Genomic DNA, 138,964 nt, shown 5'->3' on the forward strand with positions numbered 1-138,964 from the left:
TTGTTTCATGTCAATAAAACATCATTTACTTTTAATGTTAACTCTGTATCTCACTCCACAGATGCTGTCTGACTTGTATTCCAGCATTTTCTGTTTGTCTCTCTGAATTTAAGGCATCTTCAAGGTGGCAATCCCGCCTATGGAAGTTCAACATCAGGTCAAGCCGCTGCAATCCATCATTTGATATAGACATTACTTGAGGGCAGAAATAAAAACAGAAAATTCTGGAAACACCCAGCAGGTCAGATTGCATTTTCTGCTTTTACTTCAGATTCCCAGCATCTGCAGTTTTTGGTTTTCATTTTCTTGAGGACAGTGTTATTTACAGGTCAGCTCGAATATAACACTGGGGCCAGTCCTGGGCCTAACCTGGCTAACCTGTCCGTATCGCAATTTTCCATACGTGAAGCTGTGTCATCTGCGCATGTGTCAAGAAATGCAAGTTGAAAAAAAATGTCATGTTTTTGTTTGAATAAATTCCATGAGAGCGTATTTTATTCCATATCTCATATTTTTGGGTAGTGATTTGTGAACTCCATAAGGGCAGATTTCTGTTACCTGAATGGTTGTAATGTGGGGGTTGTTCCTGGTCATTATTAAATCTCTTCTAGCAAATACCAAGCATTGGACATCATTTTATCCCAAACCAACCATCAACTATGGATCTCTCAGAGAGATCCCGATCCCTCTCTCTCTCTCTTTGCCTGCACTGCATGGCCTAACCCAATCTGAACTCCAGTAGTCCCTGAATGTATACAAATGAGCCAGCATGTACTCTACCATGTCACGGAGTCCAGTTGTGCTTGGGACAGACATCCTGTCTCTAGTGTTACTGCTTAACCAGCATGTTTGCCTCAAGAGTAGAATCTGGAAGTCACAGCTGGGAGCTAGGTCTTTCCAATTCAGACACAGTTAACTCTGATGAGCAACATGGTCCTGCTGTGTAGTCTATAGGATGCTGACCACTCGCCTCTGTTAGTAAACCACATGGCTTTAGGTGGTGTAACTCCAACAGTAACCCACTCACCCCTTGGCTTACGAACCTACAGCCAGGTTCACTGTACCTGTGTAAGTTTTGTTACAAGTGCATTTCATGTGGAGCACCTAAAGATTATGGGGTCGGGTTCAGGAACACCAAGAGTCAGGAACATGGATAAGTTTACATACAAACTGAAACTGAAACTTACAGGCTGAAACTTACATTGAAGTTGTTATGTCCATGGAGGAGCTGACTACTCTGTGTAATAGCTAGCAGCCTTTGTGGTTTTTGTTATCTGCAGGAAGTCCACGCCCCCATACCCCACAAATAACAAGGACAGTGTAATATTGTGATCTGCAGAACCTAAAGTATTTACTCTAGAGTCTTCAGATGGAGACTGCAATAGACCAGCTACAGGTAAATGCTAAAACACATGTATATTTGAGATGCTTGGAACAGTGTCAGGTCTGTCTAAATAACAAAGATCCCTGCTGCTTGGCTTTAGTTACTTTCAGAGCTTCTCATTTTAATTCAACTGTTTTCAACATAATAGGGAACATCTGCAAATAGTCGTGTTTTTTTGAACATGGTCTTCAGGCAAAATATTCCAGGATAAGCAGGCCTTTCTGTTGATAAAGGAAGCTTATTGAGCATGCTGAAGGTTCCAAATAAAGACGTTAAAAGTATTATCGCCTTTGTTTTATGTACAGTGAGATGTCCAATTATAAATCAGGGTGATTTTTCAGTATTAGATATGTACCGATTACCATAAACCAAATTTTCAGGGTATAATCATGGTTCTTGTGGAACCCATTTTATGGACTTCTGGAAAAATTAGCAAGATTGATGTCTCAAAATCAATATTACAATCTCTTTGCTGCTTTTCAATAACTTTGTGGTGAGATGAAGGTCACAGAATAGTGCCTTGATTTCTTGGTTTCTAGATTCAATGGACATAAAAAGGAATGAGAAAATTCAGCAATGTTAATATATTGCTGGGGATACCATACACCTCTAGTAATTGTAACATACTCCCATAGTGCTAAATGGAGGCAAAGGGGTGAATAAAATCAGGTTGAGTCCTCAGAGCTTAACTGTCCTAACTTGTTATGTCAAGGACAGGATTCCTAAAAATTACAGCCACTGAACAAAATGGTGGCTTACTGATGTACAGTATATCACCACAAAGATACTTCTAATATTCAGTCAATTAAGACCAAAGAGTCCTACAGTACCAAAACAGCCCTTTCAACCACTAAGTCTGCACCGACCATCAACCGCCCATTTACACCAATCCTATACTAATCCTATTTTACTCTCCCCAAATTCCCATCAACTCCCTTCAGATTCTACCATTGACCTACACACTGGAGGCAATTTACAGTGGACAATTAACCTCCCAACCTGCACGTCTTTGGGATCTGGTAGGAAACTAGAGCACCCAGAAGAAACCTAGGGCATCACAGGGAGAAAATGCAAACTCTATACAGCCAGGAGGTCAGGACTGAAACCAGGTTGCTTGAGCTGTGAGGCAGCAGCTCTACCAGCAGCACCACTGTGCAGACGCCTGTTTTGTACTTCCTGAGGAAAGATTCAATGCTCCACCAGATACTGGGTGGATTAACTGAGACTTTCCTTCCAAAATAATGACAGATCTTTAATGCATCTCAATGAGTACTCTACAGTGCAGCTCTTTAATATTTTCTGGGTGCTGATGCCTTACTATAGTTTCTCAGCTACTCATTTTTGGAGTCTTCAACAACATTTTGTTAGCCTTGATGTTTTCTGTATTTTATCTGAAAATATACATCATATTTGGATAAAAATATGAGTCTCGGCTTTTCTGCTTGGGAGGGCTGACTGGATTACCTTCGCTGGTCCAATCCTTGCAATTCAAAACAGCCTGCCAAAAGAACAACTATAATTGCCAGGTTGAAAATATTGCTACACATTTGACAGTGCAATGATCCCAAGAATGCATTGTGAAGACAAATTAAATATAACAATTCAATCATATCACACAGTTCAATAAATTTACATAAACCATTCTACTCAATAAGATGACACCACAGCACCACCTAGAGTCAGAGTCATAGAGTTACAGAGTCATACAGCCCAGAAACAGATGTTTCAGGCCACCAAGTCAATGTTGACCATCAAGCACCCACTTACACTAGTCCTGCACACATCCTACTGTATTCACCCCACATTCCCATCAATACCCCAGATCCTACCACTTGCTGGACTCTTGACCTCACAATCTACCTCCTCATGGACATTGCACCTTATTGTCTGCCTGCACTGCATTTTCTCTGTAACTGTAACACTACATTCTGCATTCTGTTACTGCTTTGCCCTTGTATTACCTCAATGTACTGATGTGGTAAAATGATCTGTATGGATGACATGCAATACAAAGTTTTTCACTGTACCTTGTTACATGTGACAGTAATAAACCAATTACCAATTACTGGGGGGGGGGGGGGGGAGGCAATTACAGTCCTAATTTACATTCTTTAATTTTACATAATTTACTTTCTCATCAGCTACCCCTCCTTCCCTGCCACTCCCCCCCCCCCCCCCCCCCCCACGATTCTACCACTCATCTACAACCAGGAGCAATTTACCAACTTGTGCGCCTTTGGGAATGTGGGAGGAAACTGGAGCACCCAGAGGGGAAGCTGTGCTTTAATAGAATGTTGGGGTCAGTCACTGGTCCTGACCTTGGTGACTTGCTGGAAGAGAAGGAATCCTACATTGATACAAAACTTAGTGAATAGAAGTAGGAACAGGCCATTTGGCCTTTTGTGCCACCTCTGCATTCAATAAGATCTTCAACCTCAGCACCATTTTCCCACACTAACAGAGTATCTCTTGACTGCATTACTAGCCAAAAAAAAAAATCGATCTCTGACAAGGTCATTTTAATGACAAGGACTTTGAAAAATGGTTAAAAGGGAAATAATCAAAAATCTTAAAAGTATACACATGCACATGCAATGCATTTCAACCAATTTTAACACAAGCCTTTGCAAGTAATCTGTACTCTAAATGAAGTCAACTTATTATTTTCCCAAAGCAAAATACTGCAAATGTTGGAAATCTGAAATTCCATCTATCCATCATCTCCTCCCCATCTGGTTCCACTTATCACCTACCAGCCCATGTCCCACCCCCACTCCCCACCCTTTCCCACCTGGTTCCTTCTACCCATCATCCCCTCCAGATCCAGTTTCACCTATCTCTTGCCTGCCTCTGTCCAACTCCCTCCCTCACCTGGTTCTGTTTGCCCATCATCCCCCCATTTGGTTCCCCCTATCATCAACCAGCCTCTATCCCACCCCTCTGTATTGGCAATTGCTATGTATTGGCAACGTTTCCTTTTCCCTCTCAGTCCTGTTGCAGGGTCTCGACCCGAAATGTCGGCTTACACCCTTTTGCCTCCACAGATGCTACTTGACCGGCTAAGTTCTTCCAGTGTTGTTTCTTGTGCCAGCGTAGACTCAATGTGCTGAAATGGCCTCCTTCTATGTTATAAGGAAATGCAGACATAGCTGGCCCCTCTCCTCAGTACATCAGTGCTCCCCTGCTAGTGAATTCTAATGGCAGAGCAGTAGGTTCAATGTTATGGCATCCAACCTCCCACTCATCTCGGACTTTGGTCACAGAGGGAAGCTAAAATGAGAATGGCTGAGTTCCTCCAGCACTTTTTGTGTATTGAATGAGAATGGCTGACCTTCTTAGGTAATCCTTGGGGTTTGAGGAGGATTTGCTTCCACTCCAGTTCCGTGGATACCGAGGCAGATGTTAAGGCATATTTAAGACCTGCAGACACTGCTATAAATGAATCTTCTACCTGATGGATTGGACAGAAGTGTAATTTGTGGGGTAGTGTGGTCCTTCTGCTGCTTATGCTGGGCTTCTGTGTGCTCCTAATGAAAGGACTCGTGGTTCTGAATGTCATCCCAAATGGTACTTCTCCACTTTGAGTGGCCATGGACCGGGATTCCCATAAGTTGTTGGGGATGGGAAACCTTAGCGATATCTTTGAATTGGTAATTGGTAACTGGTTTATTATTATCACATGTATTGAGATACAGTAAAAAACTTTGTTTTGCATGCCATGCATACAGATCATTCCAAACATAATTACATCAAGGCAATACAAAGGGAAGAGTGATAACAGAATGCAGAGTATTGTGATACAGTTACAGAGAAAGTGCAGTGCAGTCTGATAACTGTTTTCTCTGTCAAAACGGCAATTTCTTGCAGTGAGGAAGTTCAGGGTAGAATGTTTGTTTTGAGAGTCTGGAGCAGGTTGGTAGAGAACTTTTGCATTTGTTAAGTGTAAAAGGCCAAGTTTTCTATATGCTTCAGTGAATGACAGAGCTGAGCGTCTGTGTCATCTGCAGCTTGGCGAACAAACTTGGAATGATCTTGATTTTAGAGTGGAGGTGATGTTGGTTTCCTATTTGCTCTGCAGGTTAGCTCCACTGATGGGACAACGAAGCAGCCTTGCCTGATAGAGATAGGATCTGCTGTGGACCCATTGGTTGGTCATAGCTTGCATGCTGTCATGTGATAGGCATACAATGGAGGGCAGCCAAATTTGAAAAAGACACTTCATAATCCATCTCAAATGGCAGAGTCAAAATAGTACAGAAAGGTATAAAAAAATGTATAGTGGTTGATGTTGTAATGTGCATTTCTCTTGAAGTTGTTGTGCAATGAAGATCATATCTACTAGGGCTCCAGATGGACAGAATCCACGTTACATCTTCAGCCACAGCAAGGAGGCAGTTGAAAAGAGTCCTTGTGATGACTTTCCCTGTGGCAGGCTGTATTTATTATTGTCAGATCTGTCTCCTCTCTGGAAGATGAACACAATCACTGAATCTTTGAGGTCTCCTGCCGTTTCCTCCTTTTCCCAGATGTGGATGTTGAGGCTTCGAATTTATGACTGAAATTGCTGTATTCCAACTTTTAGAACTTCAGCAGGGATAACTTCTGCTCTCGAGACTTCATGGTTTTTCAGTTGACATGCGGCGTTTCCAAACTTGCTTGTCTTGGATAGTAGCGAGGCTGGATTAGATATTTGCTGTAGAATGGAGTCGAGGATACTCATGTCAAGGACAGACTCACAGTTGAGGAGTTCTTTTTGGTGCTCCTTCACTTGGGCAATGACTACTTCTCTATCTGTAATATTTCCAGGGTTTTCTCGAGGTCAGAGTAAATGTCCTCCCTGACTTCATCTGTAACATCCAGGGTTAGAATTGGAATTGGTTGGAATTCGAATTGGTTGAGCCTTTGGCTAGGATCTTTGAGTCCTCGTTGTCCAGGGGAATGGTACCAGAGGATTGGAGGGTGGCAAATATTGTCCCCTTATTCAAAAAAGGTAGTATGGATAGTCCAGGGAATTATAGACCAGTGAGCCCTACATCTGTGGTGGGCAAGCTTTTGGAAAAGATTCTTAGAGATGAGCATTTAGAGCATCATGGTCTGATCAGGGACAGCCAGCATGGCTTTGTGAAGGGCAGATCATGTCTCACAAGCCTGATAGTGTTTTTTGAGGAGGTGACCAGACAGATTGATGAGGGTAGTGCAGTAGGTGTGGTCTACATGGATTTTAATAAGGCATTTGACAAGGTTCAACATGGTAGGCTTCTTCAGAAGGTCAGAGGACATGGGATCCAGGGAGGTTTGGCCGTGTGGGTTCAGAATTGGCTTGCCTGTAGAAAGCAGAGGGTTGTGGTGGAGGGAGTGCATTCAGATTGGAGGGCTGTGACTAGCGGTGTCCCACAGGGATCGGTTCTGGGACCACTACTTTTCGTGATTTTTATTGATGACTTGGATGAGGGGGTAGAAGGGTGGGTTGGCAAGTTTGCAGACGACACAAAGGTCAGTGGTGTTGCGGATGGTGTAGAGGATTGTTGAAGATTGCAGAGGGACGTTGATAGGATGCAGAGCTGGACTGAAAAATGGCAGATGGAGTTCAATCCGGAGAAGTGTGAGGTGGTACACTTTGGAAGGACAAACGCCAAGGTGGAGTACAAAGTTAATGGCAGGATTCTGGGTAGTGTGGAGGAGCAGAGGGATCTGGGGGTCCATATCCACAGATCCCTGAAAGTTGCCTCACAGGTGGATAGGGTAGTTAAGAAAGCTTATGGGATGTTAGCATTCATAAGTCAAGGGATCGAGTTTAGGAGCCGTGAGGTAATGATGCAGCTCTATAAAACTCTGGTTAGACCACACTTAGAGTACTATGTCCAGTTCTGGTCACCTCATTATAGGAAGGATGTGGAAGTGCTGGAAAGGGTGCAGAGGAGATTTACCAGGGTGCTGCCTGGTTTAGAGAGTATGCATTATGAGGAGAGACTAAGGGAGCTAGGGCTTTACTCTTTGGAGAGAAGGAGGATGAGAGGAGACATGATAGAGGTGTCCAAAATATTAAGAGGAATAGAGTGGACAGCCAGCGCCTCTTTCCCAAGGCGCCAATGCTCAATACAAGAGGGCATGGCTTTAAAGTAATGGGTGGGAAATTCAAGGGAGATGTCAGAGGAAGGTTTTTCACCCAGAGAGTGGTTGGGGCATGGAATGTGCTGCGGGGGTAGTGGTGGAGGCAGGTACACTGGTCAAATTCAAGAGATTACTAGATAAGGGGGGTTTTAAAATAGAGGGATATGTGGGAGGAAGGGGTTAGATAGTCTTAGGCGAGATTTAGTCGGCACAACATGGTGGGCCGAAGGGCCTGTATTGTGCTATGTTCTATGTTTATTATTGTCACTTGTACTGAGGTACAGTGAAAAGCTTGTCTTGCATACTGTTCATACAGATCAATTCATTACACAGTGAATTGAGGTAGTACAAGCTAAAACAATACAGAATGCAGAGTAAAGTGTCCCAGCTACAGAGAAAGTGCAGTGCAGGTAGACAATAAGGTGCAAGGCTGGGATGTATGGACTGACAACTGTAGTGTGTTGGCTCTGTGTTAGAGTGAGCTGCAGGTCATAAGACGTTTATTTACACCACAGGGAGATTTGCAGAGACAACATAGAAACCCCATCCCATGAAGATAATATTCCCCTTCCAGTTTGCTCTTCTGAAGATAGGTGTACCCACTGCTTTGCTCTTTAGCTGGCCATCTCCTGCCTATTATGTCTCACTGGCGCATATAAGATCCCAGGCTATGACAGCAGAGCTGTGACTGTTGGGGTTGTCAATAATGTTCCAAATCCCAAACTTCCTAGAGTGTAAGGAGATTTTGTGATTTCTTTTAATATGCAATGGCTGTTGTGCATAGGCTTGAGAGAGTGAGGTCTTAGTCCAGTGACAAGGGTGCAAGAGAACTGAAGATCAAGTTCTATTACATGGACAATAACACGGATAAGTGGCCGTGCCTATAGACACACGTCAGCGTGCAAACGCTCACACCCACATACGGGTGGGCTTCGGTAATGTCTCCTTTGCCTACAACCTCCAGCTCACGCCTTACCCCGACTTCTCTCAATTTCGATCTCTCCTGTCGTTGGACCTCCTCTCCTCCAGTACCCCACAGCCACCACCTCACCCAGCAATCTAAGATCCTCCCAACAATCCACTTCCTACCAACACTTAACTCCCCAGTCCTTTCTCCGTTTGGCAACCTGTCCCTGCTCCAGGAAACAACCCATCCGCCCCATTCTGATCGCCGCAAACGATCTGAAAAAGGGCTGGCGTGTAATAAAACGCTGCAGTGTGCTGCAAATATCACGGAATACGTGCTTGCAAACGCTCTTAAGTGCGGTATAAAAGACCTGTGCAGAAAGTAAAACCACTAATGCATTTGTAATATATTAAAAGTTTCTAGTCCGTGCAACAAATTCAAGCATCTTCAGTCTCTTGTGTCTGCATTTTTCTAGTGTGTGCTTTCGTTATATAAGAAACGTTTCCAACTAGACATGTACTTTTGGGTTGCAGTGCCTCACTTTGCATGACTTTGGTGTGTACTCTGTGTGTGATGTTGCATGTACCAACCAGCGTCGACCCTGTGCTGCGTGCAGCCCGGGCTGTCCGCACGACGTGCCGCGTCCCACGCTGCGGCGGGAGGAGTGGACCGCCGGTGCTGCAGGGGGCGCTCGCCCTGGCCGGCGCCGAGCGCTGGCTCCAGCTCCAGCCGCAGGCGCTGCGCTGGGGTTGGCGAGGCACGGTGGGCCGCTGCTGTCATCGCCAGCTCGGAGTGCAGGTGAGCCCGGTGTCGGGTGGACGCGTGTCGGTAACTTCACCCCGGGGGAGAGGCCGCTTGGGCTGCAGGGCGAGGGGTCGGGCTGCAGGCCGCGGGGTCCGCTCCCGTCCCAGCTTGGAGGTGGTGACCGCCAGCACGTCCGCGGAGGCCTCCCAATCCTCCGTGCCAGCGGTTTGGTGTTGGCCAGGTCACTGGGTTCACGGTACTGCTGGCAAACCTGCACCCAGCCGGTGGGCTTGGCCGACTTCCTCTCCTGGGAGACGCCTGCATTGAGCCCTTGGCTTCCATCTCCTGGGAACGCTGCTGAGCGTGAAGTGCTCCGTGCAAAGCATGGAGATGTCAAGGGTGCTATTGCACGGTTGAAGACTCGAGAACTACAGGGCACAGGCTTAAGGTGAGAGGGGAGAGATTTAATAGGAACCTGAGGGGCAACTTTTTCACCCAGAGGGTGGTGCACGCATGGAATGAGCTGCCAGGGGAGGTGGTTGAGCCAGGTACAATAACAACACTTAAAAGGCACTTGGACCGGTACATGGATAGGAAAGGTTTAGAGGGAAATGGGCCAAATGTGGGCAAGTGGGACTAGCTGAAACTGGCATCTTGGTGGTATGGGCTGGTTGTGCTGAAAGGCATGCTTTCGTACTATATGACTCTTTGACCATAAGACATAGGAGTAGAATTGGGCCAAATGGCCCAATGAGTCTGCTCTGCCATTCGATCGTGGCTGATTTATTTTTCCCTCTCCACCCTATTCTCCTTCCTTCTCCCTGTAACCTTTGATGCCCTTACTAATCAAGAACCTATCAACCTCCACTTTAAATGTACCTAAAGGCTTGGCCTTCACAGCCGTCTGTGGCAATGAATTCCACAGATTCACCACCCTCTGACTAAAGAAATTACTCTTCATCTCCCTTCTAAAGGGACATCCTTTATTCTGAGGCTCTGCCCTCTGGTCGTAGACTCTCCCACTAACTGGAAACATCTTCTCAACGTCCACTCTATTCCAGGCCTTTCAATATTTGGTAGGGATCCCCCCTCATCCTTCTAAACTCCAGTGAGTACAGGCCCAGAGCCATCAAATGTTCCTTGCACGTTAACCCTTTCATTCTTGGTATCATTCTTAATGACCTGTGTGGATGGAACAATGCTGTGCTGTCAGATTCCCACTATGAGAATTGGCTTTTAGCACCCTCTGCTTTCCACCATCTACAAGCTACAAGTCGAGAGTTTGACTGGAATACCTTTGCCTGAATGGATGCTGGTCCAACCATACACAAGCTTAGTATTGTGTAGGGTTTTGACCCGAAACATTGATAGTTCCTTTCTCCCCCAGCTGCTTGACCTGCTGAGTTCCTTCAGCAGACTGTTGCTCCAGATTCCAGCATCTGCATTCTCTTGTGTCTCATAAGAGTGCTTGATTGGTACTCCATCCACTGCCCAAAACGTTGTCTGCCATCAGCATACTGTGGCTGCAGTGTGTACAATTTACAAAATACACTGCAGTTAATCTATTAGGTTACTCTTATAACACCTCCCAACCCTGCGACCTCTACCACCAAGAAGGACAAGAGCAGCTAGAACATGGGAACACTGCAACCTTCAGGTTCCCTGCTTGATTTAGAAATATTTCAACGTTCCTGCTTAATCATTGGATCTAAGCCTAGAACTCCCTGCACAACAGTATTTCAGGAATACCTTGAATGGAACTTTTGTAGTAGTATAAGGACAATTAGGGATAGCCAGTAGAGCTCAGATCCTTTAGAAAGATGAACAAAGATTTTTTTTTTAAATATTAAATGATTTTGGAGCTCATGGCAAATGTGGATACTTGATGTCCAAATGGAAAATTAAATATACTGCAGTATAGAACTACAGCTTCTCAGGAGGGGCCATGAACCTACGCTCACTTCTACTGGACTTCCAAATACAAAGGTGGCAATGCAGTGCTTCTGCTATTCATGTCTGGGGTTATCTGGTGTAACCACACAAATGTAAAGGTGTTGTACATCAGTCCCAGATATAGAGCTCCTCCTCTTGTGAATTATGACGTAGTAAAATCCACCTCTCATTTTTTTTGAGGACAGAGCGGATGTGAAGCTTCCTGCATATTTTAAAACAAAATATAATTTCTCTTCCAGAATCAGCCAATAATTGCAATGATTCTTCAGTTTACCACCAGGAAGCTTGTTCCACAGGTGGGCAATTGCCTTAAGCAATCTTCCAAGCTTTGGATGACCAAAATTGAAATAATGCGCCCAAGTTCAGGTAGGTACTTCATTGAGGAACAAAGTACAATTAAACTTTGAAGCCTATAAAAATTGCTGCTTAGAAATTTTTACGGGAAAGTTGGGGGGTGGTTGGAGGTGTGATAGGGGTTGGGTATCAAGTGCTGAAGCATTATAAACCTTGTAGATTAGTGCTGCAATTGTAACTTCAAGTTTCAAACACTTAAGTTAGCCAGATGGACTCAGTTATACTTTAGAGAAGTGTACATTTGAGGATAATGTGATTAAGGTTTCTTAAAATGAAGAGATGAAATGGTGTAGTACAGATTGACAAATTCAACTGAATGGATTAAGGAGCCAGGATTCAGATAAGAAAATGTGAACTGATTGAAATCCTTTATCATTGGTACCATTCTGATAAACCTCTGACTTAGAAGAGGCTTTAATGCATTTGAAAATATTCCCTGTCAACTAAATGTAATCTTAGGTGCATGTTGGTACCTAGATGGGTATTTCATTCTATTGTATTTGTTAATCAGTGCTTTTGAAGCTCATTTCAACAACAGTGATGCAAAGGTGAACCCATTTTTCTAACAACTCTATTCAATTGAAATCCTTTATTGACAGTTGCAGTCCTGATGCAGAGTTCTGACCTAAAATGTTACCCATTCCTCTACCTCCACACATGCTACCTGACCTGCGAAGTTCCTCCAGCAGTTTGTTTTTTTTCACTCCAGATTATAGCCTCTGTGGTTTCTTGTCTCTTTTTCCAATGACTGAGGCCTAACAAGACATTTTTTAAAGGTTTAAAATTTCCTTTACAGTACCTTTTAACATAGAAAATAAAAATATTGATTATGAAACTGTAATATTGTTCTCTCCACCTCTACTGTATTATTGAATGAAACTTGAAACAAATGTACAAAAGATCAGCGTTTTTGCCTTGTATGTATTTGGTCAGAATTTGCAGCACATCTAAGTTGAATGCTGGTGCCCCTTGAAATATTATAATTCAAGACGTTTCACATTTAGATTTCTAACTCAGAAATTTGCTTCAGAATCATTCTTTGAAACTCTCTGAAAATTGTTTAGTGTGCCAGTAGAGATTGGAATCATGATTTTGTAATTTAATGCCCAGTTATTTGGTATAAAATGTTTGCATAAATGGATGGCTGAGGATAAATTCATCAGTACCACATCCCAGTAAAGCTTAAATGTGGATCAGATAATAGTTCTACTGCATAGTTGCATGACTCATGGCTTGGAACGAAAGAACCTTGAATTTATTCATGCATATATTCCATTTCCCTATTATTTTTGTATTTATTTGTTTGATAACTGATTTAGACTATAATGTTGTTTATGGTATTAAAACACTACTACACTTAAAACACTTTGGGTGTAAGAACACTTTTGAGGTGTTTGAAGGTCATGAAAGACCATTTTATTCTGCATCAGTGTTGAAGATAAGTTCAGAATCTTCAATATGCCATCATTATTCTCATTTCTATCAGTTGAGGGGGTGGCAGGAAGATGGTCTCATTTCTGTGTAATTTATCTCATAAATATTTATAATTCAAACGTAAGAGTTCCTGGCCAGTAATTATCTTTGAAGTGAGCCACCCTATCTTAAACACAATGTTTTGATCTTTCACACATACAGTACTTATCTAGCTTTCCTTTAAAAACATCTGTGTGATTCACAACACGGCTGCATTCCAAATTCTGTGTAAAGAACTTTTTCCTGAATTCCTTACTGAAATTTTGACACTAAAATTGGTGGTACAGTAGACTATGAAGAAGCTTATCAAAAATTACAGGGGGATCTTGATTAGCTAAGTAAGTGGGCTGGGGAATAGAAAATGGAGTTTAATTTGGTTAAGTGCGAGGTGTTGCGTTTTGGAAAGCCAAATCCAGGTAGGACTTTCACAGTGAACAGCAGGACATTGGGGAATATCATAGAACAGAGGGACCTTGGAGTACAAATACATGGATCACTGAAAGTGGAGTCAGAGGTAGCCAGGGTGGTGAAGAAGGCTATTGGCATGCTGGCCTTCATAAGTCACGGCATTGAATATAAAAGTTGGGAGGTCAAGGTGCGGTTGTACAGTACACCGGTGAGGCTGCACTTGGAGTATTGTGTTCAGTTTTGGTTGCTTCGCTATAGAAAAGATATTATTAAACTGGAAGTAGTGCAGAAAAGATTTACAAGGATGTTGCCAGGATTGAAGGACTTTGTTATAGGGAGAGGTTGGACCAACTAGGACTTTATTCCTTAGAGCATACGAGACTGAGATGTGATTTTATAGAGGTGTATAAAATCATGAGGGGCATAGATAGGGTTAATGGGCGGTCTTTTTCCTATGGTTGGGGAATCAAGAACTAGAGGGTATAAGTTTAGGGTGAGGGGGGACAGGTTTAGTAGGAACTTGAGGGGCAACTTTGTTTTTACACAAAGACTGGTAGCTTTGTGCAATGAGCTGCCAGAGAAAGTACTTGAGGCAGCTACAATAACAACTTTTAAAAGACAGTTGGACAGGTACAGGGATTGGCAGGGTTGAGAAGGTTATGTAACAAACCCTGGCAAATGGGACTAGTTTGGATGGGGCACCTTGGTCGGTATTGGCCAGAAGGGCCTCTTTCCTTGCTGTATGATTCTCTTAGTGTCTATGATATTTATGGCTACTAGTTTGGACACTTCTATTCCCTTTGCAATACAGTTATTGCTCTCTCAACCCATTCAGCTTTTCTAGATAGTTGTATCCTCTTTTTTTTTCCCCAAACCACTTCAATTTAAGGATAGTAGGTCTATTATTTGAAGTTTCAGCATTATTTCCAAACATAACGGTAAAGTTCCTACAAAAATACAAATTTTCTTTTAATTTTGGATTTTTGATCTCTGCAAGAGGGCATCCATATAGCAGAGATTGGTTGAAGTAGTGCTTGAGCAAAGGAGTCTAACCCATTTAAATCGTACTGTAGATGAATATAAAGTAATAATTTTAAGGAAGTCTTTTGGTATTATGAGTTAGATTTAAATCTGCTGCAACCCACAAGCCTCTGTTACTGAAAACGTGTCAGCAGCTTAGGCTAAAAACATTTAGAAAGCAAACCCAAATTTGAATATTTAATCTGCAGCGCTTGATCAGTGCAGATTTGTGAAATTATTCTTAATATTTTTGTTGGACGGTAATTAAAATGTCCTGATTGGGATTTTTTTTTCTGGTTTATTTTAGATTTGGCTGCATTTCGGGAAGTCTTTGCAAAAGCCAAGCATATAACCATTATAACAGGTGCTGGAGCTAGTGCTGAGAGTGGAGTCCCCACCTTCCGTGGAGCAGGTGGTTTCTGGAGAAAATGGCAAGCCCAGGTATGTTCCTGTAAATATAGTGCAAGAGGCTTCTATGCATTTGATTATATTCTCGGTCAACAAACTCTAATCCTTAATACCCGCTGATATCTAGATAGGCAGTTCATTATAATGTATTTGATAATCTGTGCTCCAGAGGCACATTTAACAACACATGATACCAATTCTTACCTTTGTGAGAAGAGATTATCAACCCAGATCTGGAAGCCTGAGGATGACTGTGGTTCATTAGCTAACAGCCCAGCTAAAAAACCTAAATTTTATTTTTTATTAAAAGATAATAAACTGCTTGCATTTTTTTTTAATGCCAGCAACCTTTTGGGAGGCGGGGGGGGAGGTGCTGCTTTAAAACACAAAAAAATGTCTACCAATGTTGCAGGTTCCATTTTATTTCATGGTCTATTGCAATGCTCTATGATTAGCTGAACTAATACATTATTTACTTTGTTACTGAGGAGTGACATTATGCATCTTTCATTGCATTTAAAACTACAAACTGACTGCATGACCAAGAGGTGCTAATTTGCTTTTGGGCATTTGTTTCACTTGGCTCATTCAATTCTCTTACAGTCGGGAATGAGGTGTTGAGTTGAATTTCAATGTAATAAATAGCACTGGCAAAAGACAGCATGTATAAAATGGTAATGTCTTCCAAAAGCTTCCAAATATTAATGATATCTTGCACGCTTTATGCAAATGTTTTATTTATATTGGCATTTGTTCTTATTTCAATTTCATATTGTCAGGTATTTGTGTCAAGTTTACAGTTAGACATTTCATTTTAATAGTTGAAATTATTGATTTCTTTATGACGGTAGCTGATTTCCCCTATACAATTTAAGACGTTGAGGAAGAAATTTGTCTAAACAATCGTATTGTGCTCTTGTATTCTGCTTCTAAAAATCAATTCCTTTAAAGTAAATGGAAATGAATTTTTCAAGTGGATACTCCATTCAGTGTTACGTTGAACCTATATTCTCTACTATATCGGATATTTAGTGCAGGTGATAGAGGACAAGTTGCCAATTCATTGTATTTGTAAGTCTTGGGTTTACTTTAAATCTAGATCTGACTGCTTCTTTAAAATCTATAGTGTTCTCCACTTAGTAATTTTTGATAAACCCTGACCTTTTATCCATTAGATTCAGAATGTACATCTGCCTAAATTTTGCAATAAATTGTGAGTTATCCAAGAAGGGTTTTTATGATTAATTCACGTTGGGACAGAGCTCTAATAGAATTGAAAGACATACCATTACAGAGAGAAGCTTATCGTACTTCTGTTCTTGAAGGAAAAGAACTGTAAGACCTACATTCCCTAGCATCAACACCCACCATTTTGTTGAGCATTAAAAAAAACACAAGTACCAATAAAAATTTAAACTGCCCCTCTTTTGCTGGGATGACCACCATACACTTCAGCTACCCAATCTGCATCAAGCTGAAACATTAACTCTCTTTCTCTCTCCACAGATGCTACCTGACCTGCTGAGTATTTCCAGCATTTTCTGTTTTTATTTATAATTGACGTGTTTTTTCATGGCCATTGCTTGAAAAAACATGCAGGGTAGCTTTCAACTTTGTTGCCTGGGTTGTGATCCATTAAAGCCTACCCATTGTAAAGTCAGTCCAATATTTTGTGTTGCATTGTATCAATCAAGACAGCAAATCTTATTAACCACTTACTTTATGGTGTGTAAGTTCCTTGCACGTTTGGAAATAACTATAACATTTTTGTGTGGAGGTTGAAATTTGCATGCAAATACTTGTTACACATAGTGAGTATGTCCAAATTTTGCCTTCTTGCTCCATGGTGCATACCTTTGGAATGTCAGCCATGGCTCATTTGCTTCTTGAATCAGAATATTGTGGGTTCAAATCCAATCCAGAGATGAGCACCGAAATCTAGACTTTAAACTCTAGTGCAGTGCAGAGGGTGTGCTGCATCTTTAGAGATCCTGTCTTTCAGGATTAGATGTTAGTGGGCCCCATCTGCTCTAAGAAGTGGACTTTTTTTAAAAAAACATTTCCCAGGGGAATTATTCTGGCCAATATTTCATTCAATTATCATTTCTAAAACAGTATATTGTTGGGTATGGTTGCTACAGAGTACAATGACTGCACATAAAGTGGTTCATTGGCTGTAAAGTGTTTAGGGTGTTCTGAAAGAGTTGTGAAATGTTCATAATCTCTCTTTCCACCAGTGTAGTTTAAAATTTGGCATGGATTCATTGGCATATTTCTGTAAAATGTTCCATTAGTCTGCAAGTATGTCAAACTAATCATGATCTTCTGATGTAGAATTTATTCACTGAAAGAGATTCCATTCGCCATTAAGCTGTCCCTTCCAAATTTCCAGGCCCACAAATTCAAACAGTACAAAATTACCTATGTTTCAAGGGCTGAATATGCTAGTTAATACATGTTTTGATGTACTTTCTTAAATGGGGAAAATTCTGCACGTGCACTTCTTTCCATTAACAGGATTTGGCTACCCCAGAAGCATTTTCACGAAATCCTTCTCGAGTATGGGAATTCTATCACTACCGTCGTGAACTGATGCTGAGTAAAAGCCCAAATTCTGCACACATTGCTATTGCTGAATGCGAAGCTAGACTGAGTAAGCAAGGCCGAAAAGTTGTGGTTATCACTCAGAACATTGACGAGCTTCACAAAAGAGCAGGATCAAAAAATATTTATGAAATTCATGGTATGTGACCTCTTTGTACTTTGAAAGCCATGATTGTAGGCATTGCCTTTTGTCTAGGCTCTTAATTCGTTATGTCTGTGTTTGGAGAGGGGTAAGGAGTTTAATTACTTTAATAATGAGGTTGATGACCCTGATGATGTACTAGGGTCTGGAAAATTCATTGGTATTACAGGACAGAGCCTCCTACTATTTATATTATTATAAATTTATAATCTAGATTTAAACAAGTATGTTACATGTATAAAATCTTCACTGTTCTAATAATTACAAATTAAAGGTATGAACTTTGATTTTTTTTTCCCTGTTACCTTTTTACTGTTTTCCTCCCTTTTCTGGTTCCCGCCTCACAGGCAGCAGCACGTGAGTGAGCATAATGTTAATATATAATTAAAAAAAACAGCAATTACTCTAATTGAAAGGGTGTATAACCATTGAACAAAGTTTCTTCAGTTATAGTTATGTTAAATTATATAATGCATCAAGAAATTACTGGAAATATAGAATTCCTGTCCTTTTTATTGGTGTACTCAAAGGAAAATAACAGTTTGTGAGTGCAAGAGCTTTATTGTGAGTTGCAAATCATCACGGATTGCTTGGCGATTTGCACTATTCTGTGCAAAAATACCGTCAACCTTCCCAGCTGGGTCAAAATTGCTTAACTGTCGTCATAAATACAGATGACTCACTGCAGACATGTAAAGTTGATATTTCTTGTTCGAAGGTGAAAATCAAAAGAAAAATTGTAGATGTTGGATATCTGAAATAAAAAAAAGTGTTAGAAATGCTCATCAGAACAAGTAGCAATGTTAACTCTGTTTTGATCTCTATGGAGAGAGGAACAGAGTTAACATTTCAGGTTGAAAGCCTTTCTACAGAACTGTGAAATAGGAATAACTAGTTAGTTTTAAGTTACAGAGAAGGTGAAGGGAGGGGCTGATAGGGCAAAAGGAACATCTGTGACAGGCTGAGGCTAGGGTTGCCGTGAGGATCAGTTGTAGGGGTCTTCTTGTCGGTGGATTAATAGGGGCAGTTGGAGAGTGATAATATGAACAAAGTGTAAAATGTTGAGAAATAAAGGGCTGGGGGACATACCCAGCAAATTAGACTGTACTAAAGGAGAGAGAAAAAGTGAGCCAATATCACAGATGGATGACTTGCAGCAGAAATGGCCAGTTCTGATAGAGAAAAGGTGAGTTTTTTGAAGTTCTAGAATTCGATATCTAGTCCAGAAGGCTGCTGTGTGTCCAGCTGCTGTTCTTTAATCTTGCATTGACCATCATGACAACTGGAGGCACAATACTTATGTGCCATCTCAATGGAGTTGCAAAAAGCTTCACAAACATGCTCCAGCATCACCTGATGACTAAACATTCAACTACATTGTGACGTTATTATAGGAAAATTGATTGTGGAAAATTTAGTAAATATTGACCTAAAAGCACATCTAACAAAACTTGCATCAGGATGTGCTTTTGTGTAATTACTTGAACTTGGTTTGTAGATTCCTTTATCTGCTTCCACCTTGGGCATATACTCCATCTTCTTACAAGTTCCTCTCTGTGTTTGTTGGAGCCACCTCAACTTAACAGGTCCCTTGTAGACATAGTCCAAAGAATATTTTTGTGGATTGTGATTTACCATCTGACAAGTCCGACAAAGAGCATTAACCTTCCCTAGGAAATCAGATTATATATCCCATACCTAAAGGTTGGTTACCATTTAGCTTCCAGTTGATGCAGAATTACATCCAGGTCCTGTAAATAGTTGTCACCTCTGTTAAGTTTAGCACATGTGCTGGCATTTCAGTTGATGAGTATTGGTCCATCTGTCCTCTTGGTCTCGGGGATAGTAATTGCTCTTTTCATTGAAGGAAAGACAAATATTTGTTTTTAAAATCTGTGCATAAATAAAACATTTAATTCAGACCATTATTCCATGTGATCCTCAAATATAATTGCAATGTACTATAGCTTGACTTATGTATTTTTTTAACATTCATTAGTTTATTGAGTTTGTTAGTTGGTATATTCACATTTGCTTTATGGTTTAATCTACTTAATTTTGTTCCTTTAGGCAGCTTATTCAAAACGCGTTGCACAAGCTGTAAAAATGTATCAGAGAATTACAAGAGTCCAATCTGTCCGGCCTTAGCTGGAAAAGGGTAATGACTTAATAGAACTAATATTTGTGAAGCATGTGGTGTATTTATGGTGCAGATAGGAATCAATTTTGCAGCCTGCTCTGATATTTATTTTTGGCGTTCCTTCAGTGTTGCATTGTCTTTTGCATAAAGGAGGAAAAGTACTGCCTTAATCAGTAAGAATTACTCTCTATATATTGCATATTTTGTTCAGTTAAAGATTTTTATATAGGTTGTAATATCTAACCTTGATAAGTTGGATTGATTTTGAAAGAAGTTTGGGTTGGGTGAAACATTTCATGAACAGGCTGTTTGGAAATTAGACCAAGCAATGTTTACCAGAAATAAACAATGCTATAAATTTACAAGATGTAAACTGAAATGTTGAATTTACAACAAGTAATGTTTTTATAGAAGTTGAAAATGATGCTATAAGATTTTTAAATATATTTTTTCTTTTCTTTCAAGTGCACCAGATCCCGATACGGAAGATGCCAGAATCCCAGTTGAGAACCTTCCCAGGTAGATATAGTTGTATTGTGGTGTATAGTGATGATGAAGCACTTGTTTCACTAAACACATTGTACTGCTTACAAAAAGATGGTAAAATTACTACATTTCACAGATAAAAGTCAATGCAATTACTGTAGATCTGTGGAGGAAATGTTTAACTTGCCATTGAAAATTTCATGTTTAAATTCATCAAGCTTTTTTTCCCCACCCATTCTTAAAAATCAAGTGTTTAGAATTAAGATATAAGTACAAAATGTTCTCCAGAATCTTATCACATCCTGCAGAACTTACTATGCTTTGAAATGTAGTAAATGAAAATTTCAAAAAATGCAACAAAATCTGAAATAAAACCAGAAAATGCTGGAAAAACTCAGCAGGTCAGACAGCATCTGTGGTCAATGTTTTGGGTCTAGGTTGAAATGTAGTAACCTGTTTATTATTAGTTTGGATCAATACAGTTTTCAAATGTTCTGCTAGAACAATTTTCTGCTTCAGTTTGTTGTGTTTCAGGTTTGTGACATCTATCAATGTTTTTGCGTACCTCCAAGAATGGATTTGGCAGAGACCTTGTGTATCGTTTCTTTGGTCAAATACTGATTAACAATACATAGCCTGGAGGATAAAGATGAGGGCATCATCTGCAAGAAATCACAATTTGTTTAATATACTATGAATGCTGGAAATCTGGTATGAAAGCAGAAAATGTTAGAAGTACTAGCAGATCAGCTAGCATCTGCAGAGGGAGACAAAGTTAACTTCATCAGAACTGGTAAAAGTTAGGGATGTGACTGATTTTAGACAAGAACAAAAGTGCAGAGAAAGGAACATCTGTAGTAGGGTGGAAGGCAGGAGTGACTTAATTATGAAGGATGATGTTGTAAGAGAGGATAATAATGGGTCAAGTCAAGTAACTCAGTATTAAAGGAGAAAATAAGTAACAGAGTCATCAAAACCCAGCCTATCCAATCTCTTCTCATAACTAAGCTCCTCCAATCCAGGCAACATTTTGGTGAATCTCCTCTGCACTCTCTCCAGCATAATCACATCTTGCTATAGTGTGGTAACCAGAACAGCACAGAATATTCCAAGTGCAATTTTAACCAATGTTTTGTGAAGTTGCAGTATAATGTCCCAACTTTTATTTCTGTGCCCTGGCTTTTGAAGGCAAATTTGCCATATGCCACCTTCACCACCCTGTCTACCTGTGTTGCCACTTTCAGGGAACTATGGACTTGAACCCCAAGGTCGCTCTGTTCATGGACATTCCTTAGTGCCCTTCTGTTTACTGTATATACCCTACTCCCATTTGACTTGCTAAAATATATCACCTCTCACTTATCGGGATTAAATTTAATCTGCAATACTCTGCCCACTTTTCCATCTGATCTACTTCCTGCTATAGCCTTGGACTATATCCCTTGCTATCTACAACACCACCAATTTCCGTGTCATCTGTAAACTCCTACACTCACATCCAAGTCATTAATATGGGAAGTGTCAGAGGACCTGATTGAAAGATGATGTACTGTTCTTTGAGCTTCATTGAAAGAAAATGAGAACAGGAACCAGTATGAACATAGGGTGAAGAATTAAAATTATAGGCAAACTGAAGCTTGGGGTGATGTTAACTGACTGGAGTTGTCATACAAAGTGGTCATCTGTGAGTTTGGTACCCCAGTCTCGAGGAGACTAAGTTGTGATCAACAACCATAGTGTACTAAATTGAGCCAAGTACAAGTCACTCTCTCTAATAGGTATGATTGGGATCCTGGACAATGGGGAGGCATTGAAAGGATATGTGTTACACCTCCTGTGCTGCTTTGAAAATTGAGAGAATGCAAGGGTAATTGAAGAGTGGTTACGGAGTGAATGGCCTCTTTGGAATGCTGGGAGGGGAAGATATTTTGGTATTGTACTGGATGTGTCAGAGTTTAATTGTTAAACATGATTGCTGGTGAGGACAAGGTTCAGTCCATCAAGTGTCTGGAAGAAAGCATAAGCGGTGAGGCAGAACTGTGGGGAAATTGTACAAACTTGAGAGCACAGTCAGCCAAAGTGGAAAGGAATCCTTGGCAGAGGAAAAAGGAACTAGAAATGCCAGTTACAGAAACTGGCATAATCAAATTATAAAGATTGGGAAATTGGTGAAATAGAATCTAGGAAGTAAAGTGGAAGGATGTGTAGTCATGGTAACAATAGGAGTTGATTGCAATGGGCTTATGGTGGATATTGGTCAATATTCTATCCCCATTTCTAGAAATGGGCAGAAGGAAATTGAGGAAGAAAAAAGTCAGATGAGCATAAAGCAGGATGAAAAACATGATGCTGGAGGAACTCAGCATCTGCAGTCCTTTGTTTCTCCAGCATAAAGCAGGAATTTATAAGGCAGCAAAGATTTATTTGTTTTTTTGGTTTGGGGAAGAGCAGGAACCTGGGACAATAGTTACCAGTTACTAGAAAAATAGATGAGATAAGGGACCTAAAGTGGGACTAGACAAAAGGTTGCTGCACATATCCTATGGAAAGACGAGCTTAGCTGGGATTCACAGCGATCATCACAATACCTCATTATCCCAAGGTGTTGAGTGGAATCTAATGAGAAGTTCAATGTGAGGGCATTAAGTCTGATGAAGAAGAGTGTGGTAGATGGGAACAAGTGTAGAAGAGCAGGAGAGGGTGCTCATGGTCATTACAATTGATTATTTTTGTTAATCAATGACGGAGTGTATTGTAAATGCACAACAAAGAAATAATTAAATATCTAAAGTTTTGGGTGCTGGACCGTTCCATCATATAAGATTGGACGTGTGTTCTGTCCTTGTCCTGCTCTTCCCTGCTGTTTCTTGTGTGCTGTGTTATCATCTGCTAATTTGTGGTCATATTCATTGACATAAGATGAAATAAACTTCCTTTTTCCTTTAACCATAGAATTCTTAACATTTTATATATATAAATATATATATATATACACACTATATATTTTTAGGTGTGAAGAGGTGGGTTGCAATGGTCTGCTTCGCCCGCACGTTGTGTGGTTTGGAGAGACTCTAGATTCAGATGTCCTGATGGAAGTGAACAAGGAACTAGAGATTTGTGACCTTTGTCTTTTGGCAAGTAGATATTTTCTTACACTACACCACAGGAAGGATTGTCTTTTGGAATGTGATATGCTCAATGGAAATGATAGCAAGCCTCTGTTTGCCCAATGCACTAGAACTATGAATAGTACAAAAGTAAATGGCTCACTTTTCACTGGTTAACCTGGTAGTTTTGTATCCTGATGCGGCTGATAATGCAGAAGTTTGATTGTTGAGATGCTACACTTCAGTGGCTTAAAGATGTTTTTTGAAAGAAAATCACAAAATTGGTATAAAACTTGTACCAAAATTATATGGTTTCTTATCCAATATACTTAAAACACAAATTAACAAAAAAAACAGTCACTGTTTAAATGAAAAATAATCATATCCAGGAACATTAATCCTTTGGTTGGCCAGCTATTAATTCAAAAAGGGACTTGGGGTAATCTTCATTTGGAAGCGAAACCCCTTGTAGGCTACAGGAAAGATAAACACTTTGATACAGATTAGAAATGGATGTTTTTTCCAGAATTGAACTGGTTATCCAACAATGTTTTTCTCATGTCAGAATGTTCTCTGGGTATGATAGAAAACTGCTACAGGGGAAGGCCTTTTTTCATTCATTCGTTAGCCAAGCTGCCTTCCTTATTTGAGATGTGCTGTGAAATGATGAAACACAAATGTGACCCCTCTCATCACTGACAAAGATTGCTGCTGAAAAGACAGCCATTGATGTAACAGATTTTTAAAATTTGGTGTGTAGAGCCCATCTTTTAAGGCATTCCAGACAAAGTAGAATGTCCTATAAAGAGTTTTTACTTGTCTTTTTTTTTACTTGTTTCAGCCAGAGGTGCTAGTGAATTGGTATCACCAATGTCATCTCATAATTTCATCTACTAGGTGTATATTTTGTGCACTTTTTCAAATTGGGTCATTGGTTTTACTCCAAGAATAATGACCATACAAAGCAGATATACTTTTCTGCCTCTAGCCAACTAAAATGTTGAGGAAAATAATTAGCAAAGATTGATTTTATTTAGTAAATGAAAATTATAAATAACTTTTCAGGAGATTAGGACTGCCATTTGTGAGGAGACCTAAACAATATATAAAGGTTTTATAGCTCTGGAAAAGGTGCAGAGGGGATTCATGAGGATGTTACCTGGGATGGAGCATCTCATTTATGAGGAGAGACTGGAGAAGCTAGGTCTGTTTTCCCCGGAGAGGAGGAAGTTAACAGGTGACGTGATTGAGGTTTATAAAATTATGGATGGGATAGATGGCAGGAAACTTTTCCCCCTATCAGAGGTGAACAAAACTAGAGGACTTAGACTTTGGGTAAGGGGTAAAAGATTTAGAGGGGATTTGAAGGACATCTTTGTCATCAGAGTGGTGGGTACTTGGAACATACTGCCAGGGGGAGTGGTGGAAGCAGAGTCACTGACAGTATTTAAGAAGGGTCTACCTAGCACTTAAATTACCTAGGTATTGAAGGCTGCAGGCCAAGTACTGGAAGATGGGATTAATACAGATTGGTGTCCACTAGTCGATGTGAATGTGGTGGGCCAAATGGCCTGTTTACTTGCTGTACAACTCTTAATTCCTTTCTTGGACTTGAACACGAGACCAGAAATGGGTCACTCTGCCTCTTTTCATGTCTGTTTTGCTATTTAATTAGATCATGGCTGTTTGTATCTCTTAATTCCATTTACTACCTTGCTTGCATAACCCTCAATGACAAAACTCCATCAGTCCTCAACTTTGAACTTCTTAACTGACTGTTGACAGCTTTTAGTGGGGGAGACTACAGAAGAATTGCAGATTTTTCCTACCTATTATACGAACAAATGTTTCCTGACATGACTGATATCCTAGTTCTAAATTCAACAATATGCATCATCTAGACCAGCCCAGGATAGTTTCAGTCTACAAAAATTGTGCTCTCCATATTTAAAAGAATAAAACCCCAGCCTGTACAATCATTCCTCATATTTTAGCTGTGATATTGTTCTGGTGAAGCAGACTTCCATATCGTCCAAAGTCAATACCTCCTCCTAGTATACAAACTGAATGCTAAATGGGAACTAGCTAGAGATTTGTACAATTGTTGCATAATTTGCACTTCTTTATATTCTAGCCCCTGTGAGATTTAAAAAGTCAACATTTCATTAAACTTTTAAAGTTGTTGACTGTTACAAGAAAAACGGTCTTTAGTGATTTCTGCATGTGGATCTCTAAATCTCTGTGTGCAATTTCAGGTTGCTCACTGGATTTGGATACAATGTAGAACTGATTTAATGCTAAGGAAATGACTTCTAAATTCCTGCAAAGTCTGTCTGGGACTAACTCCTTAATGAGGGTTTATATATTTAGGGTTTCCTCTGGCTTGCAAAGAAGAGTCTGTGAATAGATCATTCACAGTTGTACTGTGGCACGGCTTTCTTTTTTAGTCCAATTCAACGTGTAGGAACCAAAATATTGGTCTGAGTGAAGGCACAAAGCTATGAGGCAGAGAGTAGAAACGATGCCAGTTAATGTAGCAACATCTGGAAAGGTAAGGATGTGATGGAGTAGTAAGATGTTTAACTTCTGCTTGAGTCTTTGAAAGATTTTTTTAAAAACTTCAATCCATACTTTGGGGTTCAGTGTCTGATATAGTGCTATAAAAATTGCTTTACCAACTTCCTCATTAAACTGGGCACATGAATCTTTACAGCAAATTAAATCTCAACGTTGAAAGTTTACTGGTTTGCTATATTAAATAAATCTGTGCATTAATTGAACTTGCTATTCAGTAAAATGTAAGTTAGGTTTTATGCTCACATAAATCTTGGAATTGTTTACTCAGGTTGGGACATCATCAATCGTCTATCCAGCAGCATTGTTTGCTCCTCAGGTAGCTGCAAGGGGTGTGCCAGTTGCAGAGTTCAATACTAAAATCTCAAATGCCACTACAGAATTCAGGTGGGTGAATGTTGTGCTCTGGTTAGCACTTTGCCAGGTATGCACAGGCATTTATGAAACATGGGAATAAAGAAGTTTGACGCCTTTCCTAAAAGTAAGCCAACTTTGGTTGAAGTTCTGAGATCTCCTCATGGAGATGCGTTTGCAGTGGATGATCATCATTGGATGATTTTTTAATCTGCTGTCGTCATAATTTTTGATTATTACAGGGGAAAACACTTAACTATTCTAGTGTAAAGGATTAATCATTTTTCTAAGTAAATTATTTTAATCTTAACCGTTGAATAAAATCATTTGCAGTTTTTTTTAATAAATTCATTTCTACTCTTGCATCAATACTGTTGTTTTGTGCCCGACTGAGTTCTGCACAAAGTCTAAGAAACTTATTATTCACCCTAATGAGACAATTACATGACTGATGCTTTCATTTGACCTGGTTTCATGTTTGAGTACTTAGACCAAAGTCACACAAAAAATTGGGTTAATGTCTGACAGCCCAAATCAGCAGAAAGAGTGGATTTTGGTAACAAAGGAAATCAAACTATCAAAATCCATCAACGAGATGTTTCGTTAATTGAAATAGCTTCACTAAATTTCCCCAGATGAATATGACTCGCTTTTGGCCACTAAAATGCAGGTTGAAAATGAAGAATCATCTGGAAAATGTCTGAAATGTTATGGAAACTGCTGCTTTCTGTATTAGTATAGCAGGAATAGCTAGTTTAGAACAGCTAGTTTAGAACAGCTGTAGGATGGAAATGTCTGTGTTTGAATATCTGGGCACGCTAAGTTTGCATGATAGGCCTGATTCAGCAACCTGTTGCTTGGCCTAGGCCACATTACCTCATTTCACTCATCCCTTTACAAGATGTTCTTCTCTCTGGGCCACTCTGACATATGTTGCTCTTGCCAGCGATGCTCTTGTCTCTGCAGGGAAATGCACCCAAACTTCAGGCCTCAGTTGCTCTATCAGTCTTCTTCCCAAGCTCTCCTCTCTAGTCCTATAATTTCTGGTCACCTTTGTGTGCACAACCTCTCTTCAACATTATCAATCAATTCTAATCGAGTATTAGTCAATCCTTAAATGCCACTTGGTTGATTTTATTAAGATGGATGAAAATTAAACGACAGTAACCTTGGGGGGGGGTTACAGAAACAGTGCCAGGAAATTTCATGCCCAATACCACTTGATTTGAAGTAACCGGATAAAATTGTTTACACGGGTCACAGTTATCTCCTGGGCTAAAGTATCTCTCTCTGCTCTGACAGTTCTTCCTTAAATCTTCCTTTTGGGAAGAAGGAATAAATCCGTACCACGTAACATAATTTGATTGAAATGTACTTTACTGCTAGGTGTGTAGTTTTTAACATCATGGGGAAAGTAGTTTACTTGGCACTTTGTTATAAAACTTATTTCAATTCCTGTACACAGGCAGCACATGGCGCAGCTGGTAGAGCTGCTGACTTAAAGCTCCAGTGACCCGAGTTCAATCCTCACTCGGGTGCTGTCACAAGATCACAAGACAAGGGAGCAGAAGCAGGCCATTCAGCCCATCGAGTCTGCTCCAAGGAAAGGGAAAAAAGAAATGAGAAATGGGGAATGGGGGAAAGAAAAAAAAACCTATTCTTATCCCAATTTCCGGCCTTATCCCCATATCCCTTGATACCCTGACTATTTAGATATCTATCTATCTATCTCCTCCTTGAATGCCCCCACTGATCTGGCCTCCACTGCTGTATGTGGCAAGGAGTTCCACAAATTCACCATCCTCTGGCTAAAGAAATTTTTCCTCATCTCTGTTTTGAAACTGTACCCTCTAATTCTAAGATTGTGCCCTCTGGTCCTGGACTCACCCACCAAGGGAAACAGCCTAGCCACATTTACTCTGTCCTTTCCTATCAATATTTTAAATGTCGCTATGAGGTCCCCTCTCATTCTTCCGTACTCCAGTGAGTACAGTCCAAGAGCCGACAAATGCTCCTCATACGTAAGCCCTTTCATTCCTGGAATCATCCTCGTAAATCTCCTCTGAACCCTCTCCAACGTCAGCACATCCTTCCTAAGATGTGGGGCCCAAAACTGCGCACAATATTCCAAATGAGGCCTCACTAGTGCCCCGTAGAGCCTCATCAACACTTCCTTACTTTTATACACTATACCTCTCGAAATGAATACCAACATAGCATTCGCTTTCTTTACCACTGATCCGACCTGGTGGTTAACCTTTAAGGTATCCTGCACGAGTACCCCCAAGTCCCTTTGTACTTCCATACTTTGAATTTTCTCTCCTCCTAGATAATAATTTGCCCACTTATTTCTGCTTCCAAAGTGTACAACTGCACATTTCTCAACATTGAATCTCATCTGCCATTTCCTTGCCCATTCTCCTAAACTGTCTAGGTCCCTCTGCAACCTTCCTATCTCTTCAATACTCCCTACTCCTCCCCCTATCTTGGTGTCATCCGCAAACTTAGCCACGAAACCATTTATTCCATTATCCAAATCATTAATGTACAAGGTAAAAAGGAGCGGTCCCAACACCGACCCCTGCGGCACACCACTAGTAACCGGTAACCAACCAGAACGAGATCCTTTTATTTCCACTCTTTGCTTCCTGCCAACCAGCCAATGCTCCACCCATTCTGTTATCCTACCCATAATTCCATGACCTCTCATCTTATTAATCAGTCTTTTGTGAGGCACCTTATCAAAGGCCTTTTGAAAGTCTAAATACATAACATCTACCGCCTCTCCCTTAGCCACCCTACCTGTGATTTCTTCAAAAAACTCCAATAGGTTGGTCAGGCAGGATCTTCCCTTCACAAAACCATGTTGGCTAGGACCTATCTTGCCTTGCGCCTCTAGGTATTCCATAACCCCATCCTTGAGGATAGATTCCAATAATTTTCCCAGCACTGACGTCAGACTAATAGGTCTGTAATTTCCTTTATGCTGCCTCCCACCTTTCTCATACAACTGAACTACATTTGCGACCCTCCAGTCCTCCGGAACCATGCTGGAATCTATCGATTTCTGGAAAATTATCGCCAATGCCTCCGCTATCTCTAAAGCCACCTCCTTCAGAACCCGGGGATGCACCTCATCTGGTCCGGGAGACTTATCAGTCTTTAGCCCATTTAGTTTTCCTAGCACCTTCTCCCTAGTAATCTTAACTGAACTCAGTTCCATTTCGTGAGACTCCTGACTAACCAGCACATTGCTGATGTCCTCCACGGTGAAGACCGATGCAAAATATTCATTCAATTCCTCTGCCATCTCTCTATCATCCATTATAATAGCTCCTGCACCGTTATCAATTGGTCCTATATCAACCCGTGTCTCTCTTTTACTCCTTATGTATTTAAAAAAAACTCTTAGTATCCTTTCGAATGTTATCCGCCAACTTCCTTTCATAATTCATCTTTTTCCTAATGACCTTCTTAGTTTCTCTCTGCAGGTTTTTAAAAGCTTCCCAGTCTTCTGTTTTCCCACTAATTTTTGCTTCTTTGTACGCCGCCCCTTTTGCTTTTATTTTAGCCTTCACCTCTCTCGTTATCCACATTTGTGCCTTTTTTCCATTCAAAACCTTTTTTCTTGGAATATATCTATCCTGCATTTTCCTTATTTCCTGTAGAAATTCCTTCCATTTCTCCTCTGCCATCCCTCCAGCTAGCTTACTCTTCCAATCAATTTGGGCCAACTCCTCTCTCATACCACTGTAATTTCCTTTGTTCCACTGAAATATGGATACACCAGTTATCAGCTTCTCCTTCTCAAACTTGAAACTGAACTCAATCATATTGTGATCACTGGTTCCCAGTGGTTCCTTTACCTTTAGTTCCCTAATCACCTCCAGTTCATTACACAGCACCCAATCCAAAACAGCCGATCCCCTGGTGGGCTCTTCAACAAGTTGCTCTAGAAAAACGTCCCTTAGACGTTCCACAAACTCACTCTCCTGAGTACTACCGCCATTCTGGATTTCCCAGTCCACCCTCATGTTAAAGTCCCCCATAATTATCTTCACATTGTCACTCTGGCATGCTTTTTCTATCTCAAACTGCAACTTATCGTCCACTTTCTGACTGCTATTAGGGGGCCTATATATGACTGCTACTATTGTCCTTTTACCCTTGCTATTTCTTAGCTCCACCCACAAGGATTCCACCTCCTCTGAACCAATATCCTTCCTTTCTATTGATTTTATATCACTACTAACCATCATGGCCACACCTCCCCCTCTGCCTACCCGCCTATCCTTCCTATACACTGTGTACCCCTGGACATTCAGTTCCCAATCACATCCATCATAAAGCCATGACTCGGTGATTGCCACAATGTCGTATTTATTAACCTGTAGTTGTGCCACTAGGTCATCTACTTTATTCCTAATGCTATGTGCATTTAAATATAGTACGTTTAGTCCGGTATCTGCTATTAATTTTGTTGTACTTCTATTGTTCAGCAGATTATCCTGGCTTTCCACCTGTCTATCCTTCTTACCATCTTCACTACATACTATCTTAGACATGTTCCTATATACCTCATCCCCTATCCTAACATTCTGTATCCTAACATCCTGTCTGTGTGGAGTTTGCACCTTCACCTATAATCGCATGGGTTTCCCCCGGGTGCTCCAGTTTCCTCCCACATCCCAAAGACATTGAGGTTGGTAGGTCAATTGTCGATTGTATATTGCCCTGAGAGAGTAGGTAAAACAAACAATCAGCTGGAAGAACTCAGCGGGTCAAGCAGCAGCAGCTAGGATGCTGTGTGTCTAGATCTACTGTGGAACGAAGAAGCTGGCTGCTGCTTCCAGCTGATTGTTGCTCCAGATTCCCCATCTGCAGCCTCTTGTGTCTCAAGAGTAGGTAAAATCTGGGGAGAGTTAAGGGGATATGGGAAGAACAAAATAGGGTTAGTGTAAATGGATGCTTGATGTTTGCAGAACAGTGGACTGAAAGGCTTGTTTCCATGCTGTATGACTTTTATACTGCGCATAAAAGTTTTAATTTATTGCCATTTTGGAAAATGATGACTCAGAGCTCAAGCAAAAAAATTAGTTTTGACTGCAACTTCCCTGCCAGAAAATAAAGCAACATGAAAAGTTCTATGCTTAAGTTTCCATCTAACACACTAATCAAATTAGTTTCATTAATGAATGGGCAAGGAAATGGCAGATGAGATTCAATGTTGAGAAATGTGCAGTTGTACACTTTGGAAGCAGAATTAAGCGAGCAGATTATTATCTAGGAGGAGAGAAAATTCAAAGCACGGAAGTACAAAGGGACTTGGGGGTACTCATGCAGGATACCTTAAAGGTTAACCACCAGGTCGGATCGGTGGTAAAGAAAGCGAATGCTATGTTGGCATTCATTTCGAGAGGTATAGTGTATAAAAGTAAGGAAGTGTTGATGAGGCTCTACGGGGCACTAGTGAGGCCTCATTTGGAATATTGTGCGTAGTTTTGGGCCCCACATCTTAGGAAGGATGTGCTGACGTTGGAGAGGGTTCAGAGGAGATTTACGAGGATGATTCCAGGAATGAAAGGGCTTACGTATGAGGAGCATTTGTCGGCTCTTGGACTGTACTCACTGGAGTACGGAAGAATGAGAGGGGACCTCATAGCGACATTTAAAATATTGATAGGAAAGGACAGAGTAAATGTGGCTAGGCTGTTTCCCTTGGTGGGTGAGTCCAGGACCAGAGGGCACAATCTTAGAATTAGAGGGTACAGTTTCAAAACAGAGATGAGGAAAAATTTCTTTAGCCAGAGGGTGGTGAATTTGTGGAACTCCTTGCCATGTACAGCAGTGGAGGCCAGATCAGTGGGGGCGTTCAAGGAGGAGATAGATCGATATCACAATAGTCAGGATATCAAGGGATATGGGGATAAGGCCGGAACTTGGGATAAGAATAGTTTTTTTTTCTTCCCCCATTCCCCATTTCTCATTTCTTTTTTCCCTTTCCTTGGAGCAGACACGATGGGCCAAATGGCCTGCTTCTGCTCCCTTGTCTTGTGATCTTGTGATAATGTGCCCCAGAAATATCAGGTTACACATCTTCCATTTATGACTTTCACATTTTAAAGATAATTGCCAGTTATACTCAACGGAATTACGTCTATCAGTGGCTGCAGAGGAACCCCACTCCACCCCCTTCTCTTCCTTTGTTGGTCTAATTAATGTTTTGTATTTTTCTTTGCAGATTTTATTTTGAAGGTCCATGTGGAACAACACTACCACCAGCGCTGGATCGTCACAAAAGTGAAGTAATTTTTTAAGGAAATTACACAAACATTCACAACCAGGCAATGAACAATTAATGAGTCATATTTTAAGATTAAGCACTTTAACAAATTGTGGTGTTTTCAATAATAAGAAATGAGTGCCACTGATTAAATTACAATGCTCAGTGACACTAAAGAGTAAATATTTTTAGTTACAAATGATTAACTACGAAATTCTTGACTGTTTCATTCTTTAGGATTTATAAGGTTGTTTCTGATGACTCCTATCATGATTAGTATTACCAGAATCATTGTATGGATGAGCAAATTTCTCCATAATAAAACAACTGAAATTGTTAATGGTCCTGTTTTTGTCTTTACAAATGCAACACTGCTACATATGAAAGCATTATTTAAGCTTGTCTGCAATTTCTGTTTCAAAGCAGCTAGTCCTCATCTGCCCCAGTTGAGTACTTTGAGATAAAACTTTTAATTGTGTGTGTAAATTTGCAGCAGGTGCAGAGTTCTATTGCAGTAGTTTAAACAAAACTGAATCTAGATAAAAATGTAGTAATGATATTAGTTTTGATTATTGCATTCCTATACAATGAGTGTTATTGCTAGTACTGCCAGAACAAGCTTATGGCAAACTATTTTACAGTAAATCCTATTTGTCTTAGAAACAATGCTGTAAATGCCCAGCAGGTCAGGCATCATCTGTGGAAGGAGAAACAAAATTCATCAAAAATAGGAAAAGTTAAATTGTTTTAAGCTGCAGAGCAAGGAGGGGGTGGGAGGACAATGGGAATGTATGTGATGGGATGGAGACAGAGAGGATGACTGATAAGTGGGGCTGCTGACTGAGAGAACAAGCCTTCATATTAACTTGCAGCTGATCTGTCGAGAGTAGATGTAAATAGAAGACATGAATGAGATCAGGAGGGGGAAAAGAACTGCTGGAACTGTGATTATACATTAAAGAGCATCATCACCCTCATCTGCAAGCAGAAGGGGGGGATCATAAATTGGTAACCTATCTCACGGTTGAATGTTATGATTCAGTCCAAGGTCTTCAGTAGTCCTGTCAAATCTGCTCCATGGCTAGTGAATCACCCATATTATGCATGAAGAAAGTACATTTTTGAAATATAAAAAGCCTCTACCAGTAGGAGCAATTAATGGGCCCCCAACAACATGGGAATACTGTAATCAATTACTCTCCTCCCGCCGGCAGGGGGAGACTGTAATCGACTTCCAACCTGCAGGGGGAGCGCGTACTCAACCTCCCGCCGGCAGGGGAGACTATTTTAGACCTCCCACCGGCAGGGGGAGGCTATATTAGACCTCCCACCGGCAGGGGGAAGACCAGTAGGCCGGTGGGTTGAAGATGGCGTCGAAGCGGCCGGTGCAGGTGACGGAGGAGACGGTGGAAATGTCAGCCGAGTCCAGCCATGGGGAAGAGGACGATGCCCCCGATGAGGTGGCGTTCAGTAGCGCCCGGGAAAAGGCCGAGAGGACGGTGAAGGCGGCGCTGGAGAGTGTGCGGAGGTAAGGTGGGCCCGCGCCTTGGATGCACGGAGCCGCGCCGACTCCGCGGCGGAGGGTCCGGCTGCACCCTCGGGCTTTGGGCTGTGTTCCCGGACAGCATCAACACGGCAGGCTCCGCGCCCGTCCCTGCAGCGGCTTAGACACGTTAACTGTAAAAATTGTTATCGGTTTATTGTTGGATTGGTTTATTATTGTCACGTGTATCGAGATACGTGAAAAACGTGTTTGTTTGCCATCCAGCCCGATCATGCCATACAGAAGTAAGTTTAATCGTAAAAATATGTACCAGAGATGCATAAAACACAATGCATGGTTCTCTTTACCTTCATGGTGTCGTTCAGTCTCTACATTCACAGTGTCATGGCTTCTATCTACTGGTAGTGTTAACCATTTAGAGCTCGGATAGGCCGGGGCTATTTTCTCTTGGCGCAAAGGAGGCTGAGGGGTAACTTTATCAAGGTTTATAAAATCATGAGGGATGTAGATAAGGTTGATGGTCACACTGTTTTCCCCAGGGGACTCTGAAACTAGAGGCCATACACTTAGGTTTAGTTTAAAGGGGATCTGAGGGGCGTTTTTTTTACACACACGGTGGTGGGTATATGGGACAAGCTGTCAGAGGACATGGTAGAGGTGGGTACAATTACAATGTTTAAAAGATATTTGGACAGGTATGTGGATGGGAAAGATTTAGAGTGATATGGGCCAAACATAGACAAATGGGACTAGCTTGGCAAAGCTGATGCAGAGTTTTGACCCAAGACATTAATTCCTTTCACCTCACCCCCACAGATGCTGCTTGACCTGCTGAATTCCTCCAGCAAACTCTTTGTTACTCTAGCTTGGCAAGACACCTTGGTCAGCATGGACGAGGTGTACCCGAAGCCCTGTTCTGTGTTTTATAACTGTATGACATTTTGTGTACAGAGCACCATTGCCACTTGTGGCCTCCTGAGATGACACACATTCAAAAACCTCTGCACCACACTTAGCCCCGCAATGTCCAGTGGCAGAAAGACCTTAGATTGCAGTCCTTCCCCACAAAGTTTTGATGTTGGCTGCCTGAGCTTCATTGCGTCCCTCAGTACGTTGTTTAAGCTGTACTGGGATGGGCACCTCTAGATCAACATTTGGGAGAAGACTGGTCGAAGGTTAACAGGGAATGCGCATAAATTGCATGGTGTGCAGCCTCACAGCCGGGAACAGCAAGTGTAAAACAACCTGGGGCGAAGGTGCAAGGGAAGGGAGAGGTTTATGGAATTAATGCTCCCAGTTGTTCAGAAAAAGTACTATAATCAAAGAAAAAAAACATTAACAATATTGACCAAAGAAGCAATTTATAGCGATGCAGAATGACCTATAAAAACAAAATACTGCAGGCATCTGGAATCAGAAGTAGAAGCAGAAAATGTTGGAAATACTTGGCGAGTCAGGAATAGCTTGTGGAGTGAGGAGCAGAACTAACTCATGGCCCATCACTAGACTTTGTTTTAGATAAAATAAATTTTAATATATTGGAAACAGGGAAAAGAAGAGGGAGAGAAAGACAGGAGAAATTAAATGGTTAAAGCAATGATAGACCATGGCAAACAGAGATAAGGTGTAAAAAAAACAATTGGTCTAGAGCAGTTGTAAATGAAGGTGAATTCTGAAATTGTTGAACTCCCTGTTGAATCTAGAGACTGTAATATGCATAGTCAAAAATTGAATTCCATTGCAGTTATGTAGGAGAACACAATCCACTTCAGGGATTCTAATATCTGCACCCCCTTAAGTTAAATTCTTGATGTTGTTTCTTGTTCCAATATTTTTTAAATGAAGTTTCAGTAAACATTTAGTTGACTAATTTCAAAATGGGATTAAGTGATATTGTCATCTACTAGAGAATTGTTTATTTCAATTTATATATCTGGGGATCAGTATTTTTAATGTTGTTCCAATTATTTAGTTTAATATCCTACTCTGCAGATCTCTCTTTCAACAAGACTTTTGTTTTTTTTTATACTGCTTCACTTTTTGTCTTCCCATTTGCAAAATATACTGCCTTGTGAGTTTAGGACTGGCTATGGAACAGGTGATACTAGCCGGATTCGTAAAGATAAGCGCATCCAAAAGTATAATTAGTTGTGCCTGTTGAATTTAAACACATGAGTGAAATACCATCAATGATATTTAGTTTCTGACTAGGCTATAATGTGATTTTTTTTTTGTTTAAACTAATAACAATAAAACTATCAAGTTAATGTCATTAACTACACTGTTAAGTAGAATGCCAACATCTTTAACAATTCAGTTGGAAAAAATTGCTGTGGCTTTAAACTTGAGTATTCCAATGGAAAATGCTTTGCCTTCATGATCTCTAACAATATAAACTCCTGCAGGTGGCTTACCCCCACCTCTCTAACCTCCATGACCTGTAACCTCTTTAAATCTCTATGTTTCTCTAACTGATGTCTCCAGCACATCCTTGATTTCTTTTCACCCCACCACTGGTAGGTGCGGTAGCGTCGCGGTCAGCATGATGCTATTACAGCACCAGCGATGGGGTTCAATTCCCGTTGCTGTCTGTAAGCAGTTTGTACGTTCTCCACATGTCTGTGTGGGTTTCCTCCAGGTGCTCCAGTTTCTTCCCATATTCCAAAGGCGTACAGGTGGTTAACATGGGTTTAAATGGGTGGCGTGAGCTCGTTGGGCTGGAGGGGCCTGTTACCGTGCTGTAAATAAAGTTCTTTTGAATATGTAGCAGATTATCAAGTATCTTGGTTACTATCACTCCAAGATTTAGTTGCTATGGTTGTGCTGCAAGGAGAGCAGATAAAAGGGTCACGTTCATGGAAATACTCAGCAGGTCAGGGAACATCTTTAGAAATAGGAACACAGTTAATGTTTCAGGTTGAAGACCCTTTGTCAGAACTGGGAAGGAGACAAAGGATGCTTGTTAAGCTGCAAGGTGGGTGGGGGAGAGAGTATGTCTGATAGGGTAAAACCAGGGTGACCATGGGGATATATGGTGAATGGGAGCAGTTAGAGAGTAAGAATGTAGACAAAAGAATGTAGGAGTTGTGAAATTCAGAGCAGGAAGACATGACTGGCAGGTCAGGCTGGGCCTGTCCTCCACTCCCAGAGAAAGGGGGAGAAAAAAGGGAAAAAAACCAACCAACAAGGTGAGCCAATATCACACATGAACGAATTATACAGAGAAATCAGGTTCCCTGAAGTTGCAGCATTCAAAGTTGGGTCCTGAAAGCTGCAATGTGCCCAGACAGAAGATAAGATGCTGTTCATCAAGCTTGCATTAGGTCTCATTGTACAGGAGGCCATAGACTGATAGGTCACAGTGGGATGGAAGATTAAGTGACAGGCAACAGGAAGCTCAGAGTCACCTTGTGAACTGAACACAGGTTCTCCACAAAGTGATCACCCAATCTGCGTTTGGTTTCTCCAATGTAGAAGAAGCAGCATTGTGAATGGGAGGCTTTGTCCAGTTGTGTAGTGTTATGGTAAACTATACATGTAAAAATATGCTTGCATGCCATCCAGGCAGATCATTGCCATGCAGAAGTAACTTTATTTGTAAAAATATATACCAAAAATGCATAAAACATAGTGCATGGTTCTCTTTACCTTCATACCTTGCATCTTAACTTTTAATTGTGCTTTTAAAAACATTTCAGAGACAAAGTCTTGCTGAAGGAAAAAAGAAGAAGAAAAATGGAACTGTTCAGAAAGCAGAAGGTAAAGTATTTGATTCACTGCACCAGAGGGGGACTGGTTTTAGTCGAAAAATAGGACTTGGAAGATGTCTTTGAAATAATGAATGAACTGGAAAGGGTAGATGTGGAAAGAATATTTCCACTTTGAGGGTGCATTCCAAACGAGTGAGTGACCATAAATATTTTTATATATGTTATTAAGTCATACTGCAAGCAGTTAATTATTATATTTATTCAAAACATTGCCACTTTTTTCTGTTCACTGAACTTACCAATATTGAACTCTGTTTCATTGGTATTAATGCATAAAGTTTATTTACAAGAATATTTTTTGCTTTGAAACTTTTAAAAAGTCATGCATTTCATTATCTGCTCCACCCTATATACTTTTGTTTGGAGGAAAAGTTGCAGGATCAAATTCTTTCCATTTCAGTGCTGTACTGAAGTTAATTATTGATGCTTACTTCTTGATGAGGTTGTTACAATAATGACTTGTTTTTCAATTGTGGATTAAATATAGAAAATTTGCCCTGAACTTTACAGTGTTTGAGACTGGAGAATTAATGATATGTGATCAAGAATTTACACAGTAAGTTAGATTGTGATGATTGCTATTTAGGGAGTGGAATACAGAGCTTGTTGATGTGTTTAAGGTCAGGGATATACAAGAGACAACAAATAAGAGGGAAGGGGTAAGGAAACATTATTGGATTGCAGGAGGTTACAGAGATGGGAAGGAGTCAGGTCAAGGAGGCATTGCTGGACCTGAAGCCAAGGTAGGTTGGCACAGACAGTGGGGAGGTGATTGAATGGGAGAGTATAAGTTGGAAAGTGGGTAGCAGGGTTTTGATGAGTTCAGGGTTTACAGAGTAGAGTATCAGAGGCTGGCTAGAAGGGTATTTGAATAGTTGAGATTATCAGTAACAAAGGGGTGATAAGCATTTCAGAAGGACATGAGACTAGGTGAGGGTGGTGATAGTGGTTTATTTGATATATTGATTACTGGCAAGCTTAAAACGTTACATTCATGTGATTGTATCAGAACTAACTAAGTGAGCAGGAAAACTCTTGAACATCCATCCAGATCAGTCATTATGTTGTGTACTAGAATCCATTTTTAATCAGTGTGGCTTCCCTACTGCTTGTGTTTGTGCCCACTCATTGTAGCTAGATTATGGTGGTAGTTTTCAAGTTTCAATTTGGTTACAGTATGAAGAGATCAATTAAAATTGTCTGGAGCATTGAACTTTGCTGATGTGACAAAGTGGTTATTTGTAAATATTTTCTGAAAGCAAAGGAGGAAGATTTAAGTTATTGAAAAAGTCCTCATAAAACCTGTGGCTGGAGTTGTGATGAATGGATGTTGTGAAGAAGTGAAGCTAAAGGTCGCTTTGATGTCAACATGGCTTTGTAGCAACATACCTTATGAAGGAAGCTCAGCTGTACTCAAATCTGCTATTTCAGAGAAGGTAATCTGATGGTAAATCAGGCATTTCCACATTATATTGCACTGATTGGCTAGCCACTCTGACTAACAAACAAAGCCCTGTGAATTGGGGCAGGATTCTACCTAACTACTCAGTAGTCATGTAGAACAGTGGTGTCAAGCTTTAGCATTGTTGGAGCATGAATTGTCCAGACAAGTGCTGGGTTTTCATTCATACAGCTGACTGGGGCTTTTGAGAGCCAAGAGCTAAGTCATTTGCCTCTCAGCTGTTCTTGACACTGCTACTTAGATATGGCTGTTCCAATTAAGTTTCTGGTCATCGTTGACCCAAAAGGTGTTGATAGGAAATTTGGCAATGATGATGCCTTGGAAAGATGGTTGTTACTCGGCACTGGTGTGGCGCAAATGTTATTTGTAATTAATTGTCCAAAGTTGAATCTTCTCTGGGTCCTGCGTCACTAGGGCAGAATTGCTTTATTATATGAGCATCTTAAGTGTAGCCATTGACAAAACAAGTCACTTCTGATGTTATGATTAGGCAGCTGTGGCTGGTTGGGCCCAAGACATTGCCTTGTGCTGGAATGTGCGATATTAATCCAGCTAGTGGAGAGATCCCCTTTTTGTTTCATTGAATTCACTTGCATTAAGGCTCCTTGCTGTCATGTTTGGTGAATTGCTCTGGTAATCACTTCACCTTGCCTCTGGATTTCAGCTCTAGTCTATTTTTGAACCAAAAGTATAAGGTCTAGAATTTAATCTTAGAGTTTGGGAGGGTGGAGGGACTTGATTGAAGCATACAAAATCCTGAAGGGTCTTGATAGGTAGATGTGAAGAAGATGCTTCCTCTTGTGAGTGAATCTATAATTAGCGATTACTGTTTTTAAAAAAACAAAGGGTTGCCCACTTAAGAAATAAGAGATGATTTTTTTTCCTCTTGGAGGATTCAGAGTCTTTGGACCTCTTCCTCAAAGGTTGATGGAATCAGGCTAAATATGTTTAACACAGAAGTACAATGTATAGGTTTTAAATAGGCATTTGGGTGAAAGGTTTTTTGTGGGTAAACAGGAATGTGGAGTTGAGGGTACATTTAATCATCCATGATGTTATTAAATAGCAGAGCGTGCTCAAGGTTCAGAGTGGCTTACTCTGCTCCTAATTCATGTGTTTGTATGAGTCTCAAGTGAGCACTGGTGAGCAGGTTATTGAAGTTGGTGCTGCTTGATTGCACAATTGACAATGTCTTCCATCACTTTGGTGACCAAAGAGCTGAATTCCAGAGTTGAAGGTGATTGCTCTCAATATTAAGGCAGTATTTCGCTGAACGTTTCATCAGCAAGCCCTGGTAAAAAGTCAAGGGGAAAACACTGCACTGGTTGGAATCATAACTTGCAAAGGGGAAGATGGTTGTGGTTGTTTGACGTCAGTCATCTGAGACTTGGGACCTTTGCTGCAGAGGCTCCTCAGGGCAGTGTATTGAGTTCAACCACCTTTGGCAGCTTAACCAATGAACTGCCTTCCAACACCTCAGAAGTGGAGATGTTTACTGATGATTTCACCACCTTTATTTGCAAAATGTCCACTCAGATTATGAAGCAACCTGCTGGAAGACCAAGGAATCAGTGATGCATAGGTAATAAGTGTTGGCAAGTGCAGGCAGTACCATCTTCGATATTTCTCATCATTAATATCCTGAGGCTCTCAGTGACCGGAAACTAATTGTACCAGCCACTTAAGTACTAGCTAAATGAGCAGTAGTTGGTTATTCTGCACCGAGGAATTCATCTCTAGAGTCCTCAAAGCCTTTAAATCATCTACATGGCACTTGAAAAGTACTCTCTTTCCCTGCATAGTTGGAGCTCCAACCATGTTTCAGGAGTTTGCCGCCACCCAGGACAAAGCAGCCCTCTTGATATCCCATCCACCACCTTGTTCATTCCCTCCACCACCAGCACACCTTAGACGCACTGTGGTCTTTTGCCAACACTGCTGACGGCTACCAACAAGAAGAAGGGGAGAAAGCGCATGGGAACATCATCCTCTGCAGTTTCCCTCTATCTTAACTTGGAATTATATCACCAGTCTTTCTTCATCACCGGGTCTGATTGTTTTAAGTCCCTTCCCATTGGCATTCTTGGAGTAACTTCAGAAGTACTTGAGTAGTTCAAGATGACAGCTAACTGCCCTCTTCTCATTCGCAAAACAAATGAGCAATAAATGCTGGCCTTTCTGGCAAGGCCTACAACCTGAAATGCTTACTTTAAATAAATTACCTGTATTACAGCAAATGGTATGGTCAGAAATTGTTTGCTAAGACTTTTCCTTTATTTTTCTGATTATTAAACCAGAAACGCAAGTTGCTCCCTGATGCTGTTCTTCAACAGATTGCTGCAATTCCAGAAAAGTAAGGAATCATTTCTTTAACAATCATCTTTATTTTTATACAAAATATGTTTACTTATCATTGATGCTGGCTATAAAAGTCAAAGTAATTAGTAATTTTGGTTTGTGTCTGATCTGTCATTGGATTCTAGGTTTATGTATTCAAATGCTAAAATTGCCATACACTGTTTTGATCTAAGCTCTGAGAATTGTCAATTAAGCTGGCTGTATTTTTTTTTCTTGACTTGAATTCATATCAACATTTAGGGATTAGGGGAATTATGACCTAGTTAACACTTGCGTGGAAGCTATAACAAACCTATGGTTGATGCAAATTGATGCTGATCTGTGCATGGGTGAACTTTTGGTGTCCCTCTGGAATAAGGATAAAATTAGGTGACTAAATGTACTCTGTGACGACATTTCTGGGAGGTTATCTGTGTGGGTTCTTTTTATCTTATCTTCCATCACCCTTTAGCGTCTGTTGTACAGTACAGGTCCTGCCCAGGTTACAACAGGGTTCATTTGCTGTGAACTGTTCATAATCCAAACAGTTCGCAAGTTGGATATGCAGCCGCGAACAGAGTTCCCGGGCAGCAGAAGATGCTGCAGCCCCGCAGCAGCCGGCAAGTCCTTCCTGATTTCTCCCAAACACTTGTACATATGTACTGGCTGTACATGAGTTGGGTGTTCATAACCTGGAGAGGACCTGCATTTAATTTTTAAAAATAAATCAATGTATAAAGTTTAGAATCTTAGTTTAGAACAAATAATTTGCTTTTGACAATCTGATCAACTAACTAGTCGTAGACATGCGATGTTTCAAGCAGAGTTGAAACTGTTCATTTAACTGAGATGTCATCTGTCACCAACTGTTCTTTGCATTGGCCTTATAACAAAGTGCTTTAAATTGTCTGAAATCCCAAAAGTTTAGTTCACTTAGCTGAATGTAGGAGATTCAAACACCTGCCTGTCCTTTGATGTTCTTACTACCTACTTTACCTCCTGTTCAAGCAGTATCTTAGTTTAAAGTTCTTGATCTTTTTTAGCATCCTTCAGAAACTTTTCCCATCCCATCCTCTGTACCTTTTCCATTGCTTTAATCCTCCTAGTATCAGTGCCCTTGAATTCTCATCTGTGCATTCCTGATTTTGGTTTTCTCCCCATTCCCTAAAAAGACAATAACTTTTGTAGGAAAAGATTTTGCATCTGAAGAGTGTTCATTGTTTAAGTTAATTTCAGTTTTTTACACTCAGTTGTTTCACATGTTCTATGCTGTGGTACTAGGCATATAAGGCACCATTTACTGAATGTTTTGTTCCTTCTAGGAAAAACCAGGCATCTGATACCAGTAACAAAGGTAGGGAATGATATAAGCTCTTACCTGCTATTGAATTTTGCTGTTCAATTGGATTTTTGGCACACATTATGTAACTTTTCTTTCCCCTCACCATTCAGCAATCTGATTTATTTTAATTATTATGCAGGGCTTGAAGTTCTTCTAATTTAAATGGACCTGCAACTGATTCTGTGAAAAACACGATAATGCTGGAGGAACTCAGCAGGCCAGGCAGCATCAGTGGAGAAAAGCAGACAGTCAACATTTCGGGTCAGGACCCTTCTTCAAGAGTTCCTCCAGCATCATGTTTTTCATCTAGATTCCAGCATCTGCAGTCCTCTGTTTCTCTGCAACTGACTCTGTTCTTTAACGCCTTAGTGGTGTTTCTCCAAATGTCATTAGTGTAGCACCACACCTCTAGAGCAGCTTTTTTATGTCCTGGGTTTTCAACAGCCTGTCATGTTATCTGCTTGTCTTTTAAGGTTATTGTGACTAGTGCACCCATTATAAAGAGCTGCAGGATATTATTTAAATGCCATAAATAAAATAAAGGCCAATTTGCCTTTGTGAGTTTCATATCATGAATGGGGTAGAAGTAACTTGCCGTGGTTTTATTACATAGACTGTTCATGATGCATGTTGGGTAATTTTAAAGTGAATTGGGTATGATTTCTAGTGTTTTGCTGAAACTAAATTGATGAACTGAGACTTGAGCTGGTAACTTTCTAAATGTTTTTCTGGATGGAACAACATTTAATTTAGGCATAATTTAAGGTGGATCAAGCAGATTGCATGCTAATTTACTAAGTACTTCTAAAAATTAAATTTTTACAGTGAAGGATCAATTTATTATTTAAACTCTGCATTATCCTCTCCCGTCTTTGCTTACATTGGCTCTTGCATCTCCCAGTGCCTCTGATTTAAAGCTCTTTATAAATTTTTCTCATGTTTAAATTCATTCATTTTCTTGCCTGTCTCCATTTCCATAGATTTCAATTCCCACCTCCCCACCTAAGCTGTCCCTTCCTCTCATCACTCCATTGTTAGATACTGAGGTCCATCCCTCAGGAATTTCTTCTGGCTCACCACCTCTCTTTCCTCCATTACTTAAAATGGAGCTCTGGCTGAGCTTTGACCACCACTGTAAGTCCACCTCCTATGCTCTGATGTCCACATTTGGCTGATTACATGTCTGAAGTGTTTTGCAACCTTTTTACTAAATGTAAATTGTTATTTTATAAGTGAGATAAAAAGAACACATTCTTAGCTTTGAGCAAAATATTTTTACATCTCCAGTTTCTGTAATCAAATGGATTTAATCGTTCAGTAATCAGATGGTACGCCCAGTAGTAGGAGTTAGAGGAATGATTCAGGGAACTAAGCAGCGTTGAATTAGGTTCTATTGTTCAATCCTCAGTATGGACTTGGTTAGCATTTTCCATCAATGGGTGTGCCTTGCTACCGTTGTCTTCTAGACTGTCTTAGATGTCTGTTGGTTAAGTGATCGAAAGGTACTGAAGGCTGTTGAGCTGTAGCCAGATTTTCAAGATGGATGACAAGACGAGGCATTTTAGATGGAAAGATAAAATGATCTTCGTTGATGAATTCTGGCTAGCCCACAGTACTGTTTCACAGTAAAGTACCGGGGGGTGTGAAGGGTGTTGATTTTTAATGCAGTGAAATTACACTAATTTCTGCCCAGATATCTGCAAAGTTGCCTAGCTCTTAGAGTTTTATTTGGTCTTTTAAAATTTTGTTTTTTTTTGAAAGGTCGTGTTAGTGCTCCTGTCCAGAAACCTGATCAAGATAGTGGATTGGAGGAAGACGCTGAAGAATGTATAAATCTCAGGTAACTGATTAAAATTGTTCAGTTCAATTTGGGCAAAGCTAGGCTTATAATTCAATAAAAATAATGTACATTCTTTGGATGTGATCTGCCTAACAATACACCAGCAGATCTGTACTCAATCAGAGGAAGCTGGAGGCACAAGATGCTGCAGATGCTCGAATCTGGAGCTAACAAAACGCCAACTGTCCGTTTCCCTCTACAGATGCTGCCTAACCCTCTTTTTGCTCTGAGAATGCTATTTTTTTTACTCCATGTAATTCACATTTATTTTGCCATGGATATCACTTCACAGTGAGTAACTATGACACTTTCAGGAAATACAAGGAAATGTAAGATTTACAATGTAAATGGGGTTATTACTTGTGAGTATGAATACTTATAACATTGAGTGTTGCACTGAAAATGGATCCATTAAGTTCACAAGAGAAGCAGATTTGGGAAAATAAACCCATTTTGGCAGCATGATCAATGACTGATAGAAAACTTTAAGAATCTATAAACATTGATTTGAAGTTAAAGGGAGGAGCTGTCTGAAAATGTATGAGGGAATTGCTGAATAGCTTTAATTTAACAAAAAATGTTTACTGCAGGGGAAAAAAGAAGTTGAATTTAATGATAGAGGAGTTTTATCAGACACTAAACCGTGATTGACACTGGTACTAAAGCAGAGAGGGAATAGGCCCTGAGGTGTTTTTTGTCCTTAGGAGGAAAGAATACAATATTAATACATCCATATATATGATACATCAGAAAGCATGCATTTTTATTGATGTGGGTGATATCCTTAGAAGGTAATCTTAGAAGTATTTATTTGCATGGTTATTTTTAAATGTTATGTAGTAGAGCAAAAGGTTTAAGTAATCAGAGAAGAAAAGTGACTTCTTGTTGAATCCCAGGAAAAGTTTGTTCTGTAGTATTATCTAAAAACAGGAGATTGCAACTTTTTGTAGACTTAAAGCTGCCTGGCAGGACATTTCATGTTGGATATGTGCATTTTGCTAATCCCATTATAAAGGTCAAATATTAAAACTCGACCCAACTGTGGCCAATCTGAACCTGACCTGAGCCCAAGTACTAGAATTTTTTTTTGATATGCCATCCCATTGTTGCTATAAATATAACAATTTCAAGCAAGCTCTTGATATTTTTGAGAATGGAGCACAAAATACAGATCAAGAACAATGGGCACATGCAGTAATCCTAAGAAAATTATCCCAGATAAAGTACTGAGCCAGACCAGCATGCCACACTCTGTCTCAGGCTTGTGTTTCATTAAGATATACAGTGGCATGCAAAAGTTTGGGCATGCCTGGTCAAAATTTCTGTTACTGTGAATAGCTAAGCAAGTAAAAGATGACCTAATTTCCAAAAGGCATAAAGTTAAAGATGACACATTTCTTTAATATCTTAAGAAAGATTACTTTTTTATTTCCATCTTCTACAGTTTCAAAACAACAAAAAAGGAAAAGTGCCTGAAGCAAAAGTTTGGGCACCCTGCATGGTCAGTACTTAGTAACACCCCCGTTGGCGAGTATCACAGCTTGTAAACACTTTCTGCAGCCAGCTAAGAGTCTTTCAATTCTTGTTTGGGGGATTTTCGCCCATTCTTCCTTGCAAAAGGCTTCCAGTTCTGTGAGATTCTTGGGCTGTCTTGCATGCACTGCTCTTTTGAGGTCTATCCACAGATTTTCGATGATGTTTAGGTCGGGGGACTGTGAGGGCCATGGCAAAACCTTCAGCTTGTGCCTCTTGAGGTAGTCCATTGTGGATTTTGAGGTGTGTTTGGGATCGTTATCCTGTTGTAGAAGCCATCCTCTTTCCAGCCTGTGCTTCTTTACAGACGGTGTGATGTTTGCTTCTAGAATTTGCTGGTATTTAATTGAATTCATTCTTCCCTCTACCAGTGAAATGTTCCCTGCGCCACTGGCTGCAACACAAACCTAAAGCCTGATTGATCCACCCCCGTGCTTAACAGTTGGAGAGGTGTTCTTTTCATGAAATTCTGCACCCTTTTTTCTCCAAACATACCTTTGCTCATTGCAGCCAAAAAGTTCTATTTTAACTTCATCAGTCCACAGGACTTGTTTCCAAAATGCATCAGGCTTGTTTAGATGTTTCTTTGCAAACTTCTGACGCTGAATTTTGTGGTGAGGACACAGGAAAGGTTTTCTTCTGATGACTCTTCCATGAAGGTCATATTTGTGCAGGTGTCGCTGCACAATAGAACAGTGCACCACCACTCCAGAGTCTGCTAAATCTTCCTGAAGGTCTTTTGCAGTCAAACGGGGGTTTTGATTTGCCTTTCTAGCAATCCTACGAGCTGTTCTCTCAGAAAGTTTTCTCAGTCTTCCAGACCTCAACTTGACCTCCACTGTTCCTGTTAACTGCCATTTCTTAATTACATTACAAACTGAGGAAACAGCTACCTGAAAACGCTTTGCTATCTTCTTTTAGCCTTCTCCTGCTTTGTGGGCATCATTTATTTTAATTTTCAGAGTGCTAGGCAGCTGCTTAGAGGAGTCCATGGCTGCTGAGTGTTGGGACAAGGTTTGAGGAGTCAGGGTATTTATAAAGCTTTGAAATTTGCATCACCTGGTCTTTCCTAACGATGACTGTGAACAAGCCATAGCCGTAACAGGCTAATGAAGGTCTGAGACCTTGGTAAAAGTTATCTGAGAGCTCAAATCTCTTGGGGTGCCCAAAATTTGCATGGTGCTCCTTTTCTTTTTTTTAAACTCTAAAATTGTACAAAACAAAAATAATACACTAATCTTGCTTAAAATGTTGAAAAGAATGTTTCATCTTTAACTTTATGACTTTTGGAGATCAGTTCATCTTCTACTCACTTAACTATTCAGAGTAAACACAGATTTTGACCAGGGGTGTCCAAACTTTTGCATGCCACTGTGTGTGTGTGTGTATGTATGTGTGTGTGTGTATATATACAAAAAAATAAAAACTGGGTCCTGTTGGGCAAGGGTTGGATAACTAAGCTCCATGTCATATCAAACCTCTATCACTGTCCCTGTACAGTTGCAAATTAGAAGCAGTTTTATAAAGGTTTTTTGCAGGGAGTGGCGTAAGAATTGGTCTGTTTCAAAGCACTAGATTTTATGAAAGTTTACAGACCTACAGTATCATAAACCAAATCTGGTGAAAGGGCTGTTGCAGTTTTGAAAATGCATCACAGAATTCCAATACAGTTGTACTACATAAACTTTCTCAATGGGCAGTTAGCTAGTGAAAATGTCATAGCTGTAAGTTTGAGTCTGTATTGAAATCTGTGATTCCTAGAAGTTACTGCAAAGGTATTGCCCAGCTGTGGATCAAGTTATTAGCTACAGTAGCAAGCTGAGGCATCTTGGGTTCTAAAGTTAGTGAAATTGAAGTGGTTTTGCTTTGTTTACGTGGAAGACTCTGCTGATGGAAGTTAAGAAATTTATGCAGCTGACAGACAAACTTGACACTATGTAAACATGTAACTTAGCAGCATGCTTTGTTTTTCAATTGAGAACTGCCCAGCATTCTTTTACCTTGTCAGCACACTAAAGTCTTTCTTGCTCTCTCTTAAAGGTGGAGAGCACGCTACAAGGCTGTTCGTTTAAAGGATCATGGTCAAAAAAATTGCCAGGTTAAAAGAGCTAAAAATTTCATTAAGAAGCAACTCTATGGCCCTGCGAGTGGAAGAACCAGTGGTAATTTTGTTTTTCTATTCAATTCTTGTTTTTTCTTCGTTCACTTCTCAACCATTCTTCTGATGTTTTGTATTTTTAATTGACAGTCAATGAATACTTCTCATTTGAAAATAAGAGAATTCAGAAGGCTGCAATGCAATTTGTCGACCCGTCCTGGCGTAAGTAGAAATTGACTTGTATATTCAAATGAGTTTCCAAAATTGGACATATGCTCACTGCCTGTGAATTGCACCTGCAGTTTTAATTCTTGTGATAAAAATGAATCCATCAAAACTGTAATATATCTTATCCAAAGATTATACTGATATTGCCAAATATGTTTATTGATTGCATGGGTATCAGAGTTATACAGCACAGAAACAGGCCCAATTTGTCTGTGCTGACCAAGTTGCTGAACTGAGCTGGTCCCATTTGCCTGCATTTGGCCCATATCCCTCTAAATGCCTTTCAAATGTTGTTACTGTATCCACCTCTACCAGTTCCTCGGGCTGCTCATTCCAAATACTCACCATCCCGTGTGGAAAAAGTTGCCCCTCAGGTCCCCTTTAACCTATGCCCTCTAGTTTTGGACTCCCCACCCTGGGGGAAAAGACTTTGGTCATTGACCATAAAATGCCCCCCATCAGATGTGCACCAAGCTAATAATAGGAAAATATTGCAGACTAGCAGATTGTTACTGTAGAGAAATCACTGGGTTGGGGAGGGCTGTGAAGCTACATGAAGAGAGGGGAAGACAGCAGCTTCCATCACAACCAGTGGGTGGTGAGAGAGACGCTACGATCCAGGCAGTCTGTTACCACATGGAGCAGCCGCTGCCAGGTCCCAGCAATGGCCACATTCACTGTACTGGCCAGGTGCAGCCCTGAGTATCCCAGCGTGCTGCTGAACAGCCACACTTGTTTGCCCCAGCCTGCCCAATCCCAGGCAGCCTCTGCCCATTGCTTTGTCACTGAGTTCACACTTCCATAGCTACAGGAGCACCAGAGAGCAGGGATTTGCATCTGGTTCCTGTCACAGCAAAATACATCCAAAGTACAGGTAGGTTATCTACCTCTGTGTTTGACAAGCATGCTGTAATCAGTGCTCTGCTGGGTATTGATAAGTGCAGTACCAGTATATGTATCTTGTGATCTGATTTTCTCCATTGTAACGAAAACCAATAGTTTACCATTATTCTCACTTTAATTACTGAGCTGTGATTAGTTACGTTTTCATTCTGTTGATTTGTGCTTTTTAGGCTCAAGTGAAAAACAAAAAGCTGAAAAGTTTCGAAAATCATGGATGCAGAAGCATGGTCCACTTGGAAGATGAGAGAATGGGGTTACTGGGGGGGAAGAATGTCCACACTGATTCTTAAACGAAACAAACACTCAACACATCAGTACTGACCTTAGCTCTCCAGGAGAGCAGAGAGTTTTCTATACAAAAGTGAAATATTTCAATATCTTGTACAATTTATAATTTCCATTAAATATTTGATGTTACTTGATCTGGTTCTATTTTAACAAAATAATGATGACACTTTTTGAATGTTTAAAAAATATTTCATTGTATAGGTATTATAAAACAAACCTGTTAATACTTGGTTGTTCATAACATGCAATTTATTTTTGTTGAACAGATTTAATGACAAGCTACTGGATGTGATCAGGGCTGTTGGTTTACCTTAATTTCACTGCTTGATACGAGATTCCAGGACATCATGTGTTTGAGCTTTGCAATGTGTGACACTTCAGTGGCTAATTAGATCAAAGTTTGCAGGGTGATTTCTGTTTTGGCATTCTCATGCTTCCCACTTGTGTAGGTTACAGTAAAGCTGATTCCACTGAACAAACCCAGTGGGTGTGATAACAAAATCTGCCATTCCAATATGTAAGTTGCAATTCATTGCTTTTCTTTGATGTTAGTGAGAATTTAGAAGGAAACTTGCCTTGTTTATGTTATCAGGCCTCTAATTCCAGTCCCAAACCAAAGTAGTTGAGTGTTAGGTTACGTTCTAGGGCTATTTCAGAGGGCAGTTAAGGATAGGTATAAAATGCTTCAATCCCTGAAAATTGCAGGACAGAATGGTGAAAAAGGCACATGTGGTATTTTCCTTCTATTAGCCTACACAGGAAGATCATTAGAATTGTTTGAGAACGCAGTTGTTACTATAGAACAGCACACAGTTCTGGTCACATTACAAAATAGATGTAGTTGCATTAGAGAAGGTCCAAAGGGGATTTATATGGATTTGGGCAGGGCTGAAGAAGTTTACTTAAAGAGGACGGATAGCTGAGCTGATAAGGGTTGTTTGCTTTGGAAGAGAGAGAGTGTTCAGCTGGAGGACATTAAGAGGTGGAAATGGGTGGGAGTGACAAAATAGACTTAAGGTGGTTGATTGGCTTGGTTGAAATTGATTGAGTTGAAAAGATTTACCACCTAGGGTGTTGCAAGATGGAGTGGGGAAGGTCAAGACTTTATTGCCTTGGCATTAGATACGATATTAGCTATGAAGATCACAGGAATGAGTTGTGAAGTAGACAATTTTTTTTCCAAGCCAAGCTACACATGATGGGTTTGAAGGTTCTCTACTCGTATTGTAAATGCCTAGGATTCTGAGGATGGGGTGGACCTCACATAGTTTGAGGTCCACCAACCTGCATCTTTGTCTGAAACCAGAAGCAGTACCCAAAAGGTCTGTTTGCTGAATTAATTATGCATGCCTTCTGCAACTATGAACTGGTTGCATTACATCACCCATAAGGGAAGGTAGGTGCCAAAGTCAGCAGAAAATTTAGCATGCTACTCTGAACTCAGCATAGTACAGTACAGCACCTAGTACAGTAAATATTGTATTTTACATCCTCTTGGCTGGGTTTCAAACATTAACCTATTCATGAACAAATATGTAGTGGTATATTTTTGTCCATTTTCTAGGCCTGTTAGTTCATTCCATCGATTTCATTCAAGTTCTCAAATTGAGTACCCTTCCAGCATATCTGATGAAATGACATCTTCACCAAAACTTGAGCTGAAGCAGTCTTTAATTTCATGCATCTAAAAATCCTCCAAAAATAGTTTGTTAAATTAGAACAGGAGTAAGCCATAGGTGGTTGTGGCCTCAACTAATTTTCCTACCTGGTTTTCATAACCCACCACTTCCACTCCTCTTTTTCCCCCCCCCCCCCCCCCCCCCCCCCATCTAAATTGAACATAGTCAATGAATCTGCCTGACCTTCTGCACATGTTTAATTTAGAGAAAATCCTCCATAGACTACACATTAACTTTAGTTCTGAATCTGCAGAAACATTTGATTAATTGCTAAGATTCAACAACTGACCAAGCTTAGGAATATCAAATCAGAACATAGATCAGTACAGCACAGGAACAGGCCCTTCAGCCCACAATGTTGTTCCAAACCAATTACATCAGTAATAAAATGCCCAACTAAACTAATCCCTTCTGCCTACACAATGTCCATATCCTACCATTTCCTTCACATTCATGTGCCTCTCTGAGAGCTTCTTGAAGGCCCCTATCGTATTTGCCTTGACCACCACCCCAGACAGTACATTCCAAGCACCCATCACTGTGAAAAAAAAACTTCAACAGCAAGTTTTAAGTGCAGTATTTTGCAGTGTGATATGCAAATACTGTTCAGTTCAACTGCAAGATATTGCCCACAATGACATTACTGACAGACTTTCAAACTCTGTTCATCTTAGGTTTGAAAACAGAAGGATGGAAGACCTATATTCAGATCAAATCAGATGAGAACTCTGCCTTTCCACTTTTTGTGGAAGGAAAATCATAGGCATGGCAAGTAAACTTAGGATACAATATTAGATTCCAAATACCTGGAACTGCAGAAGCAATCTACACTTGTGGCATGGTAAAGGTTATCAATAGTAAACACAATCTATTCTTCATGGTTGAGTTTAAGCCATGTAATAACTGACATTAACTTGGTAGTAAAGCATCCTGCCCAATTGTGGCAGCAAAACCATTAAAGAACATATCTGGACAAAAATCAGCATGTGACCAAATATGGTTAATAAATGACAACCAGAAAGGATTTACAAAAGGCAAATCTCAAACATTTGATTGAGGTAGGACAAGTGGTATGTACACCAACTGCCAAAGCAAAGCTTGTCCACAGATGCAAGGAAGGGAAAGTGACAGCTTGAATATGAAATGGGCCAAAAGATAGAAAACAGTGGTGAACAGTTTTCAGACTGGAGGCAACACTAGGATCACTGCTCCTTGAAGGCATAATTTCAGAGTAACTTTTGCAATGGTAAGTCTTTGATCCTTGCAGCTCTTGGCAAGATCCAGCACGCTTCCTTCTCCAGCAGAAATGAAAAATGAGAAAGCTGGCAGCCAAAGGTGCTGATATGTAGATGAAATATTGGGATAAGTGCTAACAAAGTAGTACAGTTTTGAGGGGGATGGTTGGAAAAGACACTAAGGAATTTCCATAGTCATCTTTGCAATGGCACATCCAGTTGATAAATGTACTAGGGATTCTTAACTTCATAAATAATAAGTAATGCTGCCTTAGTGCCCATACCTGGACACTATATTTAACAGACTGTGTAATGCAAAAGTTTGGGCACCCCAGCCAAAATTTCTGTTACTGTGAATAGCTAAGCAAGTAACAGATGACCTGATTTCCAAAAGGCATCAAGTTAACTTGACACATTTCTTTAATATTTTAAGCAAGATTACTATTTTTATTTCCATCTTTTACAGTTTCAAAATAACAAAGGAAAAGGGCCTGAAGCAAAAGTTTGGGCACCCTGCATGGTCAGTACTTAGTAACACCCCCTTTGGCAAGTATCACACCTTGTAAATGCTTTCTGCAACCAGCTAAGAGTCTTTCAATTCTTGTTTGGGGGATTTTTGCCCATTCTTCCTTGCAAAAGGCTTCTAGTTCTGTGAAATTCTTGGGCCATCTGGCATGCACTGCTCTTGAGATCTATCCACAGATTTTCGATAATGTTTAGATCGGGGGACTGTGAGGGCCATGGCAAAACCTTCAGCTTGTGCCTCTTGAGGTAGTCCATTGTGGATTTTGAGGTGTTTAGGATTGTTATCCTGTTGCAGAAGCCATCCTCTTTTCATCTTCAGCTTTTTTTATATATATAGACGGTGTGATGTTTGCTTCCAGAATTTGCTGGTATTTAATTGAATTCATTCTTCCCTCTACCAGTGAAATGTTTCCCGTGCCACTGCTGCAACACAAGCCCAAAGCATGATCGATCCACCTCCGTGCTTAACAGTTGGAGAGGTGTTCTTTTCATGAAATTCTGCACCCTTTTTGCTCCAAACTTTCCTGCATCCTCACCACAAAATTCAGCAGCAGAAGTTTGCAAAGGAACATCTAAACAAGCCTGATGCATTTTGGAAACAACTCTTGGTGGACTGATGAAGTTAAAATAGAACTTTTTGGCTGCAGTGAGCAAAGCTATGTTTGGAGAAAAAAGGGTGCAGAATTTCATGAAAAGAACACCTCTCCAACTGTTAAGCACGGGGGTGGATCGATCATGCTTTGGGCTTGTGTTGCAGCCAGTGGCACGGGGAACATTTCACTGGTAGAGGGAAGAATGAATTCAATTAAATACCAGCAAATTATGGAAGCAAACATCACACAGTCTGTAAAAAAAAAAGCTGAAGATGAAAAAAAGGATGGCTTCTACAACAGGATAATGATCCTAAACACACCTCAAGATCCACAATGGACTACCTCAAGAGGCACAAGCTGAAGGTTTTGCAATGGCCCTCACTGTCCCCCGACCTAAACATTATCAAAAATCTGTGGATAGACCTCAAAAGAGCAGTGCATGCAAGAAGGCCCAAGAATCTCACAGAACTAGAAGCCTTTTGCAAGGAAGAATGGGCGAAAATCCCCCAAAAAAGAATTGAAAGACTCTTAGCTGGCTGCAGAAAGTGTTTACAAGCTGTGATACTTGCCAAGGGGGGGTGATACTAAGTACTGACCATGCAGGGTGCCCAAACTTTTGCTTCAGGCCCTTTTACAGTTTCAAAATAACAAAAAAGGGAAAAGATGGAAATAAAAAAGTAATCTTTCTTAAGATATTAAAGAAATGTGTCTTTAACTTTATGCCTTTTGGAGATCGGGTCATCTTTTTCTCACTTAGCTATTCACAGTAACAGAAATTTTGACCAGGGGTGCCCAAACTTTTGCATGCCACTGTAAGGAGATACAGAATTCCAGTTACAGAGGAGACTGGAGAAGCTAAGATTATTCTCTTGGTGGTTTAACAATGATTCAACATTGCTAGGGGATTAGGTAGAGAGAAATGGGTTATAATGAAAGTCTGTCAACCTACAAGTGCTGTTTCTGCACAGTTGTTGGCTGATCTGTTGCATACTTCCATCTGCAGGGGAATCAGTAACCAGAACAAATTACAGCTAATTCAGTAGCTGGAAGGAAGAGATGCAGATTGTTATTAATTAAGTTGCCAACACTGATACAACCAAACTAATAGCAACTTTTTAAAAAGGAATTGTATATACTAGGAAAGGAAACATGCAAAAGTATAGAGAAGATGTTAGTGAATAATTACAATTCTTTGAAAGATGGACTATGGATTGTATTGTCTCCTTGTGTTATAGGGGTCATTACCCTTTTTTAAAAAAGTTATGACTAAGAATTGCTCACCAAGTAAACTTAATTTTACTTGAAATAGTCTTAGGATTTTTCTAAAATAGAGAAGGATCTAATGAAACTTTCATTTAAATAGTAGTATACTAAGAAATCAGCTGACACTAGGGCTCGAACCTTAAATGCAATTTTGAACCAAACTGATATTGTAAAATATAACTGAATATTCAAGATAAAGCATCCACATGCACTAGAGTTGTTCTACAAAATTGAGGCATCGAAGATCTGCTTAGATAGAGAAAATATCACTACATGGCCAGGAAGAAGTGCCATTGTGCCTCAGTAGGCAACTATGGCACCAAGAATTCTGTCAGAGACCTGCCCACAATAAACCAAAAATAATGTTGGAATACTGATCCTCAAGTATTGAGGTTGTGACATCTCTTGAAATGCTACAGCAGGAAGGACGCATTTCATTTTCCCCAGTTTTTAAAATATCAATTACATAGGAAACTTAAGCAGATGGCAAACACTTCACAGCAAGGGAGCTGCAAAACAAAGTTCTTGACACTTGAACCTTACAAGAGCCCAGTTACGGTCTGGAACATCTTCCCTTGAAATTTAATGCTAATTATTTCCATCTTGCCAAAGCACAATAACAAAAAGCCATTAAAACCAGTTTTCAATATTGCTCTTGTATTGGTACTTCGCACAGTCTCTGGACCTACCAAAGCACTTCATTAAGCAATTAAATATTTTGAAATGTAGACACTATTATAGGAACAGGCAACCATCAATTGCACACACAAGGTCCCACAAGCTGCATGGCTTAAATCCTCAATCAGCAAATATCGGTCAATATTACAATTAGAATTCTCTACTCAAAGAAACAAAATTTAATGCTCGATTAGCAAGGTTAAAAGTAATTTAAATGGATTTTCCTCAAATTAAATATAAAGCTGTACAGGGTCACTACAGACATCACAAGTTATTCACTCGATCTCAATTACCATAGCTTGAAATGATATCCATATAAACAAGTTGGCTTAAAGTGTTCAAGAACAATCATGTCCATTATTTTAAATTTGCTGCAGAGAGTACAGTTTACTAAGCAGTGGTGCAGGGAATATGCTGAATCAGATCAAGCTAGCATCTACCCTTAAATGTAAACCTAACTATATTAAGGGTATGAATCAAGCAATGAATGGAACTTTTAAACATCAGTTAGAAGATGCATATCATGGTAAACAGTTTCAAAAACTTGCCCATTTTTGTTTGCAAATAATGCAAAGGCTAGCAAAGAACCACTACTCAATTCAATAGATTTAAATCTTTAATAGCTGATTAATTATGGTTCATACATTTGTTTATTGCAGTAAAGTACTCACTCAAGCTTAAAATGCAGAGTGTACAAAGTTTAAATTAAGACATTGCAGATTTTGACTAAGTATTTGGTTTAATATAAATAAAGTCATTACCACACAATGTGTTGACAAGTACTTAACACTGTTATTTTACAATGGTTAAAATGATGGGCGTGGAATGGATTTCTCTGCATTTAAACAATGTTCTGGGGGAAATGAAGAAAACAGTGAAGATTGGGAGCATGTACAGACAAAGACAACCTGGAGGGGGAAAAAAAATGAGACCAGCAGACTACAGTCAGCCATTCACTATTGTTGACACTGCCTTTCAGCTCCTGAGGAATGAAGATTTACAATACTCAAGGGGAAAGCCTTCATTTCCCTTCCATCCAATTATACTTAAAAAGATCCACCAGATTACTCAAGCATGTAATTTTTGATGTAGACTGATGTAAAATTTTTTAATCCATTTTGCATTTGACATGCTCACTGTTGAAGATCCACTCACACAACAGCAATTTGCAAATTTTGGTTTATCACAAAAGTTACATCTTAATAAAGTACAAAAAACCTAGTTTTTTTTGGTTTTAATCTGTAACTAAATACTTTTATTCACACATTCTCACTTCAATTAAAGCAGTTTCTTGACATTTTTAGCCAATTCCAAATATTCATGAATGAGTGACATTGTCCTGAATGGACCTTTATTTCATCTAGAGCTTTAACCAGCTCAGTTAAGATGAAAACATTTTGACATGTTTGAGGAATTAAAAAGGAAGCACAGTAAAGTTCCACTGAAACAGATATACATACTACACTGTTACAACTCCTCCAGACATTGATATAAAAAAATGCAAAAACATGTCAATGAACTGTGCATATTAGTTAGAAAACAGCTGGACCATGCTGTAAAGTAGGAAGCAGAAGTAGAGTGACATGTAGGATCTGTCTCCAAAAGATCACTGGAAATTAAAAGTCAGTTTCCCTTCAGCAGACATGGTGCTGAATAAGGTCACTAAATGTTAAGGTAGCTCTAGGTTGAGCTGTACAAACACATAGCTAGTGCAAATATTCTTCCATGGTGGCAAACGCACATGAACCAATACCCAAACGGGCCATCAACTCTAGACATTTTGAAGCCTGACCAATAGCGAGAGCCAATGGGGGCTGCTTTGGCAGATTGTGGGACTCTGTAATAGCAAAGAAACAAAATAAATTAGTTTTCATCGACTCTGAACTTGTAACCAAGAGTTAATTTGCAGATCATACAATGTTAAGTGTAACAGCATTGTAATGATGTATACAAAAAGTCCCAATTGTAAACATTATGTGACAACCATTTCTAAATAACTATGTGCCACCATCTTAGCAGCCAAAGGGATGTAGTGTTCATTAGACAAAAAAAGTCAGCCAGGACACATTAGTGTTCTTTAAGACTATGGACTACAATACCACATCAAGTCATCATGGTGATCGTCAGATAAGTCCCCGTCAAACTTGGTAACCTCCTGCTGTAAGCAGGAGATTAATTGTATGCACCTTTATAACTATCCTGCTCTTATCAGGGGAAAAATGTTTTTTGTTTCCTGTTCAAGTTCTTTAAATAAATCTCTCTAGTATGTAGCAGACTGCTTACTGATTCATGAACACATTTTTAAAGAGATTTGGTACTCAAATATCAAGTATGGCAGTAGGGGTCAAAGTTTCAAATTCAAGACAAGTGATTTCAAATAAGCCAACTGTTGATCAAAACTCAGATGTCAAATCTGAAAAAAAAAACAATTGCTACACTCAGCAGGACAGGCAGCATCTGTGGACGGAGAAACAGAGTTAACTCTTCAAATTGAAGAACTGACAAAGGATTGACAATGTGAAGTATTAACTTATTTCTCCTTGTACATATGTTGCCTGAACTGCTGAGTGTTTCCAGCATTATTTTTAATCCATATTAGTATGTAGACAACAGTATAAAACTGTAGATACCTTGAAAGATAATTACTAATGTTTAACATTAATGTCATCTCTCAGATATTGCATTGAAACATTTATGGAAGGAATAAAAGATACATTTAGTCAAACCTTTAAACATACAAGATGTGTATTGCAGATGTTAGAGCATACTGCATATGTGCTATTAACATCACTGCTATTACATTTGGGAGAATCGTGCAAGTTCCTTAAAAGTAGTATTCTGCCACAGCAATATATTTAAGATTTTTTTTTTAAAAATGGAACAGGTTAATTTGGCCAAGGTTGAAATGAACCACAAAGGATCCTACCAACACATTATACCAATCACAAGAGACTGGGCGTTAATGAAGCTTACGCTGATCTTACAATTCCTTGTGGGGATTTGAATCTCAGAGGGAGGTTGCCATTTCTGCCAGGTAACTTTAGTAGGCATAGGGCCTGGCCTGCAGTGACTGCATTTCAGATACGTTAACAGCTAAAAAACAAAACCAGTAAGGGTGCTTCCTATATCTGTATCCTTCCTTAATATTCATCTCACTTTTTGAGACAGTCAGGAGTTGCAGAGATGGAAGAGGAAGATGCAAAGAGATTCACAGATCCAGCACACTGAAGATTTAAGAATTTGCTTCCATGTCCAAAGAATCAGCCTCCAGCTGGACAACACAGTGGTGCAGCTGGTAGAGCGGCTGCCTCAGTTTCAGACACCCACGTTCAATCCTGTCCTCTGGTGCTGTCTGTGCGGAGTTTGCACGTTTTCCCTGTGCTCTGGTTTCCTCCCACACACCGATGATATGCAGGTTAGTAGGTTAACTGTCCAATGTAAAATTGCCCCTACTAATGGTGGGTGGTGGTACTGATGCGAATGTGGGAAGAACAGGTTACAGGGAAAATTAGTAGAGGAAATGGGATTGCTCTGTAAATCAGTATCGACTCAATAGGCTGAATAGTGGCACAGTGAGTAAAGCTCCACTGACCTCTGGTGATGTCTATGTGAAGTTTTACGTTCTCCAAGACTACATGGGTTTCCTCCAGTTACTCCTAGTGTGTATATGAATGATATATCCTGGGGGGAAGTTGATGGGAATGTGGGGAGAATAAAAAAAAATGGGATGTGTGAAGGGTGGGTGCTTCATGGTCAACATGGACTCCGTGGGCTGAGGGCCTGTATGACTAACCCCTGGTTAGTCAAGGCAGGAAGACAACATTCAAAACTAAAACAAAAAACTTAGAATTTCACTGCTCAGTAGAAAAAAGTGGAATATCAGAGAATATTATTTTTGTTAGAGTTGAATGCTATAATGGGAACTGGAAAATGGATTTAAGCTAACCATCTGGACAAAGAGACAAGCCAGAAAAAGGGTCTGTGGCAAGGAAGCACTAGGTCTGAAGCCTACGGAGCTTGCTGGAATTGATCAAGTGTTAGTATTAAACAGTTAAGGTAGGCTTGTCTATTGAAGTCTAGTACCATTAACTTTTATGAATTACAGTTCTTGTGCAGAAGTAACCTTCAGAGGGAATATCTAACCAAAGTTTGATTAATCACGGCCTGGAGGATATAGGTTTCTGAATTAAACAGCAATCTCCCACTGCATCAGAGTCAGATTAAAAATACATTCTTAGATTTTAGTCTTGATGACCAACTACTTAAAGTGACAACATACTCACCTAATATAGCACTATTTAATGCTGAGCACACAGGTTCTCTCTGCACCACATCAAGCTGATATCCTACTGGGCTGTTCCATGGATCAGAATAAGCAAGCAAACTAAATGCATCCTGAATGGGGCAAAGATACATCACAAATATAATCAATGTGGGGAGAAAATAATCATCTAACAAAAAAGCAGTGAAATGAAAGATGTTTAATTACACTTTCTAAATAAGAAAATCAATTAAACTCAATGCCATGATAATTATATCTTTAGGAACTGTAACAAAAATGTACTTAGCTTTGCATTCTGTGTTCAAGACCCCTGCACAAAGGTTAGGGCAAGGGATAGAGGATGTAAAAACAGGAAGAAATAGAACTGATAATCAAAGTAACAGCAGATGCTAAAATCTGAAAACGAAGTGCTGAAAATACTCAACTGGTTAGACAGCATCTGTGGAAAATAGAGTTAACATTTCATTCTTTCCACAGTTGCTGCCTGACCTGCTGAGTATATCCAGCATTTTCTGTTTTTATTTCAGATTTCCAGCATCTGCAGTTACTTAGGTTTTCATTTAACATTTCAAGTTCTGATGAAGAGTCTCCGACCTGACAACATTAACTTTCTCTTTCCATAAATGCTACCTGACCTGCTGAATACTTCCAGCACTTTGCTTGTAGTAAACAAACAGTTTTGGTGAGAAATCATGTCTCTGAAACATTAACATTGCTTCTGTCTCCACAGATACTGCCAGACATTCTGAATATTTCCAGCATCTTGTTCTCATTCCCATTGATGCTACATTCTTGTTAAAGTGATGTGCTTTAATTGCACCATTAACATGATGCCTTAGATCGCTCGCTCAACCCTGGAATGTGGTTGAGCACACTATCTTTGGAGGTCAAGGAGACAGATCCACCAATGGAGCCAAACTAATATAAACATTTCTTCTCCTGAAATTAATTTTTATTTCCAATAAGCAAATCAATTCCACACCACGCACAAATTCTCACAACTTTAGTACCTGAAGCATTTTTTTATTAGCTGTATTTTTGCCGCATTCTCTTCTTAGCTGCTCACTCACTGTTTGCAGTTCCCGCCCAAAATGAATCATACGTTCAATCGCTGCCTGACTGCCTCCACAAAGTTGGCGTCGTGACATAGTCAAGTCTATTTCTGTTGAAAATCCATGAGAAAACAAAATCAAACTATGTTCTTCCATTAAGATAAGACTGTAGTCAGATTTTTAACAAAATTGAGAAGTAGCCAAGAATCTAAGTAGCAGATTTAGAGTAGGTTCCGCACTTCAGGATTATTGGCTGAAAGTCCAACGCAAATTAAAATTTGACCTGAAATCTTTAGGTGCAAATTGGAATGAATTGCTCAAAATGCAGAAGACTAAACCTTAGTCCATTTAAAGAATACAAAAAAAGATACAAAGGCCCCTTAAGCCTGTCCCATCATTCAATATGACCATGGCTGATCTGCCCCAGCCCTCATCTCTTCTGTGACAGTTCACCAGAGATCTCAATTCCCCGATCATTCAAACATTCACCCTTTTTAAACAACCCCATTTATCCAGCCTCCATAATCCTCTGGGATAGAGAAACTAGCTCAGGAATCTTTGGGATTCCTGGGTGAAAATTGTTGCAAAGTATTGATTTAGCTTATCTGCCATTGCTTTGTTTGTTATTAATTCCTCAGTCTTTTCTAGGGGGCTTACCACACCTACAAGTGGCACTGCTGTAATATAATCCTACCCTTCACATTTCAATCATTAGATTTTTACCTCCACAGGTGGTAAGCATTAAAACTATTCATTCGGATTGCTGGAAAACTTATTCATGTGAAAAATCTTAACATACATTAATAAGTTTTCAACAGAAAATGAATATACTACTAAATATGGTTACTAGTAATTCAAGCAGAAAGGTAATGGGATTCCAAGTAACCTTGAAAAACTTTAAATGAATGATAATTGAAGTGTTAATTGCAACATCCAAAATCATACTTATTGACCATCCCAAATAACTTGCATTCAATTAATTATAAATTGATTTTTCAAACTCAAACAGTTGATGCTATGAAGACCAAATGAAGTTTATAATTTGCAGGTATCTATCTTGAGGTAAATGTGAGGTGCCAAAAGCTTTTGCACAATGGAGACTACCTTGCTATATGTGCAGCACCGGAAAAGCACTTGCTTTAAGATTGAGCATCTTTTCTTACAACTAAACTACTTTTAACCTGACAAATTAAAAAGTATTGCACCAAACACTATTTTAAAGCTTTTTTTAAAATAAAAACTGTTTCTTTACACAAATATTTAGTGAAGCATTTTGATGTTCAGCCAGCTCATTAATGTTATAAAAAGCAAAAGTGCAAATTGAAACAAGAAAACAGAACCTGGTAGATCTATACAGATCAGTTAATCTTAAAATGGAGAAAAATATAACCATCTTGACCTTTATCAGTACAAATTTCTCACTGCCCATCTTTACCCAGTAAAACGAAGATATTCATACCCATCTCTGCATCATTTTCATCCATATCATGATCATGTTTTGAAGTGCCATTAAGGAAACCATTTGATGAAGTCTCTGCCACCCCATTGGTGTAGTGCTCAGTCTCCATATCTATATCATTACTGGAGAATAAGAAACAGAATATACAAGTGTTTTTTTTTTAAAATGCATCCCTGTCTTTTGAAATCTGTCTAATAAGTTTGAAGAAATAGCAAACAATGAGCCCAAACCATATTTTCACAGTCAGTCAATTACTTTCCCCTCACTCCACCATCTTGTTCAATGCTGTCAGACAAATTACTTTACCTCCACTTGCATTACTACAATCTGAAATTTACTGGAGCAACTAGTTTACAATTAGAAGCTCCTTATTCAGGTGCTCCAGAGGCCAGGAACACCCACCAGGTCTGATAGTTCAATGGCAGATTATGAGAAGTTGAACACAACCCCACTTCCAACAAAGAAACTTTTTTTTGTTTGAGTCATATTATTTGTCAACACGGGTGTCTGATAGTGTGTTTCACCAGGTGGTACAGTAGAGCAGCAGGCAGTGCTGCTGCCCACAACAATGACCCAGGTTCATTCCTGACCACCCCCCAGTGCTGTATGTGTGGAGTTTGCATGTTCTCCTCATGATCCTGTTGATTTCCCTTAAGATGCTCTGGTTTCTTCCCACACCCCAAAACATGGCGATTGGCAAGTTAATTGGCTGCTCCAAGTTACCCCTTGTTGGTTGGACAGATGGGATTGCCCTCAGAACCAGTGGACTTGATGATCTTACATCGCACAAGGAATGATTAGCAAAAACTGCAGTTCACTATTCTCAAGTCTGGTCAACACCTTCTTTACATTTGCATTTAAATTCACAAGCTGACCAGTGTTACTGTAATGTAAGAAATGCATGTACTGATTCAGCCCTTGAATTGGTCTAGTTATTCTTGAACATTAAGCTTGATCGGTAATGAAACAACTGGGAGAAAAATGTTTGAAGGAAAAGTTCAAGTAAGTTAACTGAAGTTCCAGCTCAGTAATCACTTTAAAAACAGAACTAAAATTAAACTAAAACACTTACTTGTCTCTGTTACAACTGTTTGATTGCTGAGATCTTGCAGTATTTATACTGTTTAGTTCTGGAGTATTTAAACACAAGGTTGGATGCTTATTGTGACTACTGGATTGGTGACCTTTATTGGATATTATACCATTGCTACAATTATTTTCATAACCTGTCAAAAGATAGAACACATCAAGCTCATTATACTAGCACAGATTGTAAACAATTTGTAGAGATTGAGAAGTAGAACTGTTATGAAAAGGGTTACTGGTAGATACTGCACGGTTGAAAACAGTAATCCCAAAGGAAAGGACATTAACAACACCAAGATTTTTGATGCAAAATTGGATAGGCTCAAGTTGTATGCCATTATAAATCTTCAGTCAATCTTCAACGACTTTATACAGTAGTTTTCAGATAATTCAAAGACCAGTCATTAAACCAAGAGAAAGTGAAGAACATGATAGATGAAAAACAAGCAGTGCTGTTTCCAGTACTTAAAGTGCCATCAACCTAACATCTGATAAATGTAGGACACAAACAATGATAGTGATCTCTCAGCAAAAGCTTAAGTAAAAGCTGAAAATATAGAACAAATTACTTCAATTGTTTTACCAGAAGCCACCATGAAGCATAATTTTACTGATGCCTCGCACTTAAATGAGTTAAAGATGTCTACAATAGTTAAGAGTTCAATATTGAAACTTGGTAAATCCACAATTTATTGAAATTTCATAAGTAACTATAAATTTTACAAGAAAATACTACAAATGTGGGATCTCTGAAATAATAAAGTTAAAATTGTTCAGCAGGAAGCATCTGTGGTGCAAGAAACAGTTAACATTTCAAGTCAATGATCTTTAATGAGCCAAACTGTAACCAGGTGAGGGAGTTGCCATGCACTTGTAGATGAGCCTTTTTCCCTTCCTGTGAATGTAATAGATTCAGTCTGGGGAGGAGGATCAGATACCAATGGATTATATCTCTCACATTCAGTAGTAATGACCAGACAATTAAAAGAGCCAACATACGAGTTTCTTTGATCACATCTGGAGTTTGTAATCAAAGTGTGACGGTTTAAGTGACAATTTACTGGTGGGTGAGAACAGGAATGCCCAACATGTGCGGTACGCAGTACTTACTAATGGTACTTCAAGGACAAAAGTTTAAATCCAATCTCCCATTAACTTCCAACTTTCTCAAGTTACTGATATGGACAGATGCAGATTTTGCTTTGACTGGTGCACATGGTGGATGCCCCAGAAGAAAGATGGTAACAGACAGTTCACAGTCATGCCCATAGAGAAAATTATTAATGAGCAGAAGGAGCTATACCTCCCAGCTACCACACCAATCTGCCAAAAGGCATTTGATGCTCACTGTAATTAAACTATTCAGTAATATTAAGTAACCAGGCAAGGCTTGTTCTTTAATAACATAGCACAATTTATCAAATAGAACCCAACTGGGAGATGGTTGTCCCTGTAGAACAAGTGAAATATCAAATTGCCTTGCAAAGGGATCACAGTAGTGTAACCAGTCAAATGCAATGCAAATCCAAATACCATCTATCCCCTGGGTTCAAAAGTAAACCATTGAAACACAATCACAGCATCAATTTTGCTGCCTCAACAGCTGTTTTTACTGTTGGTTCCAATAACGTGGGAGTTCCTACAGTTTACAGCAGTAAGTCCAATCCAAAACCAATACGTTGAGTAAGAATAATGGGTGGAACTGGATACAGAGCTTGATAAATGGTAGTGGGGTTAAGATTGGATGAAAACCATGCTTCTCAACTAGGATTATTAGAGAAAAAGTACCATATCCCATAAGGAAAAGGTTGATTAGAGGGCAGGCAAATGAACTACTATGTGGTTGTGAGGGCAGAGTACCCTTGTGAACACAAGGTTGGAAAGAGTGGGCCCATGAAGGGATAGACAGAAAAGGTATACGAATTCACAGGATACAACCAGCGTAAATGAACACACTCAAATACCATAAGATCACAAGAAATAGTAGTAGCTACTGGGTTCCAAGCCTGCTCCACTTTAACACCATGGTTAATTTTCTATATTAAGCCATTTCCCTATCCCCAAATCCCATAATTTCTTAAATATTGAGAATCCATCTATCCCTGTTTGGAATTCAAACAATTCTTGAGCCTCCACTACAGCAGTGAATTCTAAAGATTCACCAACCTGAGTGAAGAAAATCTCAGTCCTAAAAAGCCAACACCTCTTATTTTGAGATTGTGATCCCCATTTAAAGACTCCTCAGCCAAGAGGAATAACTTACCTGCATCCAACTTATTCAGTCCTTTAATAACTTTGTACCCAGAAACCAATTTCAAGCCTACTGAGTGTGCCTTCATACAACAAATCCAGCAACTGAGGAGCCAGTCTGGTGAATGTTTGCTGCACTTCCTCTATGGCAAGAATGCCCTTTTTCAGCAAGGAGAGCAAAACTGCACACATACTCTAGATGTGGGGTCTCACCAAGACTATGTAGTATGATACATTTTGTATTCAAATCCTCTCACAATAAATACCAACATATTACCTGCCTGCTGCACCCGCATGTTAGTTTCCAATGATTTATGTACAAGGACACCCAAGTCCCTTTGACCATTGACATTGAGCAATCTCTCATTAAAAATACTCAATTTGTTTTTCTGGTTCATCTACTTACCTAGTCCATGTCCTCTTGAAGCCTCTTTGTATCCTCATCATTACTCACATTCCCACTTAGTTTCATGTCATACTCAAATATAGAATTATTACATTTTGGTCCCTCAGCTAAATCATTGATATATACTTTGAATCTTTGAGGGTCCAAAGTATTGATCCACACAGCAACCTTGGTCAAAGGCTGCCAACCTAAGGACCTGTTTGTTCCCATACTTTGCTTTGAATCTGTTAATCAACTCTCATTTATATTAACCAAAAACTTAAAATCAAACCCATAACAAATCCCAGGGAGAACCTTGCCGAGATCTGACATACAGCAAAGACTTGCTTTTTAAGTGTTTATTACTCTTAACAAGAGTTAGATACATTGTTTAATTGAGCACCAATTTGTAAACAGGGTTATTTGAAACAAAGTCCTGAATCAAACTCAATCAAAATTGATATCAAAATAGAGTACTGCTAGTGATCCATTTTTCAGACGAATTGGATCAAGGCCTCATGATAAGTCTTTAGGTAGCATTAAAGATCCCATGACATGAACAGACGTTGCCGTGGCAAGTATAAGACAAAAACAAAAATGTGGAAATTATTAATTGCTATACAACCACACATTAGTTTCTAACATTAGAATAAGGACTATGCTTTAAAGTTCTTAGTTTGGCTGTAAAGCATCTGAGATGTCCAGATGTCAAAGGACACCATATAATCCGAAGTGTTTTCCAATGGAAACCAAGGTATTCATTATTCATAATTTTAGAATAGTTCACAATTAGTAGATTTTAAACCATTGATACATCACATTATATACAATGGACTGGGCAGGATGATCAACCAAATAATGCATGGATTTTCATCCCTTCTACTAGACTGAGCCTCAATTTAATGATTCACTTGAAAAAACAGCATTTCTAACAACACACTGCTCCCTCTTCTACAATGAACTGCATGAAAACACTGAATATTCCATTAATCAGAACAAAACATTGGACTTCAGAAGGAGAAAGAAAATTCTTTGAAAGGCAGTGGAACCTTATCTCTGCTTGCTGAGATGTTGAAGAATCATGTTTACAATTCCTTGCAGGGAAGGAATACTAATTACTTCTCACAGGAATGGTAGTAAGCAACATGTACAAAAGGTCTTTCAGGTAACTAAAAGGTGACAAAAGAGTTGGCACATCCTATATCTACTGTGCTTTTGCTTGCACCTGTCAACATCCAGGAATACACTATTATTGGTATTGCTTTATTATTGTCACTTGTACCGAGGTACAGTGAAAAACTTGTCTTGCAAACCGATCGTACAGGTCAATTCATTACACAGTGCAGTTACATTGAGTTAGTACAGAGTGCATTGATGCAGTACAGGTAAAAACAATAACAGTACAGAGTAAAGTGTCACAGCTACAGAGAAAGTGCAGTGCAATAAGGTGCAAGGTCACAACAAGGTAGATCGTGAGGTCATAGTCCATCTCATTGTATAAGGGAACCGTTCAATAGTCTTATCACAGTGTGGTAGAAGCTGTCCTTAAGTCTGGTGGTACGTGCCCTCAGGCTCCTGTATCTTCTACCCGGTGGAAGAGGAGAGAAGAGGGAATATTTATGGATTAATCTCAATTGCAATCTGAGAGATTGCCAAAATACTTCAGGAATATTGTCTGGGCACTACCAGACTGAACTGAATGGATCTCTGCAAGGATCACTAACTTGTCCAGAATTTAAAAGCATTTGGGTCTGATGGCATCTCTGCATTGAGATACTAAAGGACGTGCATCAGCAGCTAAAACCATTGAAACATTACAGCATTTTGTTTAACAGAGTAGTCTGGATATGTGGCACTTGACCTGCTGATCCATAATACAGGAAATACAAAGCAGCAACTCAACTGTACTTGGTGGATGCAATGAAACAGAGTCTCAGTGTCGTGTCTGAATAATAAGCATTCATATTTAAAATCATGCTGTATGCTCAGGAACATTAAAATTCTTCATTTGAAAATTTACTATTTGAAATTAAATCTTTATTTTAATGCTTACAAAGGAAAATTCAGTTGGGGGGGAGGAAAACAGGAAGAGAAGGTGGATTCTAAAAATGTTAAATTTGCGCAATTATCCATCTAAAAGGTTATTCTGACATTACCAAAAGGAACAAGCGGTTAAGGTAAAAGACAATATGCAATCATTTACACTGACATTAGACCTCACTTTTTTTTTGCAGGGATTACAGTTAATTCCAGTAATTTAAAGATTTAAATTACCAAATTAATGCCAAGAATTAATAGTTACATAACTGCCACTAAGTGGAATAATATGAAGATTATGCACAAGGGAATGGTTGCAATCTTGTTTAATATGTGTTATTTGACACGAATAAATTTCTGATTAATGACCTCAACATTTATCAAAATATCAATGTGGCAACAGTTAGTGTACAGCTACCCTTGCTCCATTTAAAATTATTGTACTGCAACAAAAAGCCTTGTTTCCTATTAAATATGGCAACCAAAGCTGCATATCTGTATTGTCTGCATGGCACATGTGCTGTACATCTCTGAATCTGATTTCATTAAGAAAATAGCAGGAAGGAGAAGTTCTCAAATTCAAGACTTTTCTTTAAAATTAATTCATCTCCCCGTAAAAATCTGGGAATTAGTGTACAAAATATTTCAAAGGGGGCATGAGAAGGCCTTAGCAAGTAGGATTAAGGAAAACCCCAAGGCATTCTAATTGTATGTGAAGAATAGGAGGATGACTAGAATGAGGGTAGGACTGATCAGGAATAAAAGAGGAAATGTGCCTGGAGTCGGAAGAGGTAGGGGAGGTCCTTAATGAATACTTTGCTTCAGTATTCACCAGTGAGAGAGACCTTGATGTTTGAGGATGGCATACAACAGTCTGATATGCTAGGCATGTCGATGTGTGGAAAAATGATGTGCTGGAACTTTTGAAAAACATTAGGATAGATAAGTCAGCAGGGCCGGATGGGATATATCCAAGGTTATTACAGGAAGTGAGGGAAGAGGTTGCTACACCCTTGGTGATGATCTTTGCATCCTCACTGCTCACAGTAGTAGTGCCAGGTGATTGGCGGGTGGCAAATGTTGTTCCTTTGTTCAAGAAAGGGAGTAGAGATAACCCTGGGAATTACAGACCAGTGAGTCTTACTTCAGTGGTGGGCAAATTACTGGAGAAGATACTTCGAGAAAGGACTTATGGGCATTTAGAGAAGCATAGGCTGATTAGGAATAGTCAGCATGGCTTTGTGAGAGACAAGTTGTGCCTCACGAGCCTGAATGATTTCTTTGAGGATGTGACAAAGCACATTAATGAAGGTAGTGCAGTGGTTGTAGTGTACATGGGATTTTAGTAAGGCGCTTGATGAGGTTCCTCACTGAAGGCTTATTCAGAAAGTCAGGAGTCATGGGATCCAGGGAAACTTGGCTGTGTGGATTCCAAATTGGTTCATCCAGAGAGGACAGAGGGTGGTGGGAGACGGAGCGTATTCTGCCTGGAGGTCAGTGACCAGTGGTGTTCTGCAGGGATCTGTCCTGCGACCCATGCTCTTTGTGGGTTTTATAAATGACTTGGATGAGGATGTGAAAAGGTGGGTTAGTAAGTTTGCTGATGACACTAAGGTTGGTGGTGTTGTGGATAGTGTAGAGGTTGCTGTAGATTACAACAGGACATTGATAGGATGCAGACCTGGGCTGAGAACTGGCAGATGAAGTTCAACCTGGAAAAGTGTGAAGTGATACACTTCGAAAGATCGAATTTGAAGACAGAATACAAGGTTAATGGCAGGACTCTTAGCAGTGTGGAGGAAGAGGGATCTTGGAGTCCACATCCATAGATCCCTCAAGGTTGCTGCCCAGATCGATAGGATTGTCAAGGCGGCGTATAGTGTGTTGGCCTTCATTAGTCGGGGTATTGAGTTCAAGAGTCGTGAGGTGATGTTGCAGCTCTATAGAACTCTGGTTAGACCACATTTGGAGTATTATGTTCAGTTCTGGTCACCTCATTATAGGAAGCTTTGGAGGGTGCAGAGGAGATTTACCAGGTTGGAGGGCATGTCTTATGAGGATAGGTTGAGTGAGCTAGGGCTTTTCACTTTGGAGGGGAGGATGAGAGGTGACTTGATAGAGGTGTACAAGATGATAAGAGGCATAGATCGAGTGGACTGTCAGAGACTTTGCCCCAGGGTGAAAATGGCTAACACAAGGGGGCATAATTTTAAGGTGATTGGAGCAAGGTATAAGGGGGATGTCGGAACGCACTGCCGGCAGAGGTTGTGGGGGCAGATACATTAGGGACATTTAAGAGACTCTTTGATAGCCACACGAATGATAGAGAAATGGAATGCTATGTGGGAGGGAAGGGTTAGATCGATCTGAAAGCAGAATAAAATGCCGGCACAATATCGTGAGCCGAAGGGCCTGTACTCTGTTGTAATGTTCTATGTTCTAAAACTGATTTTAAGGCCTATAGATACTCACAATAGGCACATTTAATAGATTGGGCAGATGCAGCTCAGGATATGGAAAATTGCTCGTTTTTGAATCATTTGTTACAACTCCAATCACTATCTCAGTATAGCAACACCATGACCATGCACTACACTGGACTTTTTTGTTCTAATTGTGTTTTTTCTTAGCTTAAAGATAAGAAAAACATGTATAATTTTGTATAATTTGTGAATGTTCTGCATCTAATGCTATGTGCCTGTGATGCTGCTGCAACTAAGTTTTCCTTTGCACCTGTGCATATGACAACAAACTCATCTTTGACCTTGGTAAGCTTTGTGCTGTCCTGCAGTCTTATGATATACATCTAGAGACCATACTAGTAATAGCCTTAATGACTTTAGGCACTCTCAAGCTAGCTTCACTGGACAATTTTACTAGAGGTGACATTACTGTCTCTGCAAAGCTTGAGAGCAAAATTATTTGGACTAAAGAGAACTTACTTAAATTTGGACAAGCTGGATGTAAAACTGGAATTTGTTCCAACTAAATAGTGAGAAAACACCTATTCCAGGAGACACCAAACTTCATGAACTGTTCAAAGTGCCCATCTAAAGTGTTCACGCAAAGGTAGAACAGAGAAGCCTGGATTATGATAAAACGGCAAATGTTTGGTCCCTTAATGTCTCAGTATATTCAGTAACAGTGTTAACAATACTCATTATTTAGTTCAGAAAGAGATAAGCAATCTCCCCATATATGTATACTGCTACACTGAGGTAATAGTGATAGAACATAGAACACTACAGCACAGTACAGGCCCTTCGGCCCACAATGTTGTGCCGACATTTTATCCTGCTCTAAGATCTATCTAACCCTTCCCTCCCTAAAGTAGCCCCCTATTTTTCTATCATTCATGCTGAAGCTATTCAAGAAACATCCTTTTTGGAATAAAAATCCAAATGCAAACCATTTCTATTTTAACAGGAAAGAGATGGTTGTTGAGAGAATGAATATTCAGTTATCATTAGCATCTTGTTCAGTTCTGAAAGGCTCCAGAGAATTAGTTTGAACTAAGGCCTTTACTCATAGGGATTACCATCATCTTCAGTGCTGGATGTCAACCTTAAACAATCAAAAGTGATTTTAATTCCAGACTGGTAGCTCAAAGTTGATCCATGTAAATTTCAGAAATGGCATTCATTTGGACTGAATGCAAATTGGATCAATGAGTAAAAGCTGAAGCTAAAGACCCACAGATTAATATCAGCTACACAATTCTTTGCCATATCTAAAATTTCCTTAACCAAATATAAAATGGATTTGATGCATTAAGTAAACAATGGGAGCAGAGGCAAGGCACTATTTCATTTTGAAACTATGCCTCCCATCTTTTATATAAACAAGTCCCAAAGACACACTTTGTCAGCTGTGGTCCAACTGGCAGCAGAGTTACCATTAACACAGAGGTTCTGGATTGAAGTCCCAATCCTGTGACTTGAAATCACAAATGTAGGCCAGTACTCCAGAGGTGTACTATTGGAATTGGTACCTTTTTGCTAAAAAAAAAACCACAGACCCATCTACTTTCTTGGCAGAATATTAAAAAATTCCAGTTTTGAAGAAGAGCAGGTGAGCTTTTTTACCTAATGTTCAACACTTAACTACATTTCTGAAACAAAAAGACCTAGATTGTTATTGCTTGTGGGAGTTTGCACTGTGCTAATGTGGTATCCACATCTTCTACTTGATAATACAGATTATTAGTACTTCAGAAAGTATTTGATTAGCTGTAATTTGGAATGTCTTGAGTTGATGTAAAGCACTAAAATGCAAGAGACAAGAGATTACAGGTGCTGGAATATGGAGCAAAAAAACAAGCTACTCGAGGAATTCAGCAGGTCAGTCAACATCTATGAATGGATAGTTAACGCTTTGGGCCAAGACCCCGCATCAGGACCAAGGGTGCAAAGGAGAGACAGCCAGCAAAGAGGTGAGTGGAAGGCTGAGGCAGGAGCTGGCAACTGATAGGTAGAACCAGGTGGGAGGGACGGGCGGAGACAGCAACAGAGGCCGGGAGGTGATAAGTGGAGACAGAGAGCCGCGGATGATGGAATCTGACAAAGGAAGGTGATAAATGGAACCAGATAAGGGAGGGATAGTGGGCAGATGGGAACATTAGGGATTGTGCTAGCATTTGGCAATGAACAGCTTTGGAGTTGGCTTAGTGAACTCCATACTATATTGTGGCTCATGAAATGTATTTTTGGCAATCCCCTGGACGGCACAGATACATTTCACTAACCATGCTGTTTGAAAATCAAAACCCAGTGGAAAAAAGTTAACAGAAGAATTCAAAGAAAAGATAGGCTCTTAGCAATAAGTATCTTAACAACATGTGGGACAAAGTGATAACATCACACTCAATAGAAGGTAAACAGGACAGCTTTCCTCCAGGGCATTAGCTCACCTTATCACCTGGGTCAAAACAGTTCCAAGTGTAATTACTGTAATATAAATAGCTTAACTTGTGCACTGGCACGAGCCCAAAGTAGAGAACTACAAGTTTAAGGCAAAATACATCCCACTGTTCGAAAGCACAGACCTTACAAGCTAATTTGATGACCAATTTTCAAACCACTCGATGGTTTAATTTTCACACAATTATGCACAAATTTCCTAGTGTGGGCTGCCTACATCAGAATAGTATACTGAGATTTGGAATCAATACACTGCAATCCTCTAAACCTATTAACCCTTTGCTTTTCATGACTAAACGTATACAGCACAGTCAAATGTTTCCTGCTGCAGAAATGAACTGAAGTGACTTCAATGAAATACTCTGCAAAGTTAGTTTAGAAGTTTATTCTCTAAAATACAAGAGATATGTTCACAAGATCACACAAGATCACAAGATAAGGGAGCAGAAGCAGGCCATTCGGCCCATCGAGTCTGCTCCAAGGAAAAGGGAAAAAGAAATGGGGTGGGAAAAGAGAGAGAAAAAAAAAACTATTCTAATCCCATTTGCCAGCCTTATCCCCATATCCCTTGATACCCTGACTATTTAGATATCTGTCTATCTCCTCCTTGAACACCCCCACTGATCTGGCCTCCACTGCTGTGCGTGGCAAGGAGTTCCACAATTTCACCACCCTCTGGGTAAAGAAACTTCTCCTCATCTCTGTCTTGAAACTGTACCCTCTAATTCTAAGATTGTGCCCTCTGGTCCTGGACACGCCCACCAAGGGAAACAGCCTAGCCACATCTACTCTATCCTTACCTGTCAACATTTTAAATGTCGCTACGAGGTCCCCTCTCATCCTTCTGTACTCCAGCGAGTACAGTCCAAGAGCCGACAAACGCTCATCGTACTTAAGCCCTTTCATTCCTGGAATCATTCTCGTAAATCTCCTCTGAACCCTCTCCAACGTCAGCACATCCTTCCTAAGATGCGGGGCCCAAAACTGCGCACAGTATTCCAAATGAGGCCTCACTAGCGCCCCGTAGAGCCTCATCAACACTTCCTTACTTTTATACACTATACCTCTCGAGATGAATGCCAACATAGCATTCGCTTTCTTAACCACCGATCCAACCTGGTGGTTAACTTTTAAGGTATCTTGTATAAGTACCCCCAAGTCCCTTTGTACTACCGCACTATCAATCTTCTCTCCTTCTAGATAATAATCTACCCGCTTATTTCTACTTCCAAAGTGTACAACTGCACATTTCTCAACATTGAATCTCATCTGCCATTTTCTTGCCCATTCTCCTAAACTGTCTAGGTCCCTCTGCATTCTTTCTATTTCCTCTATGCTCCCTACTCCTCCACTTATCTTGGTGTCATCCGCAAACTTAGCCACACAACCATTTATTCCATCATCCAAATCATTGATGTACAAGGTAAAAAGGAGAGGCCCCAACACCGACCCCTGCGGCACACCACTAGTAACCGGTAACCAACCAGAACGAGATCCTTTTATTTCCACCCTTTGCTTCCTGCCAACCAGCCAATTCTCCACCCATTTTGCTACCCTGCCCATAATTCCATGACCTCTCATCTTATTAATCAGTCTCTTGTGAGGCACCTTATCAAAGGCCTTTTGAAAGTCTAAATACACAACATCTACCGCCTCTCCCTTATCCACCCTACCTGTGATTTCTTCAAAAAACTCCAATAGGTTGGTCAGACAGGACCTCCCCTTCACAAAACCATGTTGACTAGGTCCTATCTTGCCTTGCGCCTCTAGGTATTCGGTAACCTCCTCCTTGAGGATAGACTCCAATAATTTTCCCACCACTGACGTCAGACTAATAGGTCTGTAATTGCCTTTGTGCTGCCTCCCACCTTTCTTATATAACGGAACTACATTCGCTACCCTCCAGTCCTCCGGAACCATGCCAGAATCTATCGATTCCTGAAAAATAATCGCCAACGCCTCCGCTATCTCCACAGCCACCTCCTTCAGAACCCGGGGATGCACCTCATCCGGTCCGGGAGACTTATCAGCCTTAAGCCCCTTTAGTTTTCCAAGCACCTTCTCCCTATTAATCTCAATTGAACTCAGCTCCAATTCGTGAGACTCCTGACTAACGGGCACATTGCTTATGTCCTCCACGGTGAAGACCGATGCAAAATATTCATTCAATTCCCTTGCCATCTCACTATCATCCATTATAATACCTCCTGCACCGTTATCAATTGGTCCTATGTCAACCCGTGTCTCTCTTTTATTCCTTATGTATTTAAAAAAACTCTTAGAATCCTTCCGAATGTTGTCCGCCAGCTTCCTTTCGTAACTCATCTTTGCTTTCCTAATGACCTTCTTAGTTTCTCTCTGCAGATTTTTAAAATCGTTCCAATCTTCTGTTTTCCCACTAATTTTTGCTACTTTGTACGCCGCCCCTTTTGCTTTTATTTTATCCTTCACCTCCCTCGTTATCCACATCTGTGCCTTTTTTCCATTCAAAACCTTCTTTTTTCTTGGAATATATCTGTCCTGCATTGTCCTTATTTCCTGTAGAAATTTCTTCCATTTTTCCTCTGCCGTCCCTCCAGCTAACTTACTCCTCCAATCAATTTGGGCCAACTCATCTCTCATACCTTTGTAATTTCCCTTATTCCACTGAAATATCGATACACCAGTTATCAGCTTCTCCTTCTCAAACTTGAAACTAAACTCAATCATATTGTGATCACTTGTTCCCAGTGGTTCCTTTACCTTTAGTTCCCTAATCACCTCGGGTTCACTACACAGCACCCAATCCAAAACAGCCGATCCCCTGGTGGGCTCCTCAATAAGTTGCTCCAGAAAAACATCCCTTAGACATTCCACAAACTCACTCTCCTGAGTACTACCGCCTTGCTGCATTTCCCAGTCCACCTTCATGTTAAAATCCCCCATAATTATCTTCACATTGTCACTCTGACATGCTTTTTCTATCTCAATCTGCAACTTATGGTCCACTTCCTGACTGCTGTTCGGGGGCCTATATATGACTGCTATTATTGTTCTTTTACCCTTGCTATTTCTCAGCTCCACCCATAAGGATTCCACCTCCTCTGACCCAATGTCCTTCCTTTCTATTGATTTTATATCGCTACTAACCATCATGGCCACACCTCCCCCTCTGCCTACCCTCCTATCCTTCCTATATACTGTATACCCCTTGACATTCAGTTCCCAATCACATCCATCATGAAGCCACGACTCAGTGATTGCAACGATGTCATATTTATTAACCTGTAGTTGTGCCACTAGGTCATCTACTTTATTCCTGATGCTACGTGCATTTAAATATAGTATGTTTAGACTGGTATCTGCTATTGATTTTATTGTACCTCTATTGATCAGCAGATTATCCTGACTTTCTACCTGTCCATCCTTCTTACTATCTTCGCTACCTACTATCTTAGACATGTTCGTGTAGACCTCATCCCCTATCCTAACATTCGGTATCCGAACATCCTCATCCCCGATCCTAACATTCTGTATCCTAACATCCGGATTTGTTGTACTTCTATTATTCAGTAAATTATCCTGACTTATCACCTGCCTGTCATTCTTGCCATCCTCAATGGATTCGTTTCTATACACTTTCTCCCTCACCTTAGCATCTTGTAACCTAGCATCCTGGTTACCATCCCCCTGCCAGATCAGTTTAAACCCTCCCCTACAACTAAATTAAACATTCCCGCCAGGATATTGGACCCTTTGGAGTTTAGATGCAACCCATCCTTAGCAAATAGTGCTTATTGTTCAGTGCTTATTGCTTTTGAACTTCAAGGAAAACAAACATTAGCCAAATGTGAAGCTTTGTAGGAGACCAGATAAATTAATTTCTCCTGAAGGTTCAATAGCAGGTGGGTATAGATTTAAAATTATCACAAATGCATCACGAGTGATGCAAGGAACCCATGAATCTAAATGGTACAGGACAGGTCCAAATTACTTACAGCGTCATGGAACAGTCGGTTTTATTTGCCAGCTGAATAAGTGCATGAGTTGCAGCTTCTCCCATGCAAATATGGGATTCGTTAACTTCAACGTTTTCATATTTAGCCAACCGATTCAACAACAAGCCTGAAGTACACTTCAGTCTCCAATCAAGCCAATATGGCAATTTTTTCTTGCAAGAGTGAATACTACAGAAAAAGTTAGAATTCACAGGAAATATTATCTAAGCTTTACCTGTAAAGTGACTATGTGCACCATTCCCTTTGCATGCTGCTAGGATGTGGATGTTGCTCCCATGGCTGGGACTCATGCTGGGACTGTTGAAGGTTCTAGGGCTACCTGGGTAGCTGTCTTGAGACTTTGGACTTCGGCCTCCTAGACACCGTACTTCACTATCGGTTCCATTTACCATTTCTATAAACTGGCGGACTCTGGTATAAATACAAAAAAAAGCTGCTCAAAACTCTACAGGTGGCACACTAATTGTCAAATTAAACTCAGATTTCTGTCCTCCTAGCTCATTAACCCGTAATTGCTTTAGCACTCTTTTGCTTAAAAATATCAGTTTTAATTTGGGTCAGTGCCCATAAATCATAGTACTAGTGTTAGTCACCATTTCCCTTTAAGCAAACAAGGTTACTACATTCATATCTCTAATTACCTTTACTCATATGAAGTTCCAATTTAGAGTATCAAATTGCTTAGAACACTTAGGACAAAGTAATCCTGGTACGAAGAGGCTTTAGGAAGACCACACAACACAATTCCTTTGAATTTCTAGCTTTAGCATACTGAATCATGGATGTAGGTGTTTTCTTTGGCTCAAGTACCAACTGTCAATGACCATAAATTATTTCAGCAAATATCAAGCAGGTCAATAGGTATGAAATATGAAAAACTTCATGCAATGAAACAGTCACATAGCATTAATAACAAACAATTTACAGCAGCTTACTTTAACATAAAAAGGAGATTGGATTTTCTTTCAAGAAGACCTGGATATAGCTGTTGCGTTGTTTCAATTGCTTCTCCCATTCTTCCAGCCAGTACCAATTTCTGAATTCCTAAAAAAAATTTACAAATTCACTGTGCCCATCTTTAACAATGGAATGTTCAACAGATAAATGCAGTAAGGAATGTGGTTACTTCGGCATTAACGTACGGTAGTGGAGAGTTATTAAAATCAAATAAGATACCAATTGAAGGTCAAACCTGCACTGACCCTGCCCTTCGTTAGGACTGCACAACATTTCAGCTTTCTTTCTTTGCCTCAAATTTATCACAAATGAAATTAAGAGTAAATGCCGTTGAAAATCAAGTAATGAAGCATTTGTGTGCGTGCCACATGAAGGAATTTTATCAAAAGTTAATCATGAGTGTACAGTGCGCACCTTTGGGCTGCAAGTACGACACACCAACTCAGATGCAGTCAGCATGCTCAGTGATACAAGCTGGAATACAACACATCTTGACACGCACAGAACTACTTTGTGCCTATGAGGTCTGAAGTTTTGAGTGAATTTTTTCCATACCACCCCACCCAGGTCCTGCGCATCACCTCCCCAAATGCACCTGAACTACATCTCCCAAGAGGTTTGATTTGATTCTTTCCCAGCCTGATCCCCAACCAACAAAATCATCTCAAATAATTTCTGCTACTCCCTTATCGGATCCCCAAGTCTCTATCCTCCTGCCCCATCGCACCAAACCCCACCTAATGCCCTCCACAGATCTACTCACACCACCTGTAATCTGCAGCCCAACCGTTTTCCTCCCCACATTTAGGCTTAAGGTCTTTTCTAACTTGCATGAATTTTTTTTATTCCAAAATAAACTTTATTCATAATAAAAGACAAACTATATACAATTATAAAACCGTGCAAGCCTTTACATTCTTGTTCGGATCATTCATTAGTGTTACCTTTATATATAAAAAACAGCACAGATGCCACACGTGTGGCTCCCTGGGGGCTACCCAGTCCCATATTTACAATATTCAAGGGGCTTTCTCGCCTGACCCCACCCCTGCCTCTCCAGTGGCAGAAGAACACTAAACTGTCGTCCTTCCCCACCGAGCCCTTGCTTTGGCTGCATCCATCTTCAGTGCGTCCCTCAGCACGTACTCCTGCAGCCTGGAATATGCCAGTCGGCAGCATTCCCTTACAGACATCTCACAGTGCTGGAAGACCAACAAGTTACAGGCAGACCAAAGGGCGTCTTTCACCGTGTTGATGACCTTCCAGCAGCAGTTGATGTCCGTCTGTGTGCGTCCCTGGGAACAGCCCGTAGATCAGAGAATCCTCTGTTACGCAGCTGCTGGGGATGAACTGTGACAAGGACCCCTGCATCTTTCTTGCACCCTCCTTGCAAACCCACAGCCCGCAAAGAAGTGGGCGACCGTCTCGTCCCCAGTGCAGTCCTCCTGGAGGCAGCATGCACTGGGACTGATGCTCCGACCATGCAGGAAGGATCTGACTGGGAGGGTCCCTCTCACCGCCAGCCAAGTGAGGTCTTGGTGCTTGTTGGTGAGTTCTGGCGATGAGGTATTCTGCCAGATGGTCTGGACAGTCTGCTCAGGGAACCACCCCACAGCATCCGAGTCTGTCTCCTGCAGTGTCTGCAGGATGTTCCGTGCTGACCATTGCCTGACGGACTTGTGGTCAAAGGTGTTGGTCTGGAAGAACTTTTCCCCCCACAAAGGACAGGTCCAGCTGACTGGGACGTTGTGTGGCCACGGGGCCAGGCTCATCCTTTGCAACAGCAGGGACAGGTAGAACCTCAGTATGTAGTGACACTTGGTGCCCACATACTTGGGTTCCACGCATAGCCTGATGCAGCCATAGACAAAGGTGGTTGCCCTCATCCTGATGACACTGGGGACACCTTTACCCCCATTGTCCAGGGACTTGTGCATGGTGACCCATCGGACTCCCTCCATCTTGGATCCCCAGATGAACCGGAAGACGGCACAGGTGATTTCCAAGCCGGAGGAGCAAGGAACAGGCCACACCTGTGCCAAGAACAGCAGCCCTGAGAGCACCTCACACCTGATGACCAAGTTCTTCCCAGTTATCGATAGAGAGCGCCGTGCCCACAGTCCCAGTTTCTGCTTCACCTTCCAAATCCACTCCCGCCAATTTTTGTTGCACGCCCCAGCTCCTCCAAACCAGATCCCCAGCACCTTCGCCATGAGCCTTCTGCCCGATAGAATAATTTCTGCCAGGAACCTCATGCCAAACTGTCCCCCTTCCAGCTTTCCCCTTTAACATTTTAATGGCAGTTATATTTTTGATTCTATATTTTTTTCCTCCAAATCATACCATCACTGTCATGGATGTGGATCTTTACATCCCTGTATCCATAGCTGTCACAAGAATAAGATTACTTTGAACGTCATTCACATTATGCAAATTCTTAAAATTTCTGAAGTAATTGTTTGAATAGCAATGCACAACTAAAGTAGTCTATCAAAACATTATTCAGTTTTATAACAATGATCTTTGTGAAGTTTGAATTCATATTTTAAGCTAACCTATAGTCATGCCTAATGACAGTGCATACATGTTGTACAAAGGCTCCTAGAGAGAATTAGTTATATACCAAAATTTATGCCAAACCATTACATGTTTCACTGCAGGTAACCCAATTATGAATATGCATTTCAATAATTTGCTTCAGCATAAACACAAATGCCTTAGGCTCTGTCCAAAAGGAATTGGAGTTCAAAAGTTTCAATGAATGAGCAATAAACAGGATCAAATCCCACTTTCTCCCCTCCTCACAATTGTATGTTTGTGATGGAGATGCTCAAGCTTTCAAAGTGAACATTCATCCATTCTTTAATAGATCTGCTTAACAGTTTAAGATCCATCTGAATGCCATTGTTCTCGCATGCTCATCCCAGGGTCATAAAGCTTAACATCCTTTGAAAATTGTTTTTTTTTAAAAAAAACAGAGTCAGAGTTCTACAGCACAGAAACAGGCCCTTTGGCCCAACTCATCCATGCCAACCAAGATGTCTATCTGAGCTTGTCCCGGCAGTCTTTTGGTGGCGCTGTATGGAGTAGGTCGTATCTTGGCTTTGCTCCACTTACCTTTTAACTCCTTATGCACCACCCTTTACTAAGACTTATAATACTTTTACAAGATTGATTTTGACTTCTAAGTGTCAGAATGAATACCAGAGCTAAGGCTGGAGCTGTTGGCAAGGGTAATGGAGACCCTCAACTCACTATGGAAGCTATCTCTAAACTGGATAAAAAGCTTGACCAGAGATTTGCCACTTTGGAAACGCTGTTAAAAGATGTGGAAGACAGGCAGACCACACTCATAAAGGAAAGTGTTAAACAACAGCAATTAATTGCTGAACTGAATCAAGCTGGCAAAGAGAGAGATCGCAGGCTGGATTTGCTGGAAAAAGATTTAATGGTGACCAAAGACTGGAACAGCAAAGACAGAGGATTACTAATTTAGAAAGTCGCAGTCGGAGAAATAATGTGAGGATTATCAGCCTCTCTGAGAACAGTGAATCCTGTAATCCCATTGAATTCTTTTCTAAACTTCTGAAGGATGTGTTTGGCCCTGAAGTTTTTTTCTACAAGCCCTATACTTGATCGTGCCCACCGAGCATTAAGACCAAAACCTCTGCCAGTAATATTGAGATTTCATTACGTCAGTATCAAAGAGCATTTGATTTGAATTGCTCGTCGTCGAGGAATGATTCAATATAAAGAATGGAAGTTTCATCTGGTTGAAGATTACACCCCAGAAGTTATGAAAGAGAGAATGCTTTACAAACCGATTATGTTGCAGCTTTATCAAGAGAATTACCAACCTGCATTATTGTTCCCAGCCCGTCTGAGAAGTTCACTTCCCAACAAATCACGCCGGTAGTTTAATTCCGTTAAAGCCGCTGAAGATTTCCTCCAAGGTTAACTTTTTGTCTCCAGATGGTCAAGAAATGTGCTTTTCTTTGACGTTATACTTAATTGGTCTACTAAGCAATGATTAACTTACAGGTTTAAACGCTTTTTATGCCCGGAGATATTTTCCTGCCCTTTGTTAATTTTTTCGTGCTTGGTTCTGGAACATGGATACTTACCATGTTTTAATTCAAATTTTTTTTTCCTCTATTATTTTACTTTAACATTTTTAATGTTCTGTTTGGGTAATAAGAATTTAACTGAGTGACTGATTGCCTTTTTCTCTTTGGAATTAAAATAAGACTATTTTTTGCAAGTCTGTTTACAATTTGAAAAATTGTTTTGGCTAATCTTTTTTGTTTAGTCTATTGATGGTGCCTTGCATTCTTTTAAATTTGGAGACCTGCCACCAAAAGGTCGGGGTTAAACAATAGTGGGTAGCATTCTGGCTGCCTATTGGCCAGTTTTCGGGCTTTGCTGGGTGGGGTGTGGGGCTGTTTTTAGGTTAGTTGTTTTTTTCTTCTGGACTGAAACTACAAATATGTCTGAATTGTCGTCATATCCGGCTCCTCTGAACTTTTTTTCCTCTTCCTGTTATGAATCTCCTTAGGAACAAGATTAACCCTTTACATACCATGTGTTTTTTTTAGTCTATTAAAATGGATAAGATGATTAATTTTGTTACATGGAATACAAACAACTTGAATAATCCAATTAAGCGTAAGAAGATCTTTAAAGTTTTTCATAGACTGAATGTTCAGATTATTTTTGTGCAGGAGACTCGTATCAGGAAAGATGATAATCAGCGCTTTTTTAGATCTTGGAGAGGTCAACAGTTGCATTCTAACTCACAAGCAAAGGTGAAAGGAGTCTTCATTTTTATAGACTCCTTAATTTCATTTGTTCATCATGAGACAATTTCAGACCCGAATGGTAGATTTTTTATTAACTACTGGCTTACTTCATAACAAAAAAGTTGTTATGGTTAATGTTTATGCACCTAATGTGGATCACCCTGAGTTTTTAAACATTCATTTGCATCTTTTCCTAATTTAAACGAATATACGTTGATTATGGGTGGAGATTTTAATTGTTGTCTAAACCCGTCGACAGATAGATCTGTGTCAAATCTTGCACTTCCTAACAAATCTGCCATTTTTATCAACTCCTTTTTAGTTGGTTCTGGAATTTTAGAAGTTTGGAGATTTCTACACCCAAATGATAAAGAGTTTTCATTCTTTTCTCATGTCTATCACAATTACTCTAGGATTGATTACTTTTTTCTTGACGCACAATTAGTTCCACTTGTTACTGACTGTAAGTATGATGCAATTGCCATTTCCGATCATGCACCATTGAAATTATCAAATTAGTGGACATACCCTCTGGTGCTAGACAATGGCGACTCAATCCTTCTCGATTGCAAGATTTAGACTTTGTCCATTTTATTAAAGAACAGATTTCCTTTTTCTTCTCAACTAATTTTACTGAAGAAATTTCCAGTGGGATATTATGGGATAACTTTAAAGCTTATAGCCACGGTCAAATTATTTCATACTCTGCTGGACTGAAAAAATGAACTAATAATGAATTACGTATATTGGTTTATAAGATTAAAGAAATCGATAAAAAAATACTGATGCTCCTAGTTTGGAGCTCTATAAAATGAGAACAGAACTTCAATTACAACACAGTTTATTATTAACATCTTGAATTGAAAATCAATTACTGAAAACCAAAAGTCAGTTTTATATACATGGTGGTAAATCTGGTAAGTTGTTGGCCAACCAACTGTTTCAACTAAACGTCAGATTATTAAAGTTCGTAAATGAGATGGTAACTGTATGGTAGACCATGATCAAATTAATAAATCTTTTCAAGAATTTTATACTTCTTTATATCAATCAGAATCTCCTGAGGATTTTACATCAATGCATGAATTTTTAAGGAATTTGAAGACTCCGAAATTATCACTTAATGTATGTTTAATATTAGATGCACCCATTTTGGAGGAAGAAATAAAGAAAGTAATTTCTTCAATGAATTTGGGTAAAACACCCGGTCCTGATGGGTATACAGTTGAATTTTTAAAATCCTTTTCTGACCTTCTCTCTCCCTGGTTAGGTAAAATTTTTAAAGATGCCCTATCAGTGGGTAAACTACCACAATCCTTTTATGAAGCAACTATTTCTTTAATTCTTAAGAAGGATAAAAATCCAACTGAATGTGCATCTTATAGACCTATTTCTTTATTGAATGTGGATTCTTCAAATTTTTTCCAAAATATTGGCTTCTAGACTGGAAAAGGTACTTCCACAAATTATTTCTGATGACCAGACAGGATTCATTAATAATCATTATTTGCATTTTAATATTAGGAGGTTAATGAATATTATATATACCCCTTCATCTGTAATTCCAGAATGTGTTATTTCGTTATCAAATGCCTTCTCGGCATCTAGAGTCGAATGGGAATATTTAACACGCTTGAGAAATTTAATTTTAGTTCAAATTTCATATCCGCGATCAAATTGATTTACCACACATCTATGGCTTCAATACTTACTAATAATCAGAGATCCCCCTCGTTCAGGCTTTTGAGGCACTAGACAAGGTTGCCTTCCGAGTCCTTTATTATTTAATATTCCTTTAGAACATTTGGCAATTGCCATTCGGGATTCTTCTAACATATTTGGCATTACTCATGGAAAGGGGATTCATGAGACATCTCTTTATGCAGATGACCTGTTACTTTATATCTCTAACCTGGAGAAATCTATCCCTGCAGTATTATCACTACTTGCTCAGTTTAGTGTTTTCTCTGGTTATAGATTAAATCTTAATAAGAGTGAACTTTTCCCATTAAACATGCAAGTCCCAATTTATAGGCAATTACCATTTAGATTAGTGACTGATTACTTTTCGTACCTGGGTGTTAAAATTACCAAGAAACACAAGGACGTATTTAAAGTGAACTTTTTACCTTTAATTATGTTAAACAATTATTTACTAAATCGTCCCCATTCTCTTTATCATTGATTGGCCAAATTAATGCAGTTAAAATGAATATTTTACCAAAATTTTTGTATCTATTTCAGGTGATTCCAATTTTTATTTTGAAATCCTTTTTCAACACTATTGATTCCAAAATTCTTTCATATATATGGCAGAATAAAAACACAAGGTTAAGTAAGAAATACTTACAAAGATTTAAAAAAGGATGGTGGTATGGCTTTGCCTAATTTTAGATTTTACTATTGGGCAATTAATATTAGATACTTAATTTTCTGGGCACAAGATTTAGATGCAATTCATTGTCCCTGTTGGGTACACCTTGAGTGTGAATCAGTGCAAGGATTTTCATTAGTTTCTATTTTAGGAGCTTCATTCCCTTTTGCACTTACTAAATTGAGTAAACAAATGACTAATCCAATAGTTCAACGTACAATACGGATATGGTTTCAATTTCATAAATTTTTTGGATTGAATAAATTTAATTTATCAAGTCCTATTCAACCTAATTTTTTCTTTCAACCATCTAGAATTGACTCAGCCTTTTCCTTATGGAGAATGAAGGGAATAACACATTTGAGATTTATTCATTGAAAACTGTTTATCTTTTGAACAGTTGTCTAATAAACACAATCTGCCTAGATCACATTTTTTGTGATTTACAGATTAGAAATTTTTTAAAAGTTACTTTACCTTCTTTTCCAACACCATATAAAATTGAAATTACGGAAAAAATTTTAGGTTTTAATCCTTATCAGAAGGGTCTGATAGCAATAGTTTATGATCGGATTATGAAAATATGTTCAGAGGAACTTGATAAAATTAAGAATGAATGGGAAAGAGAACTCCAGATACTTTTACCTACAGAGACATGGAAGAAAATTCTTCAATTAGTTAATACATCTTCTATGTGTGCTAGACACTCTTTGATACAGTTTAAGGTGGTTCACAGGACCCATATGTCCAAGGACAAGTTAGCCCGTTTTTATCATCATATAAATCCTATATGTGACAGATGTAATTCGAAGGTGGCTTCCCTGACACATGTTTTGGTCCTGTCCCCTTTTGGAAAAATATTGGAAAGACATTTTTAACATTATTTCATCTGTATTGAACATTGCAGTAATAGGATGAGGTTGTAAATCAATTTTTGGGTTACCAATGATGGAACCTCGCCATTTATCTGCTTCTGCTCGTCGTATGATCGTCTTTGTCACATTAATGGCCAAGCGATCCATTTTGTTCAAATGGAAGGATCCAATACCTCCCACCACTTTTCAGTGGTTTTCTCAAACCATAGCATGTTTAAACTTAGAAAAAATTAGGAGCGGTACTGTTGATCCTTCACTTAAACTTGAGGAAGTTTGGAGTCCATTTATTCAATATTTCCATATGATACAAGCTGACCTTTTTCAGATCCCTTTCAATAACCCTTGAATACAGAGGAGCGGAGTTGACGACATAATGTTTCTTTTCTTTTTAATTGAAGAAATATCAGTCCAATTTTTTTTTTTGGGAAGTTTTTGGGTTTTTTTGGTTTATCATCAATTTTTTGATTTGGGGGTTCTTCTTTCATACAATTAAATTTCATTTCTTTTCAATCTTTCCTTTTGTATTTGTTCACTTAAGAGAACAGGAGGTCTGGATTACTTTTTTGTTTAACTCCTTCTGATTATATATATTAACTGTTATGATTGTTATCCTGATCTCTTTGCACCATATGTATAATTACTAATGTTATATTATTTGTACTAATTTGAAAATTAATAAAAAGATTGAAAAAGAAAAGAGCTCATCCCATTCACCTGCATTTGACCCACACTCCTCTAAACTTCTTAAATCCATGTACCCGTCTAACTATCTTCTAAATGTCCTACTCTCATCATCATCATTTGGCCATTTACATGAAAGAAAGATACATTCAGAAGGGATTATTCCCCCCCCCCCCCGAAATACTTTGATACTTGAAACAATATCACAGAATATAATCAAAGCATAGTTCAATTTACACTCACTTTGTCTATTTTTAATTGATGCTAGCTCCTCTTGGAAAGCTTGTCCTGTGGATCTGGCAAAGGCTTCAGCTGTGGCACAATAACCATGATGCACTAAGTAAGATGAAACCATTCTAGAAATTGAATTAAAGGAAAGGTTAAATAGCCCAGGATTAGCAGTATTACAGTAGTCGCATGCAATGCAACTTTGAAACATTCTGTAAAGAGGACTACACCAGGCTATAAATGTACAATAACAGGAAACCCTTACCAAACAACTCAATAAAAATAGTCTTGCAAACAATTATTTTTCTGCACATTTCAACATGCAGGTAATAGATTTGAAAAAGTTAGGACTTTTGTAAATACATTTGCAGAAACAGCATCCATATGCCACATATATACATATGTATGCATACATACAAACTCAAAAATCAATAGATCAAATTTACAGGGGAAAATCTAATAAATGAAAATGTTGATTATGTTATCAAACTTGGAATTTTATAATGAAAATACATCTGCTTGTTCTTCCTTCTGCTAATGTGATTTTGTTACCAAGAAGATTCCATCAATTAAATCAGAAAACATTAGTTACTCAGATAACAAATAATATTTTAATGAAAAGGGCGGACCTTAGACAATTACACAAGAAAGGGCACATACGAAAGAACACAGGCATCATATACATGAGTGCAAGCATGCATAAGAGACAAACAAGTGGAGACATGTGCGAGAAACAAAAAAAGGTTCTCACACATGGAAGAGGTGGATAAAAGGAACATGTGAACAAGAAAAACAAGGGGAGGAAAATTTACTGCTTTAAGCAATAAGGAATGCATATAAAGTGAATTGGATAATTAATACATAACCCAAAGCACAAGATCATCCTTTAATTAAACTTACACTCCAATCTCTGAGCTAATGCAACGGCACAGCACTGAGCTATTCTTAGCTGCAACCAAAACAACTTTTTTGTAGCTTTGTAAACCTTGGGGAAGGGAAAAAAAGAAAGAAAACAAGAGAAAAAGAAAGATTCCTTTGGATAGGAGAGGAGGAGGGTTATTACAATTTCAAATTGCCTGCCCTAGAAATAGTTTTATTATAGATTGTGATGTGTGGGATTTTACTTGCTATGGTCCCTGACCAGGTCAGTTAATCTCTCCTACTGGGATTTATTAAATGGATACACTCAAATAGGGCAGAAAGGTTTGAAAATGCAGCATATGGCTGAACATCATTTTCAGTCATTGCGATCAGATTTATTGTAATTAGTAAAAATACTGAAATATGAGCACATACTTTGTAGCATTTAACATCAAGAAAAACAAGTTATATTTAATAGATGCAAGACGACATCCATCAATCTTTTAAATCTAGTTCAAATTAAGTCACAGGAAAGAAAACTTTGAATATCTGAAATTGAAAAATGCTACCGTAGATAACAGACAATGTGTCACCTACTTTTGAATCATTGTCTGCCATTCCCCTTCTCGATCTCCTACAGGGAATCTTTCAATCTGGGTCTGAATTTTAGATCTCCATTCTCGCATGTAGTCCTCTATATCAAAAACAAATGGATGCTGTCCAAAATTAGCATCTATCACCTCTCCTGGCGTCTGCAGTCCGACTGTGGGATATAAATTTGGCTGAATAAGAGAAAAAAAAAGTCACTTTGCAAGCTTTAAACTCTTCAAGTGGTCCAGTAACTCCCTTGTAGACAATGATCATGTATTAATTATGTAGCAAAGTTTTGCAGCTGAAAACAGTATTAAAGCAAAAGGAATTTTATTTCTGCAAATATTTACCCTCATGAATAAAGTTGCAAACTTCTGCTCTCCCATTAATTGTCAACAAGTGTTGAGCAATATCACTTCCTTCTGGTACACCCAAAAGTTCAATTTAATACAACAGAGCCAACACAATTCTAAATTTAAATAAAGTGACTGCAGAATAAAAGATCACCAAAATTTCACACAACAACCACATGTGGAAGGCACATAGTTGGGGCTGAGCTACAGTAACAATGACACCAGTTTTGAGACAGTAATAGTTTATATTATAATAAAATAAACAATTTTCACAGGAAAAAAGGCAAAAAATAGTCTACCTATTCCAATATCAAGTTTGCTGGTTCCAAATTCCTAATTGTGAAATTCCAGTTATTTTGAGAACTCTGGATTATTCGAAGACAAAACACTACCCTGAAATAGTCTTCCATTCTTCCAGAATTATACTTTTTGAATCACCATCTCCAAGAGTGTTATTAGCTTCTCAATAATCCCGGTGGAGAAAAAAAAACAATTTTCTGCAGATTGGCTCAATAATAACTCATCTCCATAAAATAACCATGCACTCCAAAGTGCATTTATTGCTTGAGATTAAATAACTGAGCTATTGACCATGAGGTGGAATTTTTCCCCCTCATCTGCTTTTCTTTTGACAAAATTCTTTTTTCCACCTCTTTAATACATCCAAATCAACACAATCATAACATTTGTGTTCCTTCCACAGAGTTAAGGTTCAAGATTTTGCAAATCATCAGTACAGAGCTACACAAAATGCAAGTTCTACTCAAAAACCAGGTGTTTACATTAGGATATCTACTTGACAGCCTGGTTTTATGTTTCTTAATTCTAATAAGGTGGGGAGCAGTCATTAGAGAAAACAAATAGAGGTTGCAGGAATAATCCAAATTGGATGCACAATCCTATTTGCCCAATTTGTCAATTAGTATTCCCAATGCTTGAAACTATACATGGGAATCGGGTGGACAAAGAGGAAGGGCAACTTTTTAAGAATTACACCTGCCTACCAAGATTCCAACACAATTTCCTTATTAATCCTAACATAAAAATCAAAATACAGTCAATGTTGGAAATCTGAAATAACAGAAAATGCTGGAAATAATCACTGGTAGCATCTGAGTGAGAAAGTTCGGTTTCAGGTCGATGACCCAATTAGAGATAACATTAGTAAAATTCATAGAATGGAGGAGACAACAAAAGGGAAGATACAGTATATGAAAGGTAGGAAAGATTAAATGATAGGAGTGATAATTCAAAGTAAATGAGGTTGGCCATGGTTCCACATTTTGTTGAAAGATGATTTACTAGAAAAATTGGCCAGATTTTGCTGGTAAATGCCTGAGAACTGTTGGCATCTGCCAGTTTAAATGCACATCTGCGACTTGTATACATCAACCAGATCTATTATCTTGCACCACCCTTGGTTTATCACAGGTACTTTGGGTTCTAAATCTGCAGAAGAGAAACAGGTTTATATTTTGTCAATTCAGCTGGTTTCTTTTTACAAAAAAAAGTCATCAAGAACACTTCTATACCTCAGACATTTTTTAAAAAACACCTTATCGTTTAAGTTGTTAAAGCTTGTTGCAGACTTTTGGCAGCTATGAAGCTTTCAGGTCATTTGGGTTGGGGAAAGGAAGAGCTTCAAAGTAGCAGAGATCTGGAGTCCACTCAGGCCATATCACCAGAATTCAGGATGCATTGGCCAGCAATTTAGGTCCTGTCCATCTGGATCAGGCAAGTATGAGTATGGGGCGAATTCAGGCAGGAAATTGGTGCCTGTAGCAACAAAATCTGGCCGATTAACCCTCCTTACAAATACAGCCTTACTTGTCAGGCATTTCCAGCATTTTCTGTTAGGCTCCATTCCACAACAACACTAACCAAAATTGAGACATTCACATAATTTCTGTCAATCACACGGAGGAGAGTGACAGATTACTTTGATGCACATAATTTACACACAACCATCTTCCACTCCCTGAATTTTCCTGGGAAAAAAAAAATCACCTTGCTTTTATTGAGAGATGCTGCTACAGTTTCTATCTCTTCTGATTTTAGACTATTTTGAGTAAACAGGCTTGTTAATTGTACAATAGACAGTTTGCTAATGCATACCCTGCCCTAATTACAACTCAGTGACTAATGAGTCAATAACAGAGTTTTGGATTTTTACACCTAGCGAACCCTGCAGGCATTTCCAGTACACACCTCAGAACCTGCATATCACATATTGAATCCACGATAGCTTAAGCCAAAGGATGTCCACCTTTTCAAAATGATAAACAAGACAATTTAAAAGTAAGGCCCAGTCATTTTGTGAGTGGGGCTTATTCTTGTCCAGCTGTGCATTACACAAGACATTGTATCAATGCACAGAGCCTTGTGTTAAGTTCTAGTAAGGTCTAATTTTTTTTTAACATATATACAGGACCCCAGGGACCTGGTTCATTCCTGACATCAGGTGCTGTGAAATCTGCATGTTTTCTCTATAACCATTTGGTTTTCTTCTACTTGCTCTGGTTTCCTCCCACATCCCAAACATGCTGGTAAGTTAACTGGCTACTGTAAATTACCTCCCAATGTAAGTTAATGGGGAAAGAAAATCAAAGGGGAGTTAATGTGAATGCAAGAAAAAGTTGCAGGGATGCAGAGAAAAAGATTTTTCTCAACCTCTGTCAATCATGCTTAATTGCCTGGGTTCATGCATTCACTTCTCAGGTGGATGTCACTAACAAGGCCAGCATATATTGCCCTTGAAGTGTGGAGAGCCACAACCTTAAACCATGCAACCTTTCTGGTGAAGATAACATACACTGCAGACGTGGTGTAACTATGGCAGAAGGAATGAATATTTGGTGGATGCAGTGCCAGTCAAGTCGGCCTGAATGGTGTAAAGCATTCGTGGAGTTGCACTCATCCAGGCAAGCACAGCATATTCTATGATGGTCCCAATTTGTATTTGTAGAATGTGGAAAGGGCTTGCGTGACAGGAGACATGCCATTTGCCACAGGATACCCAGTCTCTGACCTGCTCTTCTAACTAAGAATGTGGCTGGTCAATGAAGACCATAGCCTCCTCTCCAGGATGTTGAGGATAGTGTCTCTATGATGAGACTGCTATTGAACTTCAAGATTAAGTGGTCAAAAGTGAGAAGAGGCACTGTGTATAGTTCCAAAATGCCCCCAAACTAATCAGTAACTGTCCAATTACAAATGGAGAAAAGAAAGAATCCTGAAAACTCAACTACTAAAAGAATAAAAGATCAAAAGCAAATCCTAGAAGGATACTTCAGTCTTTAAATGACATTCAACTAGGCCCCAATGCAATTTGTGCTCCTCTCTGCTTTATTCCACAAGCTGTCAGATCCATTGATCAGAATTATTCGTTTGATGTCAGAACAATCCTGTCTAAAGAATAGACAGAGGCCTCATGATGAAACATCAACTGTGAAGAATTAATTCTGATCAATTGTCAGGATCAAACTGGGTTTGATTTCCTGAGAGTTGTAACGCTTGAAGTTATGCACTTTGTTCATTATTCCCATCAAGATGGGGCAAATGGATACAAAAAGGGCAGTTATTTTTGTCCACAGAGTACCCAAAATTGAAACAAAGCAACTGAAACATGAAAAGTATTTGACACAATATAAAGCTATAACTTCCCACCCTCCTCCACCCTACAGATTCAGTAACAAAATAAAAACACTTCCAGAAAATGATCAAAAGAATTGCCTTACCGGTAGATCTGTAAAAGCAATACCTGTGGTAAAGAGAAAAATATCAAATGTAAGCAAAACTAGCCCTTCTGTATATTACTACTTCTCATTCAACATGAAGTCTCTCTGCCTGGTAACTGCAGGAAACTCTAAAGGTTAATGAAAAGTAGTAAACCAGCATCAATGTTGTGTTTTTCTTACAATTATTACTCAGTCCTCTCATTGTATTCCATGAATGCATCCATGCAGGTTTGTTTGTATATGATCAGATATGATACTAGCCCAAAACTAATATTACAGACATTTGGCAAGTAATACTGAACATCAGTCAAGAACAAAAACAAGTGATCATTATCAGTCCTAAACAGAAAAGACAGTGATGAAGATATTTTTTTCTTAGGATCATGCATCTTTGGAATTCTCTATCCCTGTGCAGACCCAGTTAACGTATTCAAGGCTGAGACAGGGATAGTTTTTATGGTCTAAAGAGTGGAGAGTTATTAATAACAGGTACTAAAGTAGAGTAAATGTCAGATCATGATCATATTGAATGGCAGAACAGACTTGGGGGACCATATAACCTAACCCTTTTACTTCACATTGTGCTGCCATTGAGAGGGGTTTCAATGAATTTTCCATCAAAAATGTGGATGACTTAACCAGGTCATGTCCTCATCTTTAATTTCAAGACCTTGTGAGAAGTACATCTTAGACTTTGAAAAAGAAATTATCTAGCTTGCAAAGGAAGATTCAGCCTAAGTGCTAATTTCTCAAGAAGCTGAAATATTTGGTGTGCTGCAAGGGACCAATATTAACATGCAGCAAGAGCAAATTCTGGAAGAATTAGGGAAAGAAATTCAACAATGAAGAGGATCATTGAAAACTCTGCTCCCAAAGCTAGTTTAGGCACAAGTGATTATCTCGTCCCCATTGTCCCAGGACTGGAGAGCCACCATCAGCCTCTCACAGTTTGAAGCAAAGTCCTCCACAAAGATTCCAAAAGAATAATCAGTGTTTTTCTCCAGTCTGGTGTGGTACAAGGTGCACACAAAAGGGATCAACAGGATGGGCAACTTCCTCCATGGATCAATATACATTTCACCAAGAAACCACACAATTAAAATCCTTTGTTTTCTTAAAAAGACAGAATGCATAAGCAATTAGAAATAAAGGAAGACAATAATATTTAAGGCAATGGACTTAGGCTACAAGTCATGGTTACAGAGGAACTTCACAAATAGTCTACAGCAATGCTTATCAGATCTTGCATTTCCTGCAACTGCTTCAGGCAAATTTATTGCAAAAAAGGGCAAAAGAGCAAACTACTTTTTTTCTTTGTGGAGTCTGGAAGAAAGTGATCCCATGTTACTTGTCCAAAGATGAAGGAAGATGCACCACTATTTAAAATGCAAGGCAAAGACTGATGCCCTATGAAACCAGGCATGAAGGAGAACCTGCTTCCACTCTTCATAACTGTATTTTGCAGATTTCAGCAATATGCATAGAAACAGCTCATAGATCTCTCACAGCTCCAAAGCAAGGTTAAGTGCAATTTGACACTAAATCAATGAGATACTGGGATAGATGCCCAGTACCTTTAAGTTTTAAGGAACATCTTGAAATGAGGGTCAGAGAGAAGGTTAGAAGGAAATTCCAAATCTTAGGGTCTTGACAGCTAAAGACAGCCACCAGTAGTGGGATAATTAAACTCAAATACTCAAGTAGCCAGGTTTGCAGAATCTAAGGGATTAGAACTGGAAGGATTACAGAGATGAGAAGAGGGCAAAATCATGGAGTGGTTGATAATAAGGATTTTAAAAGCTTGCTTAACTTAGAGCTAATGCAAGTCAGTACACACTGGGATGATGGCTGAATGGGGCTCATTAAGTTACAGCATAGACAACAGTCTTCAAGTACATGGAAGGCAGAGTGAGGAGATGGGGGATGTTGGTCAGGAAGTGGCTTGAATTGTTAGGTTTAGAGATAACAAAGGTTTGATTGAGTTTCAGAAGCTGAGCCAGGTGCAGTATCAGCAGTGTTGCAGAGGTGGAAGAAGTGTCATGTGGTCAGAATTGGTCTGACCATTTGTCAAAGTGGTCAGAAGTGCACCTCATTGTTAAAGGTGAATCCAAGCTGTGAACAGCTTCCAGAATCAGGTATGGAATCTATGACTAGGGAATGGTGTAATTGTTCTTGGGTACAATCCTCATTCTTCCAAGTATAGAGTTGCAGGAGGTTTCTGATCATCCACTACTGGAGGTCAAAATCAAATTCAGTTCTTAAGCATAGGTTCTTTCAAGCACTTTAGGAGATTGATCTCCAAAATACAATCTGTTGCAATTGTTGACTCCTGTAAATCAATAGCCTTGGGCAAGTTTATCACAACGACAGCCTGGCTGCTCAACACAAGCCATATGCATTAGGTTCAGGACTGGTATCAAAAACAATTTTAAGCTCCTGGGCTTGGCTTGGAGAAGCTTTTTAATAAAGATTAAAGAGAAACCAGTTATTGTTCAGTGCAATGGTGAAGAATATCCTCGACAATTTATTGAAGGCTACAAAGCAAACTAAATGACAGTGATGTGTCACTGTAGCTCAACTGCAAATGCACGACCAAAGGAGGTGTCAGAGCCCAAGACTGGCAGCAGAAGCCATTGAAGCTGAGCTCTCAGATCCAGAGCTGTTAGAAAGAAGAGTGGGAATAAATTGATCTCCAAGGTTGACAGGCTATGACCAGTAAGGTACCACAGGGTGGATATACAACAGTGCAGCCAAATGGACCAAATGTTACATTTCCAAGTGGGCTGATAAGCTAGATGGCATTGTAACCAAGCAGGAAGATGTGGAGGCTTCAAAGTGACACACATAAGCTGAGTGGTTAAGAACAAAACAGGTGCAACACAAGTGCAGAAAAACAAATTTATCCACTGCTTTTCTATCTTTTCCTTTGAAAAGTATTTTTACTTTAATGAGAGATTGGGCAATGTTAGTATTCAAAAGGATGTAGATGTCCTTGTCCAGAGATCACTGAAAGCCAATATGCAGGTACAGCAAGTGATTAAGGTGAATGCCACATTGGCCTTTATTGTGAGAGCATTTGAGCAGAGGAGTAAAGATCACTTATATTAACCTTGATGAGACAACTCCTGGAGTAATGAGCACAGTTCTGGTCTCATCTAAAAAACATACCTGCCATAGAGGAAGTGCAGTGAAGATTCACCAGACTGATTCCAGGGATGGCATGCTTTCCATGAGGAAAAAATGCATAGTCTAGGCCTGTATTCTCAAGAATTAATAATGAAGGGAGATCCCACTGAATCTTAAAATTCTTCCAGGTATCAACAGGCTGGATTCACACTCCCAGAATAAGAGTTGGACCATTTGTGATTGAGATAAGGGGAAAATTTCTTCATGCACGTGGTGAATTTTTGGAATTTTCTACTCCCAAAGAGCCATGGGTTCATTCAAAACAGAGACTGATAGATTTATGGATAATGAGGGTACCAAGGCTTCAGAGATAGTGCAGGAAAATGTCATTGAAGTAGATCAGCCACAATCTTGATGAATGGCAGAGCAGACTCAGAGGTACGTACCACTGCCATATTTTGCAGACAATGTCCAAATGGACTGCATACTACTGCACTGGCAACCTGTGCTGAACCCCAGCCCTCTGCTGGCAATGAACCACCCCATGGCTGTGTGGAGAGGCTGGTGTTGGTCAGACCGTGGTGAGACGGGGAGGATTGGCAGCATCTATATTTCCAGGGAATGATGAGGGGACTTTCAGATCCAGGCAGTCTGTCAAGATAAGGAATCCCCACCACCAATCTCTGGGTTGGGGAAGAACTGTGCAGCCAAACAGGGAAGGACAACTGCTTCTATCACATCCAATAGGGGACGACGAGAGAATGTAGGATCTGAACAGTCTGTAAATGCTGCAGTAAAATTCCTAGTCACCAACGGCCCACACTCACCCTGCCAACCAAGATGTAGCATTGTGCCCTACACCTCAGCAATGAATGGCTACACTGCTCATCCCAGCTTTTACAGGGAATCTTTCCACACCAAGCTATGGGGGTTCTCAGTACTGCAGTGCACAGCTACGGATAGGGCAGGAGTTTGTGCCAGGCTTCTGGTGTACTGCATTAGCCCTCTCAATCTGGGAATGCATCCCAAGCATTCTTTTCAAAATCATTTCCACTCCAAGGACTTTACAATACAAATGTTTATCATATTACATTGGTCAGTCCATCCCTGTAAATTCTTACCTAAACTGTGACCATTCTTTGTGTAGAAACATGTATTATTGATCATGTTTACACAGCAACCAATTACATCCCCAGTTGTAAACGTTGGTCCATAGGGCTGTCCTGTCCCAGAGGAACAGAATGAGTGTCCATCATCCCCATGATATCCATATGAATGTTTATCCCAGCCTAAAATAGAAAAGATCCACATTAATAAAAAATCAATATTTCTTTCCTATAAATATTGTTGAGCAAGAATATTCACGATACATTCTAGAATATGGCAGTTTCATAACAGATTTCAAGTTACTGAAATAAGAACCAGTTGTAGATTAGTTATAGGACCCATTAAATATGCCACTCTGAAAAGTAGTTCAAAAAACTGAAGACCACTCCATTTTTCTCTCCCGTCATCCCAAGTTGATAATCTTATTATCTTCAAAAGCACACAAAGAACATTGTTCTCTCTCCCTGCTACAAAACTGATTAATCATTGTACATGAAGATCTGAGTTGAGGGCTAAAATCAATTACAAGCTTTGAAAACCAACCCCTTTCCTGTCAACCAAATTCTCCCCTTCACTTGAATGGGGGCTGCTGTGTTGTACAAAGTTTACTTCAATACAGGCTCTGCTGATCTGGAAAGCCTGTGCAAAATTGGGTTGCCCCACTGGATTCCAGACAGTAGCACAATGGCTGCCACAGCCAGCAATGGTAGAGTGGAAGTTGCCACCATTACCAGTTCAGACTGACACCACCACGAGAAATCAAGATAGCCAGGCAAGTCCCAAGATTAGCACCAACATAGAAGATCAGTCCCAATGTGTGAAACAGAACTCAAAGAACATCATCAATCTGAAATCAAACAATGCTGGAGAAGCACGTCAGCCAGCATCTCTGGAGACAGAAGCATCTCAGATAGATGCCTTGGCATCAGTATTAATACTAACAGCATATTTTGCTTTGGTTTAGATAAAGAATTAGCAAGGACCAAAATAAGTTTTTAAGAGGATCATAAAAGTGAATATTGAGGGTCATGAAAGTGGCAGAGAATCACACCAAGAAAAACATATGACATCTTGCTCTTGCATCAAAATAAAACAGTTTACTTCAGTTATAGCATTTCCAAAATGCTGGAAACACAATGCCCTTTTAAAAGGAATTAGCAGCTGCAGGCAAGTAAAGCCTACAACAGTAAAGTTGTTTAAATGCATTTTTTGTTACGACAGAATCAACACAATAAGAAATTCTAACTTGTTCAATTCAAAGGTTCTTCTATGAATCAGATTCTGTAATATTCTTTTATCAACAATACCAAATGCAAAATTAAAACTCAAATAGATTCCTCACATCCTCAATCAATTTGATAAAGAGGTTAACAACTGAAAAAAGTTAGCCCTTTAAATGCAAGCCATTTGACAAGGTCCTTCATAGTAGGCTGATCCAGAATATTAAGATGCATAGGATCCATGGTGACTTGATAGTTTGGATTCGGAATTGGCTTGCCCATAGAGGACAGAGGGTAATGGTGGAAGGGTATTATTCCAGCTGGGAATCCATGACCAGTGGTGTTCTGCAGGGATCGGTGCTGGGGCCTGTTGTTTGTGATGTACATAAAAGTTACTTGGATGAAAAATGTAGATGGGCAAGTTATCTGTAGATGACACTAAGATTGATGGAGTTGTGAACAGTGTAGGAGGCTGTGAAAGCATACAGATATGGGTGGAAAAATAGCAGAGGGAGTTTAATCCGAGCAAGTGCAAGCAAAGTATTGCACTTTGGGAGATCAAATGCAAGGGGAAAGTATACAGTTAATGGCAGGACTCTTAACAGCATTGATGTACAGGGGATCTTGGGGTCCAAGTTCATAGATCCCTGAAAGTGGCTATACAAGTAGATAGGGTGGTAAAGAAGGCATAAAGTAAGGAAGTCATGCTGCAAGCTGGGCTGTACTTGGAGTATTTTGTGCAATTCTGGTCACCCCATTACAGGAAGGATGTGGAGGCTTTGGAAAGGGTGCAGAAGAGGTTACTAGGATGGTGCCTGGATTAGAGGGCATGAGCTGTAAGGAGAGGTTGGATAAATGTGGATTGTTTTCTCTGGCACAGAAGCAGAGGAGAGACCTGAGAAATTTATAAAATTATAAGGGGAATAGATAGGGTAGGTAGTCAGAATCTTATCCCCAGGATAGAAATGTCAAGTACTAGAGGACATGCATTTAAGGTGAGGGGGAGAAAGTTTAAGGCAGATGTTGTGGGTTAAGATTTTTTTTTAAAAATCAGAATGGTAGGTGCCTAGAACAGGCTTCCAGTAGTAGTGGTGGAAGCAGGTATGATAGTAGCATTAACAAGCTGTTAGACAGACACATGAATATGCAGGGAATGGATTTTGGATTTCCTGGGCAGAAGAGGTTTAATTTAATTCGGCATCATGTTTGGCACAGACATTGTGGGCCGATGGGCCTGCCCCTGTGCTGTACTGTTCTATATTCTATGATATACAACAATAAAAAAGGCTAGAAATACTTAGGTCAAGCAGCATCTGTTGAAGGCTAAAATTTAAACATTTCAGGTCAAAGACCTTTCATCAAAATGGGAGAAGTTATAAACAGGTTTTAAGGCAGAAAATGAGGGAGAGCACAAAAAGTTCATCAAAACTGTATGTAGACAGAAGATTAAATTACAAGGAGGGATGATTGTGCAAGGTGAAAGATAATTACACTGCTGTATTCAAGTCAGATGCAATACCTACAAATAAAACCTAGTGTCATAGCAACTGCCACAAGAGAGAAAATAGGTCATAAAATTCCAATTTTTTTTTAAAAATTATAGCACAAGTCTGCTCAGCCCATCTTGTCCTTGCCAGTTTAACCCACTTACCTTGCTGGCATCTGTAAGTGGATATTTAATTAACTTTTAAAAATTTAAATTTTGGTCTCAATCAATCACTCTTTCAGGTAGTTACCCATCATCATCTGAGTGAAAAGATATCTTCAACTCCCTTTACTCCTTACAACTTTTAAAATCATCCTCCACTGCACTACCACCATTCCTCATCTCTTCACCCCCACCTCAATCTTAATCCCAGTTATTGGCCACTCTGCAAAGTAGAATGGATAGGGAAGACCAATTAAGAAGACTTTTATAAATGCACACTTCAATTAAATCTTACCTTGCCCTCATCAGTCTTAAAAAAATTCAGCTAAATCCTACCCAATCTTACTCAACTAAATTTCTCCAGTTGTAGCAACATTCTCATAAATTACAGCTGTGCCTTCTGGTGTGATCACATCCTTCCTGTAGTATGGTGACTAGAACTGTGCACAGCACCCTAGCTGTAGCCTAACTGGTGCTTTTTCCAATTGCTTTCTGTTTTTATATTGAAGGCCTTCTTAGCCACTTTAACCACCCAATTTACAGATACTTCTGCTATAATGCCTGTTTCCATAACGCAAATTGGTTATAATGTCATTGATGGATTAAGGAACAATATTTGCATTACATGACCACATTGGTTCAAGCACGACTGGGAAAACATGTTTCAATCTGTGCTTTGAAGGCAACCAGAGCCTGTTCTGCTATAATGTGACTTTCTATAACGAGGTTTCTGAGAAATCTCACTATCACATTTAGCAGAACTACCTGTACTACCTTCAATGATCTTAAAGATCCTTCTATTACACTACACTTCTCAGTAATCTATGATTTGTGTAATCGCATGGTTTGTTTGTAACGCTTAATGTATTAACTCAGACTTCTGCAGACTGGAGCCCGATTGCTTCATTTTCTGCTCACCTGACTAGTCTATTGTTATCCTGCCACAGTTTTCATCCTCTCTCCAGGAGACAGCACAGAAACAGTCCCTTCAGCTCACTGAGTCCACACCAACCGTCAATCACCCTTTTACACTAATTCTATGCTAAACCCATTTTGTTTTTATTCTTCCCACATTCTCAATAGCTGTCAAGTCTATAATTTCACCTACATGAGGAACAACTTTACAGTGGCCAATTACCTTCCAACCTGCACTTCTTTAGGATGTGGGAGGAAACCCACAAGGTTACAGGAAGAACATATAAATTCCACAAAGACAGTACACAAGTTTTTATATTAACTGTGTACCTCTCAATTGAGACGCAAAGATTTAAATCTATATAGTTAATATATACCACTGAAAGGGACAACTATCAGATACTTCAGAACCTCATTGCACACAGCCTACTAATGTCCAAACTAGCCACCTACCATTTCCCTTTACCTCCTGCCACAGTCAACGTTGCAACCAACCTGCCACGCCCTTTCGATTTTGTAGACTTTTTACTTTTCCCACCAGCCATGTCAGTGGGGAAAAAGTACTGAAGTACACAGATGAGACCAGATGTGCTGACCTCAACCACCAGACTTAGTTACTAAAAAAAATTCAATTGTAAAACATGGCAGTATCTCAATTAATCCAGTCCTCTCTGAATGATTTAAAAAAAACAAACTGCTAGAGGAACTCAGCAGCTCAGGCAACATCTGTGGAGGGAAATGGACAGCGTTTCAAGTTGAGACCCTTCATCAGGCCAAATGAAGGGTCTGAACCAGAAACGGCAACTGTCCATTTCCTCCACAGTTGCTGCCTGATCCATTGAGTTCCTCCAGCAGCCTGTTTTTTTTCTCCAGATTCCAGCATCTTCATTCTCTTATGTCTCCTCTCAAAATAATTCCTTGGAATTGTTTCTAACAATGTGCCCATTGTCAGTGTTGGGCTCACTGGCCTGTACTCAGTCACGCTATCCCCTTCTACCATTTTAAACAATGGTAACACATTAGCAGTCCTTCAGTACTACACTTGTGGCTAGAAGTTTTGAAAATTATAGTCTCCGCTGCTTTTTCCCTTGCCCAAGAGTTGATATCCATTTCATTCAGAGGCAGGTTTAATTACAAAAAAAAAGGTTGAACCCCTTAATACTTCCTCTTATCAAGTTTCCCTTATCCAAAATCTTGCACTTCTTAACAACATCTGTACCATGCCCTTCCTTTATTTTTTTTTAAAAAGGCAGACACAAAGTATCATTAACAACCATACATGCATATTTTGCCTTTTAGATCACCTGTATTCAAAGGCCCTATTCTCTTTTTATTATTCTTTTGCTCTTAATGTATTTTAAATATCTTTGAGTTCCTCATTTTATTCAGCTTGGCAATATCTTTTCACGCACTCTTTGCAGTCCTGCCTTTTCTTCCTTCCACCCCTGAACTTTCTTTACTCCTCTCAGCTTTTGCAATAATGAACTGCCAATATCTGATGAAAACTTATGTCTTATCCTACCATGGTATCAACTGAACTCTAGATTTAGATGACCTTTAGTAAACCATATCTTGTGGGTTCCCCAAATCTTATTTGTCATTCTGCAGATATACTAAGTGTAGCCTAAGAGGTTGCAATTACATCACATTCAATAGTACAACTAAGCATTTCAATAATAGTATGAAAAACTTCTTCAAAATTATAAAAATGGAAAATTAACTGCAAGATCAGCAACTTTTTTTTACTTGAAGGATACTGATGTGAAACCACAAAACTGGTTTGAAATCACTTCTGTTAAAGTGAAAACGAGGCTAAAGGAAAACATCTTGCTTAGAGGATGTACTCCAGCTCTCCTGGTGCACAGAAGACTAAAATATCCACTCACCCTTGGAGAGCTGCATATTAACATGGACCTAGCACTGGAACTCCACAGGACAGGTCTTTGCCTCACATCCCATTAAGTTTGTTTTAGCATCAATGATGTCAACTAGCCACGACTAATTTAAGCCAGAGACAGAAGAGACTGCAGATGTGGAGAAACAAGAGACTAATTTAAGCCACTCTTCACAAGAGCTTCATCCTTGGTCAGGTTCCTACACTTTTAAATTTAAGAGGAATGGGGTTGCTTGTTGTTTCTATTTTAATTCCAGCCCTCGCTCACCTGTTGGCAAGGGGTTGAAATCCAAGACTCTTGAAGCCTGAATTGAACATATTAGAACAATATTCAATAAATATGGAAAGGTCAGAGCAAGAAAGAGAGAAATGAACTTCTGAAGGCAAAAGGACATTAGACACAGCCTTCTAGTTATCTAACTGAAGTGCCGTGTATGCTCCAAGTTCCCAATTTTGCATTTCCCCTTAACATTTTATGTTGTGATCCTTCAAGATACAAACTAAAGTGATGCACTTACCTGGTAGTCTGTTCATGTTGACACCTTGAGCAGAAAGTCCAATGCCCATATACCTGTAACAAGATCATTCTTCAGTTTGTTTTCATTCAGCAATGTTTACTTTATGAGATCAGTTTTATACACAAGCAATTTCAGACATTAAGATCATTGCACTAAACCTCAGTGACACCAAGCTTGGCTTAAACAGTTCAATAAATCTTTCTAGGTGAAGCAGCAGTTCATTTGCACTCTTTCCAATGTGGCCTGCTCAACATTGAAGAAATCAAACAGATTGGGTGACTGCCTTGCAGAGCACCTGCATTCAGTCTGCAGGGGCAACCCCAAGCTTCCCATTGCCTGCCACTTTAATTCTCCCACTCTGACCTATTAATCTGTAGCCTACTGTACTGTTTCAATGAGCTCTTTTACAAGCTCGAGCAACAGTATCTCATCTTCCACTTGGGCACATTGCAGCCATCTGAACAATATCGAACTCTACAACCTCAGATAATTTGTTTTCTCTGTATCAGTCGTCTACCTGTGATATCGGCTCAGTTCATTCGTTTCTCCTTTCTCCCCCCTCTGGAAGTAGAGGACATGCCCAGCCTGACATGCGAGTATGCCTCCTGCTTTGCATTTTGCAACTTATACATTCTTTTGTCTACGTTCTCACACTCTAAGTGCTCCCATTCACTTATTGACCAAATAATCTTATCTACTGCTTATCTCCATGGCCACCCTTGTTTTACCCCATCAGAGGTATCCCCCTGCAGATAAACAAGATTCGTTTCTCTTTTAGTTCTGGCAACGGGTCTTCAACCTGAAATGTTAACTTCCTCTTCCCACAGATGCAGCCTGACCTGTTGAGTATTTCCAGCAACACACACAAAATGCTGGAGGAACTCAGCAGGTCAGGCAGCATCTATGGAGGGAAATGAACAGTCGACATTTCGGGCTGAGACCCTTCATTAATTTGTGATTGATGATTTTGTGTGTTGTTCCAGACTTCCAGCATCTGCAGTCTCTCGTGTCTCCGTGTGAATATTTCCAGAATTTTGTTTTTTATTTTATATTTCCAGCACCTGCAATTTTTTTTTTTGACTTCCAAGCTTGACTTACCTTGCGCAGTACTGCGGCTTTTGAAGGTGACAATATCAATGCATCCAATCATGGTGTTATGCCAAAGCTTTCACAAAATTGGCTGCAATTACCTTTCTCAATTATTAGGGTAGGAAAAACTTGCAGTCCCAAAGCTAAACTTACAAATTTGAATGTAATGGAGTTGCTATTCATACCAATGTTTTAGACAGGGATAAAATTTGATATTTTTCCAGATCTACCAGACAGCAAATAATCAAATCTTTAATGTCCTTAACTGCTCTAATGCGGTTACTCAGTTGGCTTGGTTTATTAGACCAGAACCCACAGCCACTCTGGGCTGAGGCAAAGCTATTGCATCCCATTCAGGAATATGGCCATGATTTATTTTCCAAATAGCTTAGAGACTTCTCCAGAATGCTCTCACGCACTGATTTAGAATACACGGGAAGACTGAGGGCTGGGTAATAGGATAACAGCACAACTTCGCCTAAACTACCATGATTCTGAATTAGTATAAAACTCATTTCTGGGGAAATATATCAGAATGGTAGGCATATGTTTCTCCATTTCTTGGTTACTCTATCAATATTGTTATTTTGAATGCTTCTACATTTCTTCATGACCTTCTCTCCAATCCTAGTGTTCCCCCATCCCTCCACATAACTGAAGTCCTGGTACCACTCAAGTACCTCTCCAAGGCTCAGTATTCTTCCTAATGTGTGATGCCCATAATCAAGATCAATAGCCCAGCTAAAACCAATAGCCTTTTTAATATGATGGTTTAGCATCACATGCTTACCTTTGTACTTAATAAAGCCAATGACCTTATTTGTTTGTTTTTTTTAAAAACGCAGCCTTCTCAACTTAACCTACCATTTTCAAAGATTTGAATATACATTTTCAAGTCTCTCTTCTTTTGAGCCAGAGGAATGCTAATTTCAGTGAATTGTAAAGGAATCTGAACCAGATTGAAATGGAAACACAGTAAAAACTGTTCAAGAACTTGAGGATATAGTTCAGGCAAGCACAGTTAGATTAGACTGGAAAGTGTTAACTATTATAACAGTGATAGGAAAGGCCAAAGGGCATCCAAAATTTTGAATGCCAAAAGAAATGGAGATTAAAGTGAAAACAAAGACTTATGGGTACCAATGTTGAGGCATCAGGCTGAATGCAAGAAGTGAAAACCAGGATTAGACACAAGCAGAGCACAGATAACGCACAAGAAATGATTAATGTACGAACAAAGAAATAAAATACAACATAAAGACTAAATGAGTCTGTCCAGAGAAGTGGAGCAACGTAGGAACCAAAGATGAAATCTGTGCAGAAAGAACGTATTTGAAATGTTAAATATGGATTTTACATCTGTCTTTGCTTGAGAATGCTGCAAAAGTCACTATAAGAAGTGGCAGTGAAACTGAATGGAAAAAGAAATGAAAATGAAGGAACTTAAACAGCTGGCTTGCTAAAAGTAGAAAAACAAATGAATGGAAGTAGCAGAGGGTTTGGCTACAACCTTTCATTTTTCCTTGAAAGCTGGAGTGGTGTCAAAGGTCTGACAACTGTTAAACCACCTTTCAATTTATGTTGCTGAATAAACTGCAAGAGATCAAGATCCAAGTTAAAATTTACTCACTTGGAAAAGCATGGGTTAATCAATTATAGTGAACACTGATGAGTTAAAACAATTTGACTGATAACTTTGATTAACTCATGGATAGGTTCAGTGAAGGCAAAAATAATTGTGCTGGTAATTATTGTTTTGTACATGGACTATCAAAAGGTAAGTAACCCCATTCAAATCTCATTGATTGAAGCAGGAGCAGCATGGATAAAAATAAAATTCACCACTACTGTCACTTGTATTCCTGCCGGATTTCCAGCCATCTGAAAAGTGATATAAAAGTTATGACATCAAATTAGATAAGGAGACATTTGGTCAGATGACCAAAAGCTTGGCCAAGAGAGATCAAAAGAACATCCTGAAGGGAAGCAGAGAGAGAGCTGAAAGCAAGGCTGCCAATGAAGAAGTGATCACATTTGAGGACAATCAAGATCCTAGAAATGGAGATTTACAGGAAGAGAAAAGTGGGCATGAGGGATTGGAAAACAAGGGCAAGAATTTAAAACCAAAGCTTTACATAACTGGGACCCAAGTCAACAAGCTCAGGGTGGAGGAATGAACTGGCCTTGGTGCGAGTCGGAGCAAGGGCAGAAGATTTTTGGATTGTAAGTTTATGGCAAATAGAACAAGGGATGCCATGAGTGCAATGGAATGGTCAATTCTAGATAAGCATTTCAGCAGACAAGCTGAAGCAGGAACAGAGTCAGGCAATGATTCAGAGGTGGAATTATGCCATCAGAGTGATGGCATGAATGTGGTTTGAAGCTAATTTTCAAAATCAAACATGATAGTGAGGTTACAAACACTAAGTTCAGTTTCAGACGACTGCCAGGGAGAGGGATGAGTAGGATAAGAGGAACAAAGTCTGTGATAGGGAATGAGAACAACAGTTTTAGCTTTCCCAATATTTAGTTGAATGAAATGTCTGCTCCTCTGAATGTTGTATTTAATATGTAGTCCAATTTAGAATTAGTGGTGGTGGGTCAAAGATAATAGTGAGGTATGGTTAGGTATCGCCAGTACGTTTCAGCTGACAATATTTTCATATCTTAATGCCAAGAGGCAGCAATTTTTTGGGATACAGGAGGGAATCAGGATAGATCCCTGGTGACATCAATGGACACCAAGATGCAAGACAGAAAGAGAGCAGTGAAAAAGGTTAATTTCCAGATGTCATTGGAATATATTGTGGTGTTTCCTAGGATTGGTGCTGGATCATTACATTTTTTGTTTGATACATGTTGTTTTGGATCACTACTAGTCTGCATTTTCTCCTCTTCCACCCCCCCTCCCCAAACCCACACTCTCGGGATTGCTGCCAGTGCCACTCAATAGTGAAGGTAGAAATAGGAGGAGATGGCAAATAAATGCGTGGCTGAGAAGTTGGTGCAGGAGGGAGGTTTTAGATTTTTGGATCATTGGGATCTCTTCTGGGGAAGGTGGGACCTGTACAGAGAGAACGGGTTACACCCAAACCTGAGGGGGGCCAATATCCTTGTGGCCAGGTTTGCTAGGGTGGTTCAGGAGGGTTTAAACTATATTGCAAGGGGGAAGGGAACCGGAGGAGTAGGTCAGAGGAAGAAGGGGATGGGGGAAAGTCAGATCTGACAGGTAGAAAGGCTTTGAGGAAGGAGAACCAGAGTACAGGCTATAAAAGTAGAAAGGTGGATGGGCTAAAGTGCATTTACTTAAATGCAAGAAGTATCAGGAATAAGGGAGATGAACTGAGAGCTTGGATAAGTACATGGGACTATGATATTGTGGCTATTACAGAGGTATGGCTGACATCAGGGCAGGAATGGATATTGAATATTCCTGGTTTTCAGTGTTTTAAAAAGGATGGGGGGGGGGGCGGAGGGAAAGAAGAGGAGGAGGGGTGGCGGTACGTCAGGGATACTTACAGCTGCAGAGAGGGTGGATAATGTAGAAGGATCCTCTCTAGAGTCAATATGAGTGGAAGTTAGGAACAAGAAAGGAGCAGTTACCCTCCTGGGAGTATTCTATAGGCCCCCCAGTAGCAGTAGGGATACTGAGGAGCAGATTGGGAGGCAGTTTTTGGAGAGATGCAAAAATAACAGTGTTATTATAATGGGAGACTTCAACTTTCCAAATATTGATTGGCACCTACTTAGTGCCAAGGGTTTAGATGGGGCGCAGTTTGTTAAGTGTATCCAGGATGTATTCCTGATACAGTATGTTGACAGGCCGACTAGAGGGAATGCCATATTAGATCTAGTTTTAGGTAATGAACCTGGACAGGTGACAGATCTATCGGTGGGTGAGCATTTGGGGGACAGTGACCATTGCTCCATAACCTTTAGAGTGGTTATGGACAGGGATAGAAGCGAAGAGGACGGAAAGATATTTAATTGGGGAAAGGCAAATTATGAGGCTATAAGGCAAGAACTTGGGAGTGTAACTTGGGATGACGTTTTTGAAGGGAAATGTACTATGGAGATGTGGTCAATGTTCAGAGATCTCTTGCAGGATGTTAGGGATAAATTTGTCCCAGATAGGCAGAGAAGGAATGGTAGGGTGAAGGAACCGTGGGTGACGAGAGAGGTGGAACAACTAGTTCGGAAGAGGAAGGCAGCATACATAAGGTGTAAGCAGCAAGGATCAGACAGGGCTCGTGAGGAATATAGAGTAGCAAGGAGGGAACTTAAGAAGGGGCTGAGGAAAGCGAAAAGGGGACATGAAAAGGCTTTGGCGAGTAGGGTTAAGGAGAATCCCAAGGTTTTTTTCTCGTACGTAAAGAGCAGAAGGATGGCTAGGGTAAAGGTAGGTCCGATTAAAGACAAAGGTGGGAGGATGTGCCTGGAAGCTGTGGAAGTGGGTGAGGTTCTCAATGAATACTTCTCTTCAGTATTCACCAAGGAGAGGGGCCTTGATGATGCCGAGGACAGTGTTGGTGAGGGTAATGTTCTAGAGTATGTAGATATTAAGAGAGGATGTGTTGGAGTTGTTAGAAAATATCAGGACAGATAAGTCCCCGGGGCCTGACGGAATATTCCCCAGGCTGCTCCACGAGGTGAGGGAGGAGATTGCTGAACCGTTGGTTAGGATCTTTGAGTCCTCGTTGTCCACAGGGATGGTACCGGAGGATTGGAGGGTGGCGAATGTTGTACCCTTATTCAACAAAGGTAGTAGGGATAGTCCAGGGAATTTCAGGCCAGTGAGCCTTGCGTCTGTGGTGGGTAAACTGTTAGAAAGGATTCTAAGAGATAGGATCTATGAGCATTTAGAGAATCATGGACTGATTAGGGACAGCAAGCATGGCTTTGTGAAGGGAAGATCTTGCCTCACAAGCCTGATAGGGTTCTTTGAGGAAGTGACCAGGAAGATTGATGAGGGTAGTGCAGTGGATGTGGTCTACATGGATTTTAGTAAGGCGTTTGATAAGGTTCTGCATGGTAGGCTTCTTCAGAAGGTCAGAGGCCAAGGGATCCAGGGAGGGTTGGCCGTGTGGATTCAGAATTGGCTTGCCTGTAGAAAGCAGAGGGTTGTGGTGGAGGGAGTGCATTCAGATTGGAGGGCTGTGACTAGTGGTGTCCCACGGGGATCGGTTCTGAGATATTTTTTGAGATATTTATTAACGACTTAGATGACGGGGTGGAAGGCTCGGTTAGCAAGTTTGCAGATGACACAAAGATTGGTGGTGTTGTGGATAGTGTGGAGGGCTGTCGAAGCTTGCAGAGGGATATTGATAGGATGCAGAGCTGGGCTGACAAGTGGCAGATGGAGTTCAATCCAGAGAAGTGTGAGGTAGTACACTTTGGAAGGACTAACTCCAAGGTGGAGTACAAGGTAAATGGCAGGATTCTGGGCAGTGTGGAGGAGCAGAGGGATCTGGGGGTTCATATCCACAGATCACTGAAAGTCGCCTCACAGGTGGATAGGGTAGTTAAGAAAGCTTATGGGATGTTAGCTTTCATAAGTTGGGGGATCGCGTTTAAGAGCTGTGAAGTGATGATGCAGCTTTACAAAACTCTGGTTAGGCCACACTTGGAGTACTGTGTCCAGTTCTGGTTGCCTCATTATAGGCAGGACGTGGAGGCGTTGGAAAGGGTGCAGAGGAGATTTACCAGGATGCAGCCTGGATTAGAGAGTATGGATTACGAGGAGAGACTAAAGGAGCTAGGGCTGTTCTCATCGGAGAGAAGGAGGATGAGGGGAGACATGATCGAGGTATATAAAATATTAAGAGGAATAGATAGAGTGGACAGCCAGCGCCTCTTTCCCAGGGCACCAATGCTCAAAACAAGAGGACATGGCTTTAAGGTAATGAGTGGGAAGTTTTTCACCCAGAGAGTGGTTGGTGCATGGAATGCACTGCCTGGGGTGGTGGTGGAGGCTGATATGTTGGTCAAGTTCAAGAGATTGTTAGATAAGCATATAGAGGAAGTTAAGATAGAGGGATATGTGGGAGGAAGGGGTTAGATAGTCTTAGGTATGGTTCGAAGGGCGGCACAACATGGTGGGCCGAAGGGCCTGTATTGTGCTGTATTGCTCTATGGTTCGAACTTATCCCACCTCACCAAATCCCAAACTAGTCACCAGATACTGGTTGAATGATTTTTGGACAATATTTATCCCAGAATCATCTTATATAATTTCATTTGTCATAGCTACTTTGATTTGTCTGTTGTTTAGACAAGGGCCATGGTTCACTATAGGCCAGGTCAGCTTTTAATCTTGAGTAAATGAGAACATTTCAGCCTGAAACTCTGCCACTCAATGAACCATAACCATCATGGCTAGTTCAGACTCAAAAGTTCAAATCAAATACTGCATTCAGGTCCCACAATTTTTCCTCAGGAATAAATGTTTTTTCCAGTGCTACTAAAATTCTCTGAAGTAACCTCTTCATTCCCTCTCATACATAGAACAGTACAGCAAGGGAACAGGCCCTTCAGCTCACAATGTTGTGTTGAACTAATTAAATGCCTAACTAAACTAATCCCTTCTGCCTACACCATGTCCATATCCTTCCATTCTCGGCACATTCATGTGCCTATCTCAGAGCCTCTTAAACACCTCTATTGTATTTGCCTCCACTGCCATCTCAGCAGTGCATTCCAGGCACCCACCACTGTTAAAAAAAATGTTCCACACATCTCCTTTGAACTTACCCCCCTCACCTTAAATGCATGCCCTCCAGTATTAAACATTTTAGCCCTGGGACAAAGAAACCAGCTTTCTACTCTATCTATGCCTCTCATAATTTTATAAACTTTATCAAGTCTCCCCTCAGTCTCCGCTGCTTGAGAGAGAACAAGAAATTTGTCCACTCTCCTTATATCACATACCCTCTAATTCAGGCAGCATCTTGGTAAACTTCTGCACCCTCTCCAGAGCCTCCACATCCTTCCTACAATGGGACAACCAGAATTGAATACAATACTCCAGATGCAGCCTAAACAGAGTTTCATAAAGCTGCATCATAACTTCCTGACTCTAGAACTCGATGCCTCAACTAATAAATGCAAACAAGCCATATGCCTTCTTTGCCACCCTACCAACCTCTGCAGCCACTTTCAGGGAGCTATGAACTTAGATACCGAGATCCCTCTTATATCAACACTTAAGGGTCTTGAAAAATGTCCCAGCCTATGCAGTCTCCCCTTACAACTCAAGCCCTCCAGTCCTGGTAACACCCTCATGGATCTTTTCTGCACCCTTTCCAGCTTAATTACATCCTTCCTATAAGCAGGTGACCAGAACTGCACGCAGTATTCCAAGTACTGTCTCACCAACCTTGTACAGCTGTCCCAACTCTTGTACTCAATGCCCTGACCGATGAAAGCAAGCATGGCAAATGCCTTCTTCACTACCCTGTCTACCTGTGTCTCCACCTTCAGGGAACTATGTACCTGTACCCCTAGGTCCCTCTTGTTCTACAATACATTCCAGGATCCTACCATTTACTATGCAAGTTCTATTGCTATCTTTCTACAATTTAGTTTTTTTCAATTATAGAGCCAATTTTCTTTACATCATCTCAATAGTAATTTTTACTATGTTTAAATCATTGGTATGAATGACAAAAGCAACTTAACACTGTTCTGTGGAACCTTAGTGCAAACAGTCTTTTAACCACTAACCCACTGATCATTATCCTTTGCTTCCATTTTGAATTCAGTATCACTTTTCTTCGCGTCTTATTAACTGTGTGCAAAAGTTTATGTACCTGCTCCATATCCTCAACATCATTACTCAAAAGACGTTACCATTTTCAACTGACCTGAATTGGACCGGAGAGTGTTCCAGATTTCTGCTACCTTTGTAGGAAAAGTGCTTCCTGATTACTTAAATAACCCCACTCTAATTTTAAGATTTTGCCCTCCGGTTTTGAAGTTCTTCAGGAAGAAATAATGTGTTTTAAGATATGTTGAAATTACCATTTTAAGTATCTTAATTATATTACTGTTTTACTTTCCATCTTCAAGGAATTAAAGCCACCAGGAGAGCTGGCCAAACCAAAAGAGACTGCAGACAGATGGCTTAGGAGTTAGAAAGGGAAATAAATGCAACATGGCTACAGCCTTCCATGCCAGCAGATAACAACTAATGAAAGGAGAGGCAAACAATTAACATTTAAAACAGATTCGGTAACCCAACCTGTGAGCTCAATTGGAAATTCGCAGTTACCATAGATAATTGTCTGGGATTGGGAAACTTGGCAATGGAGGGAGCAGCATCAAAATCTATGAGTTTGCATTTGTTTAATGAGGAAAAGCCGGGGGAAAAAAACAGTAGAGGAGGGAGATGAAATGGGATTATTCCCCCCCTTTGAGATGACTCTGAAGTGATCACTTTTGGCAGAGGGAACGTGACGTCAACCTCATTTTAGCTTAACTAGTTCATCACCAAAATACTAATTTCTGCATCTCACGAACAGGAAAAGGCAAAATGGGCTTTTTGCCTCCATTCTATAATCCCATAGAATACGATGGGACAGTGTTAAGTTTGGTTCAAAATAGATGCATTAAAACTGGAAGTGAGGGAGCAGATAGCAAGTTACGCCAACTGTCATAATAAATGGCTCCAGAGGAAATGCAAATGAGAGAGCGTAGGCATCAATTCTAAACAACTTTCTGCAGTCAAGGGCTGAATGAAGGCTTAAAACTCTAATTCCAGGAACAGTCCTTTATTTAAGAGTTGCATCAGCACCTTACCCAAAGTTAACATGATAAATCAAGTCTCCGTCAACTTCATCAATTTTGAAGATCACACAGCGCTAAGGTTGAGAGTTCTCCCAGTGTCTTGACCCAGCATTTCCCTTTAAGCAACATCGTCAGAATGAGAGTAATTGATTATTCTTTCCATTTGCTATTTGAGGGATCTTTGTGTACAATTGGCTGGCACATCTGCCTAAGTAACAAGTGATGGCTCTCCTAAAGTAAAACAAAGCTCATATATATATGCAGGTTCTGTAGAGGCCCAGAACCGACCACTGTCATTCTGCCAAATCACAGCTTCCATGCATCAAGTGTATTCGCTCATCTACCTTTTACAAACTAAGTATTTACCCAACTAGGTCACCATACTTCAAAGAGTAAACACAAATTGAATGATTGCCATGAAATAAACAAGGATGAAGTTAATTCTCACCCATCTCTTCCTTTGCTGACTATCTTTGCCTCGAAGTAATAAATCCCACATGCAGCAGGAATAGGAAAAGTCGCACGGACTGAAGCGGCATCTTTTGGCGTTTTGCCATGACCTGAAGGTACAAAAGTAGAGGGAAAATCTGAGTTAGTAACATTTTATTAAAAATACTAATAGATGTAACAAAAGATTATCAACTGTTCACAGCAAGTTAACAGATCTTGATAAAACACACTTCAAGGAGATAATACATTATGGGTAATTGTTTCTTATTTAATGCTTCATTTCCTTTACCCATATTACTCAAAAATGAACTCAAATCCAAAAAGACACTTAAAAATCAAATTCATTCAATTTCCAAAATGAGAAATCAGCAGTTAAAAGCATAACTAAGAATTTCCACAGGAAGAAAATTAAATAGTAAATAGATGCCCTGGAGCAAATTAGTCTCAGTAAAGCAGCTCAGGGCAATAACAGAAGTCTACTGCCTCTCTTCAACAGCAGCTATGTACAACCTGAGATTTATAGTTAAGATTACACTTTTCAAAATAGTGATCAAATGTAAACTAGAAATTAGGAGATATGATGTACAAAATGCAAATTGATTGTTACTCAAAGAATCAAGTTTTCAAAATATAGAAACTATGACCCATTGCAGACAAAAATAAAGCAATAATTTCAGATAAATACAGTCATTTTCCCAGTGAGGCTGCTATAACTCCTGCTGTGAATGCTTATGTGTTTACAGACCCACAATTCAAAGCAGGTCCAACTCCAACTGAGGATAGGTACTAAAAATGAATTAAAACAAAAATGAACAAATTAAAAGATTATCTTCAGTTCAGACTGCAGCCTTTCATAAAGTATGCAGCATTCAATAATTTGGAAGCTTTAGTGTTCAAAGTTTAAAACTAAGTTTTAAGTTTGTCTACTCAACTATATCGAGGGCTAATGAATAACCCCACTGAACAACAGCAGAAAATTCAAGTAAAGCTCACTTTTAATAATTGGGGCGATACTTTAAGCAATATTTTCCTTACAAAAGCTAAAAGTAAAAGGAGCAAATAGTTAAGTTGCACAAATAATGTGGAAAGCTATTCATAAAAACATCAGTACAATATTAACATGTAATAAAGGGAACGGAAGCAGAAAAAAATCAGCATCGCACCAAGAATCCCTATGTGGAATTCTCAGCAGCAGTTAATGGTTCCTGATATCAAACTATTTGCTGTACAAATTGACAACTGTCACAATGAGTGGGTTCATATCTTGGAATTCAAAGGTTGCATATGCATTTGTCTTGCTATGGTCTGGTACATATAATCTGGGTTAACATTTCAGTAGCAAAAAGAAGTGAAGCCTGATAAAGTGGGATCCCGCTTGCATTGGGTGCTTCAGTACTATTTGATGAGAGACAGGTATTTTTGGGTAAAAAAGAAATCCCTCCCTAATCATCAACAAAATGAGCCATTTGGTCCTTTGCTGAATATGTTAGAATTTTGCTTTTACATGGTAGCAACAACATTTTAAACAATCTTGAAATGTTTTTGTCAAAAGTGTGTTCAATACAATCATGTTATTATTTGATAAAGCATTATATAAAGATTAGTTCTTTCCTTCAATAATTTGTTCCCCATTTCCAGTGTCCATACAGAAATTTCCCTCTGCTTACATTTTATTCCATATATAATGCAGGGAATAGAGTAGTGGCTACTTCAAAGAACACAAAGATGCTCAAGAGATAGCAATCTATAACCTCCATTCTACTAGAAGTTCCACAGAACATTACTTGCATGAATTAATTCTCTTCAAATATTTAATGCTTTTGGAGAAATGAAACAAAACAAGAGAACACAGAATAATGGGAGGAAATTAAGTAGTGCAGAGGAATAGAGGAACTTTGCAATTTATGTCCATAGATTCTTAAAGATAGCAAGGCAGGTCAATATGGTGGTTAAAAAGGTAGAAAGGATCTCTTCCTTTATTGGCCATGGCATGAACCATCACAGCTGGAAGGTAATGTTAGAACTGCATCCAACACTAGGTAAGCGACACCTTAAGCACACATTTCCAGTCACCATGTTACAGGGAAGATACAAGTACACTTGAGAGGATGTAGAGGAGATTTATAAAGATGGTGCCAGGAATGGAAAATTAGTTTCAAGGAAAGACTGGACAAGCTAGTATTGTTTTCTTTGTAATGGAAGAAACTGAGGAGAGACTTAATTGAGGTGCATAAAATTGTGAAGGCCTGTTTTCTTAGCAAAGGATCAACATTTAGAGAATACAGATTTAAAGTAATTGGTGGAAAGAATAGAAAGGGTTAAGAATTTTTTTTTAAAAGACTACCCAAAAGTTCACTGGGGTCTGGAATACTATGCCTGAAAGGGTGATAGAGGCAGAATTATTGCTGTTGGTCTAATCAAATTTAATTTGAAAGACTCACAAATAGTATAAGTTTTACAGGCAACAAATTAAGCTAAAATAGCAAGATGCATTCAGTCAACCATGTCCTTCATATAGGACAGCACAGTTGCACAGCAGTTGGTGCTGCTACCTCACAGCTCCAGCCACCTGGGTTGATCCTGACCTCTTATTGCTGTCTGTGTAGAGATTGCATGTTCTCCCTGTGACCACATGGGTTTCCTTGGGTGTTCCAGTTTTCCCCATATCCCAAAGACGTACTGGCTGGTAGGTTAATTTGCTTCTGTAAGTCACCCCAGCAAAAGATGTTTGTAGAATCAGGGTGTAGTTAATGGGCATGAGAGAGAGAATAGGATATCAGCAAATAGATGGGGGAACAAGATTGAGGGGTTTGTCCTGAGGGCCAGCATAGACTTGATGAGCCAAACGACCTCCTATGACATAAGGAAATATGAGAAAAAAGGATTGGGAGACAAGTACAGTACAATAAAAGAAAACTGAAATGCAATAACTGACTAATAGTGACAACCTGAACAATTGATGCTTCCCTCTATATTCACCCAGCCAGCCTTGTTGAGTAGATCCAGAACTTTCTCTTATGATTTCCCATTCCATCAGAATTGTGGGTTTATAAAACTGTCTCCCAAAGCCAGTAATTAGTGTGAAATTATTGGTTAGCTTTAAAAGTGTCTGCAGTATTTTGCTTTTGTATTAGAATCCAACAAAGTTGGATGCAGTGCAGAAATTGTCAGCAAAAAAAAATACAATGGGCCATTTTTATTGGTAATTAAGCACATCATTTCAGTTACCACCTTACCCTTGCAGTGGAAACAAACCTATTTTCAATTAGCACTCACACAAACTCCCAGTGTTAAGTGATATTGTTTACTACAAAGAAGGAATTAGATGTACAGCGCAGTACTGAACCAAGGTAGAGAAGCTATTTGCCGTAGCCTAACTGAAATAACCTACATAGGTACAAAATGTACATTCTATTTGGTTGCAAGGTCCATGAAATGTTGCAAGATGTGCCCATTTCCATCTCCTTGCTTAACCACACTGTGGTTTCAAGAGTCAGTGTGGACGGTCTCTCAAGGTTGCCACAATAGAAAATGCTAATATGCTAACATTTTGACATCATATTAAATATGACAAATTTGAATGCTATGCATTTATCAGATTTAAAATCATCATGTTATTACTGAGCAATTACTTTTTTTACCCCAATAAGGGTTTGCAGGTTATGCCTCAATTCTTTAGTTGTACCTTTAATCTGCAACTTTTTGTACAATCACAATGAGCAGGGTGTACAGTTGAATCCAGCCAACTGCTAGCTGGCTGTTCTGAAGAGAACTGTCAGTTGTCAGCGATTCCTAGCTCAGTTCAGCTTTCCACTCAAATGGGGAAATCCAAAGCAACCCAATACACGTCAATGCTGCTGGACTCTGATGTACTTCACATCTGGCCCTCAGCTGTGTACCAGGTTCAACTGACATACAAATGACAACACCATTCATTTGAATGGGGTCACCGGCCCTACAGAGAAAGACAACAAAAGTACTTGAATTATTTCTAAATTGTTAGTTTACCATGCCTTAAAATTAATTTAATTTTTTAAAGTTATTTGAACAGTTTTCAAAAAACATCTCCAACAGGGCATTCCAGGGTGAGGCTACAGGGATACACTGCCCAAGGCTGAGTCACCTCTTGGAGCTTGCTCTAAATAATGGGAGCCTCTTGGGTGTGGAGGATATGCATCCTGGAAAGGTAAATGGTGGCTGTTGAGTGCAACGAGCAGCAGATTCCATCTGCTGGCAAGGCTCGTCAAGAAACGGCCTAATGCCACAAGTAAACACATGCACCCCAAACATAAAAATGAGGTTACATGATTCCTTTCTTACCCAAAATGTAAGGAGTCTAACCTTGGAGGAAATATTGTCAGATCTAGGAATGGAAAATTAACATCATAAAAGAATGAAAAATCATTTAGGCAACAATTATAACAGCACAATTTAAGATAATGGTATGAAAGGCACAGGAAAGACAAAAAGATCCAAGTCAATTTTTTGGAGAGGAGAATAGATTTGGGGTCAGCAAACTGAATAAAATTCACAGGAGATAACACGCAAGACTGAACTTGAAGAAAAAGGCACCAAGTGCATATACATCAAAACAAATGAGAAAGGAGAATTATCAGGCCATAATCAGGAAAGCAAGGAGGAACACTAAAACTAATTTATAAAAGTGATATATTCTACAAATACAAAATTAGAACAATCAGGATAGTGCCACAAAGATAAAAATCACAAAAATATTAGTATTGAACAGTTATTTTGTCTCAGGTGAAAGATAGTCAGCTCAGTTTGACCAATCTCGTTGAATCATTAAAGCAGCTGAAAGTGTAAATAAGACTAAAGTAGATGTGATAACCTTCATTTTCAAAAGCCCTCCAATACTAATGTCATATTGTGTGAAGTTAGAGACAAGCAGCAAAATAGAACAAAACAGAGCAGGGATTAAGAGTAGCAATGCAAAAAGTTGGAAGTATTGCCCCATGCATACTAAGTGAATGAATAACCAGATTATCGGATAGCTGAGAAAAAAGCAAATTCCGACCTTGACGTCATTCTTCCTTCAACCAAAGGCCATCTATTGCAAACTTATGGTCTTCCCCAATTTATACAAGGTCACAAGAATAAAATGCACTTCAATAAATAGCAGTATCTGCAGAAAGGCACATTCACATTTCAAGTATGAACCCAATAAGAAAATTGCTAGAAGCTTGGTAGATTTTTTCACAATGACAGCTACTTTGCTTCCAATTTACAGGGTTAGTTGCCAAAGCGAGCTTAAACAAAAACAAAGTCTCATCTCATATGATGGTACCCCCACTGGGTTCATTTCTTTCTATCATGTTATAAAATTTAACTCACCAATTTACTCCATTCTGCCTGCGCAATCGCAAGAACTAAACTTAAAATATTTCATGCAATCTCCATTTCCACCCCCCCCCCCCCATGACATTCATAAAGTCAGAGTCAGACTGATACAGCACAGAAACAGGCCCTTCAGCCCACACCAACTACTTTCTCAGCAAATTCCCCCACATTCCACCACACTGGGGGTAATTTGCAGTGGCCAATTAACCTACCAAACTGCATGTCTTTAGGTTGTGGGAGGACACTGGAACACCCAGGGAAACCCAAGTGGTCACAGAGAAAACATGCAAACTTCACACAGACAGCACCTAAGGTCAGGATTGAACCTGGGTCTCCGGCACTGCAGGCAGCAGCTGTACTAGCTATGCGACTGAGTGCCCAAATATTAACATGGCTCTATTCAGGAATATTTCACACGAGTTTATGACCCATTCCACATTTTAAATAGATAATCTAGGTTGACACTTCAGTACATGAATAAGGCATTAGCAGCGGTCATATACTTCGGATGAAATAACATTACTATATGCCAATGTTTTAGACTAATGTTAAAGATCTTATGATATTGCTGTGCTCACTGGGGGTGATGGATTGAGCCAAATCCAGTTCCTCTCTAGAATGTCCAAAGTTTCTATGCAAAAACATTCAGCATCATTTGGTGACGAATATTAATAAGGACAGAAAGTACCTTCTATAACTCAACCATGTACTGGCCTCAGAAGCAACAGATAAATTATTCTATTCACTAAATAATTTAATTAGTAAACAAACATTTTGCACTCAAGTGATATCACTGAGTGCTAATATCTCAAAGGAAGACAGATAATATTACACTGACATCCGAGAATATAGGGAAGGGAAACCATAAGTGTTTGTAAAGAACTTAAAATCCTTATTATGATATTTATACAGGATAGATGAAGCAAGTCACTTAACATCTGATAACATGGCAGAAAACTGCAAGTCATTCACATCCACCAATAAAGTCAGTCATTACCTACTTTGATCCAATTTTTCCATTAAGTTATCTTTCACCTGCATATTTTACTATGCAACAAAACAGAGTTCAAGAAAATGACTCCCACATCAAACATAACATGAAAACTGGTCAAAATTTAAAGGTGTGATTAGAATTAATAAAGTGCATTAAAACAAAAAGGTAGCCATCCATTTCAACTGGGATCATTCAAAAAAAATTAAGTAGGAGCAAAAGAAATTCAAACAAGCTGCAATTCTTGGTACTAGGCCAATTAATCCCTTCTGTGGCATGACTGTTAGAACATTCAGATCCCAAAATGATGCATACACTTAAATCTAAAACCCAAATCCAGAAAAACACAAAATTCAATCATGGCTAACTCTGACAATGTTACAGTTGTTCTTTTTTCACCCTTTTTGGAGATACACAGGTAGCTCTGAAACGAGTATGCAGAACTTTTGTTCTGAATCAATCTAGTTTTGTCCTTCTCTCCATTTTTCTTTTTTAATTCACCTATCCCTTACTGCAAAATTAGAGGATTTCACTGAAGTATTCTTGGTATTATATTCTTATATATTCTTAGCATTCAACTAAGGAACCATTATCCAAACTCCACTTACTCAAGATAAACAGGTATCGGGCAATTAGCAAGCCATTCTTTCTCATTTAAAACTCCTTTCTAGCCCTCAAAAGTTGCTGCTCTAACTCACTGCAGCACCCGATTCTTAAATAATTATTGCTTATCCTCTACTTTCATAAGCTTAACTGAAATTTAAATACCTTGATTTTGTCATTATTTAAATTCACCGTTGTTAACAACAAAATTGTACCTTTCATCCCTTCGCCACGTCCTAAGTTTACTGTAAAAATCCAGTTTGCTTCAAGAAAAGTTAAGTTAATTACCAATATGGACACACAAGTGTCTCCACTCTCAATCGTTTAGGGCAGCTCTCAACTCCAAGTGATCGCTTGTGCGATTAACTTTTGTTTAAGAATGTTGCTGGTGCAAGGCAGGTTTTAGGTGCTTATCTGATTCACATTTTACCCCGAGAACTGACTGTGCAATGCCCAACATTGCTCACAACAAATATTACAGCTGTTTAAATTCAGGGTGAAACTAACTCTGTGCACAGGCCCTGGGCCCAGCTGATATGTCATGAAAGGCCCTGTTTCTTCCTCTCTTCCACCCGGCCTGGTGTACGGAAGTCCGGCCGGCCGCTCACTGCACCGCTGCAGAGGGGCAGGATGCCCCCGGCCCGGGCACCTGAGCTGTTACTATGTTGGGCCAGGGGCCTGTCACCCGTGGCCCGAGCAGCGGGGGCGGCGGGGGCGTCGTTCGTCGCTCCGCTTACCTTTGTAGTGGACCCGCAGGTTGTTCTGAGACAGGCCAATGTAGCTGTACTTGTCCTTCGGGCTCCAGCACCTCGGCAGCGGCGTCTCCTGCTCGTCGACGGCCGGGTACAGGCGCTTGAAGCGCTCCGCCAGCTCCTTTTCCTGGGGGTTGAAGGCCGACTCCCCGTGCGCCGCCGCCGACAGCCCAGCCATGACTGCGGGGCTGTGAGGGATGGGAAAGGCCGAGGCTAGAGGCTAGAGCCTGGGCGCCGGGCTTAACTGAGCCCGAGCCCGGATGAGGAGACGTGGGGAAGGGAGAGAAGGGTGAACCCGCTAAACCCCAGCGGAGCCCGCTGCTCCCTACTGCTGCTCTTCACTCGCTCTCCGCCCGCCGAAGCCCAGCCGCTGCTGCATCCGACCCCCCACCCGCTCACTGACAGGCCGCCGCTACCCAGCGCTCTCCTCATTGGTTGTCCGCCTTCCCCGCAGCCAGCGCGGCCGCAGGGCGGAGCGAGGGGCGGGGCCTGTGGGCCGGTGGGCGGGGCCTGGGGTGAGACGGTGGGCGTGGCCAGCGACTGAGGGGGCGGCGCTTCCGAGCTCCGGCCAGCGTGTTGAGCCGGAGCTGGAGATCGCGGTCAGGAACAGCCAGAGACCAGGGCAGCTTCTCGTAGCATACGAGCGGCTGGGCAAGGATTGGATGCGGCGCCTGCCTTTACTGATTGCATTCACCGATTTCCCTATAACTCTCCCTTAACACTGTATTCTGCATTCTGTCACTGTTTTCCTTTTGTACTACCACAATGCACCTATGTATGGAAATAATCTGCCTGGATGGCATGCGAACAAAAGCTTATCGCTGTATCTCGGTACGTCGAAGGATAGTTGATTGTCATATGCACAAGTACATTTATGCACGGGTGCAATGAAAAACTTGCAGCAGCATCACAAGCACATAGCATTAGAGGCACAATATTCCCAAGAAAAATATAAATTAAACATAAATTATACAAAATTGTACAAGAAAAGCACAATTAGAACAACAAAAATCAAAGTCCATTGTCGTGCAAAGTGGTCATAGTGTTGCTATACTGAGATAGTGATTAGGGTTGTCCAGATTGGTTCAAGAACCAATTGGTTAAAGGGAAGTAACTCCTCTTGAACCTGGTGGTATAGGACTTCAGGCTTCTCTACCTCCTGCCCGATGGTAGATGCAAGAAGATGCCATGGCCCGGATGATGGGGTCCTTTGATGACAGATGTTGCCTTCTTGAGGCAGTGCATTATGCAAATACCTTCGATAGTGAGGAGGGAAGTGCCCATGGGCTGAGTCCATTAGTCTCTGCAGCTTCTTACGTTCCTGCACATTCGAATCGCCGTACCAGACCACAATGCAACAAATGACAATAATAAATCAATTACCATTCTTTTATTTATTCTATTCCTTTCTTTTATCATAGAAACCAGCCCCAGCATTGCAACTGGCGCACCTGCACATACTTCTGCCATTGCACCTTGTGTGTGCGATGTTGATCCATACTGGTTTATACAATATACTTTCCTTCACGCACATTCTCCTTTCTTCTTCGACAGTCTCTTAGGTTGAGGCGGACTTGATTCCACTCACTTGATGGATGGCCTTGTGAAACTGGGTTGGCAGCAAAACTACTTTGCATACTGTGCTGTGGGATGGAGTCTTGGTTGAGGAGTTCTTCCAAGCTTCTTCCAGCAGGTACTGATTGTCTTCCTGTTCTTGATAAGCTCTGCTCCATTCCTGGCTCTCAGCCCTGGTATCTGGGCTGTTGACAACCCTAAATATGCTGAAGAGTCCGTGCAAAACTTAATTATCAGTGAGCTGCTGGAACTCCTGTGATCTTTCCACCCACCATCTGTAGTTTAGGTCACAGGCTTTTTGTTGGACCTTGGTCTTCAGGTGTCTTTAGAGCTGGTTTGTCATCCTAAGGTGTGGTGGAGTTTCCAATCTAAGGCTTCAGATAGATGGATGACCACCAGGAAAAGTAAGGGCAGATGGCAGACAGGTTCCCCTGTGGCCATTCCCCTCACAATTCCCCTGGATACTGTTGAGGGGATGTTCTTTCAGGGGCTAGTAGCAGTAGTCAGGTCTCTGGCACTGTGACTGGCTCAGAGGATTAGAGGGAAAGGGTGCAGACAGACAAGGCGATAGTGACAGGAGACTTGAGGGGGACAGACAAGAGATTCTGTGGCCGCAGAAGAGATGCCAGGTTGGTGTGTTAGAGTCATAGAGTCATAGAACAATACCGCACGGATACAGGTCCTTTGGCCCAATGGTAACAGTGTTTTCTTCAGGGTAGCAGAGTCCAGAACTAGGGGTGTAGGTTTAGGGTGAAGAGGGGAAAGATTTAAAAGGGACCTGAGGAGCAACTTTTTCACCAAGAGGGTGGTGAGTAGATGGAACGAGCTGCCATAGGAAATGGGTGAGGCAGGTACAACAGCATCATTTAAGAAGCACTTGGACAGGTACATGGAGGGGTGGAGCTTGGAGGGAGATGGGCAGGAAATTGGGACCAGCTGGGTGGAGAGCCTGTGTTGCCTCCTGGGTGCCAGGGTCAAGGATGTCTCTGAGGGGCTGCAGAAAATTCTTGAGTTGGAGGGCAAGCAGCCAGAAGTCATTGTACATGTTGGTACAAACGACATAGGTAGAACAAGGGATGAGGTTCTGCAGAATGAGTATAGGGAGTAAGCTAAGAAGCAGAACCTCGAGGATTCTCCAATTACTCCTGGTGCCATGTGCTAGTGAGGTCAGAAATAGAAAGATAGGATAGATGAATTTGTGGCCGAGGAGCTGATGCAGAGGGCAGGGATTCGAGTTCTTGGACCATTGGGATCTCTTCTGGGATAGAGGTGAGCTGTACAAGGGGGATGGGTTGCACTTGAACCAGAGAGGGACCAATATCCTTGCAGGGAAATTTGCTAGTGCTACAACAGAGGGTTTAAACTAGACTGGCAGGGGGGTGGGACTCTTGAGTAGGAGCAAGTCACGGGATAAAGCAGTAGCTAGCAAAGGCAAGTTTAGTAATCTGGATAGCCAGGGGCACAGTACAGGCAGGGAAAGGAATACCCAGTAAAACTGCATTTATTTCAATGCATAAGGTTTAACAGGTAAGGCGAACAAACTCAGAGTGTGTATTGGCTCTGAGGACTGGGATGTTATAACATAACAGAGACTGAGAGAAGGCCAGGACTGGCAGCTCAATATTCCAGGATACAGATGCTACAGGTGTGATAGAGGTATTGGTAAGCGAGGAGGGGGTCTTGTCTTTTTGATAAGGGAGGACATATCAGCAGTACTTAGAGATGATAATCTTGGGGGATCGTTCAGTGAAGCCATATGGATAGAACTTATAAACAAGAACAGGAAGGTCACTCTCTGTGGGCTGTGTTATAGACCCCCCAGTAGTCAGCAGGAACTTGAGGAGCAGGTGCATGGGGAGATTGCTTATAGTTGTAAGAATAATAAGGTCATATTAGTGGGAGATTTAAATTTTCCCAATATTGACTGGGCCACCCAGAGTGTTAGGGCCTGGACGGGGTGGAATTTGTGAAATATGCCCAGGAAGGATTCCTGAGGGCCCTACTCAGGAGGGTGCAAAACTGGACCTTCTCTTGGGGAACGAGATAGGGCAGGTAACAGAAGTGGCAGTCAGGGAGCACTTTGGCTCTAGTGACCATAATTTTATTAGTTTTAAGATAGTGATGGAAAAGGATAGGACAGGTCCACAGGTTAGGGTCCTAAACTGGAGCAGGGCTAATTTTGGGGGAATTAGGTAGGATCTAACAGAGGTCGATTCGACGAGCCTGTTTGAAGGGAAAGCAGCAAATGGCAAGTGGGAGGCTTTTAAGAGTGTGATATCGAGAGTCCAGGGACAGTGTGTTCCTGTTAGGGTAAAGAAGGGAAAACCTGGCAAGTTTAGAGAACCTTGGCTGACAAGAGATATTGAGGCTCTGGTCAAGAAAAAGAAAGAAGCATACATTGAGTTTAGGAGGTCAGGGATGAGTGAATCCCTTGATGACTATAAAAAGATTAAGAATACTCTTAAGAGGGAAATCGGGAGGGCAAAGAGAGGACACGAGATGGATCTGGCAGGTAAGGTTAAGGAAAATGCCAAGAGGTTCTATAATCATATTAAGAGTAAAAGGGTGACCAGGGAGTGAGTAGGGCCCCTTAGAGATCAGCAGGTCCACCTATGTCGCGACCTGCAGGAGATGGGTGGGATTTTTAATGAATATTTCTTCTGTTTATTGAGGAGAAAATCATGGTCGCTCAAGAGATAGGGTAAACTAGTGGAGATGTTTTGGAGAACATTCCTATTACCAGGGAGGAGGTATTTGCAGCCTTACAGCACATTAAGGTGGATAAGTCCCCAGGGCCTGATCGAGTGCATCCTTGGACTTTCTGGGAGGCTAGAGGAGAAATTGCAGAGGCCCTTGTGGAGATTTTTGCTTCATCCTTAGCTACTGGTGAAGTTCCTGAAGACTGGAAGGTGGCTAATGTTGTTCTGTCGGTTCAGAAAGGTAGCAAGGACAAGTGAGGGAACTACAGGCCAGCCAGCCTGACATCAGTAGTTAGCAAGTTACTGGAGGAAATTCCGAGGAACAGGATCTACCAGCATTTGGATAGACAGAGTCTGATTAGGAGGAGTCAGCATGGCTTTTTCCGTAGAAAGTCATGCTTGATGACCTATTAGAATTTTTTGAAGAGGTAACCAAAAAGGTAGATGAGGGTAGGACAGTGGATCTTGTCTATTTGGACTTTAGCAAGGCCTTCGACAAGGTCCCACATAGTAGGCTAGGTCCCGTGGAACCCAGGGAGAGCTAGTTAGGTGGATTTGAAATTGGCTCAGAGGTAGGAAGCAGAGGGTGGTGGTTGAAGGTTGTTTCTCAGAATGGAGGCTGGTGACTAGTGGTGTGCTGCAGGGGTCAGTGTTGGGACCCTTGTTATTTGTTATTTATATAAATGATTTGGATGTGAATGCACAAGGCTTGATCAGTAAGTTTGTGGATGAAATGAAATTAGGAGGTGTTGATAGCAAAGAAGGTTACCGTAGATTACAGGGGGATCTTGATCAGTTAGGGAACTGGGCTGAGGAGTGGCAAATGGATTTCAATACGGATAATTGTGAGATGATGCATTTTGGAAAGTCAAACCAGCATAGGGCTTGTACTATGAATGGTATGGCACCAGGGAGTGTAATGGAAGAGAGGGACCTGGGAGTACAAGTGCATAGTTCATTGCAACTGGTGTCACAGGTAGAGAGGGTGCTGAAAAAGGCATTTAGCACTCTGGTCTTCATGAGTCAGGGCACTGACTATAGAAGTTGGGTCATTATGTTGCAGTTGTATAAGTCGTTGGTGAGGCCATACTTGGAGAACTGTGTACGGTTTTGGTCACCCTGTTATAGGAAAGACGTGGTTAAACCGAAAAGAGTGCAGAAAAGCTTTACTGGACTAGAGGGCCTGAGTTACAGGGAGTGGTTGGTGAGGCTAGGTCTTTATTCCTTGGAGCATAGGAGAATGAGGGGTGATCTTATAGAGGTTTATAAAATTATGAGAGGCAAAGATAAGGTGGATGGTAACAGTCTTTTCCCCAGGGTAGGGGAGTCCAAAACTAGGGGGCATAGATTTAGGGTGAGAGGGAAAAGATTTAAAAAGGACGAGGGGCAATATTTTCACGCAGAGGGTGGTGCAGATATGGAACGAGGCAGGTACAATATGGTTGAGGCAGGTACAATAGTATCATTTAAGAAGTACTTGGATAGCTACATGCAAGGGTGGGGCTTGGAGGGATATGAGCGGAATGCAGGAAATTGGGACTAGATGGGTGGCATGGTCAGCATGGATTCATTGGGCCGAGGGCCCTGTTTCTGTGCTGTATTGCTCGATGACTCTATTACTCTTTAACAACAAACGATCTGCTGGAGTTAGACGGGTTAAGCAGCATCTATGGAGGCGAGGGGAGGAAGAGGAAGGGATTGTCGGCGTTTTGGGTCGAGACCTTGCATCAGGTTCTGACGCATTGTCTTGACCCGAAACATCGACAATTCCTTTCCCCCCACTGATGCTGCTCGACCCACTGAGTTCTTCCAGCAGATTGTTTGTTGCTCCAGATTCCAGCATCTGCAGCCTTTTGTGTCTCTCATATAAGAACACTTTGCATTTGCTGTTAATTAGCTCCTGGATCTCCTGGTCATTCTCATCAAACCATCTCTGGTAGAGAAGCCAAGAGTCTCCGTACATGTGTGAATTCTGGTGGTGTCCAGACTAGTTGGGAGTCATCAGGTTTTCCATGAGGGATTGTCTGAGAAGATCAATCTTTGCAGGATAATTGACAATTTAACATTAACTTTCTTGTAGTCTCATGTCTGTTGCTGACAATATTTTAGTGCTAAATTCATGGAAATAACAGAACAGATTAAGTGGTGGTCAATCCAGCTGTCATCATTATCCATCATGGTGCAGCTGATGTGGACATCCTTGTAGAGTCTCACTTGGACAATGACATAGGTGCCAATTCCTAGATCTAAGATGTTGCATGAAGTCTTGTCTCCCTGATGAAACAGGAGATAGTTATGGCAGAGTGGTGTTGCATGCATTGCATCAGGTGGAGGACTTCATTGAAGTTAGAATCAGAATCAGGTTTATTATCAGTGACATATGTCGTGAAATTTGTTGTTTCACAGCAACAGTACAGGGCAAGACAGTGCAAGACATAAAGACATAAAAAAATTACTGTAAGTTACAAAAATAAATAAATAGTGCAGAAGAGGAATAATGAGATAGTGTTCATGGGTTCATGGACTGTTCAGAACTCTGATGGTGGAGGGGAAGAAGCCGTTCCTTAGATGTTGAGAGTGGGTCTTCAGGCTCCTGTACCTCCGCCCCGATGGTAGTAATGAGAAGAGGGCATGTCCCGGGTGCTGAGGGTCCTTAATGATGGATGCTGCCTTCTTGAGGCACCACCTATTGAAGATGTCCTCGATGGCGGGGGGCAGGGAGGGGTTGTGCCCGTGATGGAGCTGGTTGAGTCTACAACTCTCTGCAGCCTCTTTTGATCCTATACATTGGAGCCTCCATACGTGATGCAACCAGTCAGAATGCTCTCCACTGTACATCTGTAGAAATTTGCAGGTGTCTTTGGATTGCACAGCAAATCTCCTCAAACTCCTAACAAAGTAGAGCCACTGGCATGCCTTATTCCTGATTGCATCAATGTGTTGGGCCCAGGATAGATCATCTGAGATGTTGATGCCCTGGAAATTGAAGCTGCTCACCCTTTCCACCGCTGACCCCTCAATGGAGACTGGTGTGTGTTCTCCCGACTTCCCCTTCCTGAAGTCCACAATCATTTTGTTGGTCTTGCTGACATTGAGTGCTAGGTTGTTGTTGCGACATCACTCAACCAACCGATTTATCTCACTCCTGTATGCCTCCTCATTGCCATCTGAGATTCCCTTACTCCTTTCTTGTCAATCCTGCCTTCACAGAGGGTTGCATCCTTTCTAACCCTGGCATTGAAGTTGCCAGGAGGGTCATTTTGTCTCTCTGTGGGACACAGACTAAGGTTTTCTCAAGATTAAAGTAGAAATCTTCTTTGGCCTTATCCATAGCCTCCAGAATTGAAGTGTACATGCTGATGACTGTAGTAGGCTGGATCTCTGTTGCTTATCCCACAGGGAGATGCCAGACCAGTTCATTCTTGATAAAAACCACCACCTGAAGATGGAGTTCCTCCTCTGGTTTCATAGAACAGTACAGCACAGTACGGGACCTTCGACCCACGATGTTGTGCCGACCTGTATAAACATCTATTCCATGATCAATCTAACGCTTCCCTCCTACACAGCCCATAACCCTCCATTTTTCTTGCATCCATGTGCCTATCTAAGAGTCTTTTAAATGTCCCTATTGTATCAGCCTCTACCACCACCCCCGGCAGTGTGTTCCTGGCATCCACCACTCTCTGTGTAAAAAAAACCTACCTCTGACATCTCGCCTAAATTTTCCTCCTCTGACCTTAAACTGTCCTCTGGTATTGCCACCCGGGGAAAAAGGTGCTGGCTGTTCACTCTGTCTATGCCCCTCATAATCTTATACATCTCTATCAAGTCGCCTCTCATCCTGCGTCACTCCAAAGAGAAAAGTCCGAGCTCGCTCAACCTTTCCTCATAAGACATGTTCTCTAATACAGGCAGCATCCTGGTAAATCTCCTCTGCACCTTCTCTAAAGCTTCCACATCCTTCCTATAACGAGGTGACCAGAACTGAAATTAATACTCTAGGTGTGGTTTAGCCAGAGTTTTATAGAGCTACAACATTGCCTCGTGGATCTTGAACTCAATCCCCCGACTAATGAAGGCCAGCACATTACATGCTTTCTTAACCACCCTAATAACTTGCGTGGCAACTTTGAGGGATCTATGGACGTGGACCCCAAGATACCTCTGCTCAGAATCCTGCCATTAACCTTGTACTCCACCAAGTTTATTCTTCCAAAGTGTATCACTTCACACTTTTCTAGACTGAACTCTATCTGCCACTTCTCTACCCAACTCTGCACCATGCCTATATCCTGTTGTAACCTATGACAACCTTCTACATTCATGTCACAACACCTATCCACAACACCTCCTACCTTCATGTCATCTGGAAACTGATTTAACCCATCCCTCCACTACCTCATCCAAGTCAATAATAAAAATCACAAAAAGCAGGGGTCCCAGAACAGATCCCTATGGAACACCACTGGTCACCATCCTCCAGGCAGAATACTCTCCATCTACAACCACCCTCTGCTTTCTGTGGGCAAGCCAATTTGGTATCCACACAGCCAAGTCTCCATGGATCCCATGCCTCATGACTTTCTGGATGAGCCTACCACGGGGAACCTTATCAAACATGTACTAACGTCCATGTACACCACATCCACCGCTCTACCTTCATCAATTTGTTTTGTCACCTCCTCAAAAAACTCAATTAGGTTTGTGAGGCACGACCTGCCCCTCACAAAGCCATGTTGACTATTCCTAATAAGACTATGCTTCTCCAAATGCTCGTAAATTCTGTCCCTAAGAATCCTCTCCAATAGCTTGCCCACCAGTGATGTAAGACTCACTGGTCTATAACTCCCAGCATTATCCCTGTTACCTTTCTTGAACAAGGAAAAAATATTTGCAATCCTCCAATCCTCTGGTACCACTCCTGTGGCCAGGGAGGACACAAATATCTTTGTCAATGCCCCAGGAATCTCTTCCCTCACTTCCTGTGGTAACCTGGGGTATATCCTGTCCGGTCCCGGGAACTTATCTATCCTAATGTTTTTCAGAAGCTCCAACACTATCTCTTTTTTAAGCTCAACATGCTCCAGCACATTAACCTGTTCTATGCTGACCTCACATTCGTCAAAGTCCCTCTCCCTAGTAAACACTGAAGCAAAGTATTCATTAAGGACCTCCCCTGCCTCCTCCACCTCCAGACACATGTTTCCCTCTTTACCCCTGAGTGGTGCTACCCTCACTCTAGTCATCCTCCTGTTCTTCATGTACAGGTAGAATGCCTTGGGGTTTTCCTTAATCCTACTCGCCAAAGCCTTCTCATGTTACCTTCTAGCTCTCCTAAGTCCCTTCTTAAGCTCCTTCTTGGCTACCTCAAAATTCTCAAGAGCCTTGTCTGATTTCTGCTTCCTAAACCTGAAGTATGCTTCCTTCTTCCCCTTGACTAAATGTTTCACCTCTCTTGTCAACCATGGTTCCTTCACCTTACCATCCTTTCCTTGTCTCAGTGGGGCAAACCTATCCAGAACCCCATGCAAGTGGTCCCTAAACAGCCTCCATATTTCTGTTGTGCATTTCCCTGAGAGAATCTGTTCCCAATTTATGCTCCCAGGTTCCTGCCTAATACCATCGTAATTAGCCCTCCCCCGATTAAAAACTTTCCTATACTGTCTGCTCCTGCCCTTGTCCATGGCCATGCTAAAGATCAGGGAGTTGTGGTCACTATCTCCGAAATGCTCACCCACTAAGAAGTCTGTCACCTGACTAGGTTCATTGCCTAGTACTAGATCCAGTATGGCCTCTCCCCTAGTCGGCCTGTCCACATACTGTGTCAGGAATCCTTCCTGGACACACCTAACAAATTCTGCCCCATCTAAACCTTTCGCACTGAGGAGGTGCCAATCAATATTAGGGAAGTTGAAGTCTCCCATGACAACAACCCTGTTATTTTTGCACCTTTCCAAAATCTGCTTACTTATCTGCTCCTCAATGTCCCAGTGGCTCTTGGGGGGCCTATAAAATACTCCTAATAGAGTGATGTCTCCCTTCCTGTTTCTGACTTCCACCCACACTGACTCAATAGACGATCCTTCCACGATGTCCTCCTCTTCTGCAGCTGTGATACTATCCATGATTAGCAATGCCACTCCCCCCCCCCACCCCTTTTAGCTCCCTCCCTGTCCCTTTTGAAACATCTAAACCCCGGAACATCAAGCAGCCAATCCTGCCCTTGCAACAGCCAAGTCCTTGTAATGGCCACAACATTGTAATTCCATGTACTGATCCATGCTCTAAGTTCATCACCCTTATTCTTAACACTTCTCACATTAAAGTAAGCACATTTCAACCTATCCAACTGTCTGCGTTTGCCCTTCAAGAAGCTGCCATACCAACACCTTGTTATTCGATTTGGCTGTCACTTGCTTGATGTGCCTCACTCAGTATGGCAATGTCAATTCAGAGCAGCTGAGTTCCCAGGCTATGACAGTAGACCCCCATCCATGTCTGACAGTGTTGGAGTTGCCTACGCAAGACTGTACATTCCAGATACCAAACTTTTTATTATGGGGTGGAAGATGTCGATGTTTGATTCTTTTTAATGTGGTATAGTTGTTGCACAACAGCTCCTACACTGGGCTTGAATGAGTAAGGTGATTGTAAGATCTTAAGCAGCCGGCTCATTCACTGGGATCGTTGCATGGCCAGAGATGGGGATGATACCAGCCGATCTGTAGATCAACCGTCCTTTGTTTTGGAGTTGAAAATGGCACAGGATGAGCTGACGCAGGAGACGTTCGCTGAGGAAAGAAATGTGACTGTGAAAGTTAGTTGTAGATAGAGTCATAGAGTTATACAGCATGGAAACAGTCCCTTCAGCCCAGCTCATCCATGCCAACCAAGTTAATCCCATTTGCCTGCATTTGGCCCATTTCCCTCTAAACCTTTTCTATCCATGCACCTGTCTAAGTGTCTTTTAAACATTGTAATTGTACTGCCTCTACGGCTTCTTTTGACCTTTGGTCAGAACCTTATCAGAGGTATGAAGGGAAGCAGAAACCACCAGAGGTGAAAATTGTGAAAGAGACTGACAGAAATCCTATCAGAGAAAAGAGGAGAGCTTCTTCAAGGTAGGCATGCTCAGAAGAGAAGTTCCAGTAAATTCCACAGTAAAGATAAACAAATGAAACTGCAGATATTGAAATCTGAAAGAGCAACAGAAATGTTGGAAGAACTCAGCCAGTCAAGCAGCATCTGTGGGAAAAGAAATCAGTTCATGCTTCACGTCTGTTTTTGTTTCAGACTCCAGCATCTGCAGTTTTATTTGTTTTCCATCCTTTGTTTTGGACTGCAGTCCTTTGATCTAGAGACCCAGGAGCCTGCAGACGCTGGAATCTGGAGCAACAAACAATCTGCTGGAGGAACTCAGTGGGTTGAGCAGCATCTGTGGGAGGAAAGGAATTGTCGACGTTTTGGGTTGAAACCCTGCATCAGGACCGAGAGTGGAGAGGGGAGATGGCCAGTATAAGGAGGAGAGGGGGAGTGGTGAGGCAATCCTTTGATCTAACCAGGTAACTGATCTAAGTTACTGTGTTAAACTCCACAACTCCACAACCAGCTAACTCCACCAAAGACTTACAATTATCTGTGTAAATTAAACATCAATATTATCAGAGATATGGTTATCAATTTTAATGTGTACTTTGACTCTTTGCTTTATGGCGACTCCTAATTCCTTTGGGTAGCTCTCTATGATTAACAGAACAAAGGCAATTGCAACACCATAACAATGTGTTTTGTGAATTAGACCCTGGTATCACGGTAACCATCAAATCTGCCTATTAGGCCCTGTGAACAGGCATTCATTTCCTGGACACAGGTTATTTAAAAAGGTGCTAATTGCATTATTTAAAACATTGATTTCATTATGAATAAAACAAGCAACTAAAAATTATGACCGACTTTGCTGCTAATAATTTGAACTTGTATCATAAATTATAAGGGTACTTTATTGTAAATTTAATATTTAAATCATTTTTATCCCCTCAGTGTTTAATATTGATTGTTTTTTATGTTCATGGCTGTGATCCATCGTGAATCCATTTGTTTGCCAGTGAATTACCGTAAATAACAATTGCCAGTGTTTCAATTTTACACGCTTGCATTATAAATCCTTTCAGTAATTTATTCATATTACCGCAGACTCCAGAAATAATTGTGCTTTAACATATATACTGTAAAATTGTTTCACGTTAGTTATTCATGCAGTTGTTGAGCGCAAGGTCATTTTATTTCAGTGTTTCAACTCAGGGTCGTCCGTTTTTGCCCTATATACCGTACAGCAGAGCTCCCAGATTGCTACATTCTGCCGCTCCAGTTACCAGATTAGACATCTTATTGAAAACAAATTTATGGTCATCGGAAGCAGGTCAATAGGGGTGCTAACTTTGTTCGTGACAAGCTGGCAGAGTGGAAACTGAACAGGCGAAAAATTGTCTTCGGATCAGAGAGCCTTTTGAGAGATGTGTAGAAGGAAACGAGTTATCATGGTTTTAGATTTCAATGCTAGAAGTTTTCTCGGGCATTGTCCTTCATGGATCTCACAGTCCGTACAATCTGGAGCATGTCTTCCCTACTGGAATGCACCACGAGCCTCCAAGACATTTTCTGAAATGCAACTTCGAGCTCTAATGCAACAGGTGACTTTATTTCACCAGATAACACCAACATGCAGCATAGAACAGCGAATCACAAGCTTCACTCTCTGCCCAATGTATAAAGACCCCGTTTACTCTCCCTTCGTACAGATTTACTGAAACACAAAACAGACTGCGAAACGGACCATTCCGACTGTTGGTGAGCAGAAAGTTAACATAGAACTTTTCAACCTCCTGATGAAGTACTATCTAAACCCTCTCTGACGATGTATAAAATCAGTTGCATCTGTGTCAATTCGATTAGATCAGTAGAAAATCACAGATTATCAGTTACTTGGAGGAAATTTATCCACTCATAGTAGGAGCACTTGTGGAAGTAATGTCCATGCCGAGATCCGCGAGTCACTGAAGGGAGAATTCATGTGACTCTATTGTACCTCTCGCACAACTGTAGACCATCGGGGTTGAGGATGCATCCCACCGTTTGGGTTGCATGGGCTTTATACCGTCACTTGAATGTTCCATTGATGGCGAAGGTGTGGGCCTCGACCCGTCCATATACTGAAGCAGTTAGTTCCACACCAGTCTTCTTGGTAGAGGCAACGGTTCGGGGTCTTGAATGAGGCGTTTATTTAGGTTTGCCTGCATAGTTCCATCCTGTTCGCCGGGATCCTTCCAGATCGGTGACCTGGTTGAATGCGGATCGGGGGGAGTCTGTGGGAAATGGTAACCTTCTTCTGGAAGACCTGTTCCGTGTTTACAGTTTAAAAAGTATATTATCATTTGATATGGATGTAGGTACCTCGGGCTTTTGGTATTTGGCAGCGGTGGAGTATTAGGCTTGGCCAACTGGGGTGGCTGGGGGAAGTGCAATGGAGGTTGGGATTCTGCTCCTTCAGTTTACCTTGGGCTTGCACTCAATACTGAATTCAAGAATTTCAGATAACCAGCCTTTCCAGTTTCTGTCAAAACTTGTCCATTCTCATGCAAGGTCTTAAATAAAAACACAAAATGCTGGAAACACTCAGCACATCAGTGGAAAGAGAAACAGTTATTGTTTCAGGTCAAAGACCCTTCCTCAGAATCTCCCCCTCCCCCCCCCCCCCACAGTTCCAGCATTTCCTTTTATTTTTCATATCTCCAGCATCTGCACTTTTTGACTGAGTTTAACTTAGTTTTTCTTTCCACAGGTACTATCTAATCTACTGCATATTTCCAGCATTTTCTGCATCCAGATTTCCAGCAACTACACTTTTCTGCTCCCAGCTGTTTAAAAACTTGCCATACTCCCAACTTTCACCCGCCATAAGCTTAGGCTCATTCTAAATTCTCCTGCCCCAATCTTTCACCAGATCCCATTCATCTATCGCCCTTGTAGAGTCATAGTCATGGAGCCATATAGCATGGAAACAGGCCCTTTGGTCCAACACGTTCATGCTGACCAAGATGCCCATCTAAGCTAGTCCCATTTGCTGTGTTTGGCCCCGTATCCCTCTAAACTTTCCCTATCCATGTACCTGTCCGAGTGTCTTTTAAATGTTGTTATTGTACCTCGAAGTTTGTGGGCCAAACACTGGCAAATGGGACTAGCTTGGACGGGGTACCTTGGACCAGCTGGGCCAAAGGACCTGTTTCTGTGCTGTATAACTCTAGGACTTCCTCTGGCAGCTTGTTCCATATACACACCATCATCTTTATGAAGTTGCCCCTCGGGTCCCTTTTAAATTTTTCCCCTCTCACTTTAAACCTATGTCCTCTAGTTTTTGCTTCCCTTTCTCTTGAATAAGGACTGTGTGCATTCACCTTATCTACTTTCTGTTCCATTGGGCATCCAGCCTGATACTGCTACTATAACAAGCTCATCCTTGTATTCAAATCCTTTATGGCCTTCCTATCTATCTCTGCAAACTTCTGATCTAAAACCTGTTTTAAGGTCTCGTTTTGCGCATCATCAAGTTTCCACGATCTCCACCGTTGGTTGTGTGCTTTGCTTCTAGAATTCCCTCAAACCTCTTCACCACTACTGTCCTCTCTCCTATTCCCTTCCATAGATATTGCCTGACCTGCTGAGTTTCTCCAGCGTCTTGTGTGTTGTTGCAAGGGATTTGAAATGTCTGTTACTCGTAAGACTGCACTCCTGACTTTCTTCTGCTCTGGTTCAAATTGCAATTCACCTGTATTATGCTAGTCATGACTCCAGGTCAAAACTGTGGGATTTTGCCAAATGGCTTGGTTTGTAAGGCTCAAACTCTCAGGTAAATAGTCATTGCCAGATGTGATTTAATATTTTTCATTTTAAAATTAATATATTAAGGAACTGACCACAGCAATTAAATTTGTTAAAATTAAAGACTTGCTTTCATGTTAAATTATAATGCCCACAGGTGGCCTTAATGAAATCTTTATTTTGGTGGGCAACCAATTTTCAGCTGCTATTAATAAATTAGCCCCACTGTTAAATAAATTTAAATGGAAAGAAAAATGTTTCGAGTGTATTATTCTAGCTGATAGCTCTATTCATGGAAGACTTTAAGCTTGTGATTATCCACATGAATTTTAACAGGAACCTGAAGTATAACCAAATCACAGGAATTTCAGGCACATTTTGGGCCCTAATTTCCCAACACAAAAGGCTTGATAGAAATGCAAGTCTTCCATTCTTTATCCGCAGTAACATCAATCCTTGCAGCTCTGCTATTTAGTTTTGGGCAGAAGAACTGCAAATCAGGAGTTGGAGGCCAAGCAATGAGGAAGATTTGAACTGTGAACATTTTGATAAAAAATTTAACTTTAATTTTAGAAACTTTCCAACTAATGCAGACAAAATAGCTACCCACGGACCAGATTGGGGGGGGGGGGGTGGGGGGGGGCGGTGGTGCTAAAAGTACCAATGCATTACAATAAATATGCAAGTCTCAACATGTTGCAACTGTCTTTGGATTTAAGGTAGAGAAAAAAAAGCATGAATAATACAACTAAAGGTGAAACTATTTATAATAGATGCACGTTTTCAATTCCATCTTGGCTTGGAACTCAAGTTACTTTGCCTGCTTCACCACTATGCCAGAATTGGTTTAGGATTGCTTGACACCTTGGGGTAATAGAAGAGTAATAAATTATAGTGAAAAATGTTAGTTTTTCAAAAGTATCCTAACTTGCTGATGAACTGTCAGGTCAATATAAAACAAGTGCTTGTTACTTAATAAATTTTCAAATTTGCCCTTGTAGCTCATCTACAGGAACTAGTTTCAAGTTTGCAAAGCTCCTTGCATAATATACAACAAGATTTGAAGCAAAACAGATGCCAGGACTTGTGAGTAGTAAGTCTTTGAATCAATGTCAACAAAGCAACATTTTCATTAAATTTGGCTGATCTTTAAATTGACCTTTGATAACATCAAGAAAATAGTTTGTTAGAGTATTCCGTTTTGATTATAACTAACATCAGAACTGTCTATAACTACAATTACTTTAATAAAAAAAAATCCACACACAAGGAAATTGTTATTCCATCATCAGCCAGATGATCTGAATGTGCTTGAGAACTTCAAGAATATCAGGTTCAAACTTCACAAAAATACAGTACACAAACTTCTACGAACATTTCCCCTACCATGCACTGCTTTTCCAAGTACAATGGATCAGATTAAATGATAATTCCAGGACCTCACCTGGGTAGGTGCTCATTGGTAATTATTGGCAGTGAACAATGACAAGTTATGACTGGCCAGGACAGGATTTGTCTTGTCTCTCCAAGAAATCAACATAAGCACACAATACTATCAGGCCACTGAATGACAATCAGAAACAGGAACCAAAGTTGATTTCTTTTCCTTTTTTTTTGAAACAAGACATTTTATCAGCCCATCTTGAAATCTGCTAATGCTCCACAGTAACTACATCAAGAATTTACCACATCTTAGGAGCAGGGTATCAAATCCTGAGGGTGTGTTGTCATTCGATTACTTCAGAGCTGATTTATACCTTAAATCTATCTACCCACTTTGGTTCAGTAACCTTAATATTCATGATTACTAAAATTCTATCATTTTCAGATTGGAAACCTGGAGCTGATCTAGTCTCAACATCTTTCTGGCGAGTCTTCCAGTATCAGTGTGTGAAATAGTCTATTCTGGGACCACACCAAATTTTTATCTACGTTTTTAACTCCTTTAGTTATTTAAAGAATCTCAGTTAAGTCATTCAAATCGAGGGAGGATAAGACTACTATGTGCAACCCACCCTCATAAGTTATCCCTTTCAACCTCAAGATCATTTTAGTGAACCTGCACTCCAATGCCAATTATACACACTGAATGGCAGTGCCCTGAAATTTAAACGTTATCTATTCAGAGCTGTATATAACTTTAACATAACTTCCAGTCCTTACTTCAGCTCTCGTCAGATGAAAGGTTATTGACTTGAAACATTATCTCTGATTCGCTCACCACAGATGTTGCCTGACCTGCTGGGTATTTCCAGCATTTCCCATTTTCAATTGAACTGACATATGTTGCACCATCTCTGATAATAGTATTAAAACTAACCCCACTTCTCTATCCTCTTCAAAAATACATGCACATTTTTGGCTTAAAATATTAACTACATTTGCTTTAAAAAGTCACCACCTCGATTATCACTGGCACTGAACTAACAAATTTCACTGTAATTTCACTTTCCCAGTACATTTTTGTCAATGGTGTTTTAAAATTGGAGAGAGCTTGTCACAGGGTGTTCTATTCTTTTCCTATTCATACTAAAACACCGAAAAAAAGTGCTATAATAGAAGGTCCTGGATGTCAAATCATCCGCATCATTGACATCATGGAGAATTGTTTTAGTATTCTTTCAGTAATTGGGTGCTCAATTTGCATAGTATTCTATGGCCTTATAGTTATTAGTTCATTACGACTTTACATTCCAACTAAAT

At 40.3% G+C, this 138,964-nt stretch overlaps 3 protein-coding genes and 1 long non-coding RNA gene across 5 annotated transcripts; 2 read left to right on the forward strand and 2 right to left on the reverse strand.

Annotated features, from left to right (window-relative positions):
* Window positions 1–9,059: 9,059 nt before the first annotated feature.
* On the forward strand, window positions 9,060–32,792 carry sirt5 (sirtuin 5). 2 transcript variants are annotated; one of them, XM_052015925.1, is made up of 9 exons: window positions 9,060–9,200; window positions 11,339–11,465; window positions 14,662–14,795; window positions 17,280–17,505; window positions 19,579–19,666; window positions 20,114–20,167; window positions 23,145–23,268; window positions 26,087–26,202; window positions 32,411–32,792. In XM_052015925.1, the coding sequence occupies exons 2-9, from the start codon at window positions 11,357–11,359 to the stop codon at window positions 32,484–32,486; spliced, it is 927 nt and encodes a 308-aa protein (XP_051871885.1). In that variant the 5' UTR covers window positions 9,060–9,200; window positions 11,339–11,356; the 3' UTR covers window positions 32,487–32,792. The 2 variants fall into 2 exon arrangements, with proteins under 2 accessions (XP_051871885.1, XP_051871886.1); XM_052015926.1 differs by having other exon boundaries at window positions 9,101–9,594.
* LOC127570939 (uncharacterized) lies at window positions 18,108–23,085 on the reverse strand. Its single transcript, XR_007956427.1, has 3 exons — window positions 20,700–23,085; window positions 19,222–19,362; window positions 18,108–18,262 (listed from the first exon to the last, which is right to left on the reverse strand). It is a non-coding gene; the product is annotated as an uncharacterized LOC127570939 (long non-coding RNA).
* A 992-nt stretch (window positions 32,793–33,784) lies between the features above and the next one.
* nol7 (nucleolar protein 7) lies at window positions 33,785–53,011 on the forward strand. Its single transcript, XM_052016316.1, has 8 exons — window positions 33,785–33,980; window positions 37,655–37,715; window positions 41,486–41,541; window positions 42,848–42,879; window positions 44,629–44,707; window positions 48,281–48,402; window positions 48,489–48,560; window positions 49,640–53,011. The coding sequence occupies exons 1-8, from the start codon at window positions 33,820–33,822 to the stop codon at window positions 49,711–49,713; spliced, it is 657 nt and encodes a 218-aa protein (XP_051872276.1). The 5' UTR covers window positions 33,785–33,819; the 3' UTR covers window positions 49,714–53,011.
* Window positions 53,012–54,490: 1,479 nt separating this feature from the next.
* Window positions 54,491–121,547, reverse strand: ranbp9 (RAN binding protein 9). The gene is made up of 14 exons (XM_052016429.1): window positions 121,095–121,547; window positions 113,404–113,515; window positions 103,083–103,135; window positions 96,902–97,069; window positions 92,655–92,677; window positions 88,571–88,755; window positions 87,128–87,240; window positions 78,134–78,242; window positions 77,413–77,609; window positions 63,596–63,749; window positions 62,524–62,645; window positions 61,023–61,174; window positions 60,014–60,125; window positions 54,491–57,567 (listed from the first exon to the last, which is right to left on the reverse strand). The coding sequence occupies exons 1-14, from the start codon at window positions 121,285–121,287 to the stop codon at window positions 57,437–57,439; spliced, it is 1,824 nt and encodes a 607-aa protein (XP_051872389.1). The 5' UTR covers window positions 121,288–121,547; the 3' UTR covers window positions 54,491–57,436.
* Window positions 121,548–138,964: the final 17,417 nt, after the last annotated feature.

This window comes from Pristis pectinata, chromosome 5, assembly GCF_009764475.1.
Source record: "Pristis pectinata isolate sPriPec2 chromosome 5, sPriPec2.1.pri, whole genome shotgun sequence".
NCBI classification, from domain to species: Eukaryota; Metazoa; Chordata; class Chondrichthyes; order Rhinopristiformes; family Pristidae; genus Pristis; species Pristis pectinata.

What these genes read in the sequence shown, in the direction of transcription:
- sirt5 (XM_052015925.1), top strand. Translation starts at nt 11,357, where the DNA reads ATGATTCTTCAGTTTACCACCAGGAAGCTTGTTCCACAGGTGGGCAAT. An exon ending in GGAGAAAATGGCAAGCCCAG is followed by an intron (nt 14,796 to 17,279) that starts GTATGTTCCTGT and finishes TTCCATTAACAG; the next exon opens with GATTTGGCTACCCCAGAAGC. An exon ending in TTTGTGACCTTTGTCTTTTG is followed by an intron (nt 23,269 to 26,086) that starts GCAAGTAGATAT and finishes TTGTTTACTCAG; the next exon opens with GTTGGGACATCATCAATCGT.
- nol7 (XM_052016316.1), top strand. Translation starts at nt 33,820, where the DNA reads ATGGCGTCGAAGCGGCCGGTGCAGGTGACGGAGGAGACGGTGGAAATG. An exon ending in TGCGAGTGGAAGAACCAGTG is followed by an intron (nt 48,403 to 48,488) that starts GTAATTTTGTTT and finishes TTTAATTGACAG; the next exon opens with TCAATGAATACTTCTCATTT. An exon ending in ATTTGTCGACCCGTCCTGGC is followed by an intron (nt 48,561 to 49,639) that starts GTAAGTAGAAAT and finishes TGTGCTTTTTAG; the next exon opens with GCTCAAGTGAAAAACAAAAA.
- ranbp9 (XM_052016429.1), bottom strand. Translation starts at nt 121,287, where the DNA reads ATGGCTGGGCTGTCGGCGGCGGCGCACGGGGAGTCGGCCTTCAACCCC. An exon ending in TTGCTTTTACAGATCTACCG is followed by an intron (nt 88,756 to 92,654) that starts GTAAGGCAATTC and finishes TCTCTTATTCAG; the next exon opens with CCAAATTTATATCCCACAGT. An exon ending in ATCAATTAAAAATAGACAAA is followed by an intron (nt 78,243 to 87,127) that starts GTGAGTGTAAAT and finishes AATTTTTTTTAG; the next exon opens with GAATTCAGAAATTGGTACTG.